Raw genomic sequence first — 142,198 nt, forward strand, 5'->3', positions numbered from 1 at the left:
GTATGTGCCAATATCATGACATTTATGTAATTGTTATGACAAAAATAATATTAAAAATTTATAAATTTTTTGTTTTTCTTATTATTATTTTTTTGGGGATTGTTAGTTGAAATCTTATATCATATCATAACAATATCTTATCATATCAGTTAGCTATTAAATCATATCTGAGCTACATCCAATCATATTAATTATCTGGTATGGGAAAAGTTTCCCCATACCAGATATGGGAGTATACTTTCTCCACTCGGCTACGTGACCTCCTAGGTGACTCAATTCTTTTTGAACCCCATTTTTCTTTTATACTCATTATACTTTTGTTATAATAGCACATCGGTTTTTTTAGATGTAATATTTGACTTTTTTAATTCACTAATCAAAAAACAAATGTTACATTTTAAAGAATAGGTGAAGTATATGTATAAGTACAAGATATTGGCCTTGTTTGGTAATTGGCGGTTGGCTGTTGGCTGTTGGCTGTTGGCTGTTTCATGTGGCTAGTTTGACTGGCTGTTTATGTTGGTTGTTTGACTATTTTTATTTTATAAATATGTTTGGTAAAATTGTCTTTGGCTGTTGGCTGTTACACTATGAAATGACCATTATGGGCATTGATTTTTTGCATCTAACTTATGCCATAAGGGTACATTTGTAATTTTATTATTAAAAAGCCAACAGCCAAGGAAGAAAAGCTACTTGGAGTAGCTTTTGGCTTTTGGCTGAAAAGCCACAAAACAAACATGATCTTTGGCTGTTTGATCAAACTAAAAAGCTAAAAGCCAAAAACCAAGCAAAAAGCCATTTACCAAATACCCCCATTGTATTCTGGTTACTTGAGTGTAGGTGTCATAGTCTTCCCGAGTCTATGAATTGTTGCAAAATGCTTGATTCTTAAAAATTGGGCTAACATATGAAAAGTTTTATTAAGCTGAAATTTGATTATCTATATAAGAGATAAGGTTGATAAGGACCCCGATACAAAGTGAAATTAGCAAAGTACATTCATTAGACTCATGGGATACAAAAATTAGCTAATTAGGAGTTAGTTTAGCCAAGTAGTCCTACTCATATTTTTTACTAGCTTTTTATGCACGCGATGCGTGCGATGACATTTTTAGGCGTAATTATTACTAAGTAATAAACAAAAAGCAAATGCAATTTAGTATTTAAGTTCACATCCATTTTGTGAATAAGATTATTTGAAATACAATCAAATAGTATCTAAAAACACTTTAATAAATAAGTATAAGTATTGAAATTGCATTTGTAACTACTTTTTTTTTTGACATTAACTAATTTTCTTGAAAATCCACGCACACTCATTAGCCCAGTCAACTTCAAATATGTAATCAACGGTGTGGAACTGATTAATATCCATGGTGTTACTTGGTGGATGTAAAAACCATGAGTATTCTTTGAATCCGAAAACTTTCATAACTTTGTTGAAAACTGCTGCTCTTCCATTAGGCTGCAATTAATAGAGATATTATTTTGTAGTTGTAAAACGATACGTAAAAAAAAGTTTGGAGTACTTGACAAACCTGTTGAAGTAGTGATTTGATTTCAGTCGGAGTACACCGCAACATGTGTTGAGTTAGGTCGTTCATCAATGTTACTCCCTTTTACCACTCTTGTCAGAAATAATGAGTCGAAGCATTAATCTGTCAACGGAAAAACACAATTAATAGAGATTTGTGAATATTTGTAATATATGTAGATTAATGTTATAAAGTTTATACCTTGGAATAGTTGCAGCATTTGTTAGATTGCACCGTACACATTTATAGGCCGTTTGGGTGATGACAATTTTTCTTAGACAACGATTACATGCTTCGTAAATAATCTCATCAGGTTGTGACTCAATACGCCTCACATGAGCGACTAATCGACAATAATGAACCTATCATAGAAAACAACAAATATTCGTTATTTTGTTTTGTATTGATAATTCCACTAATAAACAAATTGAAAAGGTTTATAGTTATTTACACTCGTTATAGTAGGTAATTTAGATATCCGAGTACGAATGGCATTATAAACTACAATTGATCAATGCATTGCAAATGGACATGAGCGGAAAGCCGCAACCCGTTTCTGTGCCAGTTTCTCGGTGTCATACCTGAATTATAGTATGTGAGAATCAATTTGATATACATAATAAAGGTGCGTATACATTTTTTTTGATTAGTTGATTGGTGTGAAACTGAATGTTGCATACCATGCAGATAATAAACTGGTAAATTTGTTCTCTGTATTTAAGTATCAACTGTTGTAATAGCCGGTCGTAAGATATACCCCTGTTGACATAAATGATTCCAAAAATTAATCTTGGTCAACCATATACATATACAAATTTAAAAGTAATATCTTTGTTGTATGAAAAGGGATGTTATTCATACCGTGGTAATTTTTCAGATGAAGCCCACATGCGACAACAATTGAATGTTGTTTCCCATAGTCAAATGGTCCATCTCCGAAGACATTAACATAATCATTCCAAACAGTTAATTTGATAATGATCCACCTGGAGAGAATAAAGTTAAAAAAAGCAATGCACTATAATAATAAATTGTGATATTAAATAAAGAATGTGCACGTACGTGTTATCCATTATTGCAACATCTCTTTTGAAAGAGTTGTTTCCAACCGGTTGAATCGGTGATACATCAAGGAGTATTCCAACGACATCTGAGAAACGTTCACCATGCATTAAATATGTGTTTTCGTAGTGACAACATGTATATGTTTGGAAATAAATAGACTTTACCGAATAATTTGTCACTGCAATCAACATGACGCCATATATGAGATAACGACACTCTCTTGCAAAAAAAAGTGGGCATTGCAAGGTCATCTTCATCTTCAAGAATGACATAAGATGCATCAGTCAATAACATCTGTCTGGAATCGTCAACAATGTCATTTGTGTAGTCAGCAGGCACTATCTGTACAGATTGGAGCACATAGATGTAGCCTGCTTGAAATCTCCCAAGAAATCTCTCAATATGAGGGGACAATACAGTAACTGTATGCCATCACCCTATAAAAGCAATAATGATAATAATTATTATGGGTGTAATAATGGAAAGAAAATTTCCCAATATAATAAGAGTTATTTATAATATTTACCTCACTATCCACAAAAAGCATTTTCCAAATTTGTTTGCAAGCTCCACGATGTGTGAAGGTGAAGATGTCAAAATTATGAACCAATCGTGCTCGCACATCATATTTTCGTACTCCGCAAGGAAATAAATGAGCAAAGGGTGTACAATGATATTCCATCCTAACAATGACCACAATTACATACAAATATATATAAAACATCACTTTCAATTGATACTGTTAAATCAAAAACATCGCGTGCATTAAAACCATGTGTAAACTACATACTATCAGAAAGTATAATTCATAACATTTATTAAATTTCGTTCAAATATGGTAATAAGTAATATATAAATGTAAGATACACTATGTAGGAAGTAACAAAACTTCCTTGTACACAATATTTTTTGTGAACACTCCTTCCTTTCCTCTAATCTTTCCATTGTCGACAGTAATCTTTGTCGTGTTCTCGGAAATTCCACGCGAAAGTGCAACATACAACTGCCCATGGCTAAATACATGATCAGGAAGATATATCCCAACATGTGGGATGGTTTGCCCTTGAGACTTGTTTATAGTTAAACCAAAACTCAACTTTACAGGGAATTGCTTTCTGACCATCTCAAAAGGTAACCTAATATCTTCAGCAGTTTTCAACGGAATTCTTGAAGATATTTCCCTTATTGTTATATAATAAACTCAGCATCGATGAAATGATCCTTTAGCGAATGGCAAAGTAGTCGTGTTCCATTACAAAGACCATTTTTAGGATCGATATTCCTGAGAAGCATTAGAGGAACGCCAGGTTTCAGTTTGAGCACATGTGGAGGCAGTCCTGACGCGACAATTGAATTTAGGAACTCTTGTTGATACAGGTTTCTTGTATCATCAGGCACTGAATCAAATAATGTAGTATGTTCGTCCTTCTCCGAGAAATCGTTCGATAACCTTGTCATTGATTCTATCAGCATTTTCGTTCAATGGAGTGATGATTGCTCTTTCAACCATAAAATTTCCATCACCGATGTGTTCATTTAGATTGGGGAAAATTTGATCAATCAACCCATCAATCGAGGTCTTCAGCAACAGTAGGGATAACCATGTTACTCGGCAATTTTATCATATCATCTGAAATGGTAGGTTCATCGCCATTTCCAATAGAGAGTAAGAAATTAGCGAATCCATTGTCATGTCTAGATCTCATGTTTTCTCTCAATTGCAGAACCGAAATATGGTTCCATAGTGGAGACCTTATCAAGGATGCATCAATCATTTGAGCTCTTGTTCCATTTCTCACAACAGGTAGAACTTGCCTGAAATCCCCACCAAACACAATTATTTTTCCCCCAAATGGCAAGTCATTTCCCATTAAATCCTTAAGTGAACGATCAACTGCTTCAAACTGATACCTATGTGTCATTGGTGCCTCATCCCATATAATAACTGAAGAATGTTTTAAAAGAATGCCGGTTTTTGAACCCTTTGTAAAGGTGCATGACGATGAGCTATCTGGTTTTAATGGTAGTTGAAAAGTTGAGTGTGAAGTTCTCCCTTGGTGCAACAATGTGGCAGCAATTCCAGAAGTTGCTGTTGGGATAGCTATCTCACCTCTACCTTTTATAGTAGCTAATATAGCTCGATACAGATATGTTTTTCCAGTACCACCGGGACCATCAACAAAGAAAGCACCACCATTTTTTAAAGTGATAGCATTCATCACTGTGTCATATGCATGTCGTTGATCAGCATTCAACTTACCTATGCACTCGGTATCCTCAGTAGGAACTGGCACTGAGAAATACTCCTCCATCACTTCAGATAACTCGTCAATATTTTCCACAGATTCTGGTAAATTTGGCAATTCATTGTAGTCTGATATTGTTTTCCTGAGCGGTCGTAATAAGCGATCCAAGTCTTTAAGAAGCTTGTAAGTTAGAATTTCATTGTTGTTTGCCGTTGTCGAAGACGGATAATCCTCAACCAAGTGTGGGAAGAACTCATCCCATAGTGCACGTAACCCAGATGGTTGACAATATATTAAGATAGTTGCAAATAATCGTCTCAGTGCCGACGACATTCTTACCTGACATGCTTCTCTAAGACATTGACGTATGCTTTCATCATTCTCAATAAGACCTAAGGACTCAGCTGCAGCTCTAAAGGTAGGGTGGGGTATCCCATTGACAGTCCTTAAATGATCATATGATTGGGGCCCTTTGACATGGTTTAGTAACATTCTTAGGTAAAACCTTTCAACATCCAGAGGCGAAGCTACATACAATCGACCAATTACTCTCTGCATGGTTTTCCTTCGGCGCCACTCTCGCGTGGAATTAATCCATCTATATTTTTCTGGAAATTCTCTATATAAGTAATTTCTGGCTTCAGGATCTACTGAATTCATCTTGAAAAACTCAGTCAACATTGTTTTGGAGTTCCTTGGGTCAGCCAAAATGCTTTCGATAGGCTGGTTTCCTTCGAATCTAACTTGGTGCATGTTTGGCAAGTGAACTTGCAGACGGGTTCATCCGAGTCATTGGAAATTTGTAAAATTTCCACATAGCTTCAAGTGCACAAATCCATCTTGCATACGAATGCAATCTCATCCCCTTTATGAACTTCCATGGAAACTCTATCAGAACCCTTATGGATGTATTTGTATAAATATTTGACACACTTAATGCTGCTGCATATCTCTACATTAATGTGACAATCATACTTATTCAACAACCACGGGTTATATGGAACTACCCACCGATTATCTACAGTTACTCGTGAATTCTCACGTAATAGTACAGGTGGAGCATCTTGACGCCGACGGTAGATGGGATATGAGTCATTTCCTTGCTTTGTACAATTAGAGAATGACTTAGGAAACCCCTTCTTACAACTCCCTTGTTCATGCATGGTGAACGTGGATTCTGGACACCACATGGGTTGTGAATCATGTGTTTAAGAATCCTTTTATGGAGCTCTGGTTCTTGTTGTTGGTCAGGAATTTCTGCTCTCACTATTTTATCGTAATCATCAGGAGTGGCAAGCTTGTCACTTTGGTCAAGAATTAGTAACATATGAACATGTGGAAGCCCTCGTTTTTGGAATTCAATCACATATACATAAGCAACTACCTTCCCAGAACATTCCTTTCTAACACATCCTTTTTTAACTCCTCGAGTCTGGCATGAAATACCCTTGTTAGCAAGTCTGGACGATCATGAGGTTGTTGGCCAGGTAGTAATTCTGCTACTATTTCTGACCACGACGGATTGCACGTCATAGTAAGGAATATGTCTGGCTTGCCAAATTTGTGCACCAAAGCCATTGCATCTTGGTATCGTTGATGCATATCTCGCGGACTCCCAACATTCACACACACTCTCCCTCCAACTAACTCACACCATACATCCATCTCTATGGGAATGGTGATAGAGAAAAATTTTCATTCACCGACTCCCATTCACCGACTCCCAACTCAACAATAACAACAACAAAAATAAAGAACTCTTCTTTCTTCTCCTTTCCTCACCCTCACCTCACCCACCCTCATCACTCTCACTTCTTTCCACTTTCCACCATTTTCATTCACCTCTCATTTTCTCTCTCTCCTCTTTCTTTTTAATTCATGGGAAGTCGTACCCAATCTCACAAGCTCAGCAATGGGATCTACGTTACGGGCCGGCCCGATTCCCAACCCAAAGAACGCCCACCAACAATGACTGCTCGTGTCGTACCCTACACTGGTGGCGACATCAAGAAATCCGGCGAACTCGGCAAGATGTTCGACCTCACCACCACCACTACCCAGCTCATCAAATCAACTATTTCAAGTATTAAGCATGCAACAGTAGATTTTATCTGAAGGAAAGGTAATTCGCCAGAAAATGTAATGTTTGTTTTAATCCGAAAATTATAAATCAATGTTTCCAAAATATAATCCGAATAGTAAAAATCTTTTTCATTTTTTTCCCCTTGCCTAACATATAAATTATGATTTCACAAACTTAAATTTGAAATTTTCTGTCAGAGTTTGAAATTGGATTTTTTTTGAAATTAAAAAAATCGTTACTTTTATTTTTTTTTCTGATTTAACATGAAAATGAATTAAAGTTAAATTGTATAAAAGACCTTTTTTTTTTCTGAAAATGGTGCTTAATTTCACTATTTTTTTTTTAAATAACAAAAATCTAGAATTTTATACTTTTATCATGTACTCAAAAATTACACTTAAATCTAGAAAATTGTACTTTTATCATGAACATTTTATTTTCTGAAATCTAGAAATTAAAGGTGAGTTTTCGGGCTCCTCCCTCGCTAAACTCATTGTTTTAAATCAAACTCATAAATATATTTTAAATCTAGAAAATTATACTTTTAACATGAAATAACAAAAATCGGTGTTTTTTTTTTTTGAAATAACAAAAATCGTTGTTTTTTTTTTTAAATAACAAAAATCGTTAATTTCAGTGATTTAACATGTTTTTTTTTGTTTTTGAAATAACAAAAAATCTATACTTTTATCTTGGTGCTTAAGTTCACTGTTAATGTAATTTTTTATCCGAAATTTGATTTTTGCAAAAGTCGTTGGCGAATTTTTTTTATTATCACCCTTTTATCTTGGTGCTTAATTTCACTGTTAATGTAATTCCACTGTTAGTAATAATTACGCCTAAAATTGCTATTTTTTTTCAACTAATTTGAAATAAATTGCAAGATTGAAAGAATTGTGTACCTTTTTGGAAGATTGAAAATCGTCAATGGTCAAATGCGCGATATTCCCGGTGAAATTTATGTTTTTTTGCAATTGTTTGTGTATTGTTGTGTTTGTGTATAGGTATTGAATTTTGCGAGTTTTTGAGAACAATTGTAAGTGTTGATTGTGAATGTTTTTTTATGTATTGAGACTACTGTAAGTGATTTGTGAGTTAATTTTGTGAGTTTTTTAGAACAGTGATTTGTATGTTAATTTTTATTTTTTTTTGTAAAGTTCAGTGATTTGTGAATTTCTTCTAACGTGATTTTCTCATTTATATCCTGATATAAGTGATTTGTGAGTGATTTAAGTGATTTGCTTAATTTTTGTAAAGTTTGATTTGCTGTCTAATACCCGTGGCTTTGTTTGATGTAATAGAGAATTGTAATATTGAAAGGGAAGGGGGGCAAATTAGTTAGTTCAAAAAAGGACACCATAGGTCCCCCTTCCCTTATGTAATAGAGATACACCTGAATTAGATATAGCGGGCTGACAATTACTAGTTTACTATTAATTATTAGTTGGTATGATGATCTTACTTATAAATGTGTTTTTTCAGCGTCTAAAAGTCATTTGCCACACTTTTGTTATATTTTTGGTCATGTAAAAAGCAAAAAGAAAGCCATTTTTTTTTCCAAATTTAACAATTTTCCTTATAGATTTATCATAAACTGCACCACGAGCTCCCCCTCAAAAAGAAAAGAAACGAGCTAAACTCAGAGATTTTCAAGCTGTTATACTTACATACATACTGTCCATATTTGTTTTGGGACTTTCGAAAATCCTGTGGTAAGATAAAATCTTCTGGGCAGCCCTTGCACAGGGCCACTCACCCAAAGGTCCAACAAGCTCCAAACCCCCATACACACCAATTTTGAAAATTTTGCTTTCACCAAGATTTGAATCTTGGTATCCATGCGGGAAGTATGAAGCCATACCATTGAACCCAAGGATTCTTGGTACGTATTGTCCATATGTATCATACAAAAATACATCGCTAATCAAAATTTGAGGATTTGAAAAAAATAAAGAAAGGTTTTGAAATTTAGAATTGGTTTCAAAAGTGTTTAACCTTCAGAAAAAGTGTTATCAATTACAAAGAGAAAGAAAAAAGGAAAAAGATTGGAAAAATTGATTTAATCGGTGCCAACTATGACAATTTTTTTTTTGGGCAACGTTTACCTGCTGAGACTATTATTGTAAAATACCCTTCAAAATTGGGTTAGAACTGAACAATAAAAGATCATATTTGAGAATATTTTTGTCACAAGTTCGATATTTGGGAGTGATTAATTCAAATTTTCTAAGAAGATTTAGAAAGGCAACTAATATGTTCCTCTTGAGTCTTGATGCGTCTCAAAATTACCCGAAAGAATTTTGGTACTTTTATTTATTCCTTTTCGAGTTTGCTGGAGTGAGATTGTACAATTAGCCAATAATGGTGGTAGAACTAGTGTGATTACTAATGTCTAATGCCATTCAGTATTTTGTGTGGGCCTGTGGGGAACACACATCTATTTACCTCTAGTTTTTTCAACAAAATGGCTGTACAAGATATTATCGACTTCTACTCCATAGTCCATAGTTACTACTTACTACTACTATTGCTAGAATTATGGGGTAAAACAAACAGTTTATGCAATGATCCCAATTCAAGTGAATGCCATTCAATAATAGACTAGGTAAATAACATCCAAATTTGTCAGATACCATTTTTTCCCCCTGTCATCCACAAACCTATTAACTTAATCTTAAAACAATAAATACTCCCTCTGTCTTTTTTTATTTGCTACAAGCACTTTTTCACAAAGACCAAGGAGGGAGTGGGGACCATTGACATAAATGGAATTAACAAAAAAGCAAATAGGTAAATTGTGGGACCTATGTATTATATATGGAAACATTTACAAAATCAAGAAGGGAGTGATGGCAAATTTGTAAATAAAGTGTGGGACCTATGTACTATATATGGAAATATTTGCAAATGTAGCAAATAAATTGAGACACCCCTAAATGGCAAAATGTAGCAAATAAAAAAAGACGGAGGGAGTAACATCAAAAACAGTTGTAGCACATAACTGTCATATAACCCACAACCTTATATTGAAAGATAGAATTAGTAACGCGCATTATGATTTACCCTTTGCTTCATACTATCTCTGTTTTATTTTAATCGACTCGTTTCTCTTGATCACACATGTCAATTCACTATTTTAAACTTTATATATATCTAATTATCAATAAGTAAAAGTTACAAAAAGTTAATATTATGAAAATATATATTGAGACGAATTTAACAATATCTCACATGACTATATTTTTTCTTAAATATAAATAACAAAACATAGTCAAAGTTACACATGTAAATCGCAAATTAGATCCTGCACCGAGGTGTAGGATGAGCATCCTACACCTTGCCCATGTGGCTGACTTTTGGCAATATTTTTGAAAGTGGGTCAACTCTTTCTCTCTCATCACGTGAAACAATTTGTTTAATGTACAAATGCATATGGTTTGGTGTACAATAATCTACGAGTGTACATTTAGGGATTTTCAGTGATCAAAGCAATGACCATCAATGTACATTGTGATTTTATTGAATTTCGGTTTGAGATTGTAATTGTACATAATGAATTTCATTAGTGAACAAACATCAAACACACCAGTGTACAAAGAATGGAAATTACTCACTTGACATATTTCGGTATAGGACTGTAATTGTACATATTGAATTTCATTACTGAACAAACATCAACACACCCAATGTACAAAGATTGCAAATTACTCACTCGACATCAACTTCATGAATTGAGTTACTTTCAGCTGGGGGGTTGTCATTGTACATTTTTGATTTTATTAATGAACAACCATGAAGCCAAGGATGTACAAGGAGGTTGAGTGTGGAAAAGAGAGAAGTGGTGAATTTCGGTATGAGACTGTAATTGTACATATTGAATTTCATTAGTGAACAAATATCAACACACCCAGTGTACAAAGATTGCAAATTACTCACTTGACATCAGCTTCAGGAATCGGGTTACTTTCAGCTGGGGGGCTGTCATTGTACATTTTGATTTTGTTAATGAACAACCACGAAGCCAATAATGTACAAGGAGGTTGAGTGTGGAAAAGAGAGAAGTTGTGAACAGTATATGGGGACATCAAATCAGTTATTAAATGGTGAACAGTAAATGTCAAATCAGTTATTTTTTGTATTTTTGACATGTACACTGGATGTAATGGGAATGTACATTAGCTGTCAAATCAATTACTTTTTTGCATATTGAATGGTGTGTTTCATTCTTATTGCCTTGCGTTTTGGAGCTGATGTAGGATGCTCATCCTACACCTTGGTCCATAATCTACTAATTGCATGTAAATAGTGTGAAAAGTCAAAACTGGTCATCTAAAAAACGGAGAAAATATTCGTCTAGAGTTTGCTCTCAAAAAATATTGCCATCTCTACCCCTACGAATTTTTCAACTAACATTCGGATAATGTCCCAATCAAAAAACCCTTAATCATAATATCAAAAGAACTAAAAAGTGTATTAACTTAAATAACAATAAAATAAATAAAATAATTAAATTATAAGTAAAATATTCAATCAATTTCAAAAGGACCTTCCTCGGCTCTTGCTAATATAAATTAAGGAACTTAAAAATTGAGACAGTTGCATGAAACTGAAGCTATTTATTTGACTTTTACTTTTTTAGACAGGAAAGAGAAAGTTGTTTAGAAACATGACTAAAACGGAATGAAGCGAAATATGGAAAAACTTAATGAAATAGATCCAAACAAAAAAAGGGGAGATCTATATACCACATAATAACACATATCAAACATGACCCGCTTATCTAATTAACTATAATTATTAATAAGTGTGATAAAAATGAGAGCAAGATTTATACTTTATAGGTTTTAGTGTTACCATGAGAAAGTATTTGCGCATACCCGGTATGGGCCAACAGTGTCCATACCGGGGTATGTTAGTAATTTTGCCAGAAAAAGACAAAAAAAGTTGACTCTGATCATATAGGAGAGAAATCAGATCAACTATTATATGAATCAGATCAACTACAATGTGAATCAGATCAACTATAATGCGAATCAGATCATGGATATATGTAAGTAAAAACCCAAAAAAAAAAAAAGAAAAAAGAAAAAATTGTATTTATTTACAACTTTGCCCCGGTATTTACAAATACGGGTATGCGCTTATCAGCGCTCGTGTTACCATAACCATGAACAACATTGAGAAAGCAAAGATATTATACTTTATTATACACCTCTTAACTTTATAGACTTTAGTAATTTATGCTAATGTCCATCCTTAAAAGAAAAAGTAGAGGATTATAAAAGAAGCAAGGAACCAATGAAACTTGGTTTATCACTGAACTAAAGGATTTGAATTATGTTGACAACCATCATCATTTACTAATAAAAGTGGTCCTACTAAACCAAATGAATACTATATCAGACCTCAATTATGTTCAACTTAGCATAGTAAAATGTCAGAATTTCAGAACCTATATAATTTAGCATAATAGTATCATTACACTATTTTTTATTTTTTTATATTATCTCTTTTTTTTATTTTTCTTTGGTGCATAAAAAAAGTGTTGTTTACTTGCAGCAAAAATGAGCGTGGATTTTTCTGGTCCAAAACCTTCATTTTTTTAAGCCTAGCCAACAAAAAAGCCAAACTAACTCTCAAACTGTCAGTATAAACTGAATTTACCAAATTACCCTTCTGCTCTATATCTCCCCTACCTCTGCAAAATCTATCTGGGTAGTACTCAAATTTTCTGCTCTCTCTACTTGTTAAATCACACTGTATTTCTCACTTCCCCATCACATTATTATTATATGGGTTTTTTATTTGAATATTAAAGTCTCATTATTCATATTCAATATAGTATACCAATAACATTAAACTAAGAAAAACAACGTAATATTTCTTCTTCTTCTTCTTCCTCTTACCAGCTGATTTCCCGTGTTTTTTAGTGTTTGAATTCAAGCATTGAAATAAGGTAGAGCTATTTTTGTAGGGGTTTACTTTTTTTTTTTTGTTTCCCAAATTTCTCTCACCGATTTTCTCGCCCTCGTAAACTTCAATTCTTGAAATTATATAATTCATTTTTTTGTCGTTTCATTATGTGTATTTTATTTGGGTACAATTTACTATATGATTTTGTCATTCTAAGTTAGTTAGATTCCATTTCCATGTCTCCTCCATTTTTTCCTCTCAAGTTTATCTCTTTCTTGCAGTAGTTTTCCTCTCATTTGATGAATATAACTAATTCATTGTAAGAACACAAATTTCAGTACATTTTTTCATCTGTATATTTTTTTTTTGAGGTTTAGTTGGGTAAAAAAAATACCTCTGCTACATTGAAAGGTACAAGAAATAGTGCATAAGTGCATTGTTGTTTTCTACAGTTTATGTTTTGTTTTGATTATTTTTCCATTTTTGCCTCTTTGGTAATGCTGCATTCTTGATAGGATCAAAGGGTGTTCTGTTCTATATGTGCTTCTCTTTTATACTTTACATGAATGTTTTTAGATTGTATTTGTGTGTTTCCCTTTTAATGTCTTCATGTTTCTGTTTGTTTGTGTTTTTTTGGTCAAATTTAAGAGGTGGGTATTGATTCATTTGGCTTAATCTGCTATAATTTTACAGGTCTGGTTTAAGTACATTGCTGTGAAGTATAGATTGTTGGGGTATTGTTTGAAGGATGGACGGGCGGCGACATTCGGTAGATGTACCCATTTCAAAAACTCTGGTGGCACTTAGGAGGGTGAGGTCATTGAGGGATCCATCAACTAATTCTATGAGTAAGTTCTCTTCTGTAGTTGATAGTTTGCATTGGGATACTAATTCATGTAATGGGATTTCTCTGAGGTTTGGGAATGGTTGCCAAGAGGGGGTTTCAAGCAATAATGGGTGGGATCTAAGTAAAATTTTAGGAACTTGTGGAGAAGAAGATGAAAATGTGAAGGAAATCGAGTCGAAAGAGTGCACTCCGAAATCACATTCTAAGTTAGTTATAAGCAAAAGTGTTGGAAAATCAGGGTCCAAAGTTGTTGGAACAAAAAGCAAGTGTGATGATAGTAGGGAAAATGGGTTAGATTTAGCTTGTATTTCCCCATCAAATGATCAGCTTGAGGATGTGGATTCGAATAATGGTTCAACTGTAAGGTCTAGTACTCCTATGGGAGGCAAAGTCCATTCATCAACAAGAAATCATTCTTATGGATGTAAGAGATCAGTTGGTGGGTCAGTTGGTGATTTTGTAAGCCGAGCAGGCAGTCCATCTCTGTGTGCTAGTGATACCTTTCTTGAAGGTTCTACACGTAGTGCTTCGCTATTTGGAAACGACGAGATTGATGCTTTAGACAGGGAATATCGTGGGTGTGGGATAACCTGTTGTTGGTCAAGAACTCCTAGATATAGAGACCCATGTCTTGCTTCTGATAATGAAGAGTATCCACTAATGTCAGGGGAAACAGGTGACACTGAAATGTCTGGACGCAGTAGGAGTTGGAAGCAAATTAACAATGAAATTGTTCCATATGCTGAGAGTCCTAGGAGTTTAAGTATAAAATTCAGGCCAAAATCTTTTGATGAATTGGTTGGACAAGGTGTGGCAGCAAGATCACTTTTGGGTGCTATTTCTAAAGGGAGGATAACCTCATTCTACTTATTTCATGGTCCTCGAGGTGCTGGCAAGACTTCTGCTTCAAGGATATTTGCTGCTGCATTGAATTGTCTCTCCTTAGAGGAGCAAAGACCATGTGGATCATGCCAAGAATGTATGTTGTATTTCGCAGGTAGGAGCCGGGATGTTAAGGAGCTTGATCCTGTTAGAATAAACCGTGCTGGTAGGTTGAGATCGCTCATTAAAACTGCTACTCTGCCTCCAATATCCTCAAGATTTAAGGTGTTTATTTTGGACGAGTGTCATTTGCTTAGAGGTGATACATGGGCAACTCTTTTGACCAACTTGGATAGTTTCTCTCGGCATGTTGTCTTTGTTATGATCACCCCTGACCCGGATAAGCTGCCAAGAAGTGTGGTTGCACGATCCCAAAGATACCACTTTCCAAAATTAAAGGATGTTGATGTTGCAAATAGATTAGGAAAAATTTGTGTGGAAGAAGGATTGGAGTTTGACGAGGCAGCTTTGGAGTTCATTGCTTCCAAGTCCAATGGTTCTATGCGAGATGCTGAGATGATGCTTGATCAGCTGAGTTTGCTGGGAAGCAAGATCACACTGACATCGGCCTACGAACTTGTGAGTAGTATTAATCACTTTTTAGTTTTTACTGCCTAGTTGTTTTGTGCTCAGACCAGTTTTAATCTTGATGCTTTATTTATGCAGATTGGAACTGTATCAGATGATGAGCTGGTGGATCTACTTGACCTCGCTCTGTCAGCTGACACATCAAATACAGTTAAAAAGGCAAGGGAGCTAATGAGGTCAAGGATTGATCCTATGCAACTCATATCCCAGCTTGCCAACATCATAATGGATATTCTTGCTGGGAAATTTCAAGAAGAAGATTCTGAAATTCGAAGGAATTTCTTGAGAAAACATGCGTGTAAGTTAAATGGGACATATGCAAAAAAAAGAAAGTAGTTTGTCGTCTGCTTCTAAGAATTTGTAGACATGCTTGGCTACTTGCAATCCAGGGTACTCTCTATCCAGTGGTGTTCTTATATTTCTGAAGCCTTGATGCTACTGATGCTACTTTTAACAGTTCCTCAGACCATGCTTGTGCACATGGCTAGAGGGGACCAGATATTGATTGAACTAACAGAAAAACTCCAAATGTGCATGTCAACACTAGCTGGAAACCTCCAATTAGCTATATTGTGGATCATACATGTCCCGGATAAAAAGCATTTGTTACATCAGCCAACTAGTTGCATAGTCTTGTTAATTTTTTGTCAAGACCACCCAATAATCAGAGCCTACTAGACTCCGACTATCCTGATTCGAGCTGTGACAGGCCTATGCTATTGGGGGGGGGGGGGAACACTCCCCACAAGAAGTGTTGCTGCTTTTTTAGGGCTCAAACCGAGACCTCTGGTTAAGCTTGAACAGCACCTTTACTAGCTAATCTGAACACTTGTTGGTTCTTAGACCTACATTTCTAAGTTACTTTATCAACTAAAAGATCAGTCTGCTAAAATTACAAAAAACAAGATAGGTGACCATTGTTTATAATAATGGGAATACTTTCCCTTATACTGTTGGCTTTACTTTTAGAGCTCAACCTATCTCATATTGTGAATGAGTGACCATACTTGTGTTATGATAATAAAGATATCTTTGCAAAAGATGACCGTGACATTTTTTTTGATGCTATCCGAATAACAGTTGACTTTTGAGATCAGTAGTTTTTTCTTGACTAGTGTTTAATTGATTGTGTTTACAGCAGAGACAGACTTGCAGAAGATACGTTATGCGTTGAAGACACTATCAGAAAGTGAAAAACAGCTGAGAGTGTCCAAAAACCAAACTACATGGCTTACTGTTGCTCTTTTGCAACTAAATTCTATAGATCCCTCTTTCTCGGATCCAAATGAGTCCAGGTTATCTGTTAGAACTGCAAATTCTGAAGGTTGGTTTTGCTTCCTGATTGTTGATAAATCATGCTTGCTTCATTGAAGTGCCACATTGTCACATGGAGATTATTGACCAAATATTCAAATTGCTTCAGCTGCAGATGGCGACTGTTGCAGTACATCATCCCTTGGAGAAAAATCAAAACATCTTGTCTCATATGATTGTGCAGCTGATGATGAATTGCGTAAAATGGTAGCGCAAGGAGATTGTGGCGGAGCTCTTGAATCTATCTGGATCAGAGCCACTGAAATATGCCAGTCAAATTCACTCAGGATCTTTCTACGAAGACGAGGGAAGCTCTCATCCGTGTGGGTTAAGAAAGGTAAAATACAGCATCTTCTGATAATTTCTCTCACAGTTTCTAAAAGTGGTTAAGGATTTGATGATCTTACATAAGACTAATTTTTTGGTTAAGATGGAATTGTTTTCTGCTCGAGATCAATTCATGAAATGTTGTCCTGGGAAACAATTGATTATACTTCTATCTTATCCCTGAGTATAGCTTCCACCAATGCCTTGATTGATATAATATAATTTCATTCGCAGATCTGGCAGTGGCGGAACTAGAATTTGATCATCCTGACTATGCATCAAAGGCTGAGAATTCATGGAAACTTGTTGCAAGCTCACTTCAATCTGTACTAGGATGTAATGTGGAGCTTAGGATCAATCTGTCTCCTACTTATTCCAAATCCAAGAGACCATCTTTCAGTTTGTTTAGCTGTTCCCGGAGAATTCACAAAACACAAACCCCTGAAAGTGGGAGTGATCGTTTGTCAGACGCCTCCAATTTCACAGGAGACAAACATGTTGAAACTTGCTCATCTTGTGGGTCCCAAGTTTCTCATATTTGCAGCCACAGAATGGTTAGTACTCTTCGAAACAGCGATGGAAATGCACTAAGTACTGCAAAGTCCGGAGCATCCACTCCACAGAGAGTCTCACAGGACAGCATGTCGAATGAACATGAAAAAGGATGCAAGATTTTAACTGTTGAAGAGCAGGAAGCTCAGCTTAATTGCTTCCCTAAATCTATGAGACTCAGCAAGAAATTGGCATCATCAGAAGCTTCCTCTGAGGTAGTGTGCTTAAAGGTCCAGCCAAAAGGGAATATTAGGCAAGCATCTTTCGATACTTATATCTGCACTGATTATCCATACGTCTTAAGTAATGGCAGCAATAACAGTGACTTTTCACGACATGAAGATGGGTGAGTTGTCTATCCTGTTGGTATATATCATAAGGAAAATTTCCCATGAATAATCTCAACTATGGGGCTCTCTTGTCCTTCCCCTTGCGGTAGCTAACTAGAGTTTGACACATCTTTATATGACCTTTGAAATCAAAATTTCAGGTCAGGGGATTATGTTGAGAAACGTACCCCCAGTTGAGATTATTATGGACTGAACCATGATAGAAAATGTTATAAGAAAACCAGTCAGTTGGGATTATTCTCCATGAATGTATCATTGCCTCTTAAGTAACTAGGTAGCTAATGTTATGTCATGTCTTGCAGTAAAACAGAAGACTCAAAGTCACATTGCTGGAAAACACCACCCTTTGCTACGAAAAAGGTAGATAAACAAACAAGACAGTTTTATCGTATTGTTCAATTAACTAAAACATGGACAAAATTGAATCCGTTGAACATATATTTACTATGTCAGTCATATGAGAGTAGTGTTGATTTAGAAATTGGCTCATGCAGGCATGGCAAATGAAGCATCAACGACAGAGATCACACTTGGTGGAATGGGTTCTTCCTTGTGCTGCAGCCAAGTAAGACTTGCAAATACACAAACTGGGACTTCTTACTTACATGTTTCTATAAACAGTCGGTTTTTGGCTCTGGTGATAGTTAATAGATGAGTAGGTTCCTTAGATGTATCCAGATTTCAGACCTTTAGATGTACTGTATTGTACATGTATAGCTTCAATATTTCGTGGTGCCAATATTTTCCTAGAGAAAAGCTATGACATTATGTCACCAGCTAAGTTGAATGGAATGTTACTCTTGTTCATACTTCATACAAGTGGGAAGAAACAAGAAAAAGGTGACTTAGTTCAGTAGTTGTTGTACTCCATTTTTAGCTGCTACTTATCCTAGCTCGTGACTCAAATTTGCTACATATCGTTTCTAGGGTGTCTTGCAATATATACTCCCTCCATTTTTTAAATTGCTACATTACGTTTTGCATAAGATTTTAAGCAATGTTATCTTTTGACCCATTTAATGTAAAATAAGGGGTTAAAAAATGAAAAGAGAGTACTTTTTGGTGGAAAAAGTAAAAAAAAAAAACATTGTAACTCTTTGGTTGGCCTGAACGGTTAATAAGGAAAATTGAAACAGTGTAGCAATTAAAAAAAAATCATTTAAAAAAATGTAGCAATAAAAAGAACGGAGTGAGTATCATTTATGGGAAGCTTTTTCTTTGAAGTAGGGGAGTTAAGTGTCTTGGAGGGTACTGAACTTTGATGAAAGTACCAGTTAAGGTATTGAACTTTCAAATGTACCAGTTAAGGTACTCAAAATGGATGTCTGTTAACTTAAGGTACTGAACTTTGGTTTGTACCTGTACCGTTAACATCCCCAAAAATAAAAATAAAATGTGACATGACATTAATTAAAAAGAAAAAGCTTACATAACATTAATTTTCTCTCTCCTCTGATTCCTCACCTTCTTCTCTCTCCTTTTATTCCTCACCTTTTTTTTACTTTGTACTTTTTACTACTTTTTATTTCAACAATCTAATAAACCAACTGAGTCAAACTTTAGTTTAATCTTAATTTCCACTATCAATCTCATCATCTCGTACAATTCCCCCTCCCTAATCATCTCCCTCATCAATCAATTCAGGAACCTCCCCACACAATTGAGCAGTCCCAAAATGACAAATCTTAGCAACTAAAGCAGGCTCATCACATATAATAATTGAGCTACTTTTTATATGATTATGAATAAACCCAGTTTTATACCCAACACAATTATGCATATAATCCAACCCATCAGCAATTCCAACAACAATTTGAACCCTAGAAACCCAATTTGATAAAACCGTAAAATTAGGGTTTCTAGGGTTTCTCAAACAATCACTCAAATTAGCACCATTTTATAAATTCATAAACAAGATAAACATAATTTCCACTAACAGAAGCACCATGAAGATTCACTAAACTCGCATGGTGAGACTTACAGATGAGAGAGAGTTTTTTCTTGAGCTCCGAATTATCAATGGATCGTCGAAGTTTACGTTGTGTTACAATTGATAGTTTATTATCAATTAAACATTTCCATGAAGCTGAAGAAGATGAAGATGAAATGGGTTCTAATAGAAATTTTTTTGTTGCAGAACGAATTTCAGATGAAGATGAAATGGGAATTGTACGAGGTGATGAGATTGATAGTGGAAATTAAGATTTAACTAAAGTTTGACTCAGTTGGTTTATTAGATTGTTGAAATAAAAAGTAGTAAAAAGTAAAAAGTAAAAAAAAAGGTGAGGAATAAAAGGAGAGAGAAAATTGATGTTATGTCAGCTTTTTCTTTTTAATTAATGCCATGTCACATTTTTTTTTTTTGGGATGTTAATGGTACAAACCAAAGTTTAGTACCTTAAGTTAACAGACATCCATTTTGAGTACCTTAACTGGTACATTTGAAAGTTCAGTACCTTAACTGATACTTTCATCAAAGTTCAGTACCCTCCTAGACACTTAACTCGAAGTAGGGTGTCACATCCACCCAATGAGGCACTGACTCACTCCCATTTCACTTTCTACTTATATATTCTTATATTTTCTAAAATAAATTAAACGAAGGGAGGAGTTGCGGAGGTATAGAGATTGACGAGAAGAGAGAGAAATAAAAAGAGACTCATGTGATGAAGAGAACTAAGTACAAAATAAATATTTTATTTATTCTAAAACGAATTAAAATAATAAGTGATTCATTCTGTTTAGAATGGAGAAAGTATATATATTGTGTGAGAAGTAAAGTATTAACTTATAGTACTAGCTCAAAACCATTGTAGAATCATCGGAGAAGCATGATTTATCATCTTATTTAATTTATTTTAATTATCGGAGAAAGCATGATTAATCATCTTATTTGTTTTATCTATCTATACTAATATATTAGAAGGCGTTCTTAAGAACGTATATGTGTCACGTGTCACCCTCCCTCATCCAATAACATTCTATCCAAAAAAAAGAATTGTTTATGCAAAGATTCGAACCCACTACCTCAAGGATGAAAATAAGAAATCCAACCATTACTCCACCATACCATTATTGATTTTGTAATCATAATCAATGACATAGGAATAGAAAATACATATAATGAATAAGATGACTTTTTTAAATGAGTATGAGAATACTTTTTTAACTACTAATAAATTGTAGCAAAGAGAAAATCCGGGGCATCGCCCGGACCTAATTATTAGTTATTAATAAAAACAGGGTTGAGCTTTGCTCCTAACCTCTTAGCTTCCTTTAAGATGTGTCAATGCAATATTGATTATCCAAGATGTAAACTTACAAGCATCTAACCCATAGGCCATAACTCCATATTCAAAGTAACGTCATCCACATAAATGCAACATAATACATATACAATATAACATCTATATGTACACAAACACACAATTTCCTAAAGACCAAAAGAAAAATAGAACCTCAAAGAAAAACCTTCAATTATGGGTTCATACATTGCACAAGCTTTATCTACTCTCATCATGCTTATAACATTCCCAAATGTCATGACCTCACGTCAACTACAAAGTTTAGACAAATGTGTTCTTCATTATGTTTACCAACGTAATCATAGTGATGTACTTGTTTCTCTACCTCCTTGGACAACAAATGATCCACAAAAACATGGCATTTCAACACTTACGATTGATAGCATTTGTCATGATATAACCCGTTATATATACATTCAAAGTCGCCTCAACAAGTCTAATCCTCGCCAGCAACCTAACCAGGCCATTGTTAAGGCTCTTGACAAATTGGTTAGGAAGCATTTTATTAGGCCTAATTCTGCATATGAACGTATTGTTAAGCCTCAACTTATACATTGAGAGATTGAGATTTTTGTTAATGGCAACATACTTTTCTCTCTGTTTCTATATATATTTTTGTTCTCGGGTCTCATGTGTTCCATCTATATTTTACCCTGGAAGTTTAGCAAGGTAAATAAGTAAAACATAACTGTTGATATGTAGTATTAGATACCTAAGGATATTGATGTGATATAATGTAAATCTAATTTTAATATAGATAAATGTCAGGGCTACTTTTGAGGGTGACTGTCATATTAATTACACATGATATCTCGACATAGATTCTCTCTCCTATTCTCTAATCACCATGTTCATCATGTTAATCAATTTATTATTATTTTTTTTAAAAAAACCCTAACTTACAATTCCAGTACTTCTGCAACTCCAATTTACTAACTACTCTCGTGGAGTTGGGTTTTGTCATCCGTGCATCTGTTTGATTATTTTGCGATAACGTGTCTGCATCTTATTTGACAGCTGATCCCATTTAGCAAGATATAAGTAAACACACTACAATAGATTATCATTTTGTTCGGAAACGTGTTGCTCATGAAGATCATATTTTTAAGTAGGTACCCACTCATTTACAAATTGCTGACATTTTTACTAAGAGTTTGTTTGGTCAGCAGTTTGAGTTTTTATGTTCCAATCTCTACATGGTTCTCCCTTAGATAAATTGAGGGGGTGTAAAAGTGGATACCTAAAGTTATATGTAATATGATGTAAACCTTATTTTAATATAAGTAGAATGTCAAGGCTACCTTTGAGAGTGAGTCGTCACATTAATTACAGAATATGAATATATAAGCTTTTATAATTGAATAGAAGTATAAAAGAATTATAAGTTTCTCTAAATATTATTGTGAATTTGTACTTGTTTTGAGCTGCTTGACCGGCAAGTAAACTCCTATCTTCCAAATTGTTCTTCACTGGAGACTTGTGCATCCATGTCATAGTCAGATAAATCCGATCCCGAGCTTTGTTCCCAAACCTGCAAAAACAGGACCCACCCTGGAGGTTTGGCGAAGTGTTCGGGGAACTTAAAATGGTACCGTCCTTACCTGGAAGGACAAAAGTGTAACCCGGCATGGGAATAGCACGTGGATCCATCTTTAGAAAATTAATAAAAATGAATTCCTCTTCTTCTTGAAATAATCTCGGCCATCCAAGAGTTTGCCTTGATGCTAGATACGATAGCTTTTCTTCTTCAGCACATTCTAGGGTTGGGCCTATTCTGGCCGGTAATGCATTTTTTTTTCATGGATTTAGACGACAAAGTCAGACGACCCAGTCTTTACTTGTGAAGGGTAATCTGGCGCATCAAGCAAACCGCCCGTCTTAGACATGGAATTATACTCCAGGCCTCTAGCTTTCAGATGGAGGCATCAACAGGACGGGTCCCCGAAGACGGGGAATGTGAGATTCGGAGTGCACGGTAGTGTTCAGGAAGAGGAGGTTGATCAGATGATCAAAGAAACTATCCCGTCTGGGAAGGGTATTGAGATAGGTGAAGATAATAATAATGAGAGTGAGTTTGTCTCCTCTGATGACTCGGATGACCCTTCCACTACTTCGTCAGAAATTAGAAGACGCTTAGGTTCCCTTTATGATCCACAGTTTATATTGGCTAATAACGGTTGGCTAAGGGAAGCGGGCACTGACCCTAGTCAACTATCTTCCGCTATTCCCATGCCGGGTTACACTTTTGTCCTTCCAGGTAAGGACGGTACCATTTTAAGTTCCCCGAACACTTCGCCGTCTATCGGCTGACCCTAGACGCGAGGTTGAGGTTTCCCCTCCTCCCTTTTGTTGGCTGATTGCTACAGTATTACAGCATCGGCCATAACCAGTTGGCCCCGAACTCCTGGTAGAATATGCTGACTTTTCTTGCCATTTGTGAGTTGCGGGGGGTTTTCCCTTCTTTGCTGGCCTTTACCCAGATACATTATGTATCTAAGATCGCGAAAACAGTAGAATGGGCCTGGTTCAGCGTCTTTTGGGCATAATGGTCGAGCAAAGACAAGCTCTTTTGGGCATATACCCTTGAGTTTTCGAAAACGTGCACCAGATTCCCTTTTTCTGACTTCCGTTAACTCACCGTTAGCGTTATTTACCATTTTGCAATTATTAACCCTAAACCCTAATTCTAATATAACCCTAACCCTAATCCAACTTTAACCTTAATCCTAATCTAACCCCTAACCCACCCTAACCCTCCACCCCACCCCACCCCACCGCTTCACCCCTCCCCCCTCCCCTCCACCACTGCAGCACCCGTCCCCCTCCACTCCACCGCCGCAACACCCCTCCCCTCCACCGTCCAGTCTCCCTTGAATTCGCTAGATAAACACAGCACCCCCACCCCTCCCCCTCCCTCCGCCGAAATCGAGCCAGCTAAGCCCAAAATCGAGACGCCCAAGCCCCGATTTCGAGGAATAGGGTTCCATTTTCACGCTCTCCCTCTCTTCTCTGTTTTTCGAGGGTGGTGTTGCGCTCTCTCTCTTTTCTGTTTTTCGAGGGTGGTGCTGCGACGCCGGTCCTCTGTTATCATTGTTGTTGCTGTTGGCTGTGGAATTAGACGGAGAAGAGGCAGGGGAAATCGATGGGGAGGGACTGGGGGACGGGCATCGGCAGTGGAAGGGGAGGGGTGGGAGAGGGGTTGCGGCGGTTGAGTGGAGAAGAGGGGGGTTTGGGGAAATGAGAGAGAAGAAGTTTGGTATGGTAGTGGCGGTTTGAGGCTTGGCTGGACTTGGGTGGGGGGAGGGGGATGGGGAGGATTGGGCTGGCAGGGGGTTAGGGTTTGGGTGGGTTAGGGTTTACATGTTAGGGTTTAGGCTTGATGATGGCAAAATCGTAAATAACGATAACGGTGGGTTAACGAAAGTTAGAAAAAGGGCATTTGGTGAACGGTTTTGAAAACTCAAGGGTATATGGTGAATTTTGGAACACTGAGGATATATGGTGAATTTTTTAATTTATTGGGGGTATTTGATGAAAAAACCATTTTAATTAACTAAAGTTGGAGATAAATCAATCCTTAATAAAGCAAAAACAACTTTATAAGTAGTAATTGTCAACTAAAGTTGTGTTTTTACCAAAAGTGAAATTATTGTAATAGACGCGAAAATAGCCAAAGTAGTAACGGTTGTAATACAAAAAGCACAAACTTTTATATGAGGCTGGCCACACCTTGAATAACTGGTGTGACCAACTAATATAAAAGCCCAATTCGCCTAGTGATATAACAGAGCCCAAGGTAAGACACGAGAAATTGAGCCCATTTCTCTCTCTTTACTAGTGGAAAAAACTGCTTTTGCTACTTATCAAATGCTCTTTCTCTCTCTCTCTTTTTCTTCTCTACCAGTTGCTAACCGCCATTTCTAAAGCAAATTCCGACTTTGGAAACAATCATCATCAAGGTGTGATTTTGAGATCAGTTGAGCCCATTTCTCTCTCTGATTTTTCTTCTTTCTTTTTCTGGCAGTTCGTAACCTCCATTTCTAAACCAAAATTGGACTTTGCAAACAATCATCATCAAGGGTTTGGTTTTCATTTTCGTTCTTGAGTTTTATGTTGTTCAAATTGTTTCGCAGAATTATGGCTAGAGTAAAGACTACAACTCGTCGTCGTCCAAGTGATGGTGGTCGCAGCGAGTGTGGTCCAAGTGATGATGGTCGTGGTTCAAAAGGTAATTAATTTTGCAATTTTGAATTGTTTTTTTTTATTGTTTTCATTGCGGAATTATGGTAATTTTGTTTGATTACGATTGTTTTTTCCTTTTTTTTCTATTTTATAAGTTTTTCAGTTTCAATTTATAGTTGATTGTTGGTGGACTTGCAGTTTTAGTTGAATTTTAGCTGATTCTTTTGATTTTGAGTTAAATTGATGACAATTATTCTTTTTCTTTTGGCTAATTATTTGTAACCTTTGTTTTGATTTGTTAGTAACCCTAGGTTGAAGTCTTGTAACCGTTTCTTGTTTTTATGTCTCTTATATTGTTATGTGATTAGTAACTCTAGGTTTAGTTTTTAATTAGTAACATTAAATACCAGTAAGAAAGAGCCTGCGTATGTAAAGATCTACAAGGAACACTATGCAGACTACAAAAGGAAAAGAGAATGGTCTGCTCACACACACATTTTCATAGGAAGTCAAAGCAAACTTACACATTGATAGCATTTTGCTTTTTTGCATCCCATGTATGCATTTACTTTACTCCAATGGAAAGCCGTTAATTTTGGTAAAAATCATGCCATTTGATTGATTAGAAACTAGTTGAAAGGTTGGGTTAAACCGTGAAAATATTGTTGCGGACATGATTAACCGGCACTTTAACTAACTAGGTCCTAGTTGATTATTGCATGTGAAATGGATAGTTGATTCAATTCTTATTCATCATAGTTGTTCGGTTGTTGATGTTCAAATCAGATATTATGCTAATTCGTGAGTCGTGGAAGAGTTCTGGTTTTCTATCTTATTATTTCTTGTGTTTCCAAGTTTGTTTTTTGTTTTTGATTTTCTGGTTTGGTCACTTTTGTTATTTATTTAAATTAGTTAGAATGTTAAATCTCTTGATTTTGTAATAAGGCGTCCAACTAGGAGTAATAAGGGATAAAGGTCCATTGAGGACATGTAACAGTCAATCTATTGGTGAAGCTGAAGAGGAGTACAATCCTCATAAAAGACGTCGGGTTTCTGAAAGTACTCCTTTGAAGCCAGTTGGGTATGTGTTTTTTCCCTGTTCATTGTGTTTTATTATAAATTACTTTCCTGTTAAAGGGGTTACTATTCTTACATGTTGTAGTTACTTTACTGATTTATGAGAGTTATGAGTTTTTTGTGTTGTTAGAGTCTTCTTCAAGAGGGGTTTGAAGTGAACTACATTATAACGGTCCCAATAATATCTATTTAGATTTAGGTTTTTGTATACCTTTTGGCTTGGGAAGTTGGCATCAATTATACTTTATAGAATGATGGCTTACTACTATGAGGCCCCTACATAAGTATAAAGTAACCCCTTGTATCAACTCTAAAGTAACCCATGCATGAGTATAAAGTAACTCTTTACACAAAGCCTAAAGTAATCCCTAGATAGATATCAAGTAACCACATTATAAATCTAAACGTAACCCTAGCACAAGATATGAAATAGGTAACCCTTTATATAAAATGTAAAGTAACCCCGTCAAAAATGTAATGTAACCCCTACACAAGTGTAAAGTTAGCCCTTGTACAAATTCGAAAGTAAGCCTTGGATTTACATAAAGTAACCTTATAGTAAGTGTAAAGGTAACCCCTTGCACCAAATATATAAAGTAACTCCTATTAAATAACAATAATAACCCTTGCATAAGTGCAAAGTAACCCCTTCCTAAGTGTAAAGTAATCCTTTCCTAAGTGTAAAAGTAACCCCTTGCACAAAATATAATTTCATTTAAGAACTGAATTATCTTAATGAGTGTCTAGACATTGGAAATACCTACTAGGTTCCACATGTGACTGGATTTGGCACAATTAAGGGGCTGCATAAGAACATGATTTACACTTGCGACAAATGGGATAATGAAATGGACATAGTAGGGAGTTGCCATTGCTTCTTTAAGAAAGATCCATAAACCTTGTTGGATTCTACAAAGCGAGTAACCAATAGCGCCCCATCATGCTTTTCTTCCCATATTTCTTTACAATCTGAAAATGAAGGCAGCAACCAGTAGTGCCTCATAGGTCTTTAATTAAAGTATCTTATAACGAGAGTTGAATTTGAACAAAATAGCATGAACACCAAACAGAGACTAGACATGAAAGTCACTAGATGTATAACTAGATACTAGAATAGATGACCTCCCCAGAACTTCCATCATTAAAAAACCTGCTCTTAACAAGTTCATTAGCTAAACTCAGAGGCATCTCATCCCATGTCCTGAACTTAGGCAGTTTAAATGGTCAAAAGAAGCTATGATGTCCATGTCTATTCTTGTAAGATGGCACCAGTAGTAGTAACAATATCATGAGAGTTTCTATCTATTTGCAAGCTATATCAGGAACCCAGAAACAGTAAGTTTTTACAGCTTTTACACTGTTAAGACTTTAAAGATTGCAAATAAAAAACTGACTATACAGAAGAAAAATGAATGCAATTTTTAGAAATGCCTTTCTACTTTAATGAATTTCGGTGGTTACTTTATTGAATGTAGAGTGTTATTTATTTTCAAATGCTAATATAAGTGTTAGTTTTGTTTTTCTGATATGTATGTTTAGGAAGTGTTATTGTTCTTGTTAGTTATTCTAACTAAAATGTTTATTGTTTTTAGGAAAAAGGAGACAATTGTGAGATGTCGGACGGTAACGCTTTATTAATCTTTTCAAGAAACTTTCGACTGAACAAAAGGAGGTTGTACGCAGTATTGATTTTGGTAGTTTGTTTGAACTAGTTACCGAAGCTAGAGGAATTTTATAGGGATATGATACGTGGGTTGTGTCGTAATTTCTGCCCGAAGGATAAGGTTTTGATGATAGGAAATCATCGAGTTCAGTGGAAACATGCCGATGTTGCTGATGTGTTTGGAATTCCAATGGGGAAATTTAAAATTCCAATATCTAAAAGAGATGATGATACAAAATTGAAGAGTTTTTGGGTTGAAAACTATGGTCATTCATTTGGGGTTGTTACTCCAACATTAATGAGGATGCTAATGAAAATGGATGATGATTTTCTTAATGGAAATGATGATTTTAAGCGGTGTTTTGTAACGTTTGCAATTGTTACATTGCTAGCACCTTCATTAAACACTTAGGTAGATTTTAAAATTGTGCGTGCATTGATTGATATTGGTAGAATTAAGGAGTATGATTGGTGTTTATTGTGTTGGATGACTTAGCAACACGTATACAGAAGTATGAAGACAACAAGAAATATATTGGTGGTTGTGTACTGTTGCTTCAGGTTTGTTATGTACGAAGATTCAAATTTCAAGGTCTTCCTTCTCCTAAATCTTTACCTTTGATTCAATACTGGACTAATAAGAAACTGAAGGAGAGAATCACCCCTCGAAGCGGGTAAATAAGGTATTTGGTTATTGGAAGATGGTTATCTTAAGGAACGTGATAAAGAATATGGATGGTCAAGTGGATGATAATGCCATTCATGTTCGTCGGCGTTGTGAAACTTTTGATTTGCCTGATGGAGTTTTTTCTAATCAAGACATTGGAGCAATGGCAAGACATTTAAGTTTATGATAGATTACTTTTGATTTTGGGTTACTTTTGATTATTTTTTTAAAAAATGTTCAAGAGTTGCTTTTTAGTCTCAAAGGGGTTATTTGGGTTACATGATGGCTTACTACTACGAGTCCCCAACATAAGTATAAAGTAATCCTTTGTATAAACTCGAAAGTAAGTCATCGATTAATATAAAGTAACCCCATCAAAAATCTAATGTAACTTCTACGTAACTGTAAAGTAATCCCATCATAAGTGTAAAAGTAACCCCTTGCATAAAATATATATAAAGTAACTCCTAGCAGATAACAATAATAACCCATGCCTAAGTGTAAAGTAACCTCTGCCTAAGTATAAAGTAACTCCGTCATAAGTGTAAAAGTAACCCCTTACACAAAATATAAACTAACTCCCAGCACATAACAATAGTAACCCCTGCATAAGTGTAAAGTAACCGCTTATTTAAAATAACCCCTTGCACAAAGTCTGAAATAATGCCTAGATAAATATAAAGTAACCACAATATAAAACTAACACAATGTAACCCCTAGAACAACATATGAAATAGGCAACCCTTTATATAAAATGTAAAGTAACCCCATAGAAAAAACTAATATAATCCCTACATAAATGTAAACTAAATTCTGGATTAATATAAAGTAACCCCATCATAAGTGTAAATGTAACCCTTTGAACATAACATAGAGAAAGTAACTCCTAGTAGATAACAAATTTTCTCTGTGTTCTTAAGGTAATTCCGCATACATTTATGTTCTTTATGTAGGATTTTATTAATTGATCAAGTTTAGATCTGCTATTTTAACTTGAATAAAGATATTCGTTAAGTCTCGATTTACCATAAAATTATAACTAAAATGATTAATGAAGTAAAAACAAAACTTGAAATAAGAGAGGGTAAATTCCATAATTTACAAAGAAAAATAAGATTGGAAAATTTTGATAGAATAGAGAGGTTGGAAAAAAATTCAAATTACTATTTCTGGGTATTTTTATTTTTATAAGACTGAAAACAAAATAAATCTATTACTATTCAAACAAATTGGAGTAAAGGATGTGAATTAGATGAGTGAGGATGACTTTTCACTCTCGAGCCCAGTGTTCTCTGTTTTCTTAGCCACTGGTTTATTTGTTCACCTCGTCATCTTATTTCTTATTCCGGCTCTCTCTTGCCACATTTTTTATAGCCCCTATAATTTATTTGTTCCTCTGCTTTTGTTGATGTGATTGTGAAATGTGACTTTCTTTTTGTAAGTAAGCTAGTGTTTGATCATGCATAATGAATATCACTTAATAGTGAATTTTATACAAGTCGTGGGTCGTGGAAGGAGATGATGGAGTAAGTTATGCATGTAATAATACAGTTTAGAAGGGTAGTTAGTACAGAGATGATATTTTTATCAGAATCAAATGTGTATCTAATTAGGTGCGAGTAATATAATGTGATTATACTTTTGCTATAAAAAATGTGGCAGGAGATTTTTGTTTGCACAATGATTTTTGTTTTTTTGGAGTAAACTGTTTTATTTTAAATTTTTATTATTTTAGGATGATGAAAAGGATTTGTTGTTACTGAAGAGAAACGCACAGCTGTTTGCACATCTTTGTGAACAAAATATCAATCGTTTGAATCATTCAGGATCCTTTTCTCTGAATAGTTATCCAGGATTGTCGGATTGTATACAGCAAGTTAGGAATATACTTGCAAATTTGCAATTATTACGACTCATGGTGCTTAATCTTCTGAAGGTTGATGCTAAGTACTCTAAATATGTGTAATTATTTTTAGTTTGGGGTTAATTTTTTGTAATAGGGGACGATTTTATTGAACGTAGGGGTTTTTCTTAGAATGCTAATGGGTTACTTATTTTGAAACTAGGGGTTACTTTTTGTAATGATAAGGGATTACTTTTGTAATGATAAGGGGTTACTTTTACTAAAACTAGGGATTACTTTTTGTAATACTTAGGGGTTACTTATTCTGAAACTATGGGCTACTTTTTGTGATGGTAATGGTTTATTTTTATTGAAACTATGAGTTTGTTTTATAAACAAGGGGTTACTTTTTATAATGATAAGGGGTCACTTTTTATGGTTATGAATGGTTACTTATTCTGAATTTTATGAACATGATTTTGAAACACGATATTTGTTAGGATTGATTAGTTTTGTTTAGTCGAGTATTTTCTTTGAACAATTTTGAAGCATTTTAATCTTAAAGACTAAGATTGGCCGTTGTGTTAGCCTAGCTCATGACAAGTTGTAGATGCTACTTTAATTTTTGAAAGACGATACTATTACTATAGTATCATAAATAATAATAATTAAAGTATTACTTCTTAGGTGATAATGATACTATGACAAGTTGTAGATGCTACTTCTTAGCTGTTACTTATTGTAATTCAAAAAGCATTATATTTGTATAATTTAGGTGCTAGTTTTTATTTAATAAGATTTGAAGGTTACTGATAATTATCGGGGTTATTTTCTAATCATCGTCTGAATACAAAAACTAATGTTAAGGGTTATTTTATAATAACATAGCAGTTACTTTGCTATAATATAGAGGGTAATTTTTTATATACCTATTGGTTACTTTTTGAACTTTTAGTATAAGGGTTACCTTTTAATTGTTTACGGGGTTACTTTTCGTTAATACTTTATAGGGGGTTACTTTTCACTAATGTTTTGTAGGAGTTACTTTTCCTTAATGTTAAAGGGTCAATTTTTATGGTTAGGAATGGTTACCTATTCTAAAGCTTATGAACATGATTTTGAAACAGGAAATTGGTTAGGAATGATTAATTTTCTTTAGCCAAGTATTTTCTTTGAAGGATTTTAATCTTAAAGGCTAAGACTAGTTGTCGTACTAACCCAGCTCATGACAAGTTGTAGATACTATTTTCATTGTTGAAAGATAATACTATTACTATTGTATCATAAATAGTAATAGTTAAAGTGAGCTTCTTAGGTGTTATTGTTTGTAATTCAAAAATGATCACACTTTATATAATTTAAGGTCTGTTCGGTATTCGATAACGAAAAAGCCCTTTGTTAGTTTTTGCTTAATAAGTTTTGCAGGTTACTGATAATTATAGGGGTTACTTTTTTTTTTTGAGGGGATTATAGGGGTTACTTTCTAATCAACATCTAAATAGAAAAACTAATGTGAGAGTTATTTTATAATAAGATAGAAGTTACTTTGCTATAATATAGATGTTAATTTTTTATACACCTATTGGTTATATGTTTGTAGGAGTTACTTTTCCTTAATGTTTTCTAGGGGTTAGAGTTAGTGGTTTCCTAAGTTGCATTTTATAGTTTAATATAATAAGCCCAATGAATTCCTTTTTGGCATCTTATTTTACTGAGCTTCATTTATATGCTTCTTCTCTACCACTTGCGTGAAGTTTACCCATATGACCTCGATTTTCCTCTCTCCTGAAATGCTTCATTTCTCGTTTTTTCCCTCTAATTTTCTTCGTTTTTGCTTCATTTGCATGTTTCTTCTTCAAATTTCCTTTTAGATTGCTCTTATCTTAATTATTTTTAGCTCAATAAGCATGTCTAAAATCAAAATTTTCACTTGTGGTGGTCCAAAAGGATCTACAATTGCCCGAAATTCAGCAGGTAGTAGTTTCTTGTTTTGATGTTCAAATTTTATGTATTTTCGTTTATTTTTTGTTTTCTGTATTTTCAGCAATATGTGATTATTTATGCATGCTACTTTAGTTGTGCTATTTTTATTGTATTTATGCAAATTTTAATATATGATTCGTTTATTTGAATTATTTTATTAAATTCTGATTTTTATCTTGTAATTTGCCTATTTAGATTATTTATCCTAATTGTATTTTGTAACTTCTGGATATCTATTTGTAGCCTATAATGTATACTTGTGCTGTATTTATAGAATGGAAGAAAGGTCTTGCGTGTCCGACACGCGAAGATGATAATGAGGAACTTATAGGTTCAAATAATATTGTTGATAGGCGTGTCGCGCACCTAACAAAAATAAATAACCTAACTAATCCTCCTAACTATGTAGTAGGGTAAGTCAGAGTCGATCCCACAGAGAGAAAGTTGTTCTATGATTAGTCTTTAAATAATGGTAAGACTAAAGGATATTAATATCAAGAATAATGGTGGAATTAAGCTATGCTAAATCAATATATAAATAAAAGACTCTACAGTTAAGTATCCCCACTCGCACGAAATAATAAAAAATAATTCCTACCCCAAACTAATCAATTAAATGTTCACAAGGAAAAGTCCACGTTATAAAGTACCATAGACCTCTCCCGAGTATCTATGGCTTCTCTAATATGCATTCAAGCCTACTCCCATGGAATCATGCAAATTAAAGACATTAAACACGACACTGTAAGCTCCTAACAATCCATTCTACCTACTCCCGTGGAGAACTTCATGTCCTTAATTGAAATACTCAAATCCGTCAAAATCCAACTCCCGTTGTGATCAAGACAATGGAATCATAACAATACTAGTTATCCCTAATCTAGTATTGGAATATGCACAATCAATTAAGCAAGAACAATTAACAATTAATATGAGAATTTAAAGAAACAATCATGAATTAAATCATACTAGGGTTCACTTAACCATAGATAAAAGAAACTAATCTATCATGAAATAAATAATGAAATCTAAAACTATAAAGAAAAATAATTAAAGAAATCAATGAAAGAAACTAATAGAACTCATGAATTAATGAAAAAGAATAAAAACTAGGGTTTACACTAAAAACTAGAGAGAAAGAGAGGAGAGAAAACTAAAGTAAACCTAAAACCTAAGGAAAATAACGTGAGAGGGAAGAGGAGAAAGAATGAAAACCTATCTAAATAAATATTCAATAACCTAATATGACTTGGAAAGTAATTTACAAGATAAGGAAAGTCTTAAATAAATCATTAATAGGCGGATTAGTGATCCGCGCATACACGTGGCAGATTCCAGCAAAAACAGTGCAATCTTCCGAAAGGCATAACTCCTTAACTAGAAGTCTCCTCGGGGCGTGCCACCTATCGTTGGAAAGATCTTCAAGTCTAGTTTCCAAATATGGTGGAATTACTTGATTTTAAGAATCACATAAAAAGTTATGATCAGAAGAGTAGACGTGACTCTTTTTCACATTTCTTCTAATGATTTTCCGCTTCATTTTTGCTCAAACTCATACTATGACATATCCTACGATCCTTATTCATTGTAGCTTCTTTCCAAGTGCTCCTAATCCTTAAGCTTAGCTAATCATACTCCAAATACGTTATCAACGCCTGAAATTCATCAAAAACAAGAAAACATACCGAATAGGAGTAGAAAATCATAACTTAAGAATATAATGCAATAATGAACCTAAATATGAAACTAAATGCTCTAAAATGCAACTAAATGCATCTAAAAACTATATATAAAAATGACTTATCAATTGTCAAGGATGTTGAAGATCAGCACAGTAAAAGTGATAATGATGAAGATATCGAGAATAAAGGAGTAGAAGATACTCATAAAATTATGTGTGATGGAGTTATTTAAGAGATTCAACCTCTCTCAAAGAATGAATTACCTAGCTAATGTCAATTGTACACATGAAGAAGATCAAGTTGGGACGATTGAGATTAATGAAAATGTGCAACCTGTTGTTGCTATCATTTTTGGAAAAGATTTTAAAAAGTATGCAAAACGATCTATTGGCCAAACATAGAAACATAACTTTGATGATGATGTTGAACAGAGTGTTGGTATTATTTTGGAGAAAATGAAGGAAAAAGTTGTAGCAAAAAAGAAAACTACAAATAGTCAAGAGTGCACAATTGAAGCTACTGAAGTTGTAAAACCTTCAAGGAGACAACATGTAGGGAGCCAAGCTATTGGTTTTTTCAGTCTCCGGTTCAAAGGCTATGAAGGCCAAAGAGGAAATTGCTTAAGAATCATGTGATATGTATGTGATATTTCATGTTTCTTTTTTTGTTGTGAGTTATATTTGGTTTCCATAGTTCATTACTATTAGTTGCTATATCCGGGGTTACTTTTGGTCATACCCGGGGTTACTTTACTAATTCAAGTGGTTACTTTTGCTGATACTAGGGGTTACTTTACTGATTTAAGTGGTTACTTTTGCTGATACCAGGGGTTACTTTAATTCAGTCTTTTCTTTTTTGTTCTTTAATTGTGTTTTAAATATCTTTTTATTTTGAATAATACAGTATTCCCGGCTGATAACACAGTTGAAAGATGTCGTCCAGCAAGTCTTCTTGAGGAGTTCAAGAAGCTTACTAATGAGCAAAAGAAAGCCATAGGAGATATTGGATTTGCTAGCTTATTTGATATTCAATTGTGGGAGTTTCATAGCAGATATGATACGCTGGTTATGTAGGACTTTTCGGACTAAAAGTTGGGTATTGATGATTGGCAATAATCAGGTTCAGTTACAATGTGTTGATGTGCATGATATATTTGGCATTCCAATGGGATATATGCAGATTCCGATCTATGGAAATAAAGATGAAATGAACACTAAAATATATTGGAAGGAGTATTTTCGAGATGTGAATGGTGGGCATGTTATTGCTAAATCTTTAGCTTTCCATATTTGTAATGATGAGAATTTGAAGAAAGGGGATGATGACTTCAAAAGATGTTTTGTAATGTATGTTATGATTACACTGTTGACACCTTTGAATAGACAAGCAGATTGGAAGTTTCTTAAGGCTTTAGAAGATGTTAATAAGATTAAAGTTTTGATTGGTGTACTTATGTGTTGGAAGATTTGGGACAATCTATAGTGAAGAATAGTGACGGTAAGAAGGATATTGGTGGTTGTGTCTTGTTACTTAAAATTTATTACTTACATAGGCTCAAGTTTAGAGGAATTTCTTCCCAAAGTCACTGCCTCTTATTAAGCACTGGAACAGTGAGAAATTGAAGAAAAGAATTGATGATGAGGGTCGTGAATATGCAGTAAGTCTATTAGATAAAGGTTATCCTATTTGTATTCATAGAGTGAACAAACAGGAAATAGAACAAGATAACATAGAGGAAGGAAGACTTGAGGTTGAAAAAAACTAAGACAAAGACAAAGACAAAACAAAACAACAACAACCTTCTCATGACAATGAACAACTTCATGAACTACAACAAAATCAACAACAAGAAGTAAAGAAATGATCCAGGAAGAAAACTCTCAATTGATTCATCTGCGAAACAAAAGGAAAATGTAACTCAAGTTTGTGGTGGTCATCGCTCTGTCACTTTTAACTTACTTGATGGAACTCCATCCAATGAAGAAATTCATGCAATAGCAAAGAATATAAGTTGATTTAACATTATGCTAAGGTGTTACTTTTAGTGTAACGAGGGGTTACTTTTAGTAATGGTTAGGGGGTACGTACTTTTATTCAAACTAGAGATTACTTTTTCTAATACTAAGGGGTTACTTTTGCTGAAAGTAGGGGTTAGTTTTTTTAAGGTTAAGGGGTTAGTTTTAAGTTTAGGAGTTACCTATATTAATGTTAAGATGTTACTTTTATGGTTACTTTTTTGGTCATAATGGTTATGTATGACTATTGTTGGTAGCTTCTATTTATGTAATTATAAAGTCTTTTCATTAAGGTTATTTATACTCATAACATGGGCTACTTTTATTGAATCTGAGGGTATATTTTTCAAATATTAAGGTGTTTGTTTTAGTGTAACTAGGGGCGGTGACTTTTTGCAATGGTTAGGGGGTATTTTTATTGAAACTAGATAATACTTTTTGTAACTCTAAGGTGTTACTTTTCCTGATACTCGGAGTTACTTTTACTAAAACTAGGGGGTTACTTTAATGGTTAGGAGTGGTTACTTTTTCCTTAGCCAAGTATTTTCTTGTTGGTATGTTATTATTAAGGGAAATTTCCTCAGGTACCCCTGAGGTTTGGCGTGATTCCCAAATTACCCCCCACATTTGGGGAATTCCTCAGATACCCCTGAAGTTTGTGTTTGGGCTCAAGATACCCTTACTGTGGACGGAACCCTAACGCCGTTAGGTTTTCCCCTTTCTCTCTCCCCAATTTTCTCTCTCCTCCCAATCCTCAACCCACTGCCAAACCCCCCCTCCCCTACTCCGGCGCCGGCGACCCTACCCCTCCCTTCCCCATTCCCGATTCCCTCACCCTCGGCGTTAGGTCCGGCCAGAACAGCAGAACGACAGCCTAGGGTGGTTTCGAGGGCGGGTTTAAGGGTTTGGGGGAAGCGTATCTTGGTGGGGAAGGGAAGGGGGTCGACTCACGGTGGGAGACAGGGAAGGGGGGACATTTTCGATAGCGGGGAAGGGGGGAAAGGGTGGTGTCAGGGTGCTGCTGCACTGGCCGGCGAAGGGAGGGCTAGGGTGAGGTGTCAATGGTGGGGGAAAGGGAGAGGTTAGGGTCGCCAGGGGTGTTACTATTATGGCCGGCGAAGGGAACCGGTAGGGTCGCTGCGGGTGTTGTTGTTCCGGCCGGCGAAGGGAGGGGGTAGGGTCGCCGGCGCCGGAGTGGGTGGTGGTCGCCGGCTGGGGGAGGGTGTTGGCAGTGGGTGGGGGAATGGGAGGAGAGAGAAAATTGGGGAGAGAGAGGGCGAAAACCTAACGGCGTTAGGGTTTCGTCCATAGTAAGGGTATCTTGAGCCCAAACACAAAACTCAGGGGTATCTGAGGAATTCCCCAAATGTGGGGGGTAATTTGGGAATTCTGATGTTAAAGAATTTGAGGTGAATGCTTCAAAGAATTGTGTGTGATGGAGTAGAAGATGATCATCAAGCTTCAAAGATGATGGAAAAGTGAATATCTCCAACCCTATCTCAGTGTACTCCAATCAACTTGGATCCAGCCTTTTGAGATCACATTGATCGTAATTCTAGGGGTTACTTGAAGTTCAAAAAGCTGGAACAAAGTATGCCTTCGTTTGAACTGTTTCGTAGTGGTGATCCAAATTTCAGCTCCCCTCCACGTCCTAGTGTTACAATTGATGAGGTTTTCATGATAATCCATTAGTTCATGTAACTGATTTTCGGATGGATGGTCTCTCATGTGCTAAAGCCATAAAAACTGTTGTGGATGATTTAAATCTCTGCCATGATGGTTCTTGTTATGATTCTGGCAGTGAGGGTGATGTTACTACAAAGAATGTAGGTTGCAGTCAGACAAAGTGTCCAAAATCTTCTAAAAACATTGTCGACCTTGCTGCTTCTATGGACAATCTTGACACAATAGAATCAAATATAAATCTTCAATTTGATTCGAAGAGTGATGGGCCAATAAATCAAGATGTTGGCTGGACAAAATTTGACACACAAAATCTAGAGATTTGTGAATTAGAACATGTGGAATCTATTAAATCATTGTCTGTGTACACAAGTGCTTCTCAAAATTTAGATGATCTTCTATCAGAGCCTTAATAAGTAGGTAAGTCACAAAGTTTTGTTGATTCTGATGTTTTCAATGATGTTAACTCACAGATCTATTTTGGTTTTGAAGAATCAGTCAAGCAAGCTATCTGTGATGTTGTTTCTAAAAATTGTGTGTTGTTAGACTATGTTAATAATGTTAGTAAAAACATAGAGTTTCTTTTTAGTCCTATTGCTATTGATGATGTGAGCCTTAGCAAAAATATTGGAGTTAAGCGAAAGGCTAAAGGTGTTGTGGAGGAGAAAGATGACAATCATATCACACTTTTAGCAATGAACGGGCTGTGGATGTTGATGTTGCTTATAGGAAGTCAAAAGTTTCAAGGAAGAACTTGGTTCAGGCTAGCAATAAATCTAGTAGAAGACGGAAAGAAGTACTTGATGTTATTATCAGTGGATATATTGAAGATGAATCGACTAAAATCTTAGAGGAAAAAAAGACACTTGATTCCCAATAATCTAGTTCTGAAATGTATACTCAATATAATGACTCCTTGTATGATACATTTGTAAAAACTAATATAAGCTGTGGTCATTAGGGATGACAATATCTAGTGGATATCCAATAACCCGCTCCATCCTATTTAAATAAAAGGGTGAAAATAAGGGCTTTGCAGCTCCAAGTCGCAGACTATTCGTCAAGGATCAAGACTTCAACAAAATGTATGTGTTAAATATTCTTTTTTATTGCTGTTAAAGATAGTTCTTACGTTAAATGCAACTGAAGGTTATTTTTTATTGCTTAAAGGGTTACTTTTGGGTTGTCGAGGGGTTACTTTAAATGCAACTCGAGGTTACCTTTTTATATATATATTTCTATTTTGTATTACTTTATCTATTATGTTTTTTTGTTACTCATATACATGATAGAGCTTACATAACAAAATGTGAATGGTCACTCTTTAACAGTTACTACTATTTTTGATAGAGGTTGCTTCTCAAAGTTTAATCAAAGTTTGATTTGGTTTGAAGAGTAATTTATTATCAAATGGGTTACTTTTTGGGGAACAGCTTGTGATGTACAATGAGGTCTATTCTTTGACTAGAGGAGATATGTGGAAATTGCTTGAAGATGAAATGATCTCAACCTGTATCATAGATTGCTTCCTGTTGTTACTAAATGATTTTGAGGTCCAGAATTTAGGGTCAAGTTCTCCTCGCTACTTCTTTGGTACATCTTATATGGTATGATAAGCTGATTTCTTATTTTTTTTATTTTATATTTGTGCTAAACTGTGTTTACTTACACTATTTGTGTTGTTGTTTTAGCGTCCTTTTCTAATTTCCATGATGGAGGGTGAAAAATCCATTCATGAGAAGGAAATCTATGATGCTTGGGATGATTGGATTAGTAATCAAAATCCGACCTTGAACTTGCTTGACTATAGTTTGGTAAATATGTTGTCTTTTGTTCTTTTTAGTCATTTATATATGTGTTTGTTTTTCTCTATCTAATTCATAATTAAGATATTTTTCCTTTTGTTTTCTTTTGCAGATATTCATTCCTATCATCTATGAGCAACATTTTTCTTGCGTTGTCTTCAACTTCAACAACCATTCAGTTGATTATCGTGACAATAAGATTTACTCTATCAAAATTCGCCACAACAAAGTTGAATCGGGTTTTAATGAACATTTGTCAAGTTTTTACACCGTTGCTCATTATCTGGTGAGTTACTTTATTCATAGTTGCTTGTTTTCTATGTACGTTTTTGGATTTATTGGATCTATTGTACTATTTCAGACGCGTTATTTTTGCACTTCTTAAGGGGTTACTTTTGTGTTATTGATAATTTCAGTTTTTTGTTTGTATTTTCTTAATCAATTGAAGTTTTTGTATCACAGAGACAATATATGTCTACATTCATGAAGGCAAAGGGTCATGCAAGCAGTGAATTGATCCATAGCTTCCCTATTAAAGAAATTCATTTTGATTGGAAATCCAAAATAAAGTTGCAATGAGTCTTCGATTTCCATGGATTGTATTGATTCTTGAGATTCATGAAATTCAAAGAAAAGCTGGTTTAAATCATCTGATGATTCATCAGATTCTGTTAAATTATCATATGTTAAGATTGATTTTGAATTCAGTGCTGGTTTCGACATTGATATTGGGAGAAAATCGTGGTCGAGGTTTAGGGTTTTGAGAGAGAAAGCATCAAGAAGAGAAGCGAAGAGTGAAGAAGGAAGATGGGGAAGCACACTGCCTTTGTTTGATTGTGACGCGCTAGCCACACGGTTTCCTTTCCGTGTGGCCTGTGTTACAAAAAACACACTACTCAAATCCTTCCTACTTTCTTTTTGTACAGTTCGTTTTTTTATAGGAAGGATTTGAGCAGTGCGTTTTTTGTAACACAGGCCACACAAAAAGGAAATCGTGTGGCTGGCGCGTCACAATCAAACAAAGGCAGCGCACTTCCCCATGTTCCTTCTTCACTCTTCGCTCCTCTATTGCTTTCTCTCTCAACACCCTAAACCTCGACCACGATTCTCTCCCAATATCAATGTCGAAACCAGCACTGAATTCAAAATCAATCTTAACATCTGATAATTTAACAGAATCTGATGAATCATCGGATGATTTAAATTAGATTTCCTTCGAATTTCATGAATCTCAAGAATCAATACAATCCATGGAAATTGAAGAAATCGAAGACTCATTGCAACTTTTGGATTTCTAATCAAAATAAATTTCTCTAATACGGAAGCTATGGATCAATTCACTGCTTGCATGACCCTTTGCCTTCATGAATGTAGACATATATTGTCTTAGTGATATAGAAACTTCAATTGATTAAGAAAATACAAACAAAAAAACTGAAATTATAAATAACATAAAAGTAACCCCTTAAGAAGTGGAAAAGTAACACGTCGAAAATAGTACAATAGATCCAATAAATCCAAAAAAGTACATAGAAAACAAGCAACTGTGAATAAAGTAACTCACCAAATAATGAGCAACAGCGTAAAACATGACAAGTGTTCATTGAATCCCGATTCAACTTTGTTGTGGCGAATTTTGACAGAGTAAATCATGTTGTCACAATAATCAACTAAATGGTTGTTGAAGTTGAAGATAACGCAAGAAAAATGTTGCTCATAGATGATAGGAATGAATATCTGCAAAAGAAAACAAAAAGAAAAATATCTTAATTATGAATTAGATAGAGAGAAACAAACACATATATAAATAACTAAAAAGAACAAAAGACAACATATTTACCAAACTATAGTCAAGCAAGTTCAAGGTCGGATTTTGATTACTAATCCAATCATCCCAAGCATCATAGATTTCCTTCTCATGAATGGATTTTTCACCCTCCATCATGGAAATTAGAAAAGGACATTAAAACAACAACACAAATAGTGTAAGTAAACACAGTTTAGCACAAATATAAAAAAAAAAGAAAAAAAGAAATCAGCTTATCATACCATATAAGATGTACCAAAGAAGTAGCGAGGAGAACTTGACCCTAAATTCTGGACCTCAGAATCATCTAGTAACAACAGGAAGCAATCTGTGATACAGGTTGAGATCATTTCATCTTCAAGCAATTTCCACATATCTCCTCTAGTCAAAAAATAGACCTCATTGTACATCACAAGTTGTTCCCCAAAAAGTAACCCATTTGATAATAAATTACTTTTCAAACCAAATCAAACTTCGATTAAACTTTGAGAAGCAACCTCTATCAAAAATAGTACTAACCATTAAAGAGTGACCATTCACATTTTGTTATGTAAGCTCTATCATGTATATAAGTAACAAAAAAACATTATAGATAAAGTAATACAAAATAGAAATATATATAAAAGAGTAACCTCGAGTTGTATTTAAAGTAACCCTTCGACAACCCCAAAGTAACCCCTTGAGCAGTAAAAAAGAACCTTCAGTTGCATTTAACGTAAGAACAACCTTTAAGAGCAATAAAAAAAAAACATTTAACACATACGTTTTGTTGAAGTCTTGATCCTTGATGAAACAATAGTCTGCAACTTGGAGCCGCATTGCCCTCATTTTTGACAATGTTGATTTATTCTTCCTCATGAACAATGAAACTAACTCCAATTTGTTTCCTACTGGATGACCACAGCTTATATTAGTTCTTACAAATGTATCATACAAGGAGTCATCATCATGAGTATACATTTCAGAACTAGATGATTGGGAATCAAGTGTCTTTTTTTCCTCTAAGATTTTAGTCGATTCATCTTCAATATAACCACTAATAAAAACATCAAGTACTTGTTTCCGTCTTCTACTAGATTTATTGCTAGCCTGAACCAAGTTCTTCCTTGAAACTTTTGCCTTTTGCTTAACTCCAATGATTTTGCTAAGGCTCACATCATTAATAGCAATAGGACTAAACATAAAACTCTATGTATTATCAACATTATTAACAGAGTCTAACAACTCACAATTTTTAGAAACAACATCACAGATAGCTTGCTTGACTGATTCTTCAAAACCAAAATAGATATGTGTATTAACATCCTTGAAAACATCAGAATCAACAAAACTTTGTGACTTACCTACTTGTTCGGGCTCTGATAGAAGATCATCTAAATTTTGAGAAGCACTTGTGTACACGGACAATGATTTAATGGATTCCACATGTTCCAATCCACAAATCTCTAGATTTTGTGTGTAAAATTTTGTGCAGCCAGCATTTTGATTTATTGGCCCATTACTCTTTGAATCAAATTGAAGATTTGTATTTGATTCTATTGTGTCAAGATTGTCCGTAGAAGCAACAAGGTCAACAATGTTTTTAGAAGATTTTGGACACTTTGTTTGACTGCAACCTACATTCTTTGTAGCAACATCACCCTCACTGCCAGAATCATAACAAGAACCATCATGGCACAGATTTAAATCATCCACAACAGTTTTTATGGCTTTAGCACTTTAGAGACATTCATCCCAAAATCAGTCATGAACTGATGGATTATCATGAAAACATCATCAATTGGAACACTAGGACGTGGAAGGGAGCTGAAATTTGGATCACCACTACCAAACAGTTCAAATGAAGCCATACTTTGTTCCAGCTTACATTCCATAAAAGTAGCCCATGTTATGAGTATAAATAACCTTAATGAAAAGACTTTATAATTACAAAAATAGAAGCTACCAACAATGGTCATACATAACCATTATGACAAAAAAAGTAACCATAAAAGTAACCTCTTAACATTAATATAGGTAACTCCTAAACTTAAAACTAACCCCTTGACCTTAAAAAAACTAACCCTTACTTTTAGCAAAAGTAACCCCTTAGTATTAGAAAAAGTAATCTCTAGTTTGAATAAAAGTACGTACCCCCTAACCATTACTAAAAGTAACCCCTCGTTACACTAAAAGTAACACCTTAGCATAATGCTAAATTAACTTATATTCTTTGCTATTGCATGAATTTCTTCATTGGATGGAGTTCCATCAAGTAAGTTAAAAGTGACAGAGCGATGACCACCACAAACTTGAGTTACATTTTCCTTTTGTTTCGCAGATGAATCAATTGAGAGATTTTCTTCCTGGATCATTTCTTTTACTTCTTGTTGTTGATTTTGTTGTAGTTCATGAAGTTGTTCATTGTCATGAGAAGGTTGTTGTTGTTTTGTTTTGTCTTTGTCTTTGTCTTTGTTTTTTTCAACCTCAAGTCTTCCTTCCTCTATGTTATCTTGTTCTATTTCCTGTTTGTTCACTCTATAAATACAAATAGGATAACCTTTATCCAATAGACCAACTCCATATTCACCACCCTCATCATCAATTCTATTCTTCAGTTTCTCACTATTCCAGTGCTTAATAAGAGGCAGTGACTTTACATTTTATATAAAGGGTTCCCTATTTCATATGTTGTTCTAGGGGTTACATTGTGTTAGTTTTATATTGTGGTTACTTGATATTTATCTAGAGATTATTTTAGACTTTGTGCAAGGGATTACTTTAAATAAGGGGTTACTTTACACTTATGCAGGGGTTACTATTGTTATGTGCTGGGAGTAACTTTATATTTTGTGCAAGGGGTTACTTTTACACTTATGACGGGGTTACTTTACACTTAGGCAGGGGTTACTTTACACTTAGGCAGAGGTTATTATTGTTATCTGCTAGGAGTTACTTTATATATATTTTATGCAATGAGTTACTTTTACACTTATGATGGGATTACTTTACAGTTACGTAGGAGTTACATTAGATTTTTGATGGGGTTACTTTATATTAATCGATGGCTTACTTTCGAGTTTATACAAAGGATTTTATATACTTATGTTGGGGACTCGTAGTAGTAAGCCATAATGTAACCCAAATAACCCCTTTGAGACCAAAAAGCAACTCTTGAACAATTAAAAAAAAAATCAAAAGTAACCCAAAAACAAAAGTAATCTATCATAAACTTTCATTTCTTGTCATTGCTCCAATGTCTTGATTAGAAAAAACTCCATCAGGCAAATCAAAAGTTTCACAACACTGACGAACATGAATGGCATCATCATCCACTTGACCATCCATATTCTTGATCACGTTCCCGTCATTTTCCCCATCCTCATGCTCACCCTCATCGCCATGCCTTATTACTACCTCTATCTCTCTGTCATCTTCGAGAACTTCAATCATTGTGTCAAGGGTTATAGGATAACCATCTTCCAATAACCCAATACCATATTTACCCGCTTCGAGGGTAATTCTCTCCTTCAGTTTCTTAGTAGTCCAGTGTTGAATCAAAGGTAAAAATTTAGGAGAAGACAGACCTTGAAATTTCAATCTTTGTACATAACAAACCTGAAGCAACAGTACACAACCACCAATATTTTTTTTTTGATGTCTTCATACTTGCACATACGTGTTCTAAGTCATCCAACGCATATGAACACTAATCATACTCCTTAATTCTACCAACATCAATCAATGCACGCACAATTTTAAAATCTGCCCAAGTGTTTAATGAAGGTGCTAGCAATGTAACAATTGCAAACATTACAAAACACCGCTTAAAATAATCATTTCCATTAAGAAAATCATTATCCATTTCCATTAACATCCTCGTTGATGTTGGAGTAACAACCCCAAATGAATGACCATAGTTTTCAACCCAAAAACTCTTCAATTTTGTATCATCATCTCTTTTAGATATTTGAATTTTAAATTTCCCCATTGGAATTCCAAACACATTAGCAACATCGGCAGATTTCAACTGAACTCAATGATTTTCTATCAGCAAAACCCCTTCGGGCAGAAATTACGACACAACACACGTATCATATCCCTAGGAAATTCCTCTAGCTTCAGCCCAAACAAACTACCAAAACCAATAATGTGTACATCCTTCTTTTGTTCCGTCGAAAGTTTCTTGAAAAGATTAATAAGCGTTGTCGGCCGACATCTCACAATAGTCTTCTTTTTCCTAAAATCAATGAATATTTTAGTTAGAGTAACTAACAAGAACAATAACACTTTGTAAACATATATATCAGAAAAACAAAACTAACACTTATATTAACATTTGAAAATAAATAACACTCTACATTCAATAAAGTAACCACCAAAATGCAATAAAGTAGAAAGACATTTTTAAAAATTGCAGTCATTTTTCTTGTGTATAGTCAGTTTTTATTTGCAATCTTTAAAGTCTTAACAGTGTAAAAGCTGTAAAAACTTACAGTTTCTAGGTTTCTGATATAGCTTGCAAATAGATAGAAACTCTCATGATATTGTTACTACTACTGGTGCCATCTTACAAGAATAGACATGGACATCATAGCTTCTTTTGACCATTTAAATTGCCTAAGTTCTGGACATGGGATGAGATGCCTGTGAATTTAGCTAATGAACTTGTTAAGAGCAGGTTTTTTAATGATGGAAGTTCTGGAGAGGTCATCTATTCTAGTATCTAGTTGTACATTTAGTGACTTTCATGTCTAGTCTCTGTTTGGTGTTCATGCTATTTTGTTCAAATTCAACTCTCGTTATAAGATACTTTAAAGACCTATGAGGCACTACTGGTTGCTACCTTCATTTTCAGATTGTAAAGAACTATGGGAAGAAAAGCATGATGGGCGCTATTGGTTACTTGCTTTGTAGAATCCAACAAGGTTTATGGGTCTTTCTTAAAGATGCAATGGCAACTCCCTACAAAGTCCATTTCATTATCCCATTTCTGACAAGTGTAAATCATGTTCCTATGCAGCCCCTTAATTGTGTCAAATCCAGTCACATGTGGCACCTAGTAGGTATTTCCAGTGTCTAGACACTTATTAAGATAATTCAGTTCTTAAATGAAATTATATTTTGTGCAAAGGGTTACTTTTACACTTAGGAAGGGTTACTTTACACTTAGGAAGGGGTTACTTTGTACTTATGCAAGGGTTATTATTGTTATCTGCTAGGAGTTACTTTATATATTTGGTGCAAGGGGTTACCTTTACACTTATGATGGGGTTATTTTATATAAATCCAAGGTTTACTTTTGAATTTGTGCAAGGGCTTACTTTACACTTATGTAGGGGTTACATTACATTTTTTATGGGGTTACTTTACATTTTATATAAAGGGTTACCTATTTCATATGTTGTGCTAGGGGTTACATTTAGATTTATAATGTGGTTACTTGATATCTATCTAGGGATTACTTTAGGCTTTGTGTAAGGTGTTACTTTACACTCATGCATGAGTTAGTTTATAGTTATATAGTGATTACTCTATATTAATCGATGGCTTACTTTAGAGTTTATACAAGGGATTACTTTATACTTATGTAGGGGATCATAGTAGTAAGCCATCATTCCATAAAGTATAATTGATGCCAACTTCCCAAGCCGAAAGGTATACAGAAACCTAAATCTAAATAGATATTATTGGGACCATTATGATGTGATTCACTTTAAACCCCTCTTCAAGAATACTCTAACAACACACAAAAATCATAGTTCTCATAAATCAGTAAAGTAACTACAATATGTAAGAATAGTAACCCCTTTAACAGAAAAGTAATTTATAATAAAACATAGTGAAGAGGGGAAAAACACATACCCAGCTGGCTTCGAAGGAGTACTTTCAGAAACTCGATGTCTTTTATGAGGATTGTACTCCTCTTCAGCTTCACCAATAGATTGATTGTTACATGTTCTCAATGGACCTTTATCCCTTCCTGCAAGAGTATTCTTATTACTCCTAGTTGGACGCCTTATTACAAAATCAGTTATATCCTTCTCAAGGATCGTAGGAACATCTTTCCCAACAGACTTATCTCCTGTATTACCTTCACAATTAGGAACATCTTTCCCAATAGACTCATCTCCAGTATTACCTTCACGATTAATAAAGAGATTTAACATTCTAACTAGTTTAAATAAATAACAAAAGTGACCAAACCAGAAAATCAAAAACAAAAAACAAACTTGGAAACACAAAAAATAATAAGATAGAAAACCTAAACTCTGCCCCGACTCACGAATCAGCACAATATTTGATTTGAACATCAACAACCGAACAACTATGATGAATAAGAATTGAATCAACTATTCATTTCACATGCAATAATCAACTAGGACCTAGTTAGTTAAAGTTTCAGTGAATCATGTCCGCAAACGGTTTAACCCAACCTTTCAACTAGTTTCTAATCAATCAAATGGCATTATTTTACCAAAATTAACGGCTTCCCATTGGAGTACAGTAAATGCATACATGGGATGCAAAATAGCAAAATGCTATCAATGTGTAAGTTTGCTTTGACTTCCTATGAAAATGTGGATGTAAGCTGATCATTCTCTTTTCTTTTTGTAGTCTGTATAATGTTCCTTGTAAATCTTTACATAAGCAGGCTCTTTCTTACTGGTATTTAATGTTACTAATCAATTAAAAAGTAAACCTAGAGTTACTAATCACATAACATCATAAGAGACACAAAAGCAAGAAACGGTTACAAGACTTCAAACCTAGGGTTACTAACAAATCAAAACAAAGGTTACAAATAAATTAACCAAAACAAAAAGAATAACTATCATCAATTTAACTCAAAACCAAAAGAATCAACTAAAATTCAACTAAACCTGCAAGTCCACCAACAATCAACTATAAATTGAAACCTAAAAACTTATAAAATAGAAAAAAAAAAAGAAGAAAAAAAACAATCGTAATCAAACAAAATAACCATAATTCCGCAATGAAAACAATGAAAAAAAACAATTCAAAAATGCAAAATTACCTTTTGAACCACGACCACCATCACTCGGACCACAATCGCTGCGACCACCATCACTCGGACGACGACGAGCTGTAGTCTTTACTCTAGCCATAATAATTATGCAAACAATTCGAACAACATAAAACTCAAGAACGAAAATGAAAACCAAACCCTTGATGATGATTGTTTGCAAAGTCCAGTTTTGGTTTAGAACTGGAGGTTACAAATTGCCAGAAAAAGAAAGAAGAAAAAAAAAACAGAGAGAGAAATGGGCTCAACTAATCTCAAAACCACACCTTGATGATGATTGTTTGCACTGTCGAATTTTGGTTTAGAAATGGCAGTTACCAACTGGGAGAGAAAAAAGAGAGAGAGAGAGAGAAATGGGCTCAATTTCTCATGTCTTGCCTTAGGCTTTGTTATATCACTAGACGAATTGGGCTTTTACATTAGTTGGCCACACTATTTATTCAGCCTCAAGGTTAATCCAAGTTTTCTCCTCATTAAACAAATAAAAATAGTGTTGTTCCGTTTTTTTAAAAAAAAACTATAGTGTTGGAAAGAGTATTACTGTATAAGGAGGAGAGGAGAAGAGAAGAGAGGAACAAGCTGCTGAAATCAATTTTGACCAAGGAAGGAAAATCCGCCATGGTCAACGGCAAAACCATTAGGGTTTTATCCCGTAACCTCATCCTCACCAAAAACCACGATGTATCTCTCCAATGGCTAATCGGATCACCCTTCTTCCCTCAATTCACCATCATCTCCACCCTCCGATGTCTTCGCTCCTCGCCGTCCGATCCTCTCTCTCCTGATTTCTCCAAAGAAGCAGACGATCTTAGGTCACTTATAATCAAAGGATTTCATGTAATCGGAGCTCTGATTATCGGCAAAAATGGCGATTTGGTACAAATTGCGAAGCAGGCGATTAATGCTGCGTGTAAATTGAGGGAAATTTTGTATAATGGAGATGATTTGAGAAATTTTGATGTAATTGGTGGTGTTTCGGGTTCGAGCAGTGGTGAATTGAAGTTTTTCTGTGCGAATTTGGGGGATTTGAATAATGTTGAGGATGTAGAGAGTATTTTGTATGAGGAGAAACCAGAGAATTATATTTGGGAGAAAGGTTGTTTGCTTAAATGTGAACTTCCTATCAAATTGCCTGTTTATGTTCCTGCAAATAATAACTCAGGTAAATTTTTTACAGCTAAATTGGTGAAAAATTGAAGCTTTATTATTGATGATATTGTATGTGTATTATTCATTTATGTAATTGGCCTGTTTTCTGGAGATTTGGTGGAAATTTTCAATATTTGAATCACTACTTTTAGTATGTGATGTTTATGGCGTTCTTCTTTTTGTTAGATATAGTAGTAGTTTATCCCATGATGTTCTAAATTTATGTTTATGCTATAGAACAACAATCATATCGGAACCTTAATCATATTAGAACATGCAGCTATGGATGGATATTATTGAATGTAAGGCTTAATGAAACAATTGATTCATTAAAGCGTGTTTAGACTCCATATAGTGCTCGAATGAGATCAGATAATATATTCTAAGACTATGCAAAGTCATCCCCACATTAGAAAGGAACGTTGTCGGAATTTTTTGTAGTCCTGTTTGCTGAGGAATTGTATGAATAATGATCCACAAGCATTTTTCGTCAGATTAATGGTCAGTGATAAGTTAGTCAATGGCTGAATCCCAGTACTGAAAAACAGTTATTTGGAGTTCTATCAGTTTCTAAGTACAAGGACCACTTTGATCACTTTGATGTAACCCAGATGCTGTGGGCAGATGTTTGAATGCAACTGAAGAACTTGCAACTTTGTTTAGAGATCCCCGTCTCACATTCATCCTGGAAGTATTGGACAGATCCTCTGATGTTTCGACTCGTTCAGTCATTATTCGTGGTTCAGAGTTGGACTTTCAAATCGACAATTCAAAAATGGAGCTTTTCGGAGACACTGCTAAAAAGTCTGAGGGAACGTCATTGTGCTGTTCATACTTTTGTTCAGATAGCAAACCAGCTGTGGGTGCTGAGGTAATGAATTTGATATATGTTCTCCTTGGTATGTGAATATATTAGGGAGTCATAAAGGTGTTGTAACAGGTCATTGATTATTATTAGTTACTCCCTTCGTTTTTTCAGTTGGTTCACTTTGACTTTAAATATTTTAGTGGAATTTATAAAGAGTTGAAAAGATTTAAATCTACATTGAGACAAATCTAACAATATTACACATAATAACACTTGCTTTTGTAGATTGAAAGAAAAATATAGTCATAGAGTAAAAAGATATGGTCAAATTGAAATATAATAGTGCAAAAGTCGGGGTGGAACAACTAAAAACAACAGAGTTAATAGTATGCATATGTTACAGCATTCTTTATGGCTTCTGTCAAAGCTGATTGTCAGCAAGGTCAATTCTTCTTCTGAAAGTTACTTTGCTTAGAGTGCAGATACTATTCAAGTGACTCCCCTCATAAATAAATCGAGAACGTCTCCTGAATCTGCTGCACCCATGGCAGAGTATTGTCCTGGTATAAATATTTCTTCTTGCATTTCAATCTGTTTGGCTCAATCAACTTTTTTTAGGTGTTCTCACAGTGGCTAAAATGCTAATGATACATGTACTTTTACTTATAAATATCTCCTGCTTTCAGCTCCAGAGGAAGCCCTATTGAGGGTTGTGGATTATAAACTGGAAGTTATATGTTATGCTGTCAAAAATCTACCTCTCTCACATGCAGTTTCAAAACTATTGATTCCTGCCTTAGTTGACCAGTTAACAACAATGAAGAACATCGTTGCACCTTCTTTTTTAGATCAACATCCTCAGGTATGAAACTGCCGTTACACACTCCTTTCAACATCTTGCTGAGAATTCATACCCAGATTGTTCTTCCCGTGAGCACCTTATTTCATTTAAAGTTGTTTTAGGGTCATCCACTTTCTGGCTATCTTTAGGAACTGTCTGAATTGGGTTTTGTTTGAATTATCTACGGGTATTTCTGTTTGGAATTTGATTATCATGCTCATTTCATCCCTTTATTTTACTCTATCTATAGTGGTTGCTTATGTACAGAATCAGATTGCTCCATGATCAGATTCTTATTTGATTTTTGTTTCTAATTGAAGTGGATTTTCTTACCACATGCTTTTTGCACTCGTGATCATTTGTCAATGTTTTGTAATTGCAGCTACATCCATACCACTTTTGTCCTCCGGGAATTTTGCACCCAATAACAGTTTTCTATGAACTGAGTTATGGTGAAACGGAATTAAAGCAAGGTATGTAGAGGTCTGTTATAAAGCTTAAATGGGAAATTAAGTTAGTTGGTTTATTTGAGAACCTGCAAGCTTGCGTTGGTAATAGAACAAGGCAAACTTGCTGATTAACATTTAGCATTATAAGAAAAGATGCCAAGTCGGGACTTCTTGCTCTGAACTACACCTACTTATTTGATTGGAAGGTTTACCTTAAGTGTGTGAGGAATAGCCTGACTAGACTATGAATTTTTTGGAGATATATAGAAGTATATTTTGGGCCATAAATGTTCTTATATATAATATAATCTAATTACTTACAGTTGAAGCTAGGAGGGCCCTTCATCTTCGATTGGGTTTGCCTTCTGATCGCCCTCTCCTACGAATTGCCAATGCCCTAAGATTTGCAAAATCCGCTGCTAACGAAGGGGTCTCTGCTAGGAAAGGTAATTATTGTGCTTTCAGTCTAGTTGACTTTGCCTTGGTTTGTGAATTTTAGTTGTCCCCCATTTTAACTCAATTTGTTATGATCTCTCTTTCCATATTAGCCTAAATGCCTAGTAGGATAGGAGTGCTAGTAGAGTTCCTTACAGTTATTTCTCAGAAGAAAGAAAAGAGTTCCTTATAGTTGCATCTCTGCATTCCCTAACTTTTTAAGGCATCTTGACTATGCTTTTAGGCTATTCATTGCTGAAGGATGTACATGCTGGCATTCCTAGCAGTGGAGGTTAGTATCTTTGTACAACATGACCTTTTTACTGTATCATTCCATATATACATATCTCTCACGTCTATTTCTCGTGTACAGTTTCTGGTGGCCTCGTGTCCTTGGTTCAAGGTTCTTATGAATATCACCACTACCTTCAAGATGGTTTTGATGACTCGGTAGTGAAAGCCCTTTTGTCTGTTATATTAATCATAGAAAAATGTTGCTTATATAAATAATTTGCATGGAGTAAAACGTTAAAGCAAATTTTTTCTGCGAATATAAGTGTTAGATGTGAAGGTGATGGAGGGGTTATTTAGTACCATCACCAACATCAGTTAGGTGTAATTGGCTGTGGTGGCTGTAGGAAAGTTGTGGATATTCTGTCCTTTGATATGTGGAAAACCTTTAGTGATTCTGATGATTATCCCCCACTTATATCATATTATAAAGGATTATTTAACTAGAATAATACAAACTTTGGCCGCTTCACCCGCAATTATACAAGCTTTCGATGATATTGAATATATCACTCTTTTAAAAATTTCCCCTAGTAAGTCATTACCGCTTCTTAACTTGTTGAAGGAAACGTGTTGTTATTTCATTAGTTGGTTTTTTAATTTTTATTGAAATTTTATAAAACACAAAGACTTTTTTTACCCCTTTTCTCCTCCAACTTCCCTTCAACTAATCCACTCTCTTTCACTCCCACCCCTACGGCCGCCCTCCGGAGACCACCCCCAAAAAACAAACCTACAATCTCATCAACGCATAGCAAGATGACTACCACCACCAGCCCCTCACAGGATTAAGATCATAATCAACCTTATCAGCGCCATCAATGGCAAGGTCGATACGAGGGTGATCATCAAGGAAAGAGAGAGGAATACCAGGCCGAGAACCATGCCAGATTTGACGTATTTGACAGCTTTTCGGTGGCGGAGTTTTTTTGTGGTCGTCTTGAGTTAGGGTTGGGGACGAGAGAGATTTAATAGTGGTGGAGAAAAAGGATTCGTTGCGGAGGTTGGTGTAATGGCGATGTTGGATTGAGGAGTTTGGTGGTGGTGTGGCGGTTGAAGGTGAAGGAGTGGAAGGGAGGAGAGAGAAAGTGGCGGAAGCCATTAGAGAGTGTGAGCGTGAGTGTGGGAGAGAGAGAATGGAAGGTGAGAGCAGAGAGAGAAAGCGCAATGCATGTTAGCACGTGGGTCTGGGCTGGTTCGAGTTGATGGTGGGTAGGGGACTGGGTGTGTGGAACTTGGGAGAGGGGTCGGGGTGGTTTTGGGCTGGGGTGGTTTTGGGCTGGGGTGGTTCATTGGTTCCAGCAGTGGTGGGTGGGGGACTAAGGGTGGGGGAGGAGGGTTAGAGAAAATGTTATTTTCTTAATATTTTTTTTTCTTTTTTTACCTGTTTTACAGGTTCTAGGTAAGATTGACCTACTGTAGGAATTTTGGTACTTCCTCTGTTTCAAATTAGTTGTGACACTTTCACTTTTTACGCATGCCAATGTAAAACTTTTAGGACATATATCTCTAATTTTGTATTTGTAAAAATTATAAAAAGTACATACTGAAAAAATACATATCAAGACGAATCTAACAAAATCTCGCATGGCTATATTATAATTCACATATAACACAACCAATGGTCAAAGTGAAATTTGTGAATAGTGTAAAATCTCAAAATGTCACATTTAATTTGAAACGGAGGAAGTATAAAGTTTGATATATTCAATAATAATCAAAAGTTTGTATTATTACGGGCGAAGCGGCTAAAGTTTGTAATATTCAAGTTAAATAATTCTATTATAAATGACTAATTATTTATTTATTATTTTTCAGTTCGGTGAGATTTGGATATATTTTGTTGTGTCCACCTTTGATTAGAATGCTTCTATCTCTCTGATAATTCTCAAGTGCACTTCTAAGCTAAATATAGGTGAGGTTTGAAAGGAGGCCATGACCATGTGATAATAGAGATAAATCCTTTTTTTTTAGTTATGTGCATATTCTAATGCCAATTTATAGTGCTTTAAGATATCTTAAGCTGGTATGCTCTAGTGAGATATAGCATTAGCTATTTAGAAGGTGATATGAAACCAGCGACTAGTTACCATTTTGGCATTTTGTGTATTAAGTCGCTCATTTGCCGATGTTTATCCAGGGAGGGGGGAAGAGTTGGGAAGCATGTGGGAGGTTGGCTCTAAAATATGGACCAGTTTCTCTCTTTTTTTCAAAGTTTTAAATATACTTTTGCTGCTCGCTGTTCTTGCCATGATTAGCTTTTTTCACTGACAAGTTATATTCTGAAACATTTACTAGGGGTGGGGATGTGCTTATCGCTCATTACAAACCATAATATCCTGGTTTAGACTCCAGCACTATACTTCAATCAATGTCCCAACTCATAGGTAAGAGCGGCTAATGGGTTATTGAGCTTAATTTTTCTGTAGAACATATGTTTGTCAATGATCACTCATAGGTGTCAGTATCTTAATTTATTGAATATTTGATAACATAACAGAGGATGCATATTTCCATGTTATATTGCTCAGGGAGATACAGGAGGCACTAGTGGAGATTGGTGATAAAGATCCTTCTTTCATTGGCTCACGTGAGTGGATAGGTGCCATTGAGTTAAGCTTTGTGCTGGACAAACTTTTGGGTGTAAGTATGATGATCCGACTTTTCATAAAGCTATTTTTGATGTTCGTACAAACTCCTAATTGAACCTCATTTCTATTGTATGTCTGGTTCTGAAGGCAACACATATAAACTCCTTATATCGCATCATTCTGTAATTTCCTCACTTTGATCCATGCACACATGCAACCCCCCCCCCCTCCCTCTCCCCAAATCCACACACAGAAGGCAAAAGATGTATAAAAGCGCAAATTGAAAAGGAAAAGGGAAAAGGCTTTTTTTCCTGAGAATAAGGAGACACCTAAATATGCTGAAGTTCCTCATTTTGCATGAACTTGTAGCTTTGATATATCGGTATTATTTGGCTGTTATCAAATAAGACAAATCTTCTTTTATTTTATTCCAACAGGCTACCTGCAAGGTCGTCAATGTAAGATCAGGAGCTGAGCTTCCTGAAAAATGTCGAGAGTTGGCCTTGCATTTTGAGAACCAGGGAACACCCATCATGATTGGTAAATTTCTTTATATCCTTTTTCCATGTTCTTCCTCGGTCATTTTATTATACCGCAAAGTAGTAATTGTTATTCTGTCTTTTCTTTTCTGCGTGCAACTGGGAAGACCAGCTGCATAAAGTGTCTTAAGGTTGGTTCTATTGACACATTAAATCGATCTAGATACGTGAGGCCTTTAAGGGTAGTAGCCTCGATAGCATGGGTATTTGTAACTGGAGTGTATTAAGGTGAACGTTCAGAAGTCAAACTAAATGTTGCATGCATTGTATTACACTATTATGCTTCTCAACATAGCATTTGAAGAGTAATGTTTGGCTCACGTTCTCTCGTTAAGACAGCTATATGCGTTTTTTATTCTGAATTCACCGACAATGCAGGCGGTGGTGTCCTTGCGTATACACTTCTAGGAGTTGATTACAATGATGCAAGTGGTGATTGTGCGTTCTTGATCTTGGATCCTCATTACACTGGCAGTGAAGATATTAAGAAAATTATAAATGGTGGTTGGTGTGGGTGGAAAAAAGCTGTTGATAGCAAAGGAAAGAGTTTTTTCTTAGCTGATAGGTTCTACAATCTATTACTGCCACAAAGACCGAACATGGTTTAGCTGTCTGGCTGTGAAAAATTCAGTTGTTGCGACTCCAGAAGAACTCTAGGGGATGGAGATTCCAATACTGGCATAGCTAACTTCCCTCCCCGGTTGTTTACAGAGCCACGACATTTTTGGGAAAACTTTTGAGGATTAGCAGAGGTTTCCAGGTGTGCTAGAAAGTTTTACTAGACGTGACATCATGTTAAGCAACTTTTGTCATACAAATTACTGGGTTAATGTATTGCCTTAAGCTTGTGTTGTTATGTAACACCAAGGAAAATTCCTCTTCCAGGAAATAGAAAAATTCACCTAGGGTATTGAACATAATGCAAAATGATCTTCTTTTATATCTTTATGTATCTTCCAAGTGTTATTGAGGCGATTGTTGGAGATTAAAAGGCTAAAGTGATGATGGTAAATTGGTAATACAATGATTTAAAAGGCAACTTTTTTTCAATTAAAAATTTAAAGGAGAAATTGATACTAGGGGCTTAACTATGGATTATTCTGTGTAGGACTTAACTATAAAATGTTGTGACTTTAATTGGGCCTAGCAGATAACCAACATGTTTAAGTAGGTTATTCTATCACATGACTTATTTAATAAGCACTTGACCTCACAAATTATTTTGGACCCTCAATAACACTAATAGTTATTGAATCTTGTACACTCATATAATTTCCACTAGTTTTCCAATATTTGAAAGCAAATTAATAAACCAAAAAAATTGGATTAATTCATATAATTGATGAATCAGGTACTATTCTCCCAAAATTCTTCTTGTTTGTAGCATAAATTTGATCAATTTTCCGATCATCATTTTCATAACAAATCATAGTGTATCTCAACATCACATCAATGAAAAAATAAATGAAAAAGAAAGAAAAACAACTACATACACATCACAAAACACAAATTCTTTTCACCTCACATTAAATTAAAACAACTCACCACAAAGATCTGAATTGAGCTGCTGAGGTCCAAGATACATGGGTCATAAGGGTTGTGGTCATGGTGATGTTGTCATCCACTGATGAATTCGACAAAGTTCTTCCGCCAAAAACGGGTTGACTCCTTATGTCAATTTCAACTAATTGAGATTTGTAGGATTTCTGAAAAACTTTGTTGAATTGATGGATTTTCCTTTTGACAGTGGCTCATTTGAATGCTAAATGATTTTGGATGACTATCTAATGAGGGGTGCTCGTTTGACAGTACTAGTATGTTAATCCAAGTTGAGTTTATGTTAAAACAACCTAGAATTATCTGATATATGGACAAAAAAAATACAATTAGTCATCAAATTTACTCAATTGGAATTAGTTGAAACTAGTAGTTTAGGCATTATAAAGTTTTTGATGGGTTCGGAGGGGAGGTGGCGGAAGTAGGGAGATTGGGGTGGAGATCACAGAGAAGATTGTAGCGGAAAAATTGTGACAACCTTGATCAAGAATGGGATGGGGGACGCCTTGCCATCACCGGTGTGGCTGGTGCATACCGCCACTGCTACTATCATCCTTCTTTTACAGACCCTTCATTTATCTCTCCTCGTCGCTGATGTGTGCTTTCCCTTCCGCCGACGCCGGCAGTGCCACTGCTACTACTTGGTGTTGCCTGTTGGTGCTTTTTTTTTTCACCACCGCTGCTACTCGCTGGAAAAGGAACCCATTGACACCTTTGAACTCACTTGCAATAATCAACGATAAAAAAGAGACTCGCTGTAATCAACATAAAATTAAGGAAAAAACTTTCGACCCACGCAATGGAATTTTTTTAATCTTTGCAACCGGTTATAGGTAATCTAGGCTCAATTAAAGTTAGCAGAGGTCATAGTTGGGTCCTAAACAGAATAATCAATAGTTGGGACCTATTAAAGAAAACTGTTAATAGTTCGATCATATGATGTCAATTTTTTTCCAAATTTAAAAGTATATCGATAATATACATGCGTAGCTAACTAGGTAGTGTATCACATTACTAGGTTCTTTTGTTTTTTTTTATGTGAAAAAAGAGGGTATTGATTAAATGAGCTCTAATTTCTACTTAACAATCATCCTCCATCATGGAATCCATAATGCAATCCATCTTAGAATGTGAAACCTTTCCATTGAAGCAATCCATAGATAGTGCACACGTTCGTATGGTGAGCAAGATACGCACATGTACATGGATAATAAGTCAAATGTACATGAATAACAAGTCAAATGAATACATGTACATGGCTAACAAGCCAAATGAACATATGCACATCTTTGTTAGTATATGTTCATTGGTAGTGGTCGTTATGCTCACAACCTAATACATAATATTAATCGTGCACACCTCTTACTCAATATAGGGATGTGTGCACCTACTAATTTGCACCATTGAAGGTGACAACATACTCATTATCAACTTCATTAAAGAAAGTTAGAATTTGCATCGGAAACTACACATCATCAAGAATACTGTTTTTTACAGGAATCAAGGTAAATGACACATAGGTACTTCATCTGTTCTTAATAGTTGTAGTATACTATTTAGATATTAATTTTGACCTATATTTAATTACTATTTAGGTAAAAAAATCAAGTCATTTTTTTAATTATTGGACTGATCTTAATATATGTGTTTTAAATTGCAATAACTCTTCTCCTTTCCTATTGTACATGATGCTTTAGGATTTCCCCTACAATAAGTATCTCCTAACACTTTTCTTACCTTTTTGAAAGATAATAATTGTACAAGGCTAAAAGTACCATGAAACATAAGTACAGAAAATAGATTGGGGAAGGAATTTTAGGTTGAAAAACTAAAAGAAAAATATTTCTAGGTTCTTTTTTCTTTAAGTTTGGACAAAATTCTGAAAATTAAAAAAGAATTTTGACACTAGTGTGTTGTCGTAGGTTATGAATTGTCCTTCTAATTATAAATGTGACTTATTATAATTATTTTAAATTGAACTGAATTTCAACTGAAAATTGTTTTAAACTGAATTACAGTCAACAAAAAATTGATTAAATAGTACTCCCTCCGTTTCCTAAAGATCTTCCCACTTACTGTTCCTACAGATACCAAGGAAAATCAAGTTGTGTGGGGCATGGTGTGAGTAAAGTAGGAGAGAATAAGGGGTTAAGATAAATAAACAAATAAAAATGGGTTAAAGTAGGAGAGACAAAGGGAGTAAAATTGAATTAATAATGTAATGGTGGACCATATGATAGTGACATGAGAGGGTAAATAGGGAAATTCGTTTTGCCAAATAAGGAATAAAGCAAAAGAGGGAAGATCTTTTGGAAACACCCTTAAACGGAAAGAGAGAAGATCTTTAGGAAACGGAGGAAGTAACAAATAATAACCTAATTTATTTATTTTCCAAAATCATTAATGAACAATCACATAGTGCCTTAATTCATACTACAAAACTCAATATACTAATGTAAAAATGATCGACATACAAATAAACAATTATTATACATTGGGAAATGAAGATGTGTCGAAACAAAAAATTAAATTTCAGATTTCAAAATATCAATCAAATGTTGAATATTTAATATAATGTTTTCCACGGTAAACAAATCAACTTTTAATCGCGCTTTTGTTGGAAAAATATTTGACCAAAAACACGGTGAAGTAAAAATTGGACGCATATTTCATAACCGATTCTGATTTCCACCAGAATTTTTGAAGTTTTCCGTACGAAACTGAAATTATATAAATATAAACCGAATATAACCGTTTGAACCAAGTGAAGTAAGTAGATAATGAATTGTTTGAACAAATACTGCATGGGTCAATCAAAACACAAACTATAATTGAGAACTAGCCTTCATATGCACGCGATGCGTGCGTTAATTTTAAAATTTATTATTCTATTAGATACTTCATTCGTACTTTATTTATGATTAAACTTAAATGTGAAAAATTCAATAGTTAGATGAATTTAGATATATTAATTCGCTAATGTAAAAAAATAAAAAGGTTGTGAGTGATTGTTGACATTAATTTTTTGTGAATGAATATTGAATAGAAAGAACAAAAATAATGAGTTGGTTTAACTGAATTAAAGAGTATCAAAGGTAGTGAATATTCAAACTTTTCATGTGCACGTTATGTATGCCATCTTTTTTTATAAGGTATAAGTATTTTGTCCATTTAATTTTTGATTGAATTATTTGTTGCATATACCATTTTGAACTTGTTTTAAATGGCAAGTTGGAATGAGAATTTTTAAATGATTTGCTTTTGTAATTTTTTTCATTCCATTAATTAGATCATTAAAGATATTTTAGTCACTTCAAAAGAGGACACCACACCTCCTCCCTTGGCTTATATAATAGAGATAAATTGATCTAAATATATTGAACTGTGGTGGACTAAAACTAAAATTGAAACTTTTTGAACTAAATCAATTAGTTGGAAAAAACGAGTAATTAAATTAGGACACTCCACTTTTTAGGAGGTCACAGGGGATTTTATCCACTTTGCTCGCCAGTTCAATTTTCGCCCGGCTACCTTCTTCTCCGAGTTCAGCAGAAAAAAAATCATAAAGTCATCATTTGATTCGAACGAGAACCAAACTGTTTGATTTGAACGAACTACACTTTGGTTCGAACCAGAATTGAACCCACTAATTGAATTGACCGCTGTAATATAAACTCATTAGACAGACTTCCCTTATAGAAGTACCAGAGGTTTGTGTTCCAGATATTATCAAGGCTTCTGCTTGAGAACGAAGTTTAGTTTGTCAAAGAAAGAGACGATTACAAGAGTATCATTAGCATAGGAGCTTCAGAAGCTTTAATGGCGACGAGCTATTGATTGCAGAGAAACGTACTTATAACATATTAGCCTTTTGAGTCAAATGAATATTGCAAATAAGGAAATTGAAGCTTGCCCACCAAATGTTCGACGAAATGCCAAACTGGGTTCAGCTTCCATAGCATCATAATAAAAGGTTCCAACTTTTGACTTGAAAATTTCATTGCATTATGGCGGTAATGACCCATTCTCTCTCTTCTTTTACATTGATAAACATTACCCACACTTCAATTCTCTCTCCAAATCATTCATCCTTCAATGGTGTAACTCAAAGATTCAAACTTTTGTCACTCTGCTCAACTACTCCATCTTCTTCTCTCTCCTCTTCTTCCCCTGCTTCTTCACCCTCCATTTTCCTCCCTTTCCTTGAAGAACAAGAAGGAGAAGAAGAAGTAAAAGAGGGTGAACAAAAAGAGGAGTTTTCAGATGACCCAATTTACAGATTCTTCAAATCCCGCACTTCAACCCAAGACCCACCTCGGGAATCCAAATTATCCCTCCAGAGAAACCGGCGAACTGCTTGGCATTTGTCCAAAGATTTCGAGGAAGCCGAAACCGGTATCGAATTTGAGCTCAAGAGAGGAGAAATAGTGGATGGTAATGAAGAGATATTGAATGACAGAATTGAAAATGTGGGTATTGTAGAGGAAATTATGGGAATTGCAAGGAACTTGCCGGAGAATTTGACATTAGGAGAGGTGTTAAGGGGATATGAAGGAAAAGTAGGAGAGACTGAGTGTGTGGAGGTGTTGGATTTGATGATTAAGGAAGGTTTGATGGTGAATTGCTTGTATTTTTATGAATGGATGGAATTGCAGGAGCCTTCTGTTGTTACTCCTAGAGTTTGTTCAGTGTTGTTTCCTGCATTGGGGAGGGTTGGTATGGGTGATAAGCTGATGATTTTGTGGAGGAATTTGCCGAATACTAAGGAGTTCAGGGATGTTCATGTTTATAATGCCGCGATGTCTGGACTACTATGCAGTGGGAGGTATATATTTGCTTCATTTTTGTGATGCTTTTTAGAATGAGAAATGGATTAGGCAACTTGATGATTTAGCATGCTTTGTGCTTCACTTTTATATTGCTTAAATGACAGGTTTCTAGAGTCTATATGGATGTGAAGCATAATGCTTTACAACACAATGTTTTCTTTTTGTGTTGGCTTTGTCCATATACACAATGCTGATGATCGAGCCAGTTGGGTTCGGCCAAATATCTTAATGTTTTGAAGAAATTCTTCGAATGATAATTGGGCAAGAAGATTAAGAATGAATGTAATTTTTCTAGAATAGAAAGAGATAAAGCATATCCACATATCAAAGTAAATTTCTGTCTGAGTCAATATGCTTTCACCAAGTAACAGGGCATACATGGTAAGGAGGATATGATGTGCTTTTCTCTAGCTGACTTGTTATGGCTCACTGGGATTTCTTCTACCAGACTAACCATTATCTCTCTTTTCTTTCAATCTGTTTCATATGTAGTTATGTATGTGTATAGCTGCATACCTGTTACTGTTATATTCTCTCATTTTATCTTTTTCTATTTTGCATGTGTCTATGTGTTGAGGGAAGGTGTCTAGAACTTGGAATAAAGGGGTAGGAGGGAAAGTGTGTTTACAAGAGACTGTCACGTAGCGACATAGTGTCTTGGATCATATACTGTCTGTTGTACTTGTTTCATGATAGCTTCAATGTAGGCAGGTTGATTTTGTAGCTGATTGCTATCAGGTATATGGGTGTCCTGAGTCTTGGAAATCCACCTACTTGAGGATTGTGGACATGCTTGAGGGTGTGTGCATTCGAGATTGGTGTCGAGATGGATGTTTAGGGTTTTAGGGCAGGGTTTGTAAAGAGAATGGACGGACTCAGTTGACTTTGGAAAATATGCTGTTTATATAATAACTTACTCTATGTCATGGATCTTCTGATTTTCATGGACATGTTGAGAAGTCCCATATTTCTAGGAATCTAATAGAAAGATGGTTATTGTAGGTATCAAGATGCTTGGAAGGTGTATGAGGCAATGGAGTTGAATAATATCCTACCAGATCGTGTGACAGGTTCTACTATGATTACTGTCATGAGAAAGGAAGGAAGAAGTGCCAAAGATGCATGGGACTTCTTTGAGAGAATGAATAGAAAAGGAGTCAAATGGAGTTTGGAGGTTGTAGGAGCTCTGATCAAAACATTCTGTGATGAGGGATTGCAGAAACAAGCTCTAATTATTCAGGGAGAGATGGAGAAGAAAGGGATATCCTCAAATACCATAATATATAACACCCTTATGGATGCCTATTGTAAATCAAATCACCTCGAAGAAGCTGAAGCTCTCCTTGTTGAGATGAAGACCAAAGGCCTTTCACCTTCTTCTGCTACCTACAATATTTTTATAAATGCATACAGCAAAAGGATGCAACCAGAGATTGTTGAGAAGCTTCTTCAGGAAATGCAGAACAGTGGCCTTGAACCAAATGTCATATCATACACAAGCCTTATAAGTGCATATGGAAGACAGAAAGATATGAGTGATATGGCTGCAGATGCTTTCTTAAGGATGAAGAAAGCTGGTATAAAACCAACTTCTCATTCATATACTGCTCTAATTCATGCATATTCAATAAGTGGTTGGCATGAGAAAGCATATAAAGCATTTGAGAGCATGCAGAGGGAAGGAATTAAACCCTCTATAGAAACATATACTGCTCTTCTTGATGCATTTAGGCGGGCTGGGGATGCACAAACATTGAAGGAAATATGGAAATCCATGATTCGGGAGAAAATTGAAGGGACTCGGGTAACCTTCAACACTCTTCTTGATGGATTTGCAAAGCAGGGTCACTATGTAGAAGCAAGAGATGTTATCTGTGAATTTGGGAAAATTGGTTTCCAACCAACAGTGATGACATATAATATGCTAATTAACGCATATGCACGAGGAGGACAGGACTTAAAGTTACCACAGTTATTGAAGGAGATGACAGCTCTAAATTTGAAACCTGATTCTGTTACATACGCTACAATGATATATGCTTTTGTTCGTGTTCGTGATTTCAAAAGGGCTTTCTATTACCACAAGCAAATGGTAAAAAGTGGGCAAGTCCCAGATGCTGAATCCTATCGCAAGCTCAGAGCAATTTTGAATGTAAAAGCGGCCTTAAAGAACAAGAAGGACAAGAGTGCCATACTCGGTATAGTTAATAGCAAAATGGGTTTGTTGAAAGCTAAAAAGAAAGGTAAGAAAGATGAATTCTGGAAGAACAAGAAGAAAAATATAAGATTTCACAACCCTGATCATGTTAGGTGATGAAGTTGCTATCTGCTTATGCTAAAAAAATCCTCTTGTTCAAACCTTGGGGATACAAAATTCTTTTTCTTACTTGGTTCTTAGCTCTTATATAGATGCTCTCTTTGTCAGCATATAATGAGCATAGCTGCCTTTCTAGTTAATGTGTTCGACGACTTGCATGCCCGAAAGTGTAAATTGCTAACAGTTTACAGAAAGATATCATGTCCTGGATCGAATCAGGTATTCTATGTTCATGTATATTTTCCATGTATTTCTGTTGTAATGTTTACTGTATAGAAGCATTTGGATTTTGGAACGATATAAAACAACCTTGTTCACTGACAAAAACGGAAAACTTCTCACTGCTGATCATTTGTGTGATGTTTCGCTTCACATGTGTTGTATGTGATGTCACATGTGGTTAGATATGAACTCTTTTACTCTTCATTTTTGTTGATGCTAGAATTTCTGGTATTTGGTTTTAGTGATGGTGATAAACTGATGGTTTAAGGACTGTCAGAAAAACATATGTTGTATTTCCTCTGTTTTTTTTTATTGCGACATTTTTAACACTATTCATCAACCAACTTTGTTAAGCTATTTTGCATCTTCTATAAGAAAAAACATAATTAAGTGGGGGTATTGTTAGATTTGTCTCAATGCAATGTTCCAAATATGAAATTTTTACAATTTTTTCTTATTCGCAATAAGAGATATCAAATTTTGAGGAAAAAAAAAAAACAGAGGAAATATAATATATACCAGTTTTTCGAGCAAAACCAAATTCGGTAGTTTCTGCCTTTTGGCCTTCTTGCCTTATGTTTGCATCTTAAAGGGACCAACGTATAAGTGGGAAACTATGATTGTTGTATCCAGAAAAGAAAAGAAAGAAAATGAAAAATGACGGACGAGATCTGTGGTATGAATCTGCTTTGTAAAAAAAATTATTTGTATGAATCTGCATTTTTTCATTGAAATAATCAATTTATGTGTTATTTACTTCTTTTGTAAGTAAAAGGTGATTAGAATTACACTCCTATCTTATGCAATAATTAATTGATGCCTTAATAGAATATTTTATATCTTGAGTAAAGCAACTTCTTGAGGATCATGTCTTAAAATTTGAAGATATGTTTGGTTTAAGGATTTGAGTCAACTCAAAAGAATAATAAAGTTTGAAATCTCCTCAACTCAAAGCAATGATAAAGATTGAAATCTACCAAGGATGTCTTGGCCTAATGGTTAAGATTGAGGTGCTGTGAACGATAGGTCACAGGTTCGAATCCCCCCTCCCCTTCTTCGTACTTTAACCAACCTTTAAAAGCTATTTTGACACTATGATTTTTTAAAAACACCTATCTTATTACAAAAGTCAAATAGGTCAGATCTTAAAATTGTACAAATTTTGATATTTTTAATACCAATCAAAGAATTTGGAACTACGATTATCCACTATCGAACCAAAAAGATCTGACAATAATAATGACAAACGAAATTCAATCTTAATGAGCATTTATTCTTCTTAAATTCTTACCTAATCTTCATCATTTCCTTCATTACATCATAATCCAATGTTTCATAGCAATACCACACAAAATATCTCTTATAAACATCTACATACATCGTACTCCATCAACTTTTAGCACTATATTATCTTCTCCACCAATAATTAAATCCATCCCTTCATTAAACAGAAGATTAAAATCTTAATTAATTTCTTAACCCTTACTCTCACACACAACTCCTTTATCTTCATTGGGTTATACTCAAAATAACAAATCTAATCCAACAAATTACCTCCTTTACCCCTAATTTCCCTTCCATCATTCCAAATCAACCAAGATTTCACAAGGGCAAAATAGTAACTTCACATCAAACAAAGCAACCTTCAATGAAAGTTCCCCAAATGTAACAAAAATACAGGCAAAAAATTAAGACAAAGAAGGAAAGCCACGTGGCATAATACCCATATAAATAATTTCGGATAAATTTTCTCCCTAAAAAAAACCTGCTTACGTGTACATAAATCTGTAGCCTCCCTATAAATATCCCCTTCTTTTTCTCTTTCTCTCTCCTCTCTCATTTTCATTCTCATCCATTTCTCTTTCTCTCTCTATTTTAACCGATTAGAACGACACTCAGACACATACATTACATTACATACACCACTCTTCTTTCTTTCTCTCTCTACTGTATTTCTTCTTCATTCTTTGTTTTCCCCCCAAATTTCTAGGGTTTTTTTTTTTTACGATTGTTTTAACTTCGATCCATTTTCTCTCTCCTTCAAGATCTTGTTGCTGTGATTTTATTCTCTCTTTCTGTCTGTCTTGGCTCGAGATCCGGGCCAAGTACAGAAAAAATTAACCGATTGATTTATTCTTGAAGGTTGGATTTCGATTAGAGTTTTTGTGTTTTTGATCGATTTATCGGAGTTTTTGAAGCTCGCTGTTGCTGTTTTATGCTGGTTTGATTGATTTATCCAGGTAATTTGTCGTTCTTCGTTTTGATAGAATCTTCTAATTTCGTTGTTGATGTTTCTGCTGTTTAATTTGTGTGTTTTGTGATAGTGTGGTTTGATTATAGCTTGAATTTAGTGGATAGGAATCATTGGAAGTAAATGCTTTAGAAATGTTGATTTCTTGAACTTTTTTTTTTAATGTTGTTTACTAGGTTTGAACTCTTGTTTGAGTTTTAGAAATGTGTTGTTAGAGTTAGGAATGTTGGAGGAAGTTAGATGGAACTTTCTGGAGTGATTTTGATAAGTGCTGATGTTTTTTTTGTGGTTTTAGGGTTGAGTTGAGGGCAAGGAAATGGCGTCGAAGGAGCCCAAGGAGGGATTGTTGACAGAACAGCAGAGGGAGATGATGAAGATAGCGTCCATGAATATAGAGAATTCTGTACCGGCTTCTTCAAAGTTGTTATCATCGTCACCTAAGGGCTTGTCCTCTTCGCCGAAATCTACTTCTTTTCTTGGTGGAGGAGGAGGTGGTGGTGGTGGGAAAGCGCCTTCTGTAAAACATGTCCGTCGCTCACATTCAGGGAAGGTTATCAGAGTCAAGAAGGGTGAGTATAATTATGTTCGCCATGCTTTTATGTCGTGTTCATGATTTTTTTTTGCCGTTGATTTGGAAATGGATTATGATTAATCTACCAATGAATGTATCTGTCGTATGTGAATTCAATAATTTAGTGTTGTGGGCTTTGATAATTCCATGCTTTTAAGTAGTAAAATGAAGGTCAGTCTCCTTTGTCTATCTTTTCTTTTCTTCTTTGTGGTCGCATGACCTGAATGTGGTGTACAATTTTTAAGTAATTTGGGGTATCAATCCCTTAGATGCTGTTTTCATGTGACTATGTGAGCCTCTTTTTGTTAGGCTTTATTCTTTTTGCATGGTAAAATTAAGTTTCAAGAACGACAAGTTCAGATTAGTTTTGAATATGCTCAAGCGTGTTCTTATAAGTTGAGATAATGGCTACTCAAGTCTAATTGATAACTAATACAAGGCCAAGTCTGATTTATGACTAATACAAGTTCAGATCAGTGAATTTTAAAGTGATAGATGCCTACAAATGGCCTTGTTTTAGTCAAATGGTTGTGTGTGGAAATATGCGAGTACTTTTTGCCGTATTCTAATTTTCTCTCTTTTGCTTATTCTTTGTACTTTCCTCTATTCTTGGCTACTATAACAAAAGGTAAGTAGCAGAACTGCTGGCAATTCGTGACATTACGACATGTATATAATTGTTGTGGTGCTCAATTACTTATGCTAGTGTTTACTGGTATCTCGACATGAAATCTGTATTTCATACTCAAAATCATTGATATACTTTTGGCCCTTGTAGCGTTGAAATTCTATTTTTTAACTAATATTGTTTGATGTGGGATTGAGTGCCGAGGACACATGTTGGTTTGAACTTTGAAGTCAAGATTGCTTGCCACGGTATGAGGTTTCTGCATGGTTGCTTTTGTCTCGCCTGGTCAAAAGGGTATTCAGTAAACCTGCTGACAACATGTTGAATATTCTGTTATGAAAAAATGCATATGGGAAAGTTAATTTTATTGAGCTGAAGTCCGTTTTCTCACTCAAATGTTCAAAAAGAACAAGTTGGATTGCTTATGTACATTATGGAGGCATGGATGACCAAATCTGGTCCTAAAATTGAACTCCCTCCATCTCAAATGAACTTCTCACTTGACTTTTAGTCTCCAAAACCATTGTTTTACTGTTATTGATTTTAAATATGTTTTAATAATTGTTAAGATTTAATATTTCAGAAACCCATTTAGAATCAAATGTAAGTGCTCCTAATGCAGAAGTATGAAGTTTATCGCGGGACGGAAAGAGCTCTACATATGATGGGAGACAATTAAATTCACAGTTCAGAATAGTGCATATACTTGGACGTCACCAAAGTAGTTATTGGACCTTTTGAATTATGATTCATTAGGGGGTGAATATGTGTAAATGTTTTGATTGTCCAAAGTGGAAGTGGCCAGATTTTTGTTGCCTCTTGCTTTTTAATCTATAGGCTTGCAATTGTGTCATGGTCAATTCAAAATAGTACTTTGTTTGGATGAGAGGGTTCGGAGAAATGGGGATAGAAAGGTGATTAAGGTGAATTTTCTCGTGCTTTGAATGGTAAGTTGGGAAGTGGTGGAACAAGATCAGGAAGGATCCAGTTTCTTCCCACTTTGATGTACTACAGTCATGCAGAGGTAGAAAGATTAAAAAGGGAAATTTTCTTTTCCCCTTCCCTTCAAAAAATTTTTGTAACAATTTCTACAGGGAACATCATTGCTGATTACTGTTTCAAGTTCTTTGCTTGACTTATGGGCTTATGGCTGCCAAAGAAATTACTTGCTTCGTTTTAGGTTAACTGTTGAAGTGGACAAATCATGCATGTTATGTATAGTACAACAGTAACAACATCAATAAGTACCGTGCCCCTCAAATAAAAAATCTTCACGGGGTCAGCAACACAAATTAAGATTCCCCTGAATCACTTGTGTGAATCTTCTCTTTCCTACACTCCCATAAGGAGCAATACAATCCAGAGTTAAGGTGGTAAAACAATCTGTAATTAACTTTTGTGGAATTGTGCATTAAAGCATAACAGGGTAGTGATTGAAGATTTAGGATAGCGTTGAAACATCCAAAATCAGAAGTTGGACAACCAATCTTGAATTCAGGTAATGATACGGAAGCATTAGTGATCTCACTTCCTGTTTGTATCCATAGACTAGCAATATTAAATGATTCCATATAAAAACTATGAAAGAGTCTCTTCCCAGACACGTGTCCAATAGAGAGCAAGGGGAATGGTGCCATTTTAATGAAAATAATTTGACGACTTTGGAACTCGCGCTTTAACTTGTTAGGACAATGCTATGCTGGATGAGTACCAAAGTAATACTACGTCTTCATGTCATATAGACAGGGTACTAGTTGTTCTTTTGAATAAGCCTACATTCACCAGGGCACAATTTTAATGCTTTAAACTAAGGTCTAATGTATGCATGTCTATCTTCTTTGTACTCAAAGAATGTGCTTTCCAACGTTTTCTTTCTCCTTTTATGAGTGCTGTGGAAGATTCAGCGTAAAAGCATTCACGTATTGACTTTCTGAGCAAGAACATCTTGTCATTGCTCAGTTTGTTGCTCTGATTAGTTGTCGTCACATTTGGTTTATAATGTTCTCTGATGACTTGCAGCGGTTTATCATATTCAATACTATTTTAAAGTAGTCTTGTGCACTGTGGTCTACTTCTAGTAGAGCACTGAAAGTGATGGTTTCTTAGAAGGTGGGAGCTTTGAGGTGCTTTTAGTTGTGATGTTTTTTGATAGTCAATAGTTAATATTTTCTAGCTATTGGTCTATGTATGTTTGTCTCTTTGAGCTCTTTTGATGCATTATTTCCTGAAAATATATCATTTTTCTCTTTTTGTCATCCTTTCATTGTAAAAATAATAATGTTGTCTGCTTCTTTGGATGATGCATACCAACTACATTATTGTCCTAAGATTGGTTGCTTCCACTATGATGTCAGAGGGTGCTGGCGGCAAGGGAACCTGGGGAAGGCTACTTGACACTGATTGTGAAGCGCATATTGATCGTAATGATCCTAACTACGATAGTGGGGAGGTAATCTTCAGGCCTCTACTTGCGAAACTTTGAGCTTAGTAGACAGCAGACTGTCATATAGCATTTGCTCAAACTTTTTGATAGTTTTTGTTTAGCTCTCTTTGTGAAGCTGCACTATTACAATAAGTTTTTTTACTTGGTGTCCTTTCCTTGTGTAAATCAAATTTTATCTTGAATGATGTAGGAGCCATACAAGCTTATTGAAACAACTGTCACTGACCCCTTGGATGATTACAAGAAAGCTGTAGTTTCAATCATAGAGGAATACTTTAACACTGGTGCTGTGGAGGTGGCTGCATCTGATCTTAGGGAACTGGGATCAAGCAAATACCATGCTTATTTTATTAAGAGGCTTGTGTCAATGGCTATGGACAGGCATGATAAGGAGAAAGAGATGGCTTCTGTTTTGCTTTCAGCTCTTTATGCAGATGTCATCAGTCCAACCCAGATTAGTCAGGGTTTCATTCTGTTGCTTGAATCTGCAGATGACCTGTCGGTTGATATTCCTGATGCAGTTAATGTACTTGCCTTATTTGTTGCCCGTGCTGTTGTTGATGACATCCTTCCACCGGCATTTGTCACAAGAGTGCAGAAAAATCTTCCGCAGGCATCCAAGGGGCTTCTGGTCGTTCAGATTGCTGAGAAGAGTTATCTCTCTGCCCCACATCATGCTGAACTAGTGGAGCGCAAATGGGGAGGAAGTACTCACCTGACAGTTGAAGAAGTAAAGAAGAAAATTTCTGAGCTGTTGAAGGAATATGTCGAGAATGGAGATGCATTGGAAGCCTGTAGGTGCATTAGAGAATTGGGAGTTTCATTTTTTCACCATGAGGTTGTGAAGAAAGCTTTGGTTCTTGCCATGGAATCCCGAACAGCTGAATCTCTCATTATGAAGTTGTTGAAGGAAGCATCTGAAGAAGGTGTGATAAGCACCAGTCAGATGATCAAGGGATTCTATCGGGTTGAAGAAAGCCTTGATGACCTTTCGCTGGACATCCCATCTGCTAGATCGATGTTCCAGTCCTTGGTACCTAGGGCAATTTCTGAAGGATGGCTCGATGTTTCATTTTCAAAATCTACTGCAGAAGACAGAGAATTTCCCAAACACGATGATGAGAAGGTGAAACGGTACAAGGAGGAGATTGTGGCAATAATTCATGAATACTTCCTCTCTGATGACATCCCTGAACTCATTCATAGTCTTGAAGATCTTGGGGCCCCGGAGTTGAATCCAGTTTTCTTGAAGAAGCTCATCACCCTTGCCATGGACCGTAAAAATAGGGAAAAAGAGATGGCATCTGTTCTTCTGTCTGCACTGCACATAGAGATTTTCTCCACAGATGACATTGTTAGTGGCTTTGTAATGCTCCTGGAATCAGCTGAAGACACAGCACTTGACATATTGGATGCCTCAAATGAGCTTGCTCTTTTCCTGGCTAGGGCAGTGATAGATGATGTACTGGCCCCATTGAACCTCGATGAGATTGCAAGCAAGCTGCCACCTAACTGTAGTGGAAGCGAAACTGTACATATGGCTAGATCGCTTGTGTTCTCCCGTCATGCAGGTGAGAGGCTTCTCCGCTGTTGGGGAGGTGGCTCCGGGTGGGCCGTAGAGGACGCAAAGGACAAGATAATGAAACTTCTTGAGGAGTATGAGAGTGGAGGTGTTGTTGGGGAAGCATGCCAGTGTATTAGGGATATTGGGATGCCTTTCTTCAACCACGAGGTTGTGAAGAAAGCACTAGTTATGGCGATGGAAAAGAAAAATGATCGGATGCTTGATCTTCTTCAGGTTTGCTTCACTGAAGGGCTCATCACGATCAATCAGATGACTAAAGGGTTTGCTCGTGTCAATGACGGCCTCGATGACTTGGCGCTTGACATTCCAAATGCCCAGGATAAATTTGAAGCTTATGCAGAGCATGCTAAGAAACGAGGCTGGATCCTGCCAGGTTTCGACTCTTTTGCAGAAGATGGCTTGTTGGCTGCTGTTTCTTAGAGGGAGTAGATGTTATTTTATATTTGCTTCTTTCTTCCATGGTAACTGTGTTTTGCTCGTTAACCTCGCAGTGCCCCGCTGTTAGTTGGCTCCTATGACGTTCTTTTTTCGTTTTACTTGGATTCGCCATCTGATATGATAGAGTTCATTTTGAGGGTTAGATGTATAAAGTTCCTCTCTCTATTAAGATTGACTTTGGCTTAGACTTTTGAATCACTCTGCTTCAGTTTGGAAGAGGTATATATGTTCAATATATGCTTCTGTTATTTGTATTTTGGCTGAAACGTTTTTGGTAATGTATGGTGACCCCGTTGAGCAGACTGTAGATCTCGGTGGTGGTTAAATAAATTTGAGGAGTCGCCATTTTCACAACAAGAACATCAAACAGAATGGTGGGGGTGAAGATGATGTTCAACTTAAATCTACGTATTAGAACACGATAACTCGAATCTTAGGCTCCGTTTGGTAGGGTGTAAATATTTTTCATGAAAATGAGTTTTCCTTTTCCTTTCATTTTTCGTTGTTTGGTTTAATAAGGGGTGTAAAATAAGAATTCCATTAAGGGAACTTTAGGTGAAAATCATTTCTAGTGATTAAATTTCATAGAATCTATATAAGGGGTTGCTTTTATCTCACTCGAGCTCCTTTCATTTTACTTTTAAAAGAGAAATACAACCATTTTTTAAATCAAAAACGAATAAGTTCACAAACTATAACACTCATAAAATTTGGCCAAAAAGTTATTTAATTTATGAATTTAGAAATTTGAAATGGCTTTTATAGGTTTGATCTTCATAAAACTGAGTTTTGGAATAGGTGCACCAAGAGATGTGTGCTCTCTGGTGCACCTACTTAATTGTGGAACCTCACGATCTTTTTCCACTGGTTCATCTGTTTCAAGTAGTGACAATTGTGATTCTAACAATTCATCTACATTTTCTTCTCCTCTAGCCCCTCTTAGAAAGTCAACTATACCCAATAAATTCCCTTCACATCTTACTGTCTTTCAATTCACCCTTCCTCCTCCTAAAGCTGTTACTATTACACGACATTTGTGTAATTTAGTTCAGCTCAGTCCTTTTGTTCACCAAGCTTTTCTTCATCTCTTGATTCCCTACAAAAACCATCTTCTTACAAACTTGCTGCTACTGATATCAATTGATCCTTGTTTGGAACAAAGAAATCAAAGCTCTTAATGACAATAATACCTAGGATGTGGTTCCATTACCCTCTAACAAGAAGCCTATAGGGTGTAAGTGGATGTACAAGGTAAAGCTCAAAGCAGATGGTAGTTTGGAGAGGTATAAAGCCAGGTTAGTAGTAAAGTGTTCCACAAAAGATATGGTATTGACTACCAAGAAACCTTTTCTTCTGTAGTTAAAATGACTATATCGTGAAAAGCATTCTTGCTGTTGTTGTTTCTAAGGGGTGGAGATCTACATCAATTGGATGTAAATAATGCACTTCTTCATGGGGATTCCATGAAAAAGTGTACATGAAGATGCATGAAGGAGTTCTAATCCTAACAATCATGTTTGCAAGTTAAAAAAATTTCTTTATGGATTGAAAGAAGCATCAAGGCAGTAATTTGCCAAGCTTGTGCATGAGCTTACTCATTTGGGTTTCAAGCAGTCTAAGCATGATTATTCCTTGTTCATCAAGAAGTATTCTGGTTCTCTTGCTATTGCAGCAGTCATTGTTGATGACATTATTGTCACGAGCACATACCCTACTTCTGTTCATTCTCTTAAAGCTCATCTTAATAAGGTCTTTAGCATTAAGGACCTAGGAAAGCTCCATTTTTTTCTTGGTATTGAAGTAAATTATACTTCTGATAGCATCACACTTAACAGAAGTTCACTAAACAACTTCTATAGTTTGTCGGGCTTTCTTCTAGCAGATCAGTTGCTACTCCTCTCCCACTTAATTTAAAATCATTAGCTGATGAAAGTGATTAATGTATTGATCCAAAATTGTACAGAAGTCTTGTGGGAAGCTCAACTTCTTGACTAATACTAAACCTGACTTATGTGATATTGTACAAACTCCGAGCCAGTTCATGCGTACTCCTAGAGCTGCTCGCTATACAATGCTCTTATGCAAACTCTCAAGTATGTGGCTTCTACTCCTAGTCAAGGGATTCTTTTAAGAGCTACATATCATCTTTAGTTCTCTCCAAACATACACTGACAGTGATTGGGGTGCCTGCCCTAACTCATGAAGATCCATTTCTGGCTATGTTCATTTACTTGGATCTTCTCCCATTAGTCGGAAGAGCAAGAAACAATCCATAGTTTCAAAATCTTCCTTAAAAGCAGAGTACAAGGCTATGGCCACTGCTGCTTCAAAAGTCACATGGTTAATTAGTAAGATTACTAGAAGAGTTTGGAGTCACTCAATTGCAGCCTGTTTCTTTACACTGACAATCAAAGTGCTTTGCACATTGCCCACAATACTATGTTTCATGAGAGAATGAAACACATAGAGATTGATTGTCACTTTACAAGGGATAAAATCATGGAAGGTTTGCTTGAAGTTCACTACTTGCCTACTACTCAACAAATTGTAGATGATTTCACCAAAATACTACCTTATTCTCAGTCCAACAACCTCTTATCCAAGCTTGTCATGCTTCATTCTTCTTCCCTGTTAAGCTTGAAGGGGGGAGGGGGTATTGGTGATAGTCCTATTGAGCTACCTTCCTATACAAGCTAGTTAACTACTTATTGACTTTTTGTTATAAAGGTGTCATTTTGGCAACAATCTCTTCCCTTTATGTTATGGATGTCATGCTGGCATTCTCCAAGATTAGTCTGTAAATACAATTGTACTACTGTAAGAATTATTTTAATCATTATCTTTCTCTTACATAAACACTATAACAATGTGAGCATTCTCTCTCAATGAAATCATTTGATTCTTTAATTACTCTTACATTGATTGATTGAATGTATAATCGGTTTTTACTTATTATAATAATAGATTTTATTTTCAGTCCTTCAAAAAATAATAAGGTAAGATAAGTCCAGTTAAATTTAGAAAAGTTCTAATAAATTCAGTTCAACAATAAAAAAAAGGTATCAAGGTACAATATATTCAGATAAGTCCAAATAAGGACTAATAAGTTTAGTTAAATTCAAATAAGTTCATATAACAAAAAATAAGTCAAATTGAATATACTCATAAACCAATATGTTGCCTTATTTGGCAATTATCGGATAATTGTATAGCTGTTAGCTAATTGTATTAGCTAATTGTATTAGCTAATTTGACTAACTGATTGTATCAGTGGTTTGTATAAAGGTGTTTGACAAGTAATTGGTTGCTACATAATTGTGTAGATGGTCAATAAGGACATGTGCATAATCCATTGTTATAATTTTTATAAAATGTAATTTAGCTCATTCATTTTGAAACATTTAACATCAAAAAGGTCCTTCCCCAACTTTTTCAAAAAAGAGCTTTTTAGCTCAATCAACTACTTGAAACCTCTCTTTATCAAATATCAAACTTAGAAAAGTGACTAGTCAGATTCTTTAATATGAGTTGAAACCTCTAATTTGCCTCAAACTTCTATTTATCAAACAAGGCCTATGATCCTATTTGGAAAGCAGCTGATAGCTAATTGTATCACCTAATTGTATAAAGGTGTTTGATAAGTAGTTGATTGCTAACTAATAGTGTAAAATGACAATGAGGATATGGGTATTATGTATATTATTGTACTTTGTTTATTAATGTAATTTTCAATAATTTTAGGATATAATGTTGACAGGCTATAGTCGTATCACCTAATTCAATAGTATCCCAAAGTCCTCTAACAAATAGTAGTCAGGGAAGTTCCACATGGAAAATAATGTTCTTTTCCTAACTGTCGATCAAGTCTAGATTATAGGGAACGAGTGTTGTTGATTATTATGCTACCCTAGACAATAATTATATCAAAAACATCAATAATAAAGAGCCTAGGGTATGGGTTCACCAATGAACAATAATTTCAGGATGAAAAACAACAATCAATAATTAATAATGCAGTTAAACATGTTGGTTTGTTCTCTCGAATCGAAATCAACCATAGAATGATATTAATAGGCTCTCGCAATTTATTAATACCAAATCTACGTATTGAAACTAGCCTTAATATCAAGTTTATACCTCTCGGCGCATAACCTAATATCACAATACTATAACAATCAAATCTGGCCAAATTAGATTGAATAGAGATAATACATTCAACAGGAATCAACATACATCATCAAGTATCCATACTTTATAAACATCCCTTCATAACTCATCATGGATCCCCATAACCCTAGAAATAGACTACTCAATCATAATGGAAGCAAACATACTCATGGTGAAACAAGTAAACATGATGAATAAATAATCAAGTGTTAAATAAGAATAATAAGAGAAAAGAAGGAATACCAACTCTAGAACCAATCTTGTAAATTTAACGCTTCAATTGAAATTTCAATGTAAAAATGAGAAAAAGTAATACTAGGATTCTTAAGTAATTAAAGAGTACTTAGAAAACTCAAACCTCAAAGTATAATAATAAAACGTAGTTTTTTAACCCTAAAAGGATAAGTATTTATATTAAAACCAAAACTGGCACAACACACGCTTCAGAAACCTTAAAAGAGCTCCGCCCGACCAACCTGGGCAGAATCCGCCCGATCGGGTGGTTGTCAGGTCATAAATCATAGAATAGGAAATAGCGCCCCGCCCGGTCGGGCCCGCAACAAAATATTTTCTTTTTATCCAAATCTTCTCCAACCGATGAAATTTGGCTAAGTAAGGGCGCCCGAGAAGCCAGGGCGGATTCCGCCCAGCGGGGCAGTCGTCAGCCGGCACAAAATCTCTATCTTCAAAACGCCATAACTTCTTCGTTATTCGTCAGAATTAGGCAAGTGACCACTCGTTGGAAAGCTCTTGAAATGTAGAATCTAACCCAATTAAAATTACTCCATTTGGATTTGTAGAACTTGAGATATAATCAAAATATTTTCTTTTTATCCAAATCTTCTCCAACTGATGAAATTTGGCTAAGTAAGGGTTCCCGGGTAGCCGGGGCGGATTCCTCCCAAGCCAGGTGCACTAGTAGAATAAATGCTTATTGTTGCGGTCCTTAAGTGGGTTTTGGGTGCGCAACAATTAAGGGGGCAACAATAGGTAATTAATATATTGCTGCAGTTTCTAGGCAAAACCACAACAATATATTTATGTCATATCAAGTTCAAAGAGCATATTGCTGAGATTTTTGAGGGAAAACCGCAGTAATATTCCTTATTTAATAATAATAAAAAGCATATTGCTGCGGTTCCTGAGGAAAACCGCAGCAATACACCTTTTTATTATTATTAAATAAGGCATATTTGTTGCGGTTTTCCCCAGAAACCGCAACAATATGCTTAATTTTTTTAAAAAAAAAAACTTTTATGCACAAATACATAATTGGGAAGCTATGCAACCTCGAGGAAGCTATGTAGCAAGTAGAATGCAGCAATATGCAATAAAATTTTATCCATAAATCTCGGCAGAGCCTCGTTTGTAAATTGGATAAACCCATAATTGGGAATTAACCTGTACAACAACCAACAACCAACATCCACCATCCAAATTCAAAATTCCATCCAACAACCAACATCTCCAACATCCATCATCCGAAATTCCATCCAACAACCAAATCTCCAACATCCACCATCCGAATTCCAAGTTCAAAAATAAATAAATATGATTGAATCCAACACAAATATCTTGCAAATCCATATATATATATATATATATAAATAAAAGTGAGTTCATGTGATAATGCATACTTACATGAGAAATGAGAATGAATTTTACACGATATAACTCTTATGAATAAGTGATGTAACTCTAATGAAAAAGTTATGTAACTCCAAAAAAAAGAATATTAGAAAAAAATTCAAAAAAATTTTTTTTTTTTGGGCTGAAAAATTTTTAGGGGGTATAACTCTAATGAACAAGTGTTGCAACTCTGATCCAACCGTGTGGCTTAGATTCATTCTCATTTCTCATTTGAAGAGCATTCTCATGTGATCTTGCTCTTATATATATATATATATATAATGATATCCAAATCACTACAATAATGTTGGTTGGTACAAGTTGCAATGATTTATATATATTCATCTAAAGTTAGAAAAACAAAGAAAATTAACATTAACTAACTAACCTACGCAATGCACTCATCAATAAAATGTTGAGCTAGTGTAGCTCAGTATCTTCCCTGGACTATGGGAAAGATCGCAAAGAAGACAAGACGGTTGCACTTTGGTGTACAAGCTTGTTTCTAAGATCATTACTGCCAGAATGGCTGTGGTTATTGGTGAGGTTATAAATGAGGCTCAAGCTGGGTTCATTCCTGGAAAACGTATGTGACCAAGTCGTCAGTATGCACCCCTATCTTGCTTACTTATTCTTCACCTCATTGATTTGATCTTCCGTATAAGGATCATGGGTAAAGGTACGACCAACCTGAAAATAATTTACCAAAATTAACCTCAAATAGTTAAATATATAAAATATGAAATGAATAATTATATGAACTTACTTCGTCGAAATCCTCCGAACCAAAATATGAAGCGAGTACGTCAAAAATGTATCGCATCACAAAATAACCGCACTCCGTGCCTCCTTGTTGTTGCGGGCACTTTATCAAAAGTTGTAAGAAAATGAGAAAATTTACCGTATAATGAGAATAACGTAGGCTTTTAATTGAATCAAACAATTCTATTATACCTCAACATGTTTCCACAAAAGCTTCTCTCGACGAACAAGGATCCAAACTTCTTTGTTCTTTCTAAGTCTTGTTCTTGCATAGAAGAATGTAACTTTTGCAAAAACCGGTCTTTTAGTAGTAGGCGGCATCCCTTCTTAGTTTTGAGTCGGCGGAACCATTCTGTTTTGCTTCTGCTCCGCATTCTTACTCGGCGGAACCATTCTGTTTTGCTTCTGCTCCGCAGTCTTCCCCGGTGACCCCTTAATTTGCCTATGATTTTTTCAACTGATATTTTGATATAGAAAAATTTCCTTATTTCTTCACCGCGGGTTCTCGCGTAATTTTCTTGAAAAGATATTATATCACCGTGGGAAACTTTAAAATGACTAATGTTTACTATTCCATTATTCACACACACTTTTCGATGACTTATCGGCTGCCTTGCTTGAGGAATAGTTTCACAAAAATGTAGACGAACCAGAATAACGTCCAATCTTGTTTCTGGATTGAGTAGAAAAGGGATATATGAAGTTCGTTTTGTTCTTCTGTGCATCTTTGTGATGGGTAAATTCCCATGAAAAAGGGACAACTTTCGTGTAGTTCGTAATTGTATGTAACTGTTACGATTTTTTCTCGGATACATCTTTTTCTTAATAGATTTTTTCTTCATTCTCCATTTTCGGAGAGCGATGCGTTGCGATAGTGTAAGTTCTTTATTCCGAACATTTCCTGAAACTAGACGACAAGTTTTAAATCTTAATGCAGTCATTATCTATTGTTGAATCAGTCAGTCTTTTTCGCCACATCGGGGCTATGGGACTCGAACCCAATTCTTTCCGCGACCCCTCTATTTAAAGAAAGAAAAGACCTGAATCCTACTGAAGCTGCTAACAGAGACTGATCAGATATTGACCTATGAGATTTGTACACTTCGGCTTGGCACCTTCCTTTGGTTCGGGCCCTTTCTCCGCCAATCTTTGCTTACCCGTGGGCCTTCCAGTATCACTTTTGGAGCTCGCAACGTTGAGTTTTATTCACAGTTGATCCTTACTAATCCATATGAAGTTAGGTTAGCTACTTCCCTCAGTGGGGATAAGGAATACTGATGTTAGGGTCAATCCAGTTGTCCGCTTCAACTACTTTACTGATCCAAAAGATGTGGAGTTTTAACTCTGCGGCATGCGCAAAATAGGAAAGATGTTGACCATGGGGGACTTCAAGTTTAGGACAGGCTCTGGGGAGAGAGTTGTAGGACCTACATTGCCCATTGATCAATCAAATGATATGCTAATGAGTAATGATCTTTCTGCCGTTAGAGACAGTGAGCACCATTTGGCATTACCATGGGAGCTGCCTTGTGGGCAAAGTTGTGGACCGTGACCTCCGGGTCATTGGTATTAATGCCCTCCGAGTTGTTAATGGCTCAATATTCAGAGTGTCCCCAGGAACCAATCCCCAGGCCACTCTGATGATGCTTGGCAGATGAGTCGTTGCAGTAAATTAGATTCGTAGTTCTTTTGCATATGTAAATATATATAAGAATGCTAGTGTCAGAACCTGACTGTAGTAAAAATCTCTTTTGTTTGGCAGATATATGGGACTAAGGGTAATGAGAAACCGAATCAGATAGGATATTGATGTAGCCAAACTGATTCCAAAAGAGAGTAAATCGGCCACCACATTTTGCCCGTCTTCCTTCGCTTGCTTCTGGAAACTCTTTCTATCGGGGCAGTCAAGTTCCCCCCTTTCTTTGTGATGTCAAAGCAGCGTATTCTTGAGTTGACTTGAAAGAGTAAGTGAATAGGAATTACCTTACATGGAAAGAAGAATGGAAAGGGCTGAGGGAAGGAAGGAACTTCACTCAATGCTGGGTTGACTGCTGGGAAGCTTTACTTAAGTGGATTCGGCCCTACCTTGGCTACGAACCTATTCTCGCTAAGAGCTAAGAACTAGGCATTTCAAAGCAATTACCTTCTTAGCTTACTTCCTTGACTAGGGATTCCCTTCTTTGCTTACAGAATCTCTTGAAAAAAGAAAGTCTAGCTACATGCTTAACACCGGAAATTCTGACCTTGTTTGGTGATAGTCGACCAAGACGAGGCCTATATCTGAGAGCTTGAACTGGGCTTGGATGAAAGAGTAGCAGAGTCAATTCCTGAAGCTGGTTATTCCACCGGTTGTATATGGAAGGTGGCTAACTAGCAATCCTCTTAGGGATATCCTTTTCAAAACAAAATGAGTAATAGACTTTTAGTCTTTGGAAAGTCATCCTTGGCATAAGCTCTAGTTGATCTCTCTTATGGTATTCCCATCTGCTTCCTAATTCCCATATCTTTCTATATTCCCTATAGTGCTATACCATTACCTCTCTCCTTCTTTCTTTCGAACTTTGCTCTTAAGTCTTTTAACCGGAATTTTGAACGAAGGGCGTAAAGACTAGAGCTTTTCAACTCCTCTTTTTTAGACTAACCCGATGAGAATATGCTGAGGCATAGACCCGATCTAACTTTCATACTCTCATCATTAAGATCAACAAATTCTCTCCGTTGAACTTCCACAGTGCAGTTTCTCTACTGCTACTAGAGAAAGCTCTATCGCAATACGTCCTACCAAGGATAAGCAACTACATCATGAGGTATGGGATTCGTGTGTGGTAGTCTCAATTCATTCCCTCATGCGCATCTAGTGCAGTGTCTCTGTAAGGTTCATAAACCCTCTCCTGTTTAGACATATAGCAGCCAGAAAGAGAAAGCAGCTTTGAGAACTAAGAAAGCAGTCTACAGGATAGACCTTTGCTTCGCTCTTCACCCTTTAGGGGGCTCCGCCCTCCTGACCGGAGTGCCGTTCACTCGACTTCTCCTGGCGGGAAGTACTTGTTTCCTTCACCAACCAATCTTTGGATTTTTAAATCGTATGTATATAAGCATAGAAAGCGCACCGTTTTGATATGGCAGTTGAAAATAGATCTGGAGAGTTGCTCACTCCAACGAGCCTAGGTAGACTTTGTCCACTTCCTATCAAAGCTCCAGTCTCCGGACTTGAAGAAAAGGGTGCCTACGAGACAGCTATGGTGTTGCACAGCAAAGTCTGTTGGGCAGCAGAAAATCCGTAATTAAGATCCTGAAGCGCTTGTCTGCAAAACCCTCTGGAAAGGTAGGTTTCTTGACATACTGTGACGATGGCTCCATACGGGATCGATCTTCTTGTCATATTCGTTCCATTCTGACTTAGAAAAATTTCTCTTGCTGTTCTCCGGCTTGGGTTTTCTCGCTTGGAGCTGAATGCAGGTATTTCCTTTGGCTAGAGGGAGCTGTGAGGGAAGGGCTTTTTCAAGTAACGATTTTGATTCAATACGTTCTGTAGCTCCTACTCAATCTCGATAAGGTCGGTAGCTGCTACCAACCCGTAGTGAGTTGAGGTCCTTAAGTTAAGGACAAAGCCTGGGTTCCGTAACAAATAGGATTTATTTTCGGCTGTGACCATAATCATCTCTAATACCGCCATCTTTAGTTTATACAGCTTCCTGATAGCTGTCTTCCAGATAGCTATCGATTCAGCCTTTCCTCTAAAAGAATCTCCTGCTTCATAAACGGATATGTCTGTCTTGTCTCTCCCCGAGTCAGGAATAGTCAGTAAGAGTAAGAAAATCAGATTTTCGGACCTCACTAAAAAGAGGGCTACTACTACTAATCCTTTTTATTAGGAAGGAAACTCTAAGGGCTTAGCACTACTCAAAAGAATGAAACTCCAACAACAGGCTATTACATAAGGAAAGCTACTACAGGATTATACTGGACTACAAAGGACAGGAGTTTAGCTTAGGACTAAAACTTATATTATATTTAGACTCCATCGCCAAATGTCCTTCAAAGTCTTAGCCTATGAAAGGAACCTATTCGCTCGAAAGCAAAAAGAGTTATGGATACTAGCTTTACTGATTGAACTTTCTTAGTAGACTAGGACTGCCCTTAGGAATAACTCAAAAAGTAAAAGAAAAGAAGGAAGCGGCACTTTTCAAAGGGTTTCAGAATGCAGAAAGTTTCTTGCTTGGACCATGCCCAGAAGGTGATAGTCTTCTTCCAACCATATTATGGTACTCCTTAAAAATATATGAATATACCCTCTAAATACTTTGATAGACGTAAACCCAGAAAAAAAGTGGAGGAATCTCTCCCAGATAAAGAGAAAGATATAGATTCTCATCAGACTTACCAAATCAATCTATAGCCAGTCCTACCAAAAAAAGTATAACCTACTTAAGGGCTTGAGGGGTATCTGAAGAGAGGAAAGAAACACTAGTTCAATAGAGTTCTTTAACGTAGCCTCTTACTTCGCCTATTACGCCTACTTTTGATAGTGCCTCTTCTCTTATCTATGATCTATCTTTCTTTCTTAAAACCAGATCTGAGATCAGAAGGCAGAGCAGCATAAAGAGAACGAATAGAAGAAACTACAACTAACACAGGATAGCTTGCACTGGGCTAAAGAAAGGACTGAAATTGGATGCGTTTACAAAAGGACTGCAGAACTTAGAAGGGGTGCCCTTGCCTTAGGGCTTACCAATGCAACTCCGAAGGCTGACCTTCTTTCCTAAGGAACTGCTGATACTGGCAAGTAAATGAAAGGAACAGGGGCATACCCTAGGACTTAAACTGGAGAGACTGAAGACTGCCTCAAAACCTCGTAAAAGCACTACATAACACAAAATCAAATGATTTAGTCTTTAATTGTTGTATGTTATAATATCAATTCATTTAAAGTATATCAAACCGATCAACTTAAGCTATCATAGGCGTTTTAATCTTTAACTTCTGCTCCTTGTGAAAGCTAGCAGAATCAAAGGTATAAACTATCCCGAGCAAGGGACATATGATAAGGAGCATCAAATAACGACTATTGCAAGAATGAATAAAAATAACTACTAAAAAAATCACATATCATGCAACAATCAATATTTGTAAAACTATATATTAAGCTAGAATATTACTCTTGAAAAATTGGCGCGAAGATGATACTAGCACCAAGACCGACAGATCCCGTCATAGCATGTTGAATGTAAGTCGTTACCTCCTCCGATGCATGCAGATCCGCGGTACTCTCCAGACACATCCAACAAACACGTTCAATAGCATTCCCAAATCCATCCAAGTCATGCTGCGTAGCCCTAAAAACTCATTGGCAAAAGTAAATTTTATGTGAAAATTACAACTACCATATAATGAAATGTAAAAAAAAAATCATAACTTTGATTATTGTTACCTCATGTACACTTGGATAATAGAAATATTAATCATCTCTCCTTTCATATGTTGACCAATATCCTCCTTGGTCCGATAAGCGGTGCCATCATCTCCTGAATAATGGAACAAGGAGCTCGACAAGGTAACACCAACAACATCATCATCTGCGACGGCAAGGGCAAGCGTATCTGCTAACTCCCTACAATCTTCAGTGAGGGAGTCTAAGAACAATCGATCATCGATAACTGGACTATAACGAGAAGTCGAACCGGCTGCTGAAAGCAGCTGGCTAGAAGATCTAACAGCATCCCCCAAAATCCTTTTTTGTTTTTTAGGTGTCGGTGTAACCTAATAATTATTTTTAGAATGCGAATGAGATTATGAAAATTTTAAATTGAATGCTATTATTTTTACAAAAATGGAGGCCTATATGAACAATTACCTCATCACTAAAATTTTTGGCCATTGCACCTATGTACCCAAAGCGGTAACTGTAGTGTCGATCTCATATGCAGGGACGGGGACAAGTAGTGGCAAATAACTATATTTCTCTACAAAACGATGAATTCACTTTAAGGTGATCATTCATCATTCTAGACCCATGAATTGTAGTGGTCTCATCAAAAGCATAAGAATATGCATCACTAGACAAGTCTCTCCACTAGTTGGATCTATCAAATACAATCGACATGGAATCTCCTCCTAACAACAACGTAAAGTTCTAATTAATTATGTAAGATATTATTTGAATAAAACACATCTATATATGATAATTATTTGTATAAAGCACATGTATATAAGATAATTATTTGAATTGAACCCATGTATATATAATAAATATATGTACCTTCAACTTAGGAGAATGAGTGTCGTAAAATCCAGAGAGTGGAGTACGTAGCTGAGTGGGTTGTGAAGCAACTAGCCCAGGAGATGGCCCAGCAGATGGTGGAACAAATGATGGAATAGGTGGCTGAGTGGGAACAGTCCCAAAACGGGGATTATTCAAGACTTACTCCTAAGGAGTAAGTCTTGAACGGGTATCTAGGCAATATGATGTACATAAAAACAATCGCATTCAAGCGATTCCAAGTCATCACCAAACAATAATTGCATTCAAGCAATTTCAAGTTATCACCAAAACAACAAGTACCAAAACATTCCTTAGATTTTCCTTCCCCTCCTATTGGTGAGTCTATCAATATAAAGGTATTGCATATTGAAATTAAGAATTGAAAAAACATCACAAGAACTTAAGCATAAACAATCCCGTATAACATTTTAGGGCATACAAAAACTTAAGCAAAATTATCACAAAATCAGTTTTTAATACTCAAATCTTATAACTAATCATATATATACTTTATCTAAGCATTTTAAACTACAATTTAAGCCAAATTTTTCATTAAAACACTATTAACTAAGAAAAATTTACAAATAACTAACCTAATATGACAAACCCTCGCCAAAAATTTGGATGAGAAGCGCCGGAGGTGAAGGAGTGGCGCCGGTGAAGGAGAAGCGAGGAGAAACGGAGGAGAAACGAAGGAGGAGAAGCGAGGAGAAACGAAGGAGGAGAAACGGAGGAGATCGAAAAAACCCTCGCGGGAAAATTGAATGCACCCAGTCGTCGGAAACTCGAATGCACCCAGTCGCCGAAAATCGGAAACAAACCTCGCGGGAAATCGGAAACAAACCTCACCGGAAACTACCTTTCGTCGGAGAATGTGAGAGAATGTGAGAGTGTGAGAGACTGTGAGAGGAGAGGGACAGAGAGACTGTGAGAGGGTCGAGAAACACTAAAGGAAAAAATGAAAACCTGCGTGCGTGTTTTGGGAAAATGAGAGCAGCATATATTGCTGCGGTTCTACCAAGAAACCGTAGCAATATATGCTGCTCTGGGATCAGAAAAATTTCAAAATATATCCGTTGCAATAATATTGTTGTGGTTTTGGACGGAACCGCAACAATATTATTATTTTTTATTTTTACTTTTCTTTTTACACGATATATTGTTGCGTATGGGTAAAACCGCAGCAATACGCATTTATTCTACTAGTGGCGCGGTCGCCAGAGTGCACAAAATCTCTATCTTCAAAACGTCATAACTTCTTCGTTATTCGTCGGAATTAGGCAAGTGACCACTCGTTGGAAAGCTCTTGAAATGTAGAATCTAACCCAATTAAAATCACTCCATTTGAATTTGTAGAACTTGAGATATAATCAAAAGAGTGGATTGGAGTCATTTTTCTACTTCTTTCACTATTCACTTTGCTTCAAAACTCTTCCAACTCAATGCTCGTGCTCTCGAAAATACATCATCTCTTGTAGTGATATAAGTGAGTAGGAAATGCATTAAAACATGCTAATTTCTACAATGATCAACTTGGAAATACAAACACACTACAAGGAGCACAGCATTAGTAGTAAAATGGCTCCGAAGAGCGCAGTTAAGACCAATAATCAATGAGGGACGAAGGTAAAATCTCTATATAAAATAGACATATCAAATGTAATTTTGCCTCACTCATTCACCAATCTCTAATATCATAAAGCTCCTTTTTCAACTTTTTAAAAAGAGCTTTTTGGTCCCAGTCAACTATTTTAAACCTATCTCTACCAACACTTAAACTAGAGGATTGATAGTCAAATCCTCTAATATAAGTTCAAACCTCTAATTTTTCTCCAAATATCTCATTACCCAACAATTTCACATAATTTTATACTATATACATTTCTTATAAAGATTGGAAAATGTTTGGGTGACCATAACGGTTGGCACCCCTCTTGAAAGAAATAGAAAAAATATAGTAATTAATTCAATATTTTGGAATTTTTTCCTTGAATAATGTAAAAGTGGGTTTTAATTCCCAAAATATGCCCAAAAAAATAAAAATTCCCTGCGTACCGTCCATGTACGACGGCACGCGAGAAACTGTTTTTTTTTGTTTTATCCCAGGTAAACCGCTACTCAGAGTAGCGGTTTATTTTATTTATAAACCGCTACTCAGAGTAGCGGTTTATGTGTATAAACCGCTACTCAAAGTAGCGGTTTATAAATATAAACCGCTACTCAAAGTAGCGGTTTACTTGGGCAAAATGTTCCAAGCACATATCAAACTCAACTTGATTAATGAACCGCTACTTCAAGTAGTGGTTTACACAACATATTTTTTTTTTTTTTTTTGTAAACCGCTACTTCAAGTAGCGGTTTTACTTAAGTTGAAAAAAATAAAATTCTCGGCACTTGTAAACCGCTACTTCAAGTAGCGGTTTTACTTAAGTTGGAAAAAAAACCTCTCGCGTGCCGTCCTACGTGGACGGTACGCAGGAAATTTTTATTTTTTTGGCATATTTCGGGAATTAAAACCCACTTTTGCATTATCCAAGAAAAAAATTCCAATATTTTGGAGAGAGAAAATATTCCTACAAGTAACACATTTATTGGGTTACATTACAACCCTTAGAGTTACTAAAATTACTTAAATGGTGCACACGTATATGAATAATTAATGTGTGTTTCAACTTTTAAGACTTGAGCGCATGACCTCTCATTTGATATAATAATACAGTAAGCAACTACACTACAATATTTATGTTGGTCTTTGTGTACTTGTGGGGGAAAAAAATGATTTAAAGATAAATATTTCTGTTTTTGAAGAATTTAAATACGCTTTAGTAAATAATCCGGAGCGTATGAGTTGGGAGAAGAACTAGTTCTTATTATATAAAGGATTTTTTGGTTAAAACACCCTTATGTTTGGTGATTTTTAAAACAATCCCCCTTTTGTTTTTTTTTTGAAATGAACCCCCAAACGTTTTATAATTTTTTTGGTTGCACCCCCAAAACCTAACTTCCGTCAAATCCAGACGTTTGTGGGGACCACTTCATCCCCAAATCAGGATATTCCCTCTCTCACAACGGTCATTTTCCGCCACCCCCAAATTGAAGCTGCTAATCCAAAATTTCGAACGGAAAATTGCAATTCCACTCTCAATTGACAATTCCTGACATCCTTCAAATCAAGTAAGTGTTACATTCATTTATAGGCGTTAAATTTTGGGTAATTTTGCGATTCTCTAGGGTTTATTTGCTTATTTTAATTTGGGTTAATTGTTCAATTAGGGTTATGGCAACCAAATGCAATTGTCCAATTCCTCTGTCCTAAGATTTTGAAGTCATGGATGCATGACAATCGTGGGAGGAGTTTCTGTGCCTGCAAATTCTAAGGTGTTCATACTGGAAAAGAAGGGTGTGGATTCTTTGGATGGGTTGACAAGAATTAGGAGGAGTGATAGAGGTTGTTGACACATGAAGTGGTGCTGGAGAAGAGGTTGTTGACACATGAAGTAACGTTTTAAAGACTGAAATCGCAAGGATTCAAGACACTAAGCCAAAGGTGGAAATTTTGTGGTGTTGAACAAAAAATCAGGAGCATCAAAAAGGCAAAAGGCACCAGTCTCCATGATGACGAGTGAGAGAGAGTGAGTGCTGGATGAGAGGGACTGAAAGAGAAGATGAAAGGGTGTAGATGATGACAAGAAAGAGATGCTGAATTTCTGACTGAAGCAAGTGAGAGAGATGAAATCAGAAACGAAGGAATCAAATAAGAGAGATGAAGAGGTTAGTTGAAGGGTTTTATTACGCAAGGATACAAACGTCATTTCACGCAACATTTTGGAGGGAAAATGGAAAAAAGGGCCCCACAAACGTCTGGATTTGACGGAAGTTAGGTTTTGGGGGTGCAACCAAAATTTTTATAAAACGTTTGGGGGTTCATTTCAAAAAAAAAAAAAAAAAACAAAAGGGGGATTGTTTTAAAATTCACCAAACGTAAGGGTGTTTTAACCAAAAAATCCTTATATAAACATGTGTATTTACGAAACTACTAGTCCATAGTTACCATTCTAAAAAAAACCTAGCCTCCCCTCTCCTTTTCTCTCTCTAAAACCCTAGCCTCCCTTACCCCCTTCTTCATCAATTAGGGGGCTGCCATGGATGTTTTCATTCATGGTATGCCCCTTTTCCCTTTTATTTTCAGTTTTTAGTTCATTTTCTTGTTTTGTTCAATAAATTAGTATCTCTTTATGAGATTTTCTCAAACCCTTTTATGGGGTTTTTAGTTTATGTTTTAGAAATCTCCTTCTCCCTATGGGAGTTGTGAGTATGGTTCTTTTGTTTTTAGGTATGAGAAATTATTCTCATTGGTTGAAGTTCGAGACTCAACATGAAGAATTAGGGTTTCACAACTTCTATAAAATTATGGAAGACTATTGGAGTACGTTCATCCCAAAATTTCCGCATCTGCAGATCGTATGCCGAACCAGAGCGAACTCACAGATTGCATTGCTTCAAATGAAGATTTTTATTAAGGCAAAATTAAGTCAAATCTGCGATGTTTACATTTCTAGGGTGATATGTATTTCTATTAGAATTTTATGTTTTTTAGAAATGGCTTGTAAGTGCCGTTTGGCGAAATATTAATGAAATCCCTTTTTTTTTTAAAAAAAAAAAAACATGTGTATTTACAAATTTGGGGCTTTAAGAGCACAACAACACATCGACTAACTGTTGACTTCGCAGAAGCTGCTGTAAACAAAACCGCACTTTCTCTTTCATACATACTATTACTTCACTTCCTCTCTCCTCTCTCTCTCCGCTGGCGCAAATGTAAAGAAAAACAAAACCCAGAAAAATGGAGATGTCAGCCATGGAAGAAAACTCGAGGAAGCAGCCACAACCCATGAAACTCGTTGTTTTGGCGGACTTGAATGTCGATCCTCCTGAAATTGACGAAGAAGACACAAACCCTCTTCTTTTTTCTGCTCCTTTTCCTCCAAGGTCTTTCCTTTTTCTTGCTAAAATTTCATTTACTTTATGTTCTTTCTTTCCTTTTTTTTTTTGAATATATTGATGAATTTTTCAATTGTTGTGTTTTTTTTTGGTTTTAGAGGAGTTATTTATCACTGGTTTTCTTTTTTGGTGAAGTTTTGCATAGTATTGTCTAATTGGAAACTTCTGTAACTATCTAATTGCTTTAAATTAGCGTTAAATTATCGCTACCCATTTGGACCAACTGGAGAAACAAGTATTTTTTTTGAGAAGGGCAAAAGAAAAATTCACCCGAAAATACTAGTCTTTTTTGGGTGTGCAAATGACTGAATGAGTGCTGCTTCCTAACTCGCTTCGAGGTATTGATTGAGAAATCGTTGGTGAGATTATAAGAACTATTCGCACAGAAATACTTACCTAGACAATTGGTCCTATAAGAAAATTGGTGAGATGTTATGTTTTGGAGTTGGGTTTCCCTGATACCACTTCCTAAGAGTTTAGTGCATAGGTTGTGTTTGAGTTGCGGGTTTACAAATGGCAACCATCAAGTTAATCGGATTAATGTCGAGGGTATTGTGGATGAAAGTAGCTTCATATCATCGCGATGACTGATTCTTGATAAAGATAATGCTGAAGTATGTCAAATATAGGACTTGAGGTCTTGATGTATGGCTCTTTTTGGGTTGATTTATTGTATTGTTATGTTGCTATTTTGTTGTAGAGGGCTTGAGTCGATGATTCGATATGCTTATTTGATGTGTTATTGTTTTACTAGATTTGTATTCAGTCGGATATCTGTAATAGAATTGTGGTGGACCGTATATTTGAGTGTTAATTTTAGATTTTTGCAGGTTAACAACCAATGATAGTAGTCAGGAAAAGTCAGCTTTGTTAGTTAGAGAAAGCAGTGATGTTGTTGAAGGTGAAGGTAAAAGGCTAAACAAAATGGGAAAGTGTCGTTCAAGATCTGGGAAAGTAGAAGATCATCTTGACTGTGGGGTGGATGCTGAGGGAGATCAACATTCTCAAGGGGCTCCGTCATCTCGGGAAGAAAAAGTTAGCAGCCTTAAAACTGTGAGTTGATAATGAACATGTTTGCCATCTTCATTTTTAAGCACTCCATATTAAGCAGAAGGTTATGTGAAAAGATGATGAAGATCCTTATTTGTTCTCCGTGATTCTGTTAGTGCATAGTTCCTATTTAGAGAAAATATGTTTGGTTCCAGGGAGAGACAGGTTCTTGTGTTAGATTGCTAGCCTTTGACTTTGGCTGAAACTTGCAAGAAGTATAAACTATGATGAGTTCTTTAAATGTCCGATTTAATGTTTTGCACCCGTCATGGTTCCAAGAGTTCTGAAGAATGGTGAATTTACATTTTGTATTATTCTTAGCATTAATGAGTTTCACAACCCCAGGTGAACATTACCTGCTGAAAATTGCAGTTTTGTTGTTTTGGGATATCGCTCCAGGCTAGTAATGAACTAGAGGTGAGGCTATTCAGCTACCATATACCAACTCATATCTAAAATCTACTGGTTGACTGGATCACTAGTTCAACTTCTTAAAAGGCTAGAAGATGCCCCATTAGCTAATATTAACTCTTGACTTCCATATGATGTTACTGGATTAGCTTCTTGATAATGAGATATCCCTTTGAAAGTCATGTTAAAAAATCTTCTGATTTTAGCCCAATGTTCTTTCATAGAAAAGTCCGATCATGGATCTGACGACCCTTGAAGGTCAATCATTGCTTCAACAGAGCCCATCAATGAGTTTTTTATAACTTACCTTGTAACAAGGATAGTGACTTCTTATAGTAGCTTTCTGTGCTATTTTAAACCTTGATTGGGTCTTGGCCAAAGCTATTCAAGTCAAAATAATTGCCGTCCAGAGTTGGCCTCACATGAGAGCAACCAGAAGTTCCGAATTACAGACTTTCCTGCTAGTTTGGTTGGGGATGTTTCCATAAAAAGCTTCCTCTTCATGCAAGTGCTATTCAACGTTCTAAGCTTATTTGCATAGCTCTTTGAGTTTCCGTGTCTGCTTCAGCAGGTTGCTTGGAATTCCACAAACAAAATTTGGATGTGAAAAAGGTACAGAGCGAGTTATGCACTATAGCTTGTGTAATCAAAGTTTGGTGAAAGGGCCAGTGAAAGGATTTAGGACTGTATACTATAGAAAGGAATGTCTAAGATGTTCTGCAAACTCCCAATCTATAGGATAAGAGGGAGGGTAACAAGTTCCCTTGTTTGGATAAGGGGTTGGGAGAAGGAATGGGAGGTAGAGAAAGGGATCCATTTTCCCTCTCTCTTTAACAAACTCCATCCTCTAAAATTGAAGAGGAAATGAAACTCCACCTTCCCCCTCCCTTTTCTTCCCCTCCCCTTCCTCCTCTTCCCCTCTCCTACCTTTCTGTTTTATGATGTGATCCAGATAAATTTCTGGAAAGTAGATGTCTTACTGTCTATACATGTAGTGACCGTTCAAAATTTAAAGGATCAGAAGGGCAATTGATGGTGCTACTGCAAGTTGAACTGTAACAGAAATCATTAAGCATAGCAGACATCCTTCTTAAGGTTTTCGGCCTTTCTAGCTCCTCTCTTAATCTTCTTCCTCGTGTACGTTCTTTTTCTCGCTTTTTTCGGTGGCTCTAACGAAACATGTTATGGTTACTTGGCGTTTGTTAAATATGTTCATGGAGATGACAGCTTTCTGAAGATTCGTGGGAATTTTAGCTTTGGTGGTGGGTTGTTAAACCATGGTGATAGAGAAACTAAGTAGTTCAAACCATTGTCTTTGTTAAAGTTTTCTTTTCTGTGGGACACCTGTATCAAGATATGGGATAGAATAGCTAAGATACCAATTCTTGAATCATTGGTGAACCCTGGAATCCAGAATGCTTGGCGTGTAAGCAATGCAGAATCATCTCTGCGGGATTTTGCAATCAGAGATAACAGAATAATCTTGTCGCCCTATGATGAATTTTTCTCTATTTTTTATGATTCCTTTGGTTACCTACTTATTTATGCTTATGACATACCAGCACTTTTTTTATGCCTGTAGGGATTGATACATGTGGCAAGGAAAGCTCCAAAAAACGCACATGCTCACTTTTTACTTGGTTTAATGTACCAGAGGTTGGGTCAGCCTCAAAAGGTTGCTTTTAGAAGGTCTTTAATAATTTTAGAGTTTAATTTACTATGTTTTGCTTTTCTGACTAAGCTTTGGAGTTGTATTTCAGGCAGTGATTGCCTATGAGAAGGCAGCAGAAATATTGCTCCGGTCTGATGAGGATATTGACAGACCAGAACTGCTGTCACTGGTCCAAATGCATCATGCGCAGGTTTTTGTTCTAACTTCTTGAATCTTGTTAGAAATGGAATTCACATTGATAGTGTGTTTGGAATTGGGATACTAGTTTTGGAGGGAAGGGGAGGAGAGGGCAAATGGAGGAAGGGAGTGAAAGATTTTTCTATTAAACTTTTGCAACTTAAGGATTTGGGGTAGGGTGAACTATTAGCCCTCAACTTACTCTTTATTAACTTATTGGAACTTATTATACCTTATTGGATCTTATTATAGCCCATATTTGCCCGTCCCTTATGACCCCTTATATGAACTTATCTGCACTTCTTAGCCCTTGTTTAAACTTGTTTGCACTTCTTGGCCCTTATTGAACTTCTCATTTTCTGAAATTAGTGGAAAGAAGGTGAGATTAATAGATACTTAGCTCATTAAAGAGAAGGGAAATAATTCCGTCTTATTATTCACTCTTTACTTCGCTGACCTAAAACATGCAAATAAGGGAAAAATTGATCTCTTACTCTCTTCTTCTCTACAAATTCTTTCATCCAAACAACTTTTCATTATGACGGGATAAAGATAAGAACAAGAATCTCTCATGAAAGCATCTGCCACCTATGGATATCTTATTACTAATGTGTGCTAAAATTGCTGCTTTCGCTACTGCTCAGTGTCTCCTCCTAGAAACTCTTGGAGAATGTGCTGCAGATAAAGAACTTGAACCTGAAGAGTTGGAAGAAATTGTTCTGAAGCTAAAGGAATCGGTGCTTACAGATATTAGACAAGTACCGGTGTGGAACACTCTTGGAATTATTCTTCTTAAAACTGGTCGTCTAGAGGTACATTCTTTTTCGTTTCAAATAGGTTATGCTCTGAAATTGTTACATTTTTTTACATGTCATCTGATATGCCTTCTCTTGAACGTTTCTAGAGTGCTATTTCAGTTTTGTCTTCTTTGTCGGCCTTGGCCCCTGACAACTTGGATTGCCTTGCAAATCTTGGTATTGCACATCTGCAGAGGTAAGGAAATGTTGTGATTTGTGTAGACTCTTTCTCTCACGTTCTTACCAGTTCTCCTTTGCGGTCATAAATTATTTTCATTATACTTGAAGATTAGTTGTGCTTACTGTAAGTGATAGAAGCTGATTGTGAAAATTAACCTTTTAAAGAACTGAATGCATGGGTTAAAGCTTTGCACCAATAAATGATACTTTAGAATTAAAAAAAACTATGTCCTTTTGATCTGTCATGTCGCTAACTTTTTGATTGGCTATCTTGATTCCTGGTGCTGCTTGTGTCAGTACTTGATAACTAGGATTTCTATATCTAATGCTCTCAAATATTTATCATGCTGTTGTAATAAGGCTTTTCTGTGTATCTGATGTTTGTAGTATGTGATTTCTACCAAGTATTGACTAATTTTCTTTCAGTGGGAATGTGGAGGCTGCCTCAAGTTGTTTTCAGGAGGTGATTTTGAAAGATCAAGGCCATCCCAGTGCTCTTGTCAACTATGCTACCGTTTTGCTGTGCCAGTATGGTTCAGCTGTTGCAGGTTCGAATTTAATGATTCTGAATATCATCTTTTCGTATATGTTGCTTCTGGTTTTGTTTAGTGTTGTGTCCGTGGTGGCTCTTGATGTTTTTATCTATTTTCATGCCTTTGGTAATATGTATCTTGTCACCTACAAGGCTACTACCATTATAGTTATTACTTATTCCTGATTACCAGGGGCTGGAGCCAGTTCTGGGGAAGCTAGTGCAGAGTCAGATTCTGCTGCAGCGATCAATGTGGCAAAGGAATGTCTACTGGCTGCAGTGAGAGCAGATCCAAAAGCAGCTCATACCTGGGCTAATCTCGCCAATGCATATGATATTAGTGGTGATTATAAAAGCTCTAGCAAGTGCTTGGAAAAGGTGCCTTTGATCTCTTTGATGAAATGAGTTTGTGAACTTTGGGTCTCAGCTGTCTCCTTTTCTGTGAATGAGTCGCTTTTGATATTTGAAAATTAAGCAGTATTTGAGTTCAGACCAGCCTTTTGCATGTTTCACCTGTGAACTAAACTGTTAGTTCTCTTTTTGAAGGCAGCAAAACTGGAGCCCAATTGTATGTCTTCCCGATATTCTATTGCTGTCCACCGTATCAAAGATGCAGAAAGGTCACAAAATCCTACTGAACAGCTATCCTGGGCTGGAAATGAGATGGCTTCGATACTCAGAGAAGCAGATCCTTTGTCAATTGATCCTCCAATCGCATGGGCTGGACTTGCAATGGTTCACCAGGCTCAGCATGAGATTGGAGCAGCATTTGAAAGTGAACAGAAGGAGTTGATGGAGGTGGAAGAGCATGCTGTTTGCAGTTTAAAACAGGTATAATTGTATTCACCTTGGATACAGATGAGCTGCTTGATGTAGGTCTTATTAGATTGTTTTTAATTAATTTCTTGTTATGAAGTGATAGTCCAATCAATGTATCATTCCTTAGGATCGAGTTGAGATATCATTTCGGAAATGACTAGGAGAAGGCTATTATCCGATTCCAGACCTCTTTGGCCAACCTGTAGGGTCTGCAACTCTTCTTTATGCGGCGATGGTTTGCTTTGGTTTTTAATCTTTAAGAAATTGTGAGGTCACTTAAATGTAGATATACATACTTTTTTACACCACTATATTAAAAAGAGCATCGTCTCTCATGTCAAGTTACCACGTGACTCCTATCGACTATCAATAAGATGCCATATCCTGCCAACTTTATTATTGGTGTTACCCATTTTCTGCTTGTGTGTTTTAGATATTAATAAATTATTATGTTTAATGGATATTTGTTATAAGTCTGATATAAACAAGTAACATTCACAATTCACCTCTGCGCTTGCCTCACAACAATTAATACTTAAATGAGTAATACTAGCTCTCTAATTGGACGAATCTAGAAAAATGCAAAGTAAAACCCCAAAAAAGGTAGGAATAGAAATAAAAATACTAAAAATCCTTTAATTGATGCAAATAGTTGTTCTTTGTAAGGAGTTGGTCTTTGCCCTTTTTAGTAACAAATTGTGGGATTCGCACTTTGAATCCTATAAAACTAGTGGTAGACTGTTGGAATATTAGAATAAATAACCTGTGTGGGCCTGTCGCTTAATTCGCTAAACTCGATGCCTCGTGTTGTTTCACAGGCGATAGGAGAGGATCCAGATGATGCTGTGCACTGGCACCAGTTAGGGCTCCATAGTCTCCGCACCCAACAGTTTAAAATGTCTCAGAGGTACCTAAAAGCTGCAATATCTCAATTTAGGGAATGCAGCTATGCTTGGTCCAATCTTGGCATCTCTCTGCAACTAGCAGAAGAGCCATCTCAAGCTGAGGAAGCTTTCAAGCGAGCCTTATCTTTGTCTACTTCTCGGCAAGCGCATGCAATATTTTCAAATCTAGGGAATTTCTACAGGCAGGAAAAGAAGTATGATTCTGCAAAAGCAATGTTCACAAAAGCACTTAAGCTTCAGCCTGGATATGCTCCTGCATACAACAATCTAGGCCTTGTATTTGTTGCTCAGGGTCTGCTGGATGAAGCAAAGTTCTGCTTTGATAAGGCTACAAAGGCTGACCCCCTTTTAGATGCTGCCAAATCTAACATGGTTAAAGTTTTAGCTTTGTCCAAGATATGCACGAGTTTACCTTCAAGTTCAAGCATGTTGCAAGAGTAATTTGACTGAGGATGTGATCAACTGTCATACTGGAGTGGTAAAATGTATATACATATCTAAGATTGTTTGGAGTAGATGCATTAGATGATCAGAAGCGAAATTACAATCCAGTGAGAAAGTTTGATGGCCCCACCCAATTATTCATCACCATTTCACATTGCTAAAAGTTGGATGCGTATGCTCATCAATGTTCTTGCTGACAAGCAACTATAGTTTTCCCACCCAGATTACATTTGTGATCATGGTAATTTCCTGTGAGTTGTAGCCTAAGGATACAACATCAGAGTTAAATGTGGAGATAGGGCCTCATATTCTCTAAATGACGGGTAATACATCTATTTTTGGTTATCACATGGACCAGGCATCCAGTAGCTTTGCTGTAAGATTCTCATCGACAATACCATACAATCAAAGGTTTGATGTCGCAAAGAAGCTGCTCTTCACCTGCATTTTGGTGACATTGAGCAAATTTTGGCCTTAGATTTTGCTGATGTAATAGTATAAAACCTGCTCAGTGATATCTTGTACAAAGATGGTTTTTTTCTACTTGCTAGAGCTCGTAGATTCAAGGGATCGTGGGTGTACAAACCACTGGGTGATAATCGATCTCTTTCCATCGGTGCTTTGGATCAACGTTCCGCCTTCTGCCCACGGAGTTCCCCTCTTCAGCAGGGTTATGTCCTGTCTGGAAAACTAGGCAGCTGATTAGATGATCAAGTATGTCACAAGGGAAGATCATTAGGTAGCAAATTTCACTCCATCATCATATCAGCTGACAAGAGTTGATTCCTGCTATTATTATTCAGGCGAGAAATTTGATGAAATTTTATACCTTTGTTTTCGTCGCCATATTAATTAGGCAAGTAGTGATCTTGGTTAATCTCTTGGTTTTATCTGCTGTAATATTTCTACTTTTTCTTTTTGGTGGTTGACTAGAGAATGCAGTAAAAAATTTCTAGCTTTGTAATATATCCATTTATACAATTATTCAGCAGAACATTTTAATGAGTACTTCCCTCCGTCTGTTTCTTACTTGTTACATTTGCTTATTGACTTCAAAATTCATAAACTTTGAACCCTTTTTTTAATCACTAGAATAACTTCATCTTATTAAATTCATCTAAATAAAGATTTTCTTGATAACAAACTCTTAGAATTGTTAATAATATGTAAATGCAGACATTATTGGTCTTAGAGGTGATCAGGGAGACAGTAAAAAGAACAAATGTAGCAAGTAAAAGGTGATTCAGAGACCATATCCATATCAATGGTCTTGATGGAGACCTGCTATTGCACATTTTGTTTTGTGGCTGTAATTGCATTTGCATATAATTGATAACTAGCCATACGTTTTTGCTGGAGACTCTAAAGAATACTAGAACACCCCCCTCTGAACCCCTCAAATAGTCTCCTGTGCTTTACATAAAAGAAACCAAGCTCCCCTACTTCACATAACTCAGAATCCCTCTGATCTTCTTGCTCCTCCTGTGCCCTCCATGGCTGCAACAACATTTTCTACAACTATTCACAACCCCAAGTATCACTTCATCATCAGCTCATCATCCTCTTCAAAACCGTCTTCATTACCTGTTTCTCAACCATTAAAACCCTCTAGCAAACCTGGAAAATCATGGTCTTTGGCTAAAACATTGGCCTTGGCTAGCACTGCCCTTTCGCCCTTAGCCTCTTCCCCCATAGCCTTGGCAGCGAAGCAAATAGCCGAGTCACCCCAAGAAGATAACCGTGGCCTCGCCCTTCTGGTGCCCGTAGCAGCTGCAGTAGGTTGGGTGCTCTATAATATCCTGGGGCCTGCACTGAACCAGATCAACAAAATGAGGAGCGAGAAAATGAGCGTCGTGGGACTCGGGCTTGGTGGGTTAATAACTGCTGCATCTAGTGCTTTGCTTGTGCCTAGTGCTTCTGCTGTGACTGAAGTTATTGAAAATGAGGGAGCAGGGAATGGTGGTAACCAAGGTTTGCTTGCCTTAATTGTTGCTGCTGCTGTGGCTTTAGAGGTGGTGTTGTTGAGTAGCATGCAATCAAAATCAGAATAGGAGGGTGGGGGTCATTGATGGAATCATGGGTGAATTTTGATTGGGTTAGTACTGTTGTATAGCATCAAGATGTAGCAAAAATAACTCTGTAATAGGTAGATGTGTATGTGTATGTGTATTTTGTCCTTGAATGTAACAAAGAGTTTTTTTGATTGAACTAGTGGGAAATGATCTAAGCCATTAAGGCTAGACAAGGTACGCTTGTTTAGCTTCCTTGTTTGTTTGCCTGGTTGTACTTGTCAAAAAAAAAAAAAAAAATTGTCCTGTGAATTCTTGAAGGGAACTATATTCAAATATATTTGTCACCAATTGGCAATTACACAAGGGATACTTCTACTAGTACCCTTCCTTTTGTATCCTTTTTTTAAATCAATGTTCATGTCTCTTCATTTTATGTGTAATGGCATTTTTTACATACTACACGTGCTTCGATTTTTTCGAGACATAAATTCGGTTTTCTTAGACATAAGTACGAGTCCATTTTTGAATATTAGACGTACGAATTATAATTGTTTTTAGTTGCAAAATTTGATTGGTTTAGTCTCTATCACTTAAGTCTCTCCCCAATCTCTTTTTTTTTTTTTTACTTTTCAAAGTTAAATTCTATTAACAAAACAGAAAGTTTATTGAATTTATTTATGATTTATAATATTATAATTTTTTATCTGATTTTTGAATTAAGTACATTGCTTCATATATTGCGAAGAAAGTGGACAATTTGATTTCAAGTCAAATTTTTGTGAATATTTTTGTGAGTATGTATTGATGTTGTAGTATATTGGTTGTAGTTTATAAGTGAATTTTTTTAGTTTTGTAAAGTTTCTTCTTTTGAGTGATTTGTATAATGTAAATCATGCAATTCTATAATTTTAGTTCACTTGTGAGTGATTCTTATAATTTTATTTCCAATATTTTTGTTTGAAACTCTCTTTCATTTGTAAGTGAATTTGTAATTTAGAAAGGGAAAGGGGATAAAATAGTCTCATCATTCAGGGACACAATAGCTCCCCCCTTCCCTTATATAATAGAGATAATAGTACTTTATGATTAGTTCACACAATAATAGACCACAAATTTTCCTTAATACTTATACCTTAAAAAAAATGGAGAAGACATTAACCTTAGTGTTGGAGAGAGGATCCAACTCTTATGCAAAAAGTCACTAGGAGTGATACTCTTAGATTTCTAGAATGATTTTTTATCTTCTTGAGATCGAGACATTGTTCACGAGGTTTGTGAGGTTATGGTTCACTAATATTCATTGAAAGATTAGTAAACTTTTTACTTGTTTTTCCTCTTATAGTTTGTGAAATACTATTTTCCACAGCTAAAATCTACGTTTGTCATTGCTCTTCTTTTCACTCTTTGAACTTGTTCATATTGTTTTATTGCCACCACCTTCCACATTATCCCTTACAACATAATATTACTAATCATATACCAACTTTCCATATTTTATGAAATAAAATTACTCCCCATACCCTTTTTATATAGGTTACCATACCTAAAGGTTAGGTCCGAAGCAGACAAAAATTCTCCCCACCGAAACGGCATCCATTGTTATCTAGGTTAGTAGGTTACTATACCTAAAAGTTTGGTCCAAAGCAAAAAAAAAACAAAAACAAAACACATACGGTTAGATAAGAAGCCTCTAGATGAATGGAGGTAAAGGGCTATGCAACAAATCACAATAAGCAACCAACGGCCAAAACTATCCTCTCATCTTCCTCCTCCTTGTCTCCTCAAGACCTCAAGGCTCAACCCGACCCTCGAGCCTCATCATCCAACCCAGAAAGCCGGAGACTCCACCATATTTGGACCATCCGATTTGATCCGAACCTCCAGCCTCATCGTCCAACCCGGATAGCCAGAGACTCCACCATATTTGGATCATCCGACCTGAACCTCCAGCCTCATCATCCAACCCGGAAAGCCGGAGAGTCCGCCATATATGGACCATCCGATCCGAGAATGGGACCAATAATGGGCGGGTTTTCACTCTCTTCAGCATGCCCATTAGGCCATTACCCACCTCTTCTCTGATCTCTAACCACTCAAAGCCTCCCTGCATGCATAGGATCCCGAGTTTGGTTCTCAATTCAGATTCATTCATTATGAGTCGGTTTTAGTAAAATTATCAAAAAATATGTGATTGGAGACTGAATTTTATAACCAAAACTATTTTCTCATATATCCACGTATTAAACATGCTAGGTTCCAAGTGTCATTTCAAATCTTTTTAGCAAACTACATTAATCTCGTACATTTGAGTCCCCCCACCCTTCCAAATTAAACACATAGATATGAGTCTATGAGATCGATATCAAACTCACTACCCACATAAACATAATAACATAAACATATACACGTTGATGTTGATGATGATATTGATATTGATATTATCATGATGAGTTTTCACCGCTTTCACGAGTCATGGACCGACAAACTCAACAAGCTAATCACCGAACTAGCTAGTACACCAACTCCACGCCCTACATCCTCCTCTGACCACCAACACATCCGCCACCTCGTCGACAAAGTAGTAACCCACTATGCTCAATACTATGAGAAGAAAGCCGCCACGGCGTGAACCGATGTCCTCTCATTATTTGCCGCTCCATGGGCTTCTGCCCTCGAGCGGTCTCTAAATTGGGTGGCGGGCTTTCGGCCCACCACCCTCTTTCACCTCATCTACACCGAATCCAGCATTCGGTTCGAGTCTCATGTGGCGGATATCCTACGGGGGTGCCGCACGGGGGACCTAGGGGAGCTCACGCCGGGCCAGCTGGCCCGGGTGAGTGAGCTCCAGTGCTTGACTGTCCAGGATGAGAACCAGATTGGGGATGAGCTAGGGACGTGGCAGGAGGAGGTGGCCCGGTCCGAGCCCGAGTGGTCCGGGCTTTGTGGGAACGGGCCGGACGGGCTGAACCGTTTGCTTGCGAAGCTTGGGACGGTGGTAGCGAAGGCGGATGATCTGAGGATGAAGACGATACGACAAGTGGTGGAGCTGTTGACGCCGCAGCAGGCGGCCGAGTTCTTGATCGCGGCCGCCGAGCTGCAGTTGGGGATTCGAAGGTGGGGTTTGCATCTGCAGGATCGTACACGCAGTGACGAGACGGAGGAGACCAGATAACTTGGCAGATAGCCTGCCGGTGGTTATAACTTATGTATGGGTTGCATACTTGCACTTGCATGCATGGCTTGCTTTTTATTTTTTAAGTTAGTTATATTTGTTTTTTTTTTTTTTTTTGAGGGGGAAAATTGAGTAAAAGTAGTATTACAAATCAAGTTTTTATAGGGGTTGCTAAATGCAACTTTCATTTACCATGTACAACCCATCTAAATTCCAAAATTACCCTTATTCACTCACAACTCATTTCTCCCTCTTCCTCTCCTCTCTCATCACCCTCTTCCTCTTCGAAGATTTATGGTTCACGAAATTTCACAAATTCGTCCACCATAATAACCCAAATTCGTTTCCAAGCTCTTCAATCTTTTCGAAAATGTTGGAAAATTGATAAATGACTAGATCTTATATACATTTCGGGTTCAATATCAAGCGAATAAGTTTTTTGAATTTCGTCCAACTTTCTTTCAGAATTTCGAAGGGAATACTGGTATTTCGTGCAAGGTGCACGAAACGGATCCAATTGTTTCGTGCAGAGTGCACGAAACAGAATCATCTGTTTCGTGTAATCCACACGAAACAGAATCAATTGTTTCGTGTAATCTACACGAAACGGAATCATCTGTTTCGTGTAGTCTACACGAAACAGACATTACGAAAAAAAAATTTACTACTTGAATCTGCGAAAAAAAATTTACAACCTGCATCATAATTACGAAAAAAAATCACAACTTACATCAGATTGAAATTCGATTGGTCAAAATTATGGTCCATTGAATATCAAATTAAAATATGTAGATCTTCGATGAAGTTTTTTATATCTAACAGTTAGAGAGGAGGAGAGAATATTTTTAGAGAGAAAAAGGGTTTTTTTAGAAAGAATATGATAATAAGGGTTTTTTGGGTTTTTTTTAAGGCTGCGTTAGGAAAGTGAGGCTGCGTTTAGCAACCATGTTTTTATATTATCAAGGAAATTGAACCGAGGCAACTCCTTTCTGTGAGGGATTGACTTTAATTTTTTGTCTTTCCTAAATTTGATAGAATTATTTGTTGAAATACAGATTTGCCCAAAATCCTTAATTTCTAAAGGTTTCTTCCTAAAAGATCACCTTAGAGATTTTGACTATTTGCTGGACTTGAGCTTAGCCTCTCATTTTGAATTGGCTCTTGAGGTTGTTGACATGGCAAGATTATACCATGGTTTGTTAATGTTGGAGTACCAACTCAATAAAAAGTTTAAGTTAATGGTTGGAGTCTCAGGAATAATTTTATATTTTATCATGCTTTCTCACATGAGAACCTATTGAGTTTGAAGTGTGGATGTGGTATATGCCTCTCTCATATTGGGTGTTAAATATTCTACTTTAAAAAAAATGGATGGATGAGATTTGAACCCATAATTTTTATGTTACGTTAGTTTTAATATCATGCAGTGGCGTATCCAGGATCCGAACCCTATGGGTTCGGAGCCGGTAAAAAAAAAAAACACCCATTCACTTAGATTATGGGGACTCATTATCACGAATTTCACCTTCTTGTATTGGGTTTAAATGTTCTCTTGAACTAGGGGAAGAGCAAGCGAATGATTTTTGTGACTTGTTTCCGCACGATCTTTCCAAAAAAATTCTAAACCTTTCCTAATCTACCCAAGCAAGAAATTTCAACTCCATGACCTTAAAACTTCAATCAAATTAAAGTAACTAACAAATAAAAACTCCACAATCAACAGACTACATTCATTCACCAATTCAATCAATTCATGCATATTCTAAACAACTCCACATACCACAATTCACCCACAATCTTCACAATCCACATTCATTCATTCATTCATTCAACATTTAGATAAATAACAAAATTACAGAAAAATTACAATTACTACAAACTATTAAAAGAAATTCTAAACAAATTTAAACAATACATATTCTAATCTAAAAGACTAAAATCTGAAATTCATATTTAGAATTGAAGGAGACAAGAAATCAGTTACCTTTGGCTGTCACTGTGCCGCGCCGGTGGGTGAGTGGACTGAGTGCAACGAGCCGTCAAGGACTGCACGCCGCCGCCGCCGCGTGAGTTACTCAGTTGGCAGATTGGCAGGGCAGTGATGTTCGTTGCTTAGGGAGTTAGGGTTTTGGACTTTGGAGAAAATAAATGTCTGACATTGGAGGGAAAGAGCATCAGAGCAATTTGACCTTTTCAGTTTTATGTTTAGCTAATTTAAATAAAAGAGGAGAAAAGAAAAAAAAAAGGTTGATTTTTTGGTTTCGCTGGGATTCGAACCTCAGGTCGCGCGCATACACAAAGAGTTTCATGGAGAACAAAACCACCCTGACCACCACTTCTTTCATGTTTCATATTCCACGCAAATTGTATATATCATCTAGTTAAAATATCTTTTATTTTAAAAAAAAATAAAACTGGGCAAATTTTTCCCAAAAATTATTGGGTTCACCTGAACCCAGTGAACCCATAGTAAATTCGCCCCTGATATCATGTCAAATGAACAATTCAATTAAAAATTCAACTAAAAGTTTAAGTTAATGATTGGAGTTCTAAAAATAGTTTTATTATACTATCAGTTAAGTACTTGCTATTTTGAAAATAGTTTATGATAGTTTAATATTTTGTTGATCTAGAGTGTTATATAGAAAACAGTGATGTAAACACAATTTCATTTCTTATCATAATCATAAGACGTTATTATCAACATACATTACTAGCATCCATATGATTAATTAAAATTGAATATGTTAGGAAAACGAACTTTTAACAAGTTAAAAATAATCAATTTCAAAACAAAAGGTAAAAGTATAAATTGAATATGTTGGGAAAACGAACTTTTAACAAGTTAAAAATAATCAATTTCAAAACAAAAGGTAAAAATATAAAGCTTCAGCCAAGAAAGTTTTTGTTAAAAGAGGCATATGTGTACGTTTTACTCTCTTACCTTTTGCTTCCAACACCTAGATCAAACTACTACTTTGGTTACTTCCTTGTAGCAAATGAATGTGGCTTTAACAATGGGTTTAGCCTGGTTGTTGGTCAGATTGATATATATTTTCTCTGTTTCAAATAGTTAATATCATTCTGAGTCGCTGGCTTCTTATTTGATATCTCCTCAAGAAAAGAAAGACGTAATTTTGATGTAGCCACAAGGCCCACAACTATTTCCTTTATGGGTCAGGTTTGGTTCATGATGTCTTCAAATATGTGCATGTTTTGCCACGCACTAGCATGATTTATCGTCAGAAGTTAAGCTTGACCTATTGGTAAGGAAAGAAACTTCCAACCTCACGATTGGGGGTTGATCCCTACTAGGGATACTTTCGGAGATGTTTTCCCATTACCATTCCTCCCACTTCAAAGTGTCTATCTTATATTATTTCATAAGCATGTTTCATGTTTAAAGTTGATGGTTAAAACCACGGGAATAGTTTCAACATCATATACCTCTCTCAAACCCGACGTTAGATAGTCCACTTAGAAAGGAAGGGTGAATGAGATTTGAACCCGTGACCTTAATGTCACGATTAGGGGGTGTGCACGGTCCGAAACCAGACCATACCGGAACCAGTTGGACCAGTGGACCTGAATCTGGGGATTTTGAGGACCGAGACCAGAATATTTCTGCTCCTGTCCGATTTCATACCAGTTGGACTAGAATTATTTGTACTTATTGATTAAATTTAAGTATATTATAAATCCAATACATTAAGATTTAATAATTTTAAAAGCAATACTTCTAAAAGCAATGAAGATGAGGTTTTACCTTTCTAACTTTCTAACTTTTTACTCTCTTTTAACCCTTAAACCTATTTTTACTCAAAAAAAAAATAAGGGAATTCTAGTCCACAGATCCTGATCGGTCCGAAACCCGGAATCTCAAATTTTCATGGACCAAAGACCGGACCATGACCCGGTCCGATTCCAGTCCAAATTTCGGTCTCAGTCCAAATTTGCACACCCCTAGTCATGATGGCTCCGATACTATGTCAAAGGACCAACTCAACCAAAAGTTAATATTGATGATTGAAGCCCGAGATATAGTTTTATATTCTATCACTTATGATGTCAAGTATTACATCTCCTTGATGTTATTGTAGTTCAAGTTCCATGTACAATATATTTTGGCACTTTTATGTCCTTAAATCTTGTATTCGAAAAAAAAACATAAGTCGAGTAAACTTAGGAGTCCACGTTGCAAAATTGAATATGGCGAGTTGTTACCCCAGGCTACACCCTTGTGTGCCGGACCTGTAGTACAACTTGCCCTTGGGCCTTGTTTAAACTAACTACCAAGGGAGATGAAACCCAAATGTTGAACCCCGCCCGGGCCTGACCCAGAGTTGGTGATTCTATTTCGATGTTGTGCCATCAACATCTAAGCTGCTTCTACTCAATGCTCACTGCTCGTCGACGATCTTGATCGACTTGACTCATGATATACGTCTTTAACGCATCATACCCAACAATCATATACCACGAGCCAACACTTGTATGACAAGCGCACGGTAGGTGTGGTGCATGCATTTTGTGTGATAGCAAACGTGTATATTATATGCAGGCCCAATCCTGAGGGGTGTTTAATTAGAGGGGTAATGGCCTAGAGCCCAAGCCTAAAAGGGCCCCAATTCTCTAGGTTTGAGAATTGTACTAGAAAAAAAAAATCTCTACTGGAATTATACTTGAAGAACACTTCACCAAAACGAATGACTTCTCGTCTTCTTCTCCCTCACGACTTCTTGTATTTTTCTCTCTCACTCTCTTCTTTTAATTACCAAAATTTTCTATAACCGCTATTAAATTCGTGGAAAATTTCCATATTTCCCAAAATATAGTTGTTAACCTTATCTTATATATAGGAACAAATTTTTTTCCCTACAACCTAAATAGGGATAAATTGGATTGTATAGCGCATTACTCATAAGTTTTAGTCTGAATCAACTGAAGTTAAGAGATTATGAAATTAAGAATATAAGGGTTTTGGGAATTTTGTTGTCGACTGTTGGGTGTTTTTGTTGGGGTGGCTCTACCTCTGCCGACGGTGGTTCGTGGTTGATTGTTGCCACCTTATCAGAGCCTCGGACGTTTTCAATCTTGCAATTGATGTTGCCTGCCAGATTTCTAGCACATTGGTCAAGGTGTTATCATTTCATTCTCTAATTTTTCTTGTAACATGATTTGAGTGTTTGATTTATTTTTTATGTGAAAATTGCAATGTTGCATAAAAAGCATTTATTTGAAAGTGAAAAAAGGAAAAAAGCAAACTTGCTGAAGAGTTACTAATATCACAACAAGGTGATATTGACAAATTTGTTGTTAGAATTGTAGTTCATGAAAATTAAGATCACCCAAATAAAAATTTGTATGAGGAAGTCAATGACAATAATGAAAATAACGTCCCACATGAGCCTATTGGTGTTCAAAATGAGCCTACCAATAAAATGAACCTAATTTGCGAAATGATGTTTCAAATATATAATATTTCTGTTGATATTGATGGACGTTGATGTAGAGCTAGAGCAAACAATTCCTACTAATATAATAATGGCATTAATGAAGAACAATCAATTCCTTTTGTGGATATTTATGATCCTAGGAATCGGACTAATCTTGATAACAAAACAAGAGACATTATAGTTAAAATAGGGCTATAAGAGTATTAAATCTTGACTTGATGATAATAATAGGTATTTTTCATATACTTATTTTTCTAGAACGTTGAACATTGGTGAGATTAGTGATAGAAAATGGTTGGTTTATTCTAAACTTATTGACAAAGTATTTTGTTTTTGTTGCAAGTTGTTCAAGTCTATTAGTAACAAAAGTTCTTTTGTTGGCAAATGATTGTTTATGTGATTGGAAGCGTATTAATGAGAGGTTAAACAACATGAAAATAGTACCGAGCATATGAAATAATATGTTCACTTGGAATGAAATGAGAGTAAGGCTAGATAAGAATGAAACAATTGATAAAAACTTGACAGTAGCGATTATGAAAGAGAAAGATCGATGGAGGCAAGTTTTTACTTAGAATATTTGCGGCAGTGAAATGTCTTGCTACTCATAATTTGGCTTTTAGAGGATCCAATGAAAAATTATATTAATAGTAACGGTAACTTCTTAGGATTTATTGAAATGATCGCGGAAATTGATGTGATAATGCAAGATCATGTTAGACGCATTCAAAATTGTGAAATTAATTATCAATATCTTGGGCATAAAATTAAAAATGAATTGGAATCCCTTTTGGCCCATAGTGTGAAGAGTTATATAATCACGACTATCAAAGAGACAAAATATTTTTCCACCCGAGATTTCTCCCACGTGATAGGTTCCTCGAACTGAATGTGATGAGGTGGAGGGTTCACAACCCCTTTTTTCACGGATTCTCCACTCATTTTCATAGTATTTGAGGTCGGTTTGAAATGCTCTATAGTAGGAAGGTAATGGTTTCAGTAGGTATATTTGTCCCTGTTAAAATCTCCATCTTTTGACCACAAATTTCCATATCTACGATGTACGAAAAGGTAGGGCTCTATGTTAGGGACATATCGAATAATGAAATTTATTTTCTCAAGTTTAGTCCTTAGCCTCGTATCTCCCTGCATAATCCTATAATCCATAGCAGCTTTCATTTTATAGGCTCAAATTTCTCAATCTTCCGCTATTCGGTGTTCCATCATGTATTCTTTAGGACATGCATATATCGTAAACCATCTACGAATTAAAAGAGAGAAAATAGTTTAACTTTGTGTGAAGTAAAGGCTTTTGAATATACATTATATATATACATATATAAGATGTAAAACGATTATTTTCAATTTTTAGAACTCCTTAAGCAAGTTCAAAATATTTTCAACAATTAAAAGGTTATGTCCTTAAATATTCCAAAAAAGGTTTAGTTTAATACCTTTTGAAACATCTTTAAAGCAACTATACCTATTCGAAATTAACTTTGTGTTCCTAATCACTATATATGTACCCATCCTTGTACATCCTTCTAATCTACTCATGCTATAAAGATTACAAAGAACCTGACACAAATTCAATCAAGCAAACAACAAAAAAATTCATTCCACAGTATTTGCAGACATCCTATAAACGTATCAGACATGTAAGACAAGAAAAGGGATTACAAATAAAACCATTCAAATGATTTAATGCACGTAAAAGTAAGTTATATGCTCTTATCCCATACTACCCATTTTAAAATTCTTTTAAAACATCTTTGATAATAGAAACATTTGGCTTTGATACCAGTTTTGTAACAACCCTAAAATACATACACGTCTAAACTACATCGCATCGACTTTGGGAGTGTTACCGCCACAGTGAAATAAACACAAGGCTTATTGAAATGAAACGTTAATTCAAAACACAACCATGAAAACTAACTGCAGCGAAAATAAAATATTAAGTACAAATCGGGAATCATCATTGACCCCCTTTTTACTCAAACCACAAACCAAGTAAATTATAATAATTCTACAATGTTCAACCAAAACATTTAAAAGTTTAGAAACTATAAAATACCCCCGTATGCTCATTCTCATGCAGCAACACCAGCATATATAGTCTTCTCCCCATTGAAGCACCAATGGTTCATCAAAGGTCAACAACAAACACAAATAGCAAATAATCAGCTATGCTGAGTACGTACTAAAACATTGAGATAATATACTAAGCATAATCAAAGTAATAAGAAATCATTCCTAGACATGATACTATGATAGTACTACATTTATTACTTTTATAATTTAGTTGGCAGCAAACGGACGCTGTTATCTTACTAGAATCATACGGGCTACTTAATCCTTAATAGACAACTTGGTCTATTAGATGAAATGCAAATACGATTTCGTTCCGCCTACATGAGTTATTAAAATTCATAAGGACACTACTATCATCACAGTAGGCCTGCGTAGGAGTGTAGAACAAGCCCCACACTCCCCCCATTGTTCATTACTTGTAGGGAGTCCAACTACAACTGTATTACCAAAATCCTTTTTTAGTATTGTCCATTCACACAACATTAAAGATGTAACATTTAATGTTCTTTCTTAGATACATTGATCAATTCTTTAATTCTTGTAACATCCTTGCTACACCATATATCAAGGATATCAATCCAATACTTTTCATGCTTGTGATACGATAGAATTATGCATTCCATAATAATGCAATCCCATTCACAAGTCATACAATCAGGAAATACATACAGATTTCCAATCCATTTCATGCTTCCAAATAATCTCATCAATCATAATCATAGAATTGTTGCCTATCATGATTCTAGATTCCAATGAAAGAATTCATAACCTAACATGATACTAACATATCCAACTGAACTAGTAGACGTAGGTACCTTGTAACGACGAATCTTTGCTGACTATTTAAAAGCTCCGCTTATGAAATTGGGACCTAATCAAATAATAAAATATTCCAGTGCTAAGTCCTTGACATTATTAAAATAAAAATTAGCTTAACTAACTATGTAGAACTTAGTGTTTCCAAATATAAAAATAACCAATCTTGTTGTTTAAACTTCCTTTTTCATAAATTTTATTGACACTAACGTCGTTGGGAACTAATGAATAATATGTTTACAGATTTGGTTTTACTTAGCTTATATTATACTTATTCATAATAACCAAAACTTAGTCCGATATGTACAAGTCTTGTAAAAATTAAATTTGAATAATAAAATTATCATAAGAACTACCAATATAATTATAAATCTGATTTCCTTTACTTAATTTATAAGTTACTAGTATTTACAAACTTAATCAAATTACAACTTAATTAAATTACCGTAAAATTATAAAACCAGATTATACAATTAAAGTAAGTAAGAAAAGAGAAATTTATATTATATTATCTTTTACACCGACAGACTCGCCGGCAAAGGAATTCCGGCAGCGACACGTATCGCAACACCACGCACAACCGCTAGAGCCTCGACAACTCGCACACCCCATCGCACACACCGACACCCAACACTCGGGTCGCATAATGCTGCCCTTCGCTCGACCCGACGCGACCACATCACACTCGCACAAACCCTCATCTACCTCGCGCGACCACAACACACTCGCACAAACCCTCGCTCTCCTCGACCCGTCGAAGGCTCGCACATTAGCGTTACACAACTCTCTCGAGCGCTCTTCGCTCGCTCGCACACACAACATCGCACAAAAAACTTGGAACTCGTCGCTCACCCTCGACCCTCGCACATGACGAACCACACTCGATGCACTGGCCTCGACCCTCGCACACGCCGAACCATACTCGACCCTTGCACACGTCTTGGTCGTCGATGATGGTCGACGATAGAACAAAGGAGAAGGGAGGTGAAAGAAGAAGTACAGGGGAGAAGAGGAGGAGTTACGCAGAAGAGGAGCAGGAAGGAAGAGAGAAAATCCTCTTCGGAGAAAATGGCTGAATAGTAGGAGTTAGGATTTTGTTGGTCTTTTTTTATTATTTTTTTTCTTCTTCTCTCCCATTTATAGGATGATATACCTAAATTTAATATGATTCGTTCCCAAATTAAATTCCTATTTCTTGTTTTATTTATTTCGAAAATAAAATAAAACCAAACCATAATATAATTAGGTATAATAAGTAGGTTGTATATTTAAGTTATAACTGTAGGCTTGCCCAAACTGTATATTTTTTTTGTAAATAATAATAAAATACTTCGCTTTATTCTTTATATTTTCTTATTTATAAAAGAATAACTCCCCAAAATACTGAGTTATTACAATTACATTCCAACTCGGGATTTGACTCTCACCCTTAATACATCACTCTTTTGACTAGTTTCTTAGACAAAACAGTCTGGATCCGGCGGCGAATAACGGATGTCATCCGGATAGAAGTCAGCAAAGCAAAATGTTAGCAATCTATTTACCAAAAACAATATGAGCAAGGTCGGGAATACCTCCAGCCATGACTGGTACAGAGTACGGTTAACCTCCTCCGAGCCCAGCGCCTGAAGGGCATCGTCGTCAGCGCTCGTGTAAATCTCACGAACAACATGACAAACCCTGCCCAACCTTTGGGGTCTGAGTGATGTTGGTGAAAGGGACGTCGGCACCAATCTGATCGGCCTTTGTCCTCTTCACCATAGGTTCCTCCACATCCACTATCTCCAAGGGAGACTCGACGTTCCCTGATTTTCGTTTAGACCCGACAAATACACCCGATAAAGCTTTCTCGGATACTTTCCCCTTGACCTGCTTCTCAGCCGCCTGAGCCTTCTCGGTATCCCCTTTCAACCCGCGAGATTGGGGTCTGTAACCTGTTGAAACCAAAACAATGCTAAGTTAGGGACCTAAATAAGAAGAAAATGAAACAAGGTTAGAAATAATATTTACCTTAGGAGGAGGCATGGTCGACATTGTCTCCCCTTCCAGCTCACCCGACAACTTCAAGGCCAACTCGACGTTGTCAATGAATATCTCAGCCATTTCAGGATCTAGTTTGTGTCGGGCAACGACTGAAACAAAGGAAATGTCAAACATTTAGCATAAAAAAGTAAATTTTCACATCAATTGAAGGTGGGATTACCCTTAACACAGCTGCAGCTCAACCCCGCAGCCGTCAGGAAGATCTCATTCCGTATTTTGCGGCGGGTCAGGAGTCAATATTGGGGAACATATATAAGAGGGCTCCAGATAATGTTCTAGGAGTCGTGGAAAAATAAAGTCCCGCTACTGCTTATTGCTGAGACATCTCGAAAACGGTCTGATTCAAACCAAAACGAGGACCCTTTTTCACATGAAGGATCAGGATCTCCCAATCACCATTGGTATGTAGATATAGAAGAAGTTCCTCCTAAACCCCTTTTGGCTCGAAGGAGGGTCACTCACAACCTTATAACCAGCCCTACACTGAAACCGGAACCATTCCAGGCCGTGAAGATCAGCAAGACCCAACATTAAAGTGAACATGTTACGCCACATCGCAAGCTAGGGGTAACCCCGAGGGACTTACATGTTGCCACAAACTCGTTAATGGTGAGCCAACTATTAGGAAGGAGGTTGGTAAGGGTCAATTGATAGGTGTTGAGAAGATCTCGGATGAAAGGATGTAAGGGAAATCTGAGACCCATCTGCAGGCTCTGCTGATAAACTGATACGCACCCACCGGAGGCGTCAAGACTGACTCGGTGTGCTTCCCTCGAAAAACAAAGTACGGGTCTTGGATCCAGATCTTTGTCCCCACATATTTGAGACTTCTCTCCATGTATCTCATAAACACGGGGTTGGGGTAATAAGTGTGAGGGCCTCCCTCGTGATCCAATGGAGGATACTCGCAGCCTAAAGTGCTATGACCCTCCTCCTTGTCGGTTCTCTCGGACACCATCAGAAATATGCCTATCTAAGTAACTCCTAACACAAGTGCTACGCGCTATCGACACATCCCAAGGACCCGGGATCACACCCTCGTCCTTTTCCGATAAAGATTATGAAGGGCTGGGTAAAGGAACCGCCTCGGGTACCACCAAGGGATCCGAGTACTAACTAAGAAGCCCTCTTTCCCTCCAATCTCCTCCGAAAATTTAGGAGGAGAAGAGGCTGGAGTACTCGACTCCGATCGGGGTCCATACTAGGGAGTTCGATCTACGGGAATAAAATAACACCGGATGGGGCACAAAGACGCAAGAACAAACTCGAGGCAAGAACTTGAGTGGACGATTCTAGTGAGAATTCTAGATAAAGAAAGAGATAAGAGAGAGATTGAGCAATTTCACAAATAACAACAATGTACGAACAAAAGACTCTCTCTCCCTTTATATAGAACTATCTCCGTCTCGTGTTGCGACAACCTTTGCACCAACCTTAGTAGGTCCATGAAAGACAAGCTTACAATGAGCAAGGCCCAAAAACAAAAATCAGAAGATCTCCAAGCCCAAGAGCCTCAAAAGAGGTCAAAAGTCAAACTTGGTCAACACCTCACAGTCAACGGTCAATGGTCAACATGTGGAAGGTTGACTGACGTTTTACCCAAATACTTGGCTAACATATGGCTAAGTAATACATTTAGGACAAACTCGAGGTCCCCCTAGAAGGGCTTATTAGCCCTCGAGTTGTCGCATACCCTCTTTAATCTAGCCAGAGGGCCCAAATGCCTTAGATATCAATCAATTAGGCGCCATCAAGACCAACCCGGGGTCCCTCTAGATTGGCTTATTAGCCCCCGAGTTGTCACATACCCTCTTAGCTATCAATCAGTTAGGCGCCATCAAGACCAACTCGGGATCCCCTTAGAAGAGCTCATTAGCCCCTGAGTTGTCACATACCCTCTTTGGCCTAGCCAGAGGGCTCAAGTACCTTAGCTATCAATCAGCTAGGCACCATCATGACCGACTCGGGGTCCCCGTAGAAGTGCTTATTAGCCCTTGCGTTGTCACATACCCTCTTTGGTGTAGTTAGGGGGTTTAAATGCCTTAGCTACCAATCAGCTAGGCACCATTAGGACTAACTCAGGGTCCCCTCAGAAGGGCTCATCAACCCCCGAGTTGTCACATACCATACAACATGCCACCTTCACATCCAACTCGAGTTCGGAACTACCTATAAGGGATCCAGACTTACTTAGGGTTTTGCCTACGACACCCAGACACACTCGGGGTTGCGGCTACCTCTAAGGGATCCTGACTCACGCTTGGTTTTCCCTAAGATACCCAGATGCACTCGGGGTCGGGACTGTCTCTTAGGGTTCCAGATGCACTCGAGATTTTACCTGAGATACCAGATGCACTCGGGGTCAGGACTGTCTCTAAGGGTTCCAAACGCACTTGGGATCTTATCTAAGGCACCCAGACGCACTCGGGGTTGGGACCGCCTCTAAGGGCTCCAGATGCCCTCGGGGTCTGGCCTAAGGCACCCCTATTTCCCTGACTAGGCTGTGATGTAATATTCCCGGGCCAGGATTCGCATGGCGGAAGGCATGTGACCCCTATGCATAATATTTATCGAACCATGGCCCCCCCAGACCAAGTCAGAATCAGTATATCCTGTGGCGAGGCCTGACGTTTACAAACATTCCGCCAAGCAACCACATCCAGGATCGAGGATCCTACTCCCATTACTTGGCGTGGGAATAATTGTTTAGACCCATTATCAGGCCCAATAAACATCAGAAGAAACTCCCTCAAGGGGCTTAGGCTACAGGCTCCCTAAATAGGGTCCATCAGCTTTTCAAGAGTAAGGCAGTTTTACCCTAAAAAGGTTACAACTTTCCTAGTAATTAGGATGCTCCCTAAAAGGGTTTTCTGTCTAAGAACTTCCCAACACTATAAATACCAACAATCTCATTAATGAATAAGTATTGAATTCTCACCAAACAGAACCAAAGCATCTCTCTCTAGACTTACTCACATTCTCTCTCTAACTTGTCACTGACTTGAGTGTCGGTGTGGCTTTCCCGGGAACATCCCCGGGCCAATTTTCCTTATTTTGGAGGACTTCTAGTGATAAGACTCGGGATTACATTCCAACTTGAGATTTGACTCTCACCCTTAGTACATCACTCTTTTGACTAGTTTCTTAGCTGAAACATCGCTCTACAATTTTTAGATACCGAAACACCCCTAGAAATTAATAGAGAAGAAGCCTTGAATACAGAAATACCCTCAACCTAAATAACATTCAATGTGTTTGATGATTTTTGATACAAAATAACTTGCCTTCGGTCGCTTACATCCATGTCTATTTATAGCGTTTGTTCAATTACTATTACAACTACAAAATTAATGCATAAAACGAATGGTGAAGCACAAGGTTATTAACATACTTGTGCCATGGGAAGCAATTTTCTACCATAGCAAAGATAAGGTGGCTATAGGGGTGGTAGGTGGTTGTAGTGTGTGGAAATAGGGAGGTGCTACTTAGTCAAATATAGTGTTCTTCTTTGTCAACCAAGGATCATTCGAAAAGGAATACATAGCCTACATGATTGATGCATCGGTGACAGTGGTGAGGTCTGCTCTCCTTGATGGCAGCAACTTTGTTGTACCATTGGAATAAATTTGGATATTCTTGGATGGCATGATGTTGTTTGTGAGCGAAGATAACAATATGCATCATAAATTCCTCCTCAGTCAATTTGTAAATTACACAAGAAAGCAATCAAACATACAATTGTATATAGCTTCGTGAGTGAAAAAGCACAAAATCTAGCTTCTAATATAGTGGCTTACCCTTCCCCTCCAAAGAAACTTTGATTCAAAAGTTTCTTGTTGTAAAACTTTAGCTTCTTTCGTTGTTTCTCCATCTCTTAAGCACATTCGGTGAAACCTCCAAAGGAATTTCTGCTTTAAAATACGTAATGTACCACTCGACACCCATTTCATCTTCGATGTATAATACTTTTGCCTTAAATGTTGGTGATGGTTTCAGTGCACAGAGGATGTCATATGCGGCAGGACTATGAATGTACAGTGCTTCATACTAATAGGTCTTCTCGAACATAGTGTCAAGAGCCCTAAATTCAGCATCCATTATCATTCGGTGAAACCTCCAAAGGAACTTCTGCTTTAAAATACGTCATGTACCACTCGGCACCCATTTCATCTTCGATATATAATACTTTTGCCTTAAATGTTGGTGATGGTTTCAGTGCGCGGAGGATGTCATATTCAGCAAGACTATGAATGTACAGTGCTTCATACTGACGGGTCTTCTCGAACATAGTGTCAAGAGCCCTAATGTCATCATCCTTTATCATGCCACAAACTTTCACATACAATCTTGGAATCCTAAGTACCTGTAACTTGTGAGAAGTAATTCTCCTTGAAGAGAAAGCACAACACTTGATGCACTTTTTGTATCACAAAAAAACTCCATTTGTATCTTCGAGTCTTTTTCCCTGCTTCAATTTTCTTTTGACATGTTTCACCTTCAACTTCGCGACACTATGAAGCTTTTGCAGGGACTCCACAAAAGATGCCAATCCACAAATTTTTGGGAGAATACTTTGCTCATCACTTCTCTCCACAAGATTGATACACATCTCAAGAGCAAAAGTGATCTCTCTGATAATTAATTATGATATGTTATAAGAAATAAATAATACACCAAACACATTCCACAAAAGAAGACGTGATAAACTATGCAATCGATTTGTTTAACATTCCTCACTTCATTAACAAGAGTATAAAGTATCATATAATCATTTTATACTAATAATAAATTCCTAAACAAATTATTGAACTGTAGCATATCGAGTAGAAGAGTAATACCTCATAAGATCGATGTTGGATCTTCCCTCACGCGTCTTTGCCATCATTCTTATGCTGGAGAATAATCATTTTATAAAATAACATTGAAAGGAGCAAAATGTCATGCCAAGGAGCACATATATATATGCATGCAAAATTCCACCCTTCACACCTTAAATCTTAATTGTTTTCTTATGTAGTAAGACAAAGCGTATACATTGAACATGAAAAAATCTGAATTGAATATGCACAAACCGGTACTTGCACTGCCGAATCTAAATGAAAATGAAAGATATGCACACTCCTAATTGTGATAAGTATGCTTCTAAAAGTATATATATATATATATATATATATATATATATTAAAAAACAGATCACGCATACTTTGAAACGTAGTTTTCTTTTTGTATGTATCTTATAGTAGAATAACCCCCTCATGCTGAGAATAAATTCTTGAAGGAGACTCGTGCACAATAAATAATTGTAAGTTAGAGGTGACTTTTTATCCTAAAGTTGGTAATTTATATAAAAGTGTCCCTTTCAAGATAAATAATCACCAATTGCAATGGGTCCGTTTAATGTATATCGGAGTATATCATTTAAGGTAAAAACTTACCCATTAGCTAAAGCCTAAAATTAATCCCTTTTCACTTAAAAGTAATCCATTTTGACTTATTGTGTACATTTCGCCAAGAACGAGCCCAGTCATATTTCTATGTTCCTCTATGATTAATAAGGCCTACATAGTATCCAATTGCTGGGTTGTGCTCTCACATCCAGGGCACTTGTGTGAAACCATATATAGGGCTAAATCAAACACATTTTATATGACCCATACTTTTTTGGTTGTAATAAAGCCCAAAAGAATCAGATTAAAATGATCCCATACATCGACAAGTATACAAACTCAAGACCAATTGTCCTCAACAACGATGTAGTAACAATCAAGATAACGAAATCAACTATACACTGAGTAACAATCACATGCCTCAAGTCCTTTAGCCTATCACCCCCACTAAAATTGTCCTCTCTTTGATACTCCCTATCCTTAAAAGTACCAATTCAAATTTCTCCCATAGGTTCTCCAATCTCCATGCTAGATCCAACACTATTCCAAATGACCATTTTAGATGTTCTATCAATGACCATTTTGACAATGTGTTGCCAATTTATACATAAAAAAGTGGATACAATACAACAAGTTCGACTAACAAGAGTTATATTCATGTCCATTTAATACAAACCAATTAACCTTTAAGGCCAGGGTATCAAACCTTACCAAACTAGATATATAAATACTAGAAAAATCTATTAAACTAACATGATTTCACATTTACATATACTTCCAAGTAAAGGTTCGTACGTAATTTAGATTTTGTTAATCGTGTATTACATTTTCTAGTGCTATTATCTAGGGCCTGAGGTGAACTTAATTCGAATGCTATTACATATTTAAGCGTTATTGCTTTATATACAAGGAGAAAAATTAGTCGAAAATGACCCTAAACCAAGCAATACTACGTCAAGATTATTCTCCTTTTGGTTACTTGACCAAGGAGAATAATCATTTTATAAAATGACATTGAAAGGAGCAAAATGTCATGCCAAGGAGCCCATATATGATATATGCATGAAGAAATCCACCCTTGTTTTCTTAATTATACAATAAGAAAAGCGTATACATTGAACATGAAAACAATCTTAATTGAATATGCACAAATCGGTACTTGCATTGTCGAATCTAATTGAAATGAAAGATATGCGTACTACTAATTGTAATAAGTATGCTTCTAAAAGTATACTATATATTAAAACACATTATATGGTATGAGCAAAATGTTTCATAATCAATTCTAGAACAAGAACAAAGCAGCAAACATCTACCGTTTTAAATATCTTCTACTTGTAATATAAAAAGAAATTATTACTAATAAAGAAAGAGTAAATATCGACATTCTTCCTCTACCTTGTTTATTTATGACGAAAGAAACAAGAAAAAAGTTTCTTTGTTACATAATCTCTTCTGAATTCTGACATGATAGTAATCAAATTCTTTTATAATCTTCTAATCATCATCCATTATATCACAATTGAACAAAATTAAAACCAGCTAACAAAACGAAAACATCAAGAATTTAAGATTAAACTTACGTGTATGAATTGTCGGTGAAACTAGTTTTCTTTTCGCCAAAATGTTGAAGTCAGCGGCTCAGTCGTTGAAGCCAGGCAGGGCCGTCCCAAGTGTTACGGAGGATCTGTACGACTACCATTAAACAGGGCCTTAGTCGGTGAACATGAACTACTATCTAATAACAACTAGTTTTTAGGTCTGTCCAGATAATTATAATTTTCATTTATTAACATTTTACTTCATAAATATAGCACCAAATATTACTTCGTTTGGTGGTTAAAGTTTAGTGTATAAGCTTGAGGTTATGGGATCAAATTTTATAAGATACATTTTCTATTTTTTTATTGTATGCGTGTTTATATAAAGTAAACACACTAACACTAGTGGAAAAATGAAGAAGGGCTGCGCTGAAAAAGGCCTGTAGGGCTGCGCTTTTCGACAGCAGCCCTTTCAGTAGCAGCCCTTCACTTTCTAAGTAGGGCTCGCTAGAAAACGCAGCCCTTAAGCTAGAAGGGCTGCGCTAGTTAGGAAAAAGCAGCCCTTCTGGCTAGAAGGGTGCGCTTTTTCCTAACTAGCGCAGCCCTTCCTACCAAAAAAAAAAAAAAAAAAAATTTTTTTTGACATTTTTTTACTCATAATCTCACATTTTCTGAAATTAAAAAGAAGAGAAACGAAACGAAAATACTAAACCCAAAACAAAAAAAAAGAATGAAACGAAAATGAAAAAAAGGAACAAAAACTAATATACAAAGAGAAGTATACAAGAAGTATACAAGAACATTAATCAAAACAAAGATGAAAATACAAGAAATTATATACAAAGAGAAGTATACAAGAACATTAATCAAAATAAACAAAGAGAAGTATACAAGAACATTAATCAAAACAAAGAGAAGTATACAAGAACATTAATCAAAATATATAAACAAAGAGAAGTATACAAGAACATTATAGATCTGAAAATACAAGAAACCTCCAAACATTAACCTAATAATGTTTAAATACATAAAACAAAACCCTAATACATAATTTAAGGGAAAAAAAAATTTCGGAAAAACTTAAAATGGCTATTTGGAGGCTTAAACGAACTCGGATGGCTTAAAAAGCCTAAACTCACAGCATAGCGGTGAGTTTGACTCGTTGGCTCGTTCCGCTTCCGAAAAGGTATCACAATAGGCAATCGGACTCCGTCGGCATGATTCGTGCAAATCATTTCAGCGTTTTTGTCGCAACATTTCGGGAGTTTTTGAGAGGATTAGAGAAGAGAGGAGGAGAGGGAGGAGGGATTGAGAGAAGGAGGAAAGGAATAATGAGGGACGTGAGAGAGGAGAGAGAATGAGGGATAATATATCTGAATCCCCGCTCAATATTTCAAAGCCCGCGTTTCGAAATTTCAAATTTTTCAGGAAGGGCTGCGCTATTTTAAAAAAGCGCAGCCCTACTTGAGAAGGGTGCGCTTTTTAAAAAGCGCAGCCCTTCAAGGTGAGGGCTGCGCTTTTTAAAAGCGCAGCCCTTCCAATGAAGGGCTGCGCTTTTTGAAAAAGCGCAGCCCTTCTTATTTGTAGGGCTGCGCTTTTCCAAAAAGGCGCAGCCCTTCTTGCGCAACCCTTCTGTTTTTTTCCCCTAGTGTAAGAGATAGCACCACGTGACATAGAACCTTGCTTAGGAACACCTTTTAATATATTAGTATAGATATGTTGTTAAAGTTATAATCCATAATATAATAATTTTGAGTTCTATTTTTAACCTTTTAATTTATACTATTATCTAAAGTAAAATCCTAAATCCTACGTGGCAAGCTCACAATCACCAAGCAATTCTAGAGCTTCACAAACTAAAACTCTCAAATCGGGTGTCCACGTGGCAATTTATAATATTGTGGCCGAAAAGTATTTGAAAAATGCAAAAAAAATAATAATCGTGATTTATGTTGATTAATTTTCTAAGTTAGGCAATTAATATCATGATATCATATGAGATTTTCGGAAATCAAGCATATCTTGTTTATATATTAATGTGATTGACGTTAATTATGGTTACAATTACGTAATTAAATCTCAAATTGATATACTTTTGGCCGAAATTTTTAATTGACATATTGGTTATGTTCGAAAATTTTACTAACCAACTAAACATGACAATTAATTTAAATTATCAACCAATCTTAATTATTGCCTCCGTTAATGGTAATTGTCAATCAATCACTTAATTTAAATTGATAGTATCCGAAATTCTTAAAAAAATTCTTAGCATGGTAATAAAATTAATTTATCAATCAATATTTATGCTAATTGTCAATCAACCATAATTTTGGGTACGAATTAGCTAATTAACATTAATATGCAAAATAAACATAACATTTTTTTGTATACATAGTGAAGTTTTCTCTTCAAACATCACAACTCATTTTCGTCTTTTCAGTTCGTATATTGATGTCAACTTCTTCCCCTATCTCTAAGTCAATATTATGTTCTCCACAAAACATAAGAGAAGCACAAAATCCAAACAAAAAATGGCTCCTTAAAGTTGAATGTTCGAATTTTCTAGATTTTGAATATATGGTTTTAACACTTTTTCTCGGAGGCCATCTTTATTTTCACAATGTGTCTAGTATGCTCACATATCATTTTAATAGAAGTAATGAGGTTTGGGCATATGTAGAAGACGTTAAGACAATAATACATGGTTTTCGTCCATATTTTGATTTTCGAACATGATGTTATATGATCTACAATGCATTCCATCAAGAGCTTACAAGATTGATGATGATTATTTTGAAGATATATTGATTTAAACAATACGGAATGTTGTGGCGTTAACAACAAAGTATTGGTTGATTATCTATCAATTGATTAAAACGTAGTAATTAAAGTCATTATATTGTTTTTTTACTATATTTAAATTTGAATAATGTAGTTGTCATAACATTTTTTTATCTAGATCCTTTTTTAATTTTTTTTTCATATTCAATTTGTAATAAAATCGAATATGTAATAAGATTGATCTACTTCTTTATGATCTTTATCTATGTACTTATTTTTTTTCTCGCATGTCACTATCAATTTATTAATTACTTTGGTTTCTCACCATCAACTACTATTTAGTAATTGGATTCTTTGTCCAATGTATATATTTTTATGATGCATTTATAATGAAATTGAACCAGTTTGACCCATTTAAAGGTTTCACCATCAATTAATTAAAAACAATGACCTACCAAATTAAGTGCAAAAGTTACACCAAATGGCAATAAAGTTTTCCCTAACCTACATGTTCATCTCTTTATATATAGTCTAGCTCTTTTTTTTAATCCACCAATTTACATCAAAAAAAATTTGGCTATCTCCTATGTATTTTTCTCTCTTGAAGTTCCATACTTAACAATCTAATAATCTCAAAGTAAGCAATCAATTTAAAGGATCCTCAAATTGCCAAGCATGTCAATGAGGTAGTGATCGAATTTCTTGACCATTGGTCCACGGTTGATGAGAAGATTGTCAAATCTCTTCAAGCATTTGACAAACTAGAAGAAGAAGGGATGGAAACTATGGGTTACATTGGTATGATTATTCAATTTCATAATCAAATTGAAGTTGCCACAAAAAAAGCAAAGTATACGGTTGAGTTTATGGAAACTCTAATGTAGAAATAACTAACAAAATCTAATGTTTGTTGTTAGTATTAGTCATCGGTCATGGTGAAGGATTTATATAAGTTCAAGTTGTTTTTTTTAGTTCAAGTTGTTATGTTTAGTTGAAGTTGTTTTTTTTTTTTCATCATGGCTTTTTCCAAATTCGTACTCTTTGATGTTGTTGAAGTGCATCATTTCATTGTGTTGTTTGTATTAATCGCTTAGTTTTAATGTAAGATATTATGGTACTTTTATAGAAATTTATTTGTGTTTAATATATGTTTGTTATTATTTGTTTATATTTTTGTAGTTACTATTCAAATTTTAGACAGACTATTTAATTACTATACCAATATTTATCAGACTAAAAAAATCGTGCCAAATAAAACCCCCCAAAAAACTATTCTTCTCAAAAGTATACATTTTTAAAATTTAAAAGACAATTTTCGTTTAAAGGATTCGACTTTATTATTTTAAAATATATAAGGTAACATGTTACTGTGTAATTGGAAATTTTTATTTATGACAATATTTTTATTTTAGGTATTTGAGTGATTCTTGCAAACAAGTATTGTTATAATTGATTCTTTTAGTATTATGTTATAAAATCGAATCATATATCATGAAAATTCTAATTCTAGCACTATAAATATCCTATATATTTCATTGTACTAATACCTATTTCATACACAATAAATCAATCCATTAAAATCGGTCACCCTATTTTTTGTGGCTAAATGGACAACGAATATATTTTTTTGATGAGAAAAGTATGGTATTAACATTATTCCGTTCAGGTCATTTAAAATAATACCAAATACTCTAATTAAGATGGCATTGGAAGGGAGTGTAGAATGTCGGAAGAAAATTCGCTATAATTTTTTGACTATGTGGATAGAAAATAAAATTACTATACAATCGGATTTATTTTTATGGGATAATAAGATAAAATGTGAGGTCAAAAGGAACCTTTGGAAAGGTTATGATTACTATTATGAAGTTTCAGATGAACCTAGCATAGTATGTAATGCTTGCAAATGTAATCGAGAACTTGTGTTCTTCCTATCATTTACTCCATCCTTTTCCTAAAAATCTTTCATCTTTCCGTTTAAGTGCGTTTCCAAAAAATCTTTCCTCTTTTACTTTATCTCTTATTTGGATTTTTTCCCCTTTTTACCCTCTCATGTCCCTATCATATGGCCCACCATCACATTATTAATTCAATTTTATTTCATTTCTCTCTCCTACTTTAACCCCTTTTTATTTATTTATTTATCTTAATCCCTTTCTCTCTCATACTTTACCCACCCCACACCCATACAAATTGATTCTCATTGGTATTTGTAGTAACAGTAACAAGGAAGATCTTTAGAAAACGGAGGGAGTATGTCATAATTATAATTAGATTTTTATTTTTTCATTAATATATTGTTTAAGTGTTGTCTCCATATTGTATCATCAATATATATTATGGATAGCAATTGTTTACTAAATGTAAGTTTCTTTTAATTTCGTACCACATCCATCAATTATTTTTAGTCATCATATAGACGACAACAATAACGTAACTTTTATTTAATTTTATGAAGTAGTAAAAAAGGTTTATTTTTTTTTGGGGAAAATAATTATTTGCTTGGTAAAAGAATTTTTTTTGAATTAAGTAATAAAATAGTTTAAAAATAGAGTTGATTAGTAGGCAATTTTTGGATTTTTCGAAACAAGTAAAAGTAAAAAAAAAAACTTGTCAACTAAAACTTGTCTTTTCAAATTTATTTTGAATAAGTCATATCTTTGGTTAAAATATATACATTTAACAAGTTTTAAAAGGTAAATAACTATAATTGCACATCTTTATAATTTAGCATATATTAAGATTTATTTTTATTTAGGAAAATGAACATTCACAAAATCAAATCTTATGAAAATGGATTTATTGTACAAAAAATCATGTAATATAGGTAAGTTTAGTAATATTTCGTAAAAAAACATATATATAATGTATTCTTGATGCCTAAATTTATTGTACTTATAAATAAGTTATTTATACAACTTACATGATTTGAAATTTTATAAAGCTCTGAGCTAATTCTTACTATGAAACCTCAATATCAAAATATATGTACAATAGAACGTCTTCCCAAAGAAATTGTCGTGATATTATTTCACGTGTTGGAGGTAATTCTATCAGTGATTTATTTAGGTGCAAAGTAAGGTACGATACATGTTCAGCAAATTATTCATATGTTTTTAAATTATTTATATATAACGTCTATACACAATCATTCTTTTGATATAGTTGCAAGGCACTCAATATTATTTGTGAGGATGACAAAGTTCTACAAAAGTTATCAATAGAAAGCTTGCTAAGCGTATCGTGGGATCACATTGATAAGATGGATTTTTTATTTACACGATGTTTAGAATGCAACAACCTTGAGGTTATTGTTCGAGTTGGAATGATAACTTTTTTACAATATTTTCTTCAACATATTTATAAATTGATAGGCCTTGAAATACACATTATAAAACAATGATATATGATGTTTTTGCAGGTCTATTTTACATTGTTTTATTCATATATTTATATGATTTTAATAGGTATACTTTTTTTACTCAATCGAAGATAGAAGATGGTATTGCATTTTTCGAAAAAGCATCAAATGAAGGATATTTAGTGGCAACTTAGTTGTTGGGACTTATATATCTATGTAGTAAAGACGCGAGTTACAAGAAACTTGGTTTCAAAAAGATACCAAGGACATTGATGAAGATGGATTCGAAAGAGATTGTAGAATGTAGGAAGAAAGTTTGTTCTAATTTCTCGGGATTATGGATAGAAAATAAGATAAAATAATATGTACTGTTTTATAGTGCTTTGAGTATCCAATAATTCCCAAGAAAAGAGGCAAAAGAAAAAGATAAATCCACTAAAAGAATCAAAATTGTAGGCGATTTTTCCATGATAATTCTAGCTATGGTTTATTCTATAATAGTCTAAATATGGGTGGTGCCTTTCCTAAATGAACGAGTGACATGAAAAAATAGATTTAGAAGGTTAAATGATAATCTGTTGACCCCTAGTTGGATAGGCAAAGAGGGAAATGAGGTGAGAAAGGAAGAAACAACTAGGTGAACATTAAAAAGAATCAGTTTAAGTTAACAATCATATGATATTAATCTGAGAAGACACCGCTTATAGTTGGGATTTCTAAAAACATTTATAATCGACTTATTATATGAAAATTGCTTATATTTGAGATTCTTCTTAATTATGAAACTGTCTGAAGGAAGATTTTTCAAATGAAAACATGAGAGCTACGAAAACAGTTATAACACGACAAACTACGTCTAACGATGACGATAAGGGTGTGCATGGACTCAGGCGCCTACCCATTTTTAAGGGTCCGGGCCTAGAATTTTGAGATCCATTGGCTCTAGATCAGATTTGGGTTTGGGTGTAAATAAACGGATCTAGGTCTGATAGATTCAGACCCAGACCCGCCCCACAGATCCATGTTCTTTATATATATATATATACACACACTCACGATGATACTAATAACGGTTTTTTCACCAAATATCTCGACAAATCACGAAATTTATCATATACCCTCAATATTTCAAATATTCGCCATATACCCCTGAGTTTTGAAAAACGTTCACTAGATGCTCTTTTTCTAACGGACATTAAGTTATCGTTTGCGTTATTTACATTTTTACCATTATTAACCCTCAACGCTAACCTTAAAACCCCTAAATCCTAAAAACCTAAGGCTAATCATAACCCCTAACTCTAATCCACTATTATCAATATCATTATTTTGACTTTTGATCTACTAACATGACTTTCAATAGGCTAACCCTAAAATATATTTTTATGATTCGATTCATCTCAACCCTAAAATATAATAAGTTATAAATTTATAATACTTCATCAAAAGTCAAAATAAGATCATCTAATAGTAGGAGCGAAATAATTTTTTTAAAATTTTTTTTAGTTGTTATGAGCAAGTACATACCTATGAGGCTATGACTCTACTAGGCTAATTGGGCAGCCAGCGTTAACAACTTAACACAACCAAATTCGGCATTGTAGCTAAAGCACAGTGCAAATTTCAGTGTTGAAGCACCAAAATCATCAGTAATGTCTCTGAAACGATTTTTCCAACCAATACAAAAAGATGGCTCTTCCAAGAAAACCAAACCAGACAATGAGGAAGACGACACACAAACTGAGGACGCCCATAGAAGAGAGCCCTTAAAATTCTTGACATGGAACGCTAATAGTTTACTTCTTCGTGCCAAAAACAACTGGCCTGAATTCTCAAACCTCGTTTCTACTCTTGATCCTGATATCATTGCTATACAGGTGAAACAAAACAAACTCTTCTTCTTCAATATCGCCTTATTTTATCATCTGGGTATTTGCTTAATTTGCTAACTTTTGCATTTTCAATTTATGGATTTCTGGGGTTTATAGTGGAATTTTAGTATGTGGGTTTTGCTTTTTTTTTTTTTTTTTTTTTTTTTTGACTTGGGTGGGTTGATAATAATGATGTGCATTGTCTTTTCTTGTTGTAGAAAATTGGAATTCTGCCGCACTGTGCTGTTATAAATTATAATGCTACTTGGATATGCTATAATTTGTTGATTTTTTAGAGGGTTTTGTTTGAGAGGTTTTTTAGCATGTTAGTAGCAAATTTTTGTTGGTTCAACTTATTTTTGTGTTAATGTGTGTTCTTTGTGTTTGCTTAGAAAATGGGGAGAAATGAGAGCATTGTGTTTTATGAGTTGTAGGCTTGTAGCTAAAGAGGAAAACGTCTTTTTTTGTTGTTCCTACTCAGATCATAATGTAAGGGATGACACATGACCAAGAACTAAGATGAGTTTCTCTGGAAACAAAAAATATTTGATCTTTGGAGGGATGAAACCCTATGGAGTCTCTTATATTATCTGAATAATTTTGTACTTGTTATTGAAGCAGTAGGTTTGGGAAATTTGACCATACTCATATATTCTTATGGAGCTTGGGATACAGGTTTTCATTGATGGAAAGATATAATGCTAGATTTAAGAAAGATTAAGCTAGGTAGGGTACTAGAGACCCGTTAAAATGACACTTGAGACCTGTAATCTGGATGATCGTACTCCCTACTGTACTTTTGCCCTCATTCATTATTGCTCTATATTCTTGTAGAGTTCTATCACCTCGATAAATCTAACAGGGCTCCTGCATAACATGAGGTAGGGGGGGTCAAATGTACATCATCTCACCTATGAAAAAGATTAAAACTATGAAGAGGATCTTCTAGTATTCTTACAGAGTGGTTTGTTTTATTGACTGGTTGGATCAATTGCTTACAAGATCTTTACATAGAACATGTTACAAGTAGCTCATTCATGGTAGGAAGTAAGGATGCCTTCGGCTGGTTCCAAGGGTGCACCTAAAAACCAAGGAGAGCTGAAAGATGATACAAATGCTTCACGTGAAGAAAAGAAGGTAAATGTTCCCTTTTCATAGCTGATTAATACTGTGTTCAATGTTGTAATAAGATATGAACATTGAATACAGTATTAGTTCTGATTCTCAATGCTCTCGTGACAAATCATTCAGGTGTTGATGCGTGCCCTTGCAAGTCCTCCATTTGGAAACTATCGTGTATGGTGGTCTCTTTCAGATTCCAAGTATGCTGGGACTGCATTGTTAGTGAAGAAATGTTTCAAGCCGAAGAAGATCTCCTTCTCTCTGGATCCTGCAGGTTTCACTTGAAATTAGATGACTTCCTTAAAGCTTTTGATTGATTATTTTCTTTTATGATGTTCCTGCCAATGGTTCATCTTGCTTTGACTCTTTCAATACTGCTCTCTGTGGACCACATAGTCATTATGGCATTTCCGTTAAAAGTAGTTTCATCAATATCAAAGAGATCTATGACAGCGCTAGGACTAGGAGTTGGAGATATATAGATATTTTGATGTAGTTTAACTAAAAACAATAGGCACTCTAGATTGCTATCTCTCGTTGGGCATACGCTTGTAGCTTTTTTTTGGCAACCAATTCTCATGCCTGTGTATGTAGTTTTGGCTGCAAAGAAAAAGCTTTTTGTCAGTCAACTGGCTCAACTCAATGTGCACTTGGGTTATAAATCAGATGGCCTCGCCATTATATGGAGTTGCATGATTGGTGATTGTGAGTTTCTGACAATAATGCTCAGCAATCGGGTTGGTAAATATGGTCTAGGACTTTAACTCGTGTCTACAAGCAGCATGAAGCATTTATCTTGTAGGCCTTGATGCTGGCAGCTGGCTCTCTTCTTTTTTTATTGTGTTTTTGTGGATGGTTGTTTCATGCACTCCTGTAAGGCTAGAACATCTTCTGCTTTTCTATTCGGTATAAATAAACATTCATTTCTTATGTGAACCCTATGAGGTTGCACTGTATCCATTTTTGTCCTTTTTTACACCCTCTTTGGCATTTATATGTACCCTTGTTTAGGTTGAGCTGGGTCCAATCTTGTTATTTGAGAGAAGCTATATTGTTGCCTGGAAAAGAAGGACAAAAAGGGTTGGCTTGCCGGAGTATGGAAGATGATTTTGTTAGCAATTTGGTGGTGCACTTGGAAACAGTTCATCAGATATTTGATGTTTTAGCTTCCACTCATTAAGGTTTCAAGTCCCAACTTTTGAGAATTTTGTATCATTGTTACATGGAACGCAGAACGTTCCGGAACGTGGTATGGAAACGGGAACGCGGAACGCAGCCTCTAAGATAAACCAGATGGACCCCTAGATCACGTACCACGTTCCGTGTTTCGGGACGCGTCCCCTGGAACGTGGGACGTGGCCACGTGCCACATTCCCGGTATCAATGTTTTGTATAGCGGGAGTCAAGTTTTAGTCTTGGACCGCCACTTGACTTTTCTTGAATTTGTAGATATATTGCTGTATGATAGCTTTAGGGCTTGACCCTCTTTGTCCTTACCCCTCCTGTTGTACATGACTGACACTCTCTAGGGGTCCTTCAGATATAATTCTACAATTATTAACAAAAAGATAGAAAAAGAGATAGTATGATGTCGAACTTTCTTGATCCAGGTAAAATAGCAAACTTAGCTTTGCTATATTGAACCAAAGCTCTTATTGGAGTAACCGTTAGTATCTTGCATCCCACAAATCTCCTCCCTGATGCAGTGAGGAGAACATTTACATCAGTGACGATAACATCATAAAAGTATGTTTCTTTTATGAAAATCACTCCAAATTTTTTGGAACATTTCTAATTTTTCCGTTTCTTTTAGGGCATCCAGCTACCTTTACTTCCTAAATTCTCAAATGCTGTTTAATGCTCTTGATAGTAGCGAAATGGTGAGGTAGTTTTTTTTTTTTTTTTTTGACAGGAAAATGGTGAGGTAGTTAAAATAGTAGGTTTGTTTATCCAGTCAATCTTATTTGATAAGAATGCAAAAGGTTTTTTTGGTTGTACTTAGGTGACTATTTCGTGCTAGTAATTAACTTCACTAGAAACTTATCTCCATAAGCTTGGTAAAGTAGTATTATATGTAAATATTGTTCAAACTTGAAAGGTGTTCAACTGCTCACTATTTCATAAATACTAATACTATATGTCATTCTTATTCCAATTTAAATTAATCTATTTAGTGCTTAATATAGTTCGAGAATACTTTTTTTATTTAACAAAGATTTTCCCTCTTACTTTGTTCCACAACATTCTTCCCTATTTTGCTTCATTCCATTTTTGGTCTATAATGTCTGCTATGACTGCATTTGCTGATCCTTTTCTGACTTTTTAACTCATTGGATGAAGACTATAGAGTGGAACTAGGAGGCTACTGCTTTTGTGTTATTTAATAATTCGACGTCATTTCTGTATTTTGTCATTTATGACACAAGTTGAAATTTTACTTTCATGCTTCCTGTAGTGAAAAAGCATGAACCTGATGGTCGCTTAATACTGGCTGAATTTGAATCCTTGCGCTTTATGAATACGTATGTGCCTAATAATGGCTGGAAGGAGGAGGAATCCTCATTTATAAGGAGAAGAAAATGGGATAAGAAGATGCTTGAGCTTGTATTGCAGTTATCTGATAAGCCACTTATCTGGTCTGGTGATTTAAATGTGAGGTAATTTTCCACTAAACAGTTCATGTTCATATGTGTGCCTGTTTGATATTATTATTTGAACTTTCCTTATATACATATCTTAATTCCCAATTTGATGAATGGATCTGCCTTTATTTAGACCCTTTTTGTTTTTTTGTTTCTAAAGGTATTAATACCGTAGTTGTGGAAAACAATGACATGATGAAGAATTACATATTATGTTTATCTAATCCAATTTGAATGCTCTGTCCTAGCTTTTCATTTTATTGCTACTTAACAAGAGTTTAAGAACTGCTCCTCCTGGCTTAGGCTATTTCCTTTTCTGTTGGGGTCAGATTAGGTTCCAATCTTTTTTGTGTTTCTAGTCACTCCACTATATACTCATGCAAAATGGCAGTCCTATTACCTCTCTACTCAACAGGCTTGCCTACACTATGGAATCTTAATGGAGATTACTTCAATTTTGCGTGCTTCTATCAAGCCTAAGATCTGGGAAAAGTGGCACTCTGTTGCGTTTTTGACTGTTGATTTCACAAAATGCTGGACATTTATCTGATAACTCCAAAACATGCTGAATACATATGGATCGGATAACTAGTGTATTTCACCAACCTAACAATCGTACATGAAATGAGATAGCTACTATTAGCACCTTATGTCACTGGATTTACATTTTGAAATAGACATTACCTTATTTATTGAAAATGAACTGATGGCATCAGTCTAGAATTCTGGTGGAAGTCGTAAAGTACATAGGATCCGCAAACCTGAAATCCTTTACCTTTCACACCTTTGTATCAAAATAGAGCAGCAACCGTCTCGAGACACCTACACATCGCCATGATTATTTGGTGGAAGTGTGGAGTCACTGTTGTATGCTGAGAAATGAAGAAAGTTGTGCGATATGGGATGGAATAGAAAATACAAGTCTCGTGTATAGAGTTGAGATAAGAAGGGGAAAAGTAGAGGAATATTGCAATCTCTTCATGTCAACTATGTATACATGACATTGTTGACTTTCCATTCTCCCAACCAGTCCTGCTGGGCTGTCAGGCTCATTAGCCTCTAAAAAGAGTGTTGTTTTTCAATAATTGCATGTCAACTCCTTTGGTGTCACGATACTGTTATTGCCATTATTGAGTACTGTTTTGGACCAAAATTTTTTTCGTTATTATATTTATTATAACTAGAACTAGCAATATGTCAACGGAGAAGTAAATCTGGATATCGGTAGATGCAATTCATATATGCGGACAGCCTAAAACACCAATATATATTTATTTTCTGGTGGAGAAGTATATGAGTTTAGCAACCCTTCCATAGGGCGTGTTCACGTTTCTTGAAATTTGCTTATCTGAAATTGTCTTTAGGTAGTGTTTGGGAACTTGTATTTCATTTAAAATAATGGAATTTCCAAGAAAACATTCTATATCTAGTGAATTGTGAAATTTCAAATCTAGAATTTGGAAAACATTAAAATTTGGATTCAAATAATGGATATCAAATCTAGAATTTGAATTGTGAAATTTCAATTCCATATCTAGTGTTTGGGAAACACTACAATGAATTTTGGAATTTCAATTCCATCATATTGTTTGGAGAGTTACTAAAATTTCAATTCTAATATCTTATAATTTCCAAGAAAACATTCTTTCAAATAAGATACTAGAATTTCCAAGGAGAGCTTCTATAGAGGTCTAAAAGGAAAATGTTGTTTTTTCTATAAAGTTTTACCAATCAAAAAGAAAAAGTTAATTCAATAAGTTTACCAATAAGAAAGAAAACGTTAATTCAACAAAAAATGTAATCTCTGTTCTATGCGCTAGCTTCCCAAAGAAGCCTTATTACTCATTTTCACAATTCCATCATCATCCATTTCCTGAGGAAATTTGTTGAGCAGTTATGCCAATGAGACAAAGGAAAAATTTCAATTAATTGTTGAAATATTGGAGAGATATTTGCCATAAAAAAAAAAAAGCTACCCAAACAGATAAGAGGCATAGAGCAAACGAAACCAAGAAGGGAAATGACATATCAAGAGAGATTCTAGAAGAAAGATGTTGCAGAATTGTGGAGCCATTAAAATCAAGCTGGTATATGAGTATGACCATTAGAAACTCAGGAGAGAGAGAGAGGGGTGGGGAGGAAAGAAGGGAGCTCGAACAAAATCAATGAAGGTTACGATAGACTCACGCTTTGAGTATTTTATATTCCTTGTGTTCAGATTGAATTGAAATTCTTTACAGTGAACTGATTTTTTAAATGGCATGGCTTTGGCCCAATTCCAAATCCATATTCTTGGGATTGTCAAACATGTCATTTGATCCGTTTCCAGAATTTCAAATGAAATCCTAGTTTCCAAAGGCCATTAACTTATTCCAAGTTCCAACATATTAGAATTTATTGGAACTTATCAAAACTGATTGTAGTTGTGAATTGAATATGGGTAGCTGTTGAACTTATACTTTTCCTGAAACACGTTTTTTAAAGGTGAACAGAACATACAAAGAGTAAGATGGTTTTCTGAGGAGGCTCTAGTACTTCTCTAGATTACATGCTTCAATGGAAAAAAGATGTTACATTTCTTTTCCTACTGATAGTCTGATACAGTTTCCTAGTTGGTATGGTTAGCTAGATTGATGGTTTCATTTGTGGTCTTAGATGCTTGTTCTATTCTGTATTAAGAGAGAAACGGCGCAAAGAGTTTTATCTTTAAATGTGACGTGGACTCATGGAGTAGTGATAAAGTCAGCCGAACACTGATTACACAAAAACTGCTTGTATCCCAATTAGGCTTATGATATGCTTTCATAATTCATTACACATGTCTTAATTTTGGTAGTATAGTTTGTGTCTTAATGAAATTTAACATCGTACGTTCATTTTCAATAGGATATAGCTATAGCATGAGAAATTGAGGCTTCTTCTCTGTTAACTTGGTTTCAGGATTTCAGCAGTAAGGAGTAAGTTGGATCTTATGGAATTGGTAGTCATTGCATAAATCTTGGACTTCTTAACTTGGGATCTGAAATATGACTTGTGTTATGTCAAACATCATGCTCTCACTTTTTGTGGAGATTCTAAACTAATTTTGTATATATGCTATAGCTTTATTCAAGTGTTTCTTGTGAGACCAAGAACAATAGAGGTGTATAGAAAATAGGCAACCTTATTTCCGGAGTAGACAATAATAGCCGTGAAAGTGAATTTGTTCCCAAAACATCTTTATATACTAACTACCCATGAATTTCTGCAGCCATGAAGACATTGATGTAAGTCATCCAGAATTCTTTGCTGCAGCAAAAATGAATGGTTATATTCCTCCGAACAAAGAGGTGACCCAACATTTTAAGTTCGAAGCATGCATTGCACATAGCTGTGACTTTCTGCAATACTCAAACTTGCTTGAGATAGCTTGATGTTCTTTCCTTCCTTTTTGTTCTCAAAGCATAAAATTGACTGTGTACACAACAAGAATCTGATTTTCTTTTTAGTGCTTCAAGCCTTTAACTATATTTGAGTGTTGCTAACCTGGTCCTCATCTTGCTCTTTGGCAGGATTGTGGGCAACCTGGGTTCACTATATCTGAAAGGAAACGTTTTGGTACCATATTGAGAGAGTAAGTTGTGTGTTTGACTTTGGCTTTATGTTCATTGCTCTTGTGAGCTTGATGTGGAGATTATGTCGGTTATGTGCTGTATACTATCTACTACTCCCTCTGTTTGTTTTCATCGGGACATCATCTAGGGTTGTCTTATTTTGATTGGGAAATCTGACCTTTTTCCTAATATGGTAGGTTGGCCCACCATCTCTCTCTTACTTTTATTCTCATCTCTACCTGTTTCACTTCTCCCTTAATTTTACTCCCTCTCTCTCTCAACCTCTTGTACTTTTTCCTTGGTCCATGTGCAAAAGCAAGTGTCTCAATTTAAAACAACGGAGGGAGTATATTATATAGTAGAATTCAGGCTATAATATAAAAAATAAGAGAAGTCCGATTCGGGGGTTGATTTGTGTTATCATATGCTGATTGATCATATGCAGAATATTCTGCCAATTTGAATTACTTGCCAATCAAATAGTCTCCTCATAGCTGAGCAGTCCAAGAGTTGATACAGAATTGTTTAGATTCCATGCCTCTTTCAAGATACTTCTCCTCTAGTGCTGTTTAGATGTTGTGTAGTGATGTGCTATGACTGCTATCTCTTAGAGAACCTAGGAAGTGCTATTGTTGACTCTTCTGGAATCAGTGTCAATTCAATTTGCTTATGATGCCATTATAATTAACATTCGACTGGACAAATGGGATTATGGAGCCATTTAAAGGTGGCAGAGCTCATAATAATAGAACATATGTTTGATGTGTTTTCTTTTTGCTAATGATTCGATTTTATCTTATTATTCTTTTGTTGAGTCTGTCGTGGTTTGGAATGATGAGTGAATGCCTCATTATATAATGCTTAAACCATAATATTTTTCGCTGCTGGATTCTCAGAATTTGGCTCCTCTGTGTGTGCTCGTGTATTCATGATCTACTGTGGATGCTTGATCAAAGTGATCTAATATATGTTTTATTATTATGCTATAGGGGAAAATTAATTGATGCATACAGATTTCTACACAAGGAGGAGGACATCGAGTGTGGCTTCTCATGGTCCGGAAATCCGGTTGGAAAGTAAGAGACCTAAGTTTTCAAGACAATCTAGATGCTGGTTGCATGCAATAATGGCAGTGTGTACCTGCATTACAGTGCCTGTTGCTTTAATAGCCTTTGAGTAAATGTTGATGAACTAATGCAGGTATCGAGGTAAAAGGATGAGGATAGATTATTTTTTAGTGTCGGAAAAGCTTAGGGACCAAATAGTCTCCTGCAAGATGCACGGACATGGCATAGAATTGGAAGGTATCTCCTGCTCTGTTTTACAAGTAAAAATTAATATGAATAATCAACTTTCTTACCTTTTTTCTAAATGAATCCTACTTTTAGATTAATGCATAACAATTCCAATTCTGGAGATTGGATTCTCTTAATAATGCCATGTGATATCTGAGATTCTGAGTTCTCACAATAGTCCTTGAAAAGTCTTTAAACTTGTAAGCCTCTGATTACATGGTGATTATTATAAGAATACAACTCAATAAAGCTGAAATTATTGTACATCAATTCAAAGGTGAACTAATTTATAAGATGGTGGAAATTTTTCGGTATTCATATTGGTTATTGCCTTTCATAGTATTGCCGAGGTAGATGTGTAACTTCTACAAGAAATGCATTCTAATTCTAACCCATAATAGAAATAATCCATTTTGTGAAAGTGACCGAAGAGATAACTAGCAGCAGACAAAGTTTGTTATATGCAACTGGGTTTTGAGGGGCTGATTTTTTCTTTGACACCATATCATAGAAAAGAATATAGAAAAGGAAGACAAAAGTGAAGCTTTTTCCAAGGAAAAGAATATGTAAATGAAGCATATGATTCCTATTAATTTTTACTGTATTTTCAGGTTTCTGTGGAAGCGACCATTGCCCGGTTTCTCTCGAGCTTGCACCAAGTTTGCCTGATCAAACACTTAATGAGGCTTCTAATTGACATTTCAAGTATATATCCTTTATTTGATGCAGACTCCGTAGTTGAGAGGTACTTCTGGCATATTGGTCTACAAATGTATGTAATTGAAGTACTATAGCCCAGAAACTGTCATTAACTGAAATGTAGGTTCAGCGATTTTTCATTATATTGTGAACTTAAATTGATTTTCCAGAGTTATGAACATGTTCTGAAGTAGCTCTTTGATTTGAACGACCCTATTAGGTGGAGTCTATTTACTACTTTTGGTGATGCAAACCTTCAAATAATAGTCACCTCTTCTTTGTTGGCCAAATATATACCTTTATTTATTTATTTTTCCTTTTTTGACATAGAAAGTTAGTACTATAATAATTTTATAGAGAATTCTTAAGTACATATAAAACCTTGTTTGGAGAGGTGTGGTTAGTACTAATAGGTGATGGACAACCACATCCCTAATCTTTCTTATATGAGACCATCTAACAAAAGCATTAAATTGGTATAATTATTTTTCAAATGGAATCAAGATTTGATGGGAGGGTCTCATTCTTTGTCAAATGAGTCACTAAACTTCAATATGCCTTAATGGTCAACTACTTTAGACTGAAGTTTCTTGCAAGTTTTACAGCCAAATTTTCACAACCTACCATTCAATATGACTACAGATTTTCATCTCCTGATACTTTTTAGATTTGCCTTTTTACGTATTTTAAGATACATACCGTTGATATCTTTGATAACATTATAAAAATAATAATTTCGTAAATTAACGGTGAAATGAATTTAACAAGTTTTCAAATGATTATCTTTCTTCTTTCCTGATTTTGTGAAAGAGAATGATCAAGTCGATGAACTTTGATTTTAGGTAAAGTGTTACAAGATGATTGGAGTACTGAGAAAAAAATTTGAGGGTGTGATTGCAAGGAGTGCACTACAAGGCATCAACCAAATAAGAAAGTCATAATATGACTTGTAGTTTGAGTAATGACTTCAGTTATTCTTATACTAGCTTTCTATGTACGCGATACGTGCGACAACATTTTTTTCTAGCCGGACTTCTTTATTCTTAAATGACTAACTTTATGGGCATGCAATACATTAGCGGTGAAAACTTTTTATATAAGTTGGCAATTGTTTTTCAATGTGATAAACAAAGTATGCACTTAAAATTAATATATCATTTAAAAATTAGACATAAGAACACTGCATATTTTAATTTGTTAAGTTTGAATTTTATTTTATTTATATCTTTTTCGAGATGATTATTTTTTATTTCTTCATTGCTATTGCTAATTCAAGTTTATTACAAATATTTTAATCAAATCATGTGTGTAAGATACCTTTTATATTTGTGAGCTAATTCCTATTAGTTTGACTTTTTGAATTGATTTGGAGAAAAAAAATTTAAGGATACTTTTATTTTTGTTAAGTTACTTAATATGTGTTGTGAATTTTAAGGAGTATGACTAGTTTAATTGACGCCTCCTCTCTTCTCCTTTTTCTCTCTTCTCTCTCCTCTCCTACAAAACCCTAATTTTCAATCTAGGGGCTACCACCACCCTTTTGGGCGGTGGTAAGCCCCTTTTCTAGTTTTATTACTAGCTTTTTACGTTTATGTTTCCAATAAATCTTAGTCTCTCTCTAATGGAGAGTTTTTCTACCCATATATTGGGTTATGTCTACCCATATATTGGGTTTTATCTCTCTTCATGTGAGAGTTTAGAGAATTTTTTTTTTTGAGTTTTTCTATATTTCAAGATGTTGATTTGTTGATCAAAATTTGTGCGGAGTTGCAACAGATGTCAAGAATTCGTTTACAATCACTTGAATTGAATCCGATTCTACTTCAAAACTACAAAAGATCGATAGACCTCCTTGCAGAAGGCTGGATCAGACAGCGATGTGAAAAACAAGGGTTTTCAGAAGTGTTAGATCTACTCAACGATCGTGGTTTTATCATATTAGAATTGTATTTATTTCATTTGATATGTATTTGTTTAGTTTTGACTTTTATTGTAGATGTCGTATGACTTTGAATCAATGAATTAATGTTACTTTCAAAATTTTAAGGAGTATATTTTAAGTTTTAAAATAATTATGAGGGCTTTTAAGTAATTTGATAAGGGAACACCATAGCTTTTCCTCTTCTTTTATATAATAGAGATATGTTTTTATCTTTCTTACTTGAAATATTGACACTATTTACAATTAGAGAGAATCTTCTAAATTATTCTCAATATATAAGAAAATATGTAGACATTTGAGGTCTTGTTTGATTCGTCTAATGAGTACTTTATTTAATATTCAATCGTTATAATTTGTACTAATATGTAATGAAATATATTTAATGTCAAAGAAGTCTATGACAAAAGCACACAACCAAAGTAGGAAAGATTAAAAAAAATACACAGAGCTTGAATATTTATTCAATTGTGAACATCAATTTAATTGTGTTATGTGATCAACTATCTTTATGACATGGAAAATATTTAGGAAAGGATTTTGAAGGAGGTATGACTTATGAGAACCTTTTAATCAAATATAGGATTACTAACATTTTTTTTCTTTCGTGGCATATTAATTAGTTATTCATCAGTGTTACAAAAAATTAGATTCGAACAAATATTATTAATTAATTTTATTTTTTAAATACATTTTTCTTAAATCAATGTTACGTTGGTTTTTTTAGTTATCGTTAATCATTATTCAAATATAGTATTGAGAGAAGGAAATATAAAGCAGAAAAAAGCTTATGCTCAAATAAAGTGGAAGAATTTGTTTTTCAAGTTCAATTGTTGAATATAAATAAGTGGATGAGATGTTTAGTATAATAGATTTTTCATTGGTCTTACATTGTTTTATTTATGCTTCTAATTCAATGATGAAACTTAAATCACATGGTGATCTTGACTAATTTAAAAAAAAATCTGAAAATAAAAATAATAAAGAAAAAAAATGGAGATACTTTGGATCGGGAGTTATCCCCTCTTCTCTCCATCATCCATAAGCCATCATCTCCATTAGCCAAATAGCCTTTCAAATCAAAGCTTCACAAATAACCTTCAAACCTTCCACTACCCTAAACCGATAGCTTGTGTGTAGAGGTGGGCATGGGTCGGGCCAACACTTTATTTGAGCACATTCTTCTGCTACGTGGGTCGTGGGCCTACCACGGACAAGAAATTTTATTTCAGGCCCGACCCGATACGAGCCCGCCTATGTGGCTTGTGGGCGGGCTCGCGGGACGAACGCCCCTTTTCTTTGTTTTTTAGTCTAAAACTGTCAAAAATCCAAAAAAAACAACATATATAAAATACGGGTCAACCCCGCGGGATGCACGAGCCCGGCCCGCAAGCCTGTGGGCCTTGGCCGGGTCGTGGACAAAATCTGAAAATTTCAAGCCTGCACGGCACAATTCGCCACTCATGGGTTCGGCCCCGCCCGTCGCATGCCCAGGTCTACTTGTGTACAAGCCTAACTACATAAATATATCAATGCCAGGCAAAAACAAAAAAATTGAAAAAATTCAAGGTGCGATAAAAAAAAAATCAAAAGCTAAAGAAAATGCATGGGGCAAAAAGAAAAGATTAAAAAAGAAAAAAAAAAGGCAGAGGCAAAAGAAAAAGTCAAGCTATGCAGCTTGCACACAAGTTCTACCCCTCAGTCAAATCCTTCAATCCATCAAAACTTTATCCCATGTAATCCAAATCTATGATCCTACATCTAAACCTCAAGCCTTAAACCTTTCAATCTTTCATCAATCTTAACTCCTTTTTCAAGGTATGTCCAACCCCTCTAGGTAAATCGAAAGCGCGACCTAGGCAAAAGTTAGGGCATAAGAAAAAAAATCAATCAGATCAAGAACTACAAATGTCTAATTAATTTCGTAAGGATACATAGGAATCCTCATCTCGAGGTTCGACCGCTTCAATAAAACAAATTAGTCATGGTCTAATGATTTGACTGTCAAGAATTTAGGAGCATATTCTTTCTACATCCTGACATGGACACAAGTCTGAACCTAGCCTCGTCAAAGCCTTTTCCCACCTACGTTTATTTAAGTCACAAATTCAAACTTTCTATTTTTATTCCAAACACTCCTTTTTCCCGAGGATTCTCTGACAATTCTATGGTCTCTAACGATATTTGACTTTGCCTATATCAACTTTCCAAAGAAGAATCCCCAATGAAAACTTTGAAGTTAAAGACAATATCAACTATATTCCAATCAAGACTCATAGTACCTAATCCAAGAGAAGCTTACCCAAAGTGGGGGATCCCTGTATATGTGGTGGCTCCTCCAAGTCAAACTCCCGAAAATTTGTAATCTGCGGACCTCCTTCACGGTCCCCAATTATTTACTAAAAATGGTTTTCGAAAATCATTCAATCTATTACTGATCATTCTATCTCTCTACATATCCGGTGCATTTCGTTTCATACATCTTAGTCTTGCCTAACCCTGACTTCGCATGATGTGCCATCTTCCTTAACTTTGCATAACCTTACTCGCTCCTTGCATAGCGTCTCATGCATCCTTAGAAAGTCTAAGTTTGCATTATTGCATTATCATGTGCTTTGTCTAAGTTGTTTGCACATATCTGTTAACATCTTCTTCTGCAGGTAATCAAATTGCTTGCAGTTATTATCCAACATAAGAACTTTGAGAGCGGCATATATAGATCAATTCTAAACTGCAGAGCATTTAGAATTGTTTTCCGTCCCGACACCGTATACTTTGACTTTCGATTTCTTAAACCTCAATCAAAGTGGGGACTTCTGTAGACACATAACCGTGTCTCCCCATTTAAGGATCCAATGATGAAACATACCGCGATCTTAATTGGTCCGACTCAAGGGTAGAGTAGTCCGAACAACCATCCCAAAACTATTTCGAAAGTGTTAAAGTCTTATTTTAAATCCTAATCAATTATTCTTGATAATTAATTGCATTTTGAGCTCATTCCTTTGGAAAAGTCCAATAATTAATTGTTTATGAAATTAATTATTTTATTTTGATAAATAAATAGTTCTAAAGACATTTTCATAATTAAAATCAGATTTTCGAAGTTAAAAGATAAAAGAAAATTGTCAAAATCCAATTTCAAAAAGATATGTCAACGTGTGTCAAAAAGCAA

General features: G+C 35.7%; 10 protein-coding genes across 16 annotated transcripts; 8 read left to right on the top strand and 2 right to left on the bottom strand.

The window, feature by feature from the left end:
* The first annotated feature begins 12,362 nt into the window (after window positions 1–12,362).
* LOC104908549 (protein STICHEL-like 2) lies at window positions 12,363–18,558 on the top strand. Of its 5 annotated transcripts, none has more exons than XM_010697670.4 (8): window positions 12,363–12,647; window positions 13,539–15,153; window positions 15,241–15,460; window positions 16,301–16,486; window positions 16,586–16,813; window positions 17,038–17,701; window positions 18,008–18,065; window positions 18,200–18,558. In XM_010697670.4, the coding sequence occupies exons 2-8, from the start codon at window positions 13,594–13,596 to the stop codon at window positions 18,272–18,274; spliced, it is 2,991 nt and encodes a 996-aa protein (XP_010695972.1). In that variant the 5' UTR covers window positions 12,363–12,647; window positions 13,539–13,593; the 3' UTR covers window positions 18,275–18,558. The 5 variants fall into 5 exon arrangements, with proteins under 5 accessions (XP_010695972.1, XP_010695969.1, XP_010695970.1 ...); XM_010697667.3 differs by lacking the exon at window positions 12,363–12,647 and adding an exon at window positions 12,657–12,888; XM_010697668.2 differs by lacking the exon at window positions 12,363–12,647 and adding an exon at window positions 12,659–12,806.
* A 26,061-nt stretch (window positions 18,559–44,619) lies between these two features.
* Window positions 44,620–48,798, bottom strand: LOC104908598 (uncharacterized). Its single transcript, XM_010697722.3, has 3 exons — window positions 48,436–48,798; window positions 47,262–47,538; window positions 44,620–45,636 (listed from the first exon to the last, which is right to left on the bottom strand). The coding sequence occupies exons 1-3, from the start codon at window positions 48,524–48,526 to the stop codon at window positions 45,447–45,449; spliced, it is 558 nt and encodes a 185-aa protein (XP_010696024.1). The 5' UTR covers window positions 48,527–48,798; the 3' UTR covers window positions 44,620–45,446.
* Window positions 48,799–48,933: 135 nt separating this feature from the next.
* LOC104908548 (probable Ufm1-specific protease) lies at window positions 48,934–56,499 on the top strand. Its single transcript, XM_010697666.4, has 12 exons — window positions 48,934–49,606; window positions 50,205–50,464; window positions 50,877–50,964; window positions 51,088–51,263; window positions 51,625–51,715; window positions 52,015–52,137; window positions 52,371–52,418; window positions 52,500–52,576; window positions 54,716–54,804; window positions 54,949–55,060; window positions 55,446–55,548; window positions 55,926–56,499. Exons 1-12 carry the CDS (start codon window positions 49,063–49,065, stop codon window positions 56,153–56,155), a joined length of 1,941 nt encoding a protein of 646 aa, XP_010695968.1. The 5' UTR covers window positions 48,934–49,062; the 3' UTR covers window positions 56,156–56,499.
* A 4,055-nt stretch (window positions 56,500–60,554) lies between these two features.
* On the top strand, window positions 60,555–64,577 carry LOC104908547 (pentatricopeptide repeat-containing protein At5g50280, chloroplastic). The gene is made up of 2 exons (XM_010697665.4): window positions 60,555–61,929; window positions 62,936–64,577. Exons 1-2 carry the CDS (start codon window positions 61,112–61,114, stop codon window positions 64,245–64,247), a joined length of 2,130 nt encoding a protein of 709 aa, XP_010695967.1. The 5' UTR covers window positions 60,555–61,111; the 3' UTR covers window positions 64,248–64,577.
* A 1,722-nt stretch (window positions 64,578–66,299) lies between these two features.
* Window positions 66,300–72,695, top strand: LOC104908546 (hypothetical protein). Its single transcript, XM_010697664.4, has 4 exons — window positions 66,300–66,712; window positions 67,019–67,292; window positions 70,277–70,371; window positions 70,556–72,695. Exons 2-4 carry the CDS (start codon window positions 67,040–67,042, stop codon window positions 72,368–72,370), a joined length of 2,163 nt encoding a protein of 720 aa, XP_010695966.1. The 5' UTR covers window positions 66,300–66,712; window positions 67,019–67,039; the 3' UTR covers window positions 72,371–72,695.
* A 6,424-nt stretch (window positions 72,696–79,119) lies between these two features.
* LOC125492012 (ribosomal protein S4, mitochondrial) lies at window positions 79,120–80,072 on the bottom strand. The gene has a single exon (XM_048634099.2). It carries the CDS (start codon window positions 79,885–79,887, stop codon window positions 79,120–79,122), a length of 768 nt encoding a protein of 255 aa, XP_048490056.2. The 5' UTR covers window positions 79,888–80,072.
* Window positions 80,073–89,925: 9,853 nt separating this feature from the next.
* Window positions 89,926–98,204, top strand: LOC104908545 (uncharacterized). Of its 2 annotated transcripts, none has more exons than XM_010697662.4 (10): window positions 89,926–90,197; window positions 91,040–91,262; window positions 93,253–93,345; window positions 93,431–93,532; window positions 94,164–94,331; window positions 94,424–94,512; window positions 94,923–95,044; window positions 95,222–95,406; window positions 95,575–95,859; window positions 96,666–98,204. In XM_010697662.4, the coding sequence occupies exons 1-10, from the start codon at window positions 90,052–90,054 to the stop codon at window positions 97,191–97,193; spliced, it is 1,941 nt and encodes a 646-aa protein (XP_010695964.1). In that variant the 5' UTR covers window positions 89,926–90,051; the 3' UTR covers window positions 97,194–98,204. The 2 variants fall into 2 exon arrangements, with proteins under 2 accessions (XP_010695964.1, XP_010695965.1); XM_010697663.4 differs by having other exon boundaries at window positions 89,979–90,197; window positions 91,030–91,262.
* Window positions 98,205–98,558: 354 nt separating this feature from the next.
* Window positions 98,559–99,648, top strand: LOC104908544 (photosystem II core complex proteins psbY, chloroplastic). The gene has a single exon (XM_010697661.4). The coding sequence runs from the start codon at window positions 98,690–98,692 to the stop codon at window positions 99,245–99,247; it is 558 nt and encodes a 185-aa protein (XP_010695963.1). The 5' UTR covers window positions 98,559–98,689; the 3' UTR covers window positions 99,248–99,648.
* A 965-nt stretch (window positions 99,649–100,613) lies between these two features.
* Window positions 100,614–103,389, top strand: LOC104908543 (protein DOG1-like 4). Its single transcript, XM_010697658.3, is given in 1 exon segment — window positions 100,614–103,389. A coding segment is annotated over 1 exon segment (729 nt). The 5' UTR covers window positions 100,614–101,651; the 3' UTR covers window positions 102,381–103,389.
* A 24,005-nt stretch (window positions 103,390–127,394) lies between these two features.
* On the top strand, window positions 127,395–139,136 carry LOC104908542 (DNA-(apurinic or apyrimidinic site) endonuclease). 2 transcript variants are annotated; one of them, XM_057396312.1, is made up of 10 exons: window positions 127,395–127,739; window positions 128,778–128,870; window positions 128,985–129,129; window positions 131,311–131,512; window positions 134,748–134,826; window positions 135,049–135,110; window positions 136,080–136,166; window positions 136,291–136,394; window positions 136,997–137,130; window positions 138,861–139,136. In XM_057396312.1, the coding sequence occupies exons 1-9, from the start codon at window positions 127,515–127,517 to the stop codon at window positions 137,080–137,082; spliced, it is 1,083 nt and encodes a 360-aa protein (XP_057252295.1). In that variant the 5' UTR covers window positions 127,395–127,514; the 3' UTR covers window positions 137,083–137,130; window positions 138,861–139,136. The 2 variants fall into 2 exon arrangements, with proteins under 2 accessions (XP_057252295.1, XP_010695959.1); XM_010697657.4 differs by lacking the exon at window positions 138,861–139,136 and having other exon boundaries at window positions 136,997–137,292.
* Window positions 139,137–142,198: the final 3,062 nt, after the last annotated feature.

This window comes from Beta vulgaris, chromosome 7 (genome assembly GCF_026745355.1).
Source record: "Beta vulgaris subsp. vulgaris cultivar EL10 chromosome 7, EL10.2, whole genome shotgun sequence".
Taxonomy (NCBI): Eukaryota; Viridiplantae; Streptophyta; class Magnoliopsida; order Caryophyllales; family Amaranthaceae; genus Beta; species Beta vulgaris.

What these genes read in the sequence shown, in the direction of transcription:
- LOC104908547 (XM_010697665.4), top strand. Translation starts at nt 61,112, where the DNA reads ATGGCGGTAATGACCCATTCTCTCTCTTCTTTTACATTGATAAACATT. An exon ending in GGACTACTATGCAGTGGGAG is followed by an intron (nt 61,930 to 62,935) that starts GTATATATTTGC and finishes TGGTTATTGTAG; the next exon opens with GTATCAAGATGCTTGGAAGG.
- LOC104908542 (XM_057396312.1), top strand. Translation starts at nt 127,515, where the DNA reads ATGTCTCTGAAACGATTTTTCCAACCAATACAAAAAGATGGCTCTTCC. An exon ending in TTTGGTACCATATTGAGAGA is followed by an intron (nt 135,111 to 136,079) that starts GTAAGTTGTGTG and finishes ATTATGCTATAG; the next exon opens with GGGAAAATTAATTGATGCAT. An exon ending in ACATGGCATAGAATTGGAAG is followed by an intron (nt 136,395 to 136,996) that starts GTATCTCCTGCT and finishes CTGTATTTTCAG; the next exon opens with GTTTCTGTGGAAGCGACCAT.
- LOC125492012 (XM_048634099.2), bottom strand. Translation starts at nt 79,887, where the DNA reads ATGACTGCATTAAGATTTAAAACTTGTCGTCTAGTTTCAGGAAATGTT.
- LOC104908548 (XM_010697666.4), top strand. Translation starts at nt 49,063, where the DNA reads ATGGTCAACGGCAAAACCATTAGGGTTTTATCCCGTAACCTCATCCTC. An exon ending in AACCAGCTGTGGGTGCTGAG is followed by an intron (nt 50,465 to 50,876) that starts GTAATGAATTTG and finishes TACTTTGCTTAG; the next exon opens with AGTGCAGATACTATTCAAGT. An exon ending in TGGCATTCCTAGCAGTGGAG is followed by an intron (nt 52,419 to 52,499) that starts GTTAGTATCTTT and finishes TCTCGTGTACAG; the next exon opens with TTTCTGGTGGCCTCGTGTCC.
- LOC104908545 (XM_010697662.4), top strand. Translation starts at nt 90,052, where the DNA reads ATGGAGATGTCAGCCATGGAAGAAAACTCGAGGAAGCAGCCACAACCC. An exon ending in GGTTGGGTCAGCCTCAAAAG is followed by an intron (nt 93,346 to 93,430) that starts GTTGCTTTTAGA and finishes GTTGTATTTCAG; the next exon opens with GCAGTGATTGCCTATGAGAA. An exon ending in CTAGCAAGTGCTTGGAAAAG is followed by an intron (nt 95,407 to 95,574) that starts GTGCCTTTGATC and finishes CTCTTTTTGAAG; the next exon opens with GCAGCAAAACTGGAGCCCAA.
- LOC104908549 (XM_010697670.4), top strand. Translation starts at nt 13,594, where the DNA reads ATGGACGGGCGGCGACATTCGGTAGATGTACCCATTTCAAAAACTCTG. An exon ending in TGACATCGGCCTACGAACTT is followed by an intron (nt 15,154 to 15,240) that starts GTGAGTAGTATT and finishes TTATTTATGCAG; the next exon opens with ATTGGAACTGTATCAGATGA. An exon ending in CACCCTTTGCTACGAAAAAG is followed by an intron (nt 18,066 to 18,199) that starts GTAGATAAACAA and finishes TGGCTCATGCAG; the next exon opens with GCATGGCAAATGAAGCATCA.
- LOC104908598 (XM_010697722.3), bottom strand. Translation starts at nt 48,526, where the DNA reads ATGGCTAGAGTAAAGACTACAGCTCGTCGTCGTCCGAGTGATGGTGGT. An exon ending in TGGTGGTCGTGGTTCAAAAG is followed by an intron (nt 47,539 to 48,435) that starts GTAATTTTGCAT and finishes TTAATCGTGAAG; the next exon opens with GTAATACTGGAGATGAGTCT. An exon ending in ACTCCTTCGAAGCCAGCTGG is followed by an intron (nt 45,637 to 47,261) that starts GTATGTGTTTTT and finishes CATTGATTTTAG; the next exon opens with GAAAAAGAAGACTATTGTGA.
- LOC104908544 (XM_010697661.4), top strand. Translation starts at nt 98,690, where the DNA reads ATGGCTGCAACAACATTTTCTACAACTATTCACAACCCCAAGTATCAC.
- LOC104908546 (XM_010697664.4), top strand. Translation starts at nt 67,040, where the DNA reads ATGGCGTCGAAGGAGCCCAAGGAGGGATTGTTGACAGAACAGCAGAGG. An exon ending in GGTTATCAGAGTCAAGAAGG is followed by an intron (nt 67,293 to 70,276) that starts GTGAGTATAATT and finishes CTATGATGTCAG; the next exon opens with AGGGTGCTGGCGGCAAGGGA. An exon ending in CTAACTACGATAGTGGGGAG is followed by an intron (nt 70,372 to 70,555) that starts GTAATCTTCAGG and finishes TGAATGATGTAG; the next exon opens with GAGCCATACAAGCTTATTGA.